This window comes from Neodiprion virginianus, chromosome 2 (genome assembly GCF_021901495.1).
Source record: "Neodiprion virginianus isolate iyNeoVirg1 chromosome 2, iyNeoVirg1.1, whole genome shotgun sequence".
Taxonomy (NCBI): Eukaryota; Metazoa; Arthropoda; class Insecta; order Hymenoptera; family Diprionidae; genus Neodiprion; species Neodiprion virginianus.
Genome location: NC_060878.1, coordinates 21,777,385 through 21,921,563, shown reverse-complemented (window position 1 = coordinate 21,921,563; position 144,179 = coordinate 21,777,385). Strand labels below are relative to the sequence as shown.

Genomic DNA, 144,179 nt, shown 5'->3' with positions numbered 1-144,179 from the left:
GCTGTATGATGTATCATGCGCGCAGAATGTGGCTGCCCTCTCTGTATGTACGCTTTTCATTCGGTTTGTGTCTATTTCTATTTCTATTTTTATTTTATTTTAATTTTTGTATTATCTTATATTATTTTGGTATTGTTTACCAACCGCCATATGTGTATGTGTGCCTATGGTTGCTAGGGGGTATTACCCCGCGATCAAATAAATACTCTCTCTCTCTCTCTCTCTCTCTCTCTCTCTCTCTCTCTCTTTCTCTTTCTCTCTTCTTTTCTTTTTCTTTTACTCTTTTTCTTTACACTATTTCTATGTTTTATTTACACTTTTGTGCTCGCGGTTTCTCTGCATTTTGATTTTGTACGCTTTTTCTTAGTTTTAAGCTCTTAGGTTAAGTTTTATTACACCATATTTTCATGTACGCATTGCCCAAGGAGTCTTTCTCCAGGGCATAATAAAGTATATTCATTCATTCTCTCACGCTCACCCCCCCCCTGTTCCCCCCTCGCTTCCCCCTGGCCCGTTGATCATTTTCGCGGTTTGCCGCAAGATGGCCATTTTCAAAGGATATGACACACACACACAAAATAATTCCTGTCGAGACTTGTTTTCCGCCGAACGTCACAAACGTAGGTATTCGGGGCCCCGATTTTTTATACCTGCACCGCCCACTACCTGCTTTTTGTTGACTGATTTCCATTACATGCTTGGGAAACTATACATTGCTACTTTACTCACAGCATTTGCGCAGATTTTTATACTTAGGCGGGCATCCATCGTAGGCGGAGGTGGGTTCGCGGAGAGGGGGAGAGGGTGAAAACCTGTTCCAACACGCTTTTAGGCAAGATGCAGCTGCGGAAGCGGGTCACTTCAAACGAGCAATAAAACCCAAAAATTTGGGGATGGGGGGATGGGTAAAGGCTGGGCCCAGTCGTCTCTGACGCCATTTTTCCTTCCGATATGCGCAGAACGCAGTGCGCACCGTTCCCAAATTCTTGCGATCCATCGGCCTGTATATAAGCTCAACGCATCCGATACAGACTCATCAGTCTTACACGATACGTGCAAGTCAAAAGCCTATAATTTTCATTTCTCTGACATACAATTGTTACCTATAACCGTCAAAGCCATGGCAGTCGAAGCGTATATGGGACTTGCGGAGCAGATGGAGGGGACGTACAATTTGCTGAGAAAGCAACCACCCGGAGAAGAGAATGACGCTGTCATCAATCATTGGGTTGATATTGGAATCGCGAATATCCAAGTTCTGCGCGATATTTCCATGCAACGAGGAACAACCGTTGGTGCGAAAATACGGATCCAACATACGATCGCACTCCTGCAATCTTGGGTGACGAAGATCAAGCATTTGCAGCAGCGCACAGTGGTGACGGGTGGAAATATCGGTACTCCTGCGGGTGTACAATGGGACGACGTGGATAGCGCTTTTGCCGGCCGAATCAGAACGGGTGTTGTCACGAATCTCCGTCATAAAAATTTGGACGCCTTCCGGGACGATGTGCAGCGCGTCGTCACCGAGAAGTTGGAGATGATACTGCGCGAGGAGGGAAATGTGAAGGTTAACATCATATTATCATGCAAATTCGAAAATGCCAAGCACGAAGAGATCTCCACCGAAGTCAAGTGTTTCAACACCACCAACGTGGCGATTCTCCTCCCATCGAGCGATATAAATGGCTGGTTTATACGTGCACGGGGTGATCTGCTGTCAAAGGTGGAAGATTTCGAGCAACGCGATTCCGGCTGGAGTATGATTGAGATCCTTAACATCGCTGTAAATATCAATCGCTACCAGCCTCTCGCCGCGGGGGCTTCAACATTCGTCGAGCTGCCCCAGACATTCAACGGAAGAGAGCGGTTGTGAACGTGAGGTACGAGGACGAAAGATGCCTTCTCTGGTCCGTCATAGCAGCCCTCCACCCGGTCAAGATCAACACCGATAGGACTCCCAACTATCGTCGCTATATTTCCGAGTTGGACTGTACAGGTATAAAATTCCCTGCTACTCTACATGATGTGAAAAAACTTGAGAGATTGAATAATTTGCGCATCAATGTATATGGTATAGAATCTCAAACTTTTTCGCATCATGCAAAATCAAATAAAAGCGTCATCGTGCCAATTTATTTGAGTCAAAATTTGCATAGCGTAAACATTGACACGATCCATCTTCTAATGGTTGAGAGTAATCCGGAAGACGATATGACCGGTGAGTTTGCACCGAGATTCCACTTTGCTTGGATTAAAGATCTTTCCCGATTGGTGAGCAAACAATTGTCCATTCATGAACACAAAACGTTTTTATGTGACAGATGTTTGTGCCACTTTAGCGCGAAACATGTCTACGACAATCACCGACAAGATTGTATTACGCTTAATAAAGTACGCATGGAGTTTCCCAAGTGTAAAGATTTAGTATTTTCCAATTTTCAAAACAAAGGCACCGTTCCATTTGTCGTATACGCCGATCTCGAATGTATATTAATCCCTGAACCTGTGGATGAATTTGAAACTCGTAAGACTTGTGAAATTCAAAAGCATATCCCGCACAGTGTAGCGTACTATGTACATTGCGCGTACGATGAGACTTTATCGGAGTTCCACGGTAAACGCGGTGTCGATTGCATGAATTGGTTTATGAAACAGCTTAAAGATTTATCAATTCAAGTAGAGTCACGCATCAAAAACATAATTCCGATGAAGTCTCTTACCCAAGTGCAACGCGATCGTCACATGCGCGCAAAGAATTGTAATATTTGCGGAAAACCGTTTACCCCTGAGGAGAAAAAGTGTTACGATCACTGTCACTTCACGGGTGAATATCGTGGTCCTGCTCATAATCGGTGTAATTTGAATTTCAGAGAGTCGCACACAATTCCAATAGTTTTCCACAATTTGTCCGGTTACGATTCTCACTTTTTAATAAAATCCCTCGCGTCAACTTTTCCTGGTAAAATTACACTACTACCCATAAATAAGGAAAAATATATATCCTTCACGAAACGCGTCGATGGAACAATGATGCACTTGAGATTCATCGATTCGTTCCGATTTATGGCTAGCAGCATCGATAAACTTTCCACATATTTGACCGATACCGATAAACGCATAGCACGCAAATTTTATAATAACCCGACTCAGTTCAGTTTGATGACCCGCAAAGGCGTTTTTCCCTATGAATACGTCGATTGTTGGGGGAAACTCGATGAACCGCGATTACCTGCAAAGAAGCATTTCTACTCGCACCTCTGCGATGCAAATATTTCAGACACCGATTACGACCACGCGAAAACTGTTTGGAGGGAATTCCATTTAGAGTCATTGGGGGACTATTCAGATTTATATTTAAAGACCGATGTTCTTTTGCTTGCCGATATTTTCGAAAATTTCCGCGCTAGCTGCTTCAAAAAATACGATTTAGATCCGTTGCACTACTACACTGCATCGGGACTTGCTTTTGACGCGATGCTCAAGCATACTAATGTAAATTTGCAACTTTAAGACAACCCTGAAATGGTGTTATTCATTGAAAGAGCCATTCGAGGCGGCGTAGCGCAATGTTCCAATCGACACGCTCGGGCCAATAATAGATTCATGGGAAAAGATTTTGATCCAAACAAAGCGGAATCGTATCTCATGTATTTTGACGTGAATAACCTGTACGGTGCAGCTATGAGCGTGCATTTACCAATCGGTTCGTTCGAGTGGGAGTATCAGCACATCGATATAACGAACCATCCGGACGATTCGCCGATCGGCTACTTTCTGGAGGTAGATTTGGACTACCCTGTGGAACTCCACGAGGATCACAAAGACTTACCTCTTTGTCCCGAACATTTTACTCCTCCAGGTAGTAAAAATGCCAAACTCGCGACCACCCTTCACCCCAAAACAAAGTATATATTGCACTATAGAAATTTGAAACAGTATTTGAGTTTAGGATTAAAAGTAACGAAAGTGCATAGAATTTTGAAGTTTGCACAATCTCCATGGCTCGAGCCTTACATCACGCTCAATACAGACATGCGTAAGCGGTCTAGGAATGAATTTGAGAAAAACTTTTACAAACTCATGAATAACGCTGTGTTCGGCAAGACTATGGAGAATGTGCGAAATCATAAAGATGTTAAATTGGTTACAAAATGGGAGGGAAAAGGTGGTGCGAGAACGCTTATTGCCCGAGCAAACTTTCACAGCTGCACCGTATTTGACACTGATATGGTTATCATTGAAATGAATTGTGTCAAAGTTCACTTCGCCAAACCTATTTACGTCGGCGCATCAATTCTAGATCTGTCAAAAATCATTCTCTACGATTTCCACTATAATTATATTAAAACCAACTTTTCGAATAAACAGGCTAAATTGATGTATACCGACACAGACAGCCTTATTTATCAATTCAATGTGCCTAATATCTACGATATTATCAAACGTGATGTAGATACAATGTTTGACACCTCTGATTATCCGCCCGACAATGTGTATGGTATTCCCCTTAAAAACAAAAAACAACTAGGGCTAATGAAGGATGAAAATAATGGTAAAATTATGACAGAGTTTGTGGGACTGCGAGCAAAGCTGTACGCATTTACTACGATGGGTGAGGATGGGGAAAAATATGACGGTGGCGTAAAAGTGAGTAAGCGCGCCAAGGGTGTAAGAAATTCATCGATAAATAGCATCACGTTTGATGATTATAAGCGCTGTCTGATGGCTTACCGAGAGTTGACTCTTCCACAGTGTTTAATACGCAGCAAAAAACACGAAGTAAGCACGATCGTACAAAAAAAATTGGCTCTGAGTTGGCAGGATGACAAGCGGCAATTGATACCTGGACAGACCGACACCGTACCTTGGGGGTTTGTCCCAGCCCCCCAATAGCTATAGGATAAACTGTAAACGTAGAATTGATGTAAATATTTGATGTTTGACGCCTCGGACGACCCACCATCGGGCGGAAACGTTTCACCATCAATACGATATTTAATGGATTTAAAAATGTGAATTCATACACTTAACAATTATTTATTTATTATTATTATTAATATATCGAGCAATTATTCATATTTATTCGTTTACCACGAGAAAAGTTTTCAGAAAATGAAAAAAGTTTTCAGAAAATGAAAAAAAGTTTTCCAAAAAATAAAATGTGTAATAATCGTATGGCAAAATTGCATATTGTCATTATTATTATTATTATTATTATTATTATTTTCGTAGTACAGAGTATGGCACATGTGCGTACAAAGGAGATAAAATGTGGAAATATTTGTATATTAAAAATCTTTTATTGTAATTCGGAAAGTACATACAAATTATGGTACACGTCTGTTTTATTTTATCCAACTATTGTGCGAATTATCAAAACCCAACCACTTCACATAGAACAGATTCCCCTGTTTGCGTAACACTTTCTCCACAAGGTAGCCGTCGGGATATTTCACTTTGGTGAGCTCTTCCTCGTAGAAGCCCCCCTCGATGGGGTGATCTTGATAATCGGTAAGTTTGTAGGTGGGTGGATTGGTATTTTTCACCTCACTCACGGTGAATATTTCTGTCGTCCAATTGGGTGTATAGCCTTTTTCGAATACATTCTTGTACTTGCTGATTCGAACTCGATCGCCTACACTGAATTTCCGCGCTCGATCACTTCGTTTGATTTGCCGAGGCTTGAACACGCTACGATACAGCTGTTTTTCATTCTCCGTGCTAACATCCTGTAAGTTTTATTCGAATCGTGCGATGCTTGGTGCTATTGTAGGACTTCATTGAATCAACCCAAAATATTAATCCACTTGTGAAATCCTAGGAGAGTGAACCACATCCACGTTTTATTTTTTCAATGTTCGACTAAAAACGTTCGCATATCGACGCCTTTAAGTTGCTGAGTGTCAAATACATGTAGATATTGTGCTGCATCATGAGGGCTTTCAATTTGCTGTTGTGAAATTCTTTGCATTTGTTTTTCTGGAAACTTTTTCCACGTGTTAATTAAATGGGAAAAATGTTTTCTGGAAATTTTTTTTACGTGCTAATTAAATGGGAAAAATATTTTCGGAAAACTTTTTTTCGTTTTCTGGAAACTTTTTTTCATTTTCTGAAAACTTTTTTTCATTTTCTGAAAATTTTTTTTACGTGTTTGTTACGGGGTAGATTGCGTAGGCTCCGATGAGCGGTAATCGGAGCTTACTCCACGCCCAGCCAAGGTGTTATTTGGCTATTGTAGGGTCCGTTCACGTCGACTATGCACTCGCGTGCTACTACTCCCAATGCAGGAAGGGAATGGAATAGAAAGGGATCGGTATTAAGGGAAGGTAAACGATTTAAAGTATATGATTGTTTATTAGTGGTCAATGCAACGGAGTCGGTCAAGGGAAAAAGGGTATGGTCTTGGTTTAGAGGGATAGGTGTCTTGCTTGAGTGCTGGGATGGATCTGCCGCTTCTGCCGGATGTAGCAGGCGAGCTGGCCGCGAGTTACAGGAGAACCTGCTGACTCGCGAACGATAAGGGTAGACTACAGAGCGTAAGGTAACTAAGAGCGTGGGAAAGGAATATGAAGTCTGGAGGACGTAACATGTTAATCAAATGGAAAAAAAGTTTTCGGAAAACTTTTTTTCGTTTTCTGGAAACTTTTTGCCATTTTCTGAAAACTTTTCTCGTGGTAAACGAATGAATATGGATAATTGTTCAATATATTAATAATAAATGAATAAATAATTGATGAATACATGAATTCACACGGTATTCGAATTTTAAAACTTCGATCTGCTCAATATCGTATTGCTGGCGAAACGTCTCTGCTTCATGAACTATCGCCATGGGTGTCAAACGCATATATTTACAACGGTTCTATGCCCTCAGTTCCAGCCTACGGCTAGTTTATTGCGGGGTTGCAGCACACCCTTCAAGTTCTGGTGCCTGTTTGCCCAGGTATCGGTTGCATATTACCGTCTTGTCAACTCATGATCAATTTTTCAGTACATTGGGGCTAACCTCGCGTTTTTTTACTACGTATTAAGCACTGTCGGGTTGATCAACTCTTGGTAAGCCCCTCAGACGGTTCTTATAATCATTAAACGTGATGTTATTACCCCGTGCAGTTTTCGCATCCTTGGCACGCTTACCCACTTTAACACCGTTGTCACATTTTTGTTTCATCCTCATCCGTGGTGGGGGGAAAGATGCGGCTGCTGCCATGAAATCTGTACTGACCCAGAGCCGTATACCTGCACATCTGTACGTTGATCAATGCAAAGAATTTCACAACAGCAAATTGAAAGCCCTCATGATGCAGCACAATATCTACATGTATTTGACACTCAGCAACTTAAAGGCGTCGATATGCGAACGTTTTTAGTCGAACATTGAAAAAATAAAACGTGGATGTGGTTCACTCTCCTAGGATTTCACAAGTGGATTAATATTTTGGGTTGATTCAATGAAGTCCTACAATAGCACCAAGCATCGCACGATTCGAATAAAACTTACAGGATGTTAGCACGGAGAATGAAAAACAGCTGTATCGTAGCGTGTTCAAGCCTCGGCAAATCAAACGAAGTGATCGAGCGCGGAAATTCAGTGTAGGCGATCGAGTTCGAATCAGCAAGTACAAGAATGTATTCGAAAAAGGCTATACACCCAATTGGACGACAGAAATATTCACCGTGAGTGAGGTGAAAAATACCAATCCACCCACCTACAAACTTACCGATTATCAAGATCACCCCATCGAGGGGGGCTTCTACGAGGAAGAGCTCACCAAAGTGAAATATCCCGACGGCTACCTTGTGGAGAAAGTGTTACGCAAACAGGGGAATCTGTTCTATGTGAAGTGGTTGGGTTTTGATAATTCGCACAATAGTTGGATAAAATAAAACAGACGTGTACCATAATTTGTATGTACTTTCCGAATTACAATAAAAGATTTTTAATATACAAATATTTCCACATTTTATCTCCTTTGTACGCACATGTGCCATACTCTGTACTACGAAAATAATAATAATAATAATAATAATAATAATGACAATATGCAATTTTGCCATACGATTATTACACATTTTATTTTTTGGAAAACTTTTTTTCATTTTCTGAAAACTTTTTTCATTTTCTGAAAACTTTTCTCGTGGTAAACGAATAAATATGAATAATTGCTCGATATATTAATAATAATAATAAATAAATAATTGTTAAGTGTATGAATTCACATTTTTAAATCCATTAAATATCGTATTGATGGTGAAACGTTTCCGCCCGATGGTGGGTCGTCCGAGGCGTCAAACATCAAATATTTACATCAATTCTACGTTTACAGTTTATCCTATAGCTATTGGGGGGCTGGGACAAACCCCCAAGGTACGGTGTCGGTCTGTCCAGGTATCAATTGCCGCTTGTCATCCTGCCAACTCAGAGCCAATTTTTTTTGTACGATCGTGCTTACTTCGTGTTTTTTGCTGCGTATTAAACACTGTGGAAGAGTCAACTCTCGGTAAGCCATCAGACAGCGCTTATAATCATCAAACGTGATGCTATTTATCGATGAATTTCTTACACCCTTGGCGCGCTTACTCACTTTTACGCCACCGTCATATTTTTCCCCATCCTCACCCATCGTAGTAAATGCGTACAGCTTTGCTCGCAGTCCCACAAACTCTGTCATAATTTTACCATTATTTTCATCCTTCATTAGCCCTAGTTGTTTTTTGTTTTTAAGGGGAATACCATACACATTGTCGGGCGGATAATCAGAGGTGTCAAACATTGTATCTACATCACGTTTGATAATATCGTAGATATTAGGCACATTGAATTGATAAATAAGGCTGTCTGTGTCGGTATACATCAATTTAGCCTGTTTATTCGAAAAGTTGGTTTTAATATAATTATAGTGGAAATCGTAGAGAATGATTTTTGACAGATCTAGAATTGATGCGCCGACGTAAATAGGTTTGGCGAAGTGAACTTTGACACAATTCATTTCAATGATAACCATATCAGTGTCAAATACGGTGCAGCTGTGAAAGTTTGCTCGGGCAATAAGCGTTCTCGCACCACCTTTTCCCTCCCATTTTGTAACCAATTTAACATCTTTATGATTTCGCACATTCTCCATAGTCTTGCCGAACACAGCGTTATTCATGAGTTTGTAAAAGTTTTTCTCAAATTCATTCCTAGACCGCTTACGCATGTCTGTATTGAGCGTGATGTAAGGCTCGAGCCATGGAGATTGTGCAAACTTCAAAATTCTATGCACTTTCGTTACTTTTAATCCTAAACTCAAATACTGTTTCAAATTTCTATAGTGCAATATATACTTTGTTTTGGGGTGAAGGGTGGTCGCGAGTTTGGCATTTTTACTACCTGGAGGAGTAAAATGTTCGGGACAAAGAGGTAAGTCTTTGTGATCCTCGTGGAGTTCCACAGGGTAGTCCAAATCTACCTCCAGAAAGTAGCCGATCGGCGAATCGTCCGGATGGTTCGTTATATCGATGTGCTGATACTCCCACTCGAACGAACCGATTGGTAAATGCACGCTCATAGCTGCACCGTACAGGTTATTCACGTCAAAATACATGAGATACGATTCCGCTTTGTTTGGATCAAAATCTTTTCCCATGAATCTATTATTGGCCCGAGCGTGTCGATTGGAACATTGCGCTACGCCGCCTCGAATGGCTCTTTCAATGAATAACACCATTTCAGGGTTGTCTTAAAGTTGCAAATTTACATTAGTATGCTTGAGCATCGCGTCAAAAGCAAGTCCCGATGCAGTGTAGTAGTGCAACGGATCTAAATCGTATTTTTTGAAGCAGCTAGCGCGGAAATTTTCGAAAATATCGGCAAGCAAAAGAACATCGGTCTTTAAATATAAATCTGAATAGTCCCCCAATGACTCTAAATGGAATTCCCTCCAAACAGTTTTCGCGTGGTCGTAATCGGTGTCTGAAATATTTGCATCGCAGAGGTGCGAGTAGAAATGCTTCTTTGCAGGTAATCGCGGTTCATCGAGTTTCCCCCAACAATCGACGTATTCATAGGGAAAAACGCCTTTGCGGGTCATCAAACTGAACTGAGTCGGGTTATTATAAAATTTGCGTGCTATGCGTTTATCGGTATCGGTCAAATATGTGGAAAGTTTATCGATGCTGCTAGCCATAAATCGGAACGAATCGATGAATCTCAAGTGCATCATTGTTCCATCGACGCGTTTCGTGAAGGATATATATTTTTCCTTATTTATGGGTAGTAGTGTAATTTTACCAGGAAAAGTTGACGCGAGGGATTTTATTAAAAAGTGAGAATCGTAACCGGACAAATTGTGGAAAACTATTGGAATTGTGTGCGACTCTCTGAAATTCAAATTACACCGATTATGAGCAGGACCACGATATTCACCCGTGAAGTGACAGTGATCGTAACACTTTTTCTCCTCAGGGGTAAACGGTTTTCCGCAAATATTACAATTCTTTGCGCGCATGTGACGATCGCGTTGCACTTGGGTAAGAGACTTCATCGGAATTATGTTTTTGATGCGTGACTCTACTTGAATTGATAAATCTTTAAGCTGTTTCATAAACCAATTCATGCAATCGACACCGCGTTTACCGTGGAACTCCGATAAAGTCTCATCGTACGCGCAATGTACATAGTACGCTACACTGTGCGGGATATGCTTTTGAATTTCACAAGTCTTACGAGTTTCAAATTCATCCACAGGTTCAGGGATTAATATACATTCGAGATCGGCGTATACGACAAATGGAACGGTGCCTTTGTTTTGAAAATTGGAAAATACTAAATCTTTACACTTGGGAAACTCCATGCGTACTTTATTAAGCGTAATACAATCTTGTCGGTGATTGTCGTAGACATGTTTCGCGCTAAAGTGGCACAAACATCTGTCACATAAAAACGTTTTGTGTTCATGAATGGACAATTGTTTGCTCACCAATCGGGAAAGATCTTTAATCCAAGCAAAGTGGAATCTCGGTGCAAACTCACCGGTCATATCGTCTTCCGGATTACTCTCAACCATTAGAAGATGGATCGTGTCAATGTTTACGCTATGCAAATTTTGACTCAAATAAATTGGCACGATGACGCTTTTATTTGATTTTGCATGATGCGAAAAAGTTTGAGATTCTATACCATATACATTGATGCGCAAATTATTCAATCTCTCAAGTTTTTTCACATCATGTAGAGTAGCAGGGAATTTTATACCTGTACAGTCCAACTCGGAAATATAGCGACGATAGTTGGGAGTCCTATCGGTGTTGATCTTGACCGGGTGGAGGGCTGCTATGACGGACCAGAGAAGGCATCTTTCGTCCTCGTACCTCACGTTCACAACCGCTCTCTTCCGTTGAATGTCTTGGGGCAGCTCGACGAATGTTGAAGCCCCCGCGGCGAGAGGCTGGTAGCGATTGATATTTACAGCGATGTTAAGGATCTCAATCATACTCCAGCCGGAATCGCGTTGCTCGAAATCTTCCACCTTTGACAGCAGATCACCCCGTGCACGTATAAACCAGCCATTTATATCGCTCGATGGGAGGAGAATCGCCACGTTGGTGGTGTTGAAACACTTGACTTCGGTGGAGATCTCTTCGTGCTTGGCATTTTCGAATTTGCATGATAATATGATGTTAACCTTCACATTTCCCTCCTCGCGCAGTATCATCTCCAACTTCTCGGTGACGACGCGCTGCACATCGTCCCGGAAGGCGTCCAAATTTTTATGACGGAGATTCGTGACAACACCCGTTCTGATTCGGCCGGCAAAAGCGCTATCCACGTCGTCCCATTGTACACCCGCAGGAGTACCGATATTTCCACCCGTCACCACTGTGCGCTGCTGCAAATGCTTGATCTTCGTCACCCAAGATTGCAGGAGTGCGATCGTATGTTGGATCCGTATTTTCGCACCAACGGTTGTTCCTCGTTGCATGGAAATATCGCGCAGAACTTGGATATTCGCGATTCCAATATCAACCCAATGATTGATGACAGCGTCATTCTCTTCTCCGGGTGGTTGCTTTCTCAGCAAATTGTACGTCCCCTCCATCTGCTCCGCAAGTCCCATATACGCTTCGACTGCCATGGCTTTGACGGTTATAGGTAACAATTGTATGTCAGAGAAATGAAAATTATAGGCTTTTGACTTGCACGTATCGTGTAAGACTGATGAGTCTGTATCGGATGCGTTGAGCTTATATACAGGCCGATGGATCGCAAGAATTTGGGAACGGTGCGCACTGCGTTCTGCGCATATCGGAAGGAAAAATGGCGTCAGAGACGACTGGGCCCAGCCTTTACCCATCCCCCCATCCCCAAATTTTTGGGTTTTATTGCTCGTTTGAAGTGACCCGCTTCCGCAGCTGCATCTTGCCTAAAAGCGTGTTGGAACAGGTTTTCACCCTCTCCCCCTCTCCGCGAACCCACCTCCGCCTACGATGGATGCCCGCCTAAGTATAAAAATCTGCGCAAATGCTGTGAGTAAAGTAGCAATGTATAGTTTCCCAAGCATGTAATGGAAATCAGTCAACAAAAAGCAGGTAGTGGGCGGTGCAGGTATAAAAAATCGGGGCCCCGAATACCTACGTTTGTGACGTTCGGCGGAAAACAAGTCTCGACAGGAATTATTTTGTGTGTGTGTGTCATATCCTTTGAAAATGGCCATCTTGCGGCAAACCGCGAAAATGATCAACGGGCCAGGGGGAAGCGAGGGGGGAACAGGGGGGGGGGGGTGAGCGTGAGAGACTGAATGAATATACTTTATTATGCCCTGGAGAAAGACTCCTTGGGCAATGCGTACATGAAAATATGGTGTAATAAAACTTAACCTAAGAGCTTAAAACTAAGAAAAAGCGTACAAAATCAAAATGCAGAGAAACCGCGAGCACAAAAGTGTAAATAAAACATAGAAATAGTGTAAAGAAAAAGAGTAAAAGAAAAAGAAAAGAAGAGAGAAAGAGAGAGAGAGAGAGAGAGAGAGAGAGAGAGAGAGAGAGAGAGAGAGAGAGAGAGAGAGAGAGAGAGAGAGAGAGAGAGAGAGAGAGAGAGAGAGAGAGAGAGAGAGAGAGAGAAAGAGAGAGAACATTTATTTGACTCTGGAGCAATGCTTTCCAAGGGCCACAGGCAAATTGCAAAGAATACATGTATATCATAAAATCAAATGAAATAAAATGCAATCATATAGATAGTATAAATATAAAAATAAAAATAAAAAATATAAAAATAATAAATGTACATAAAAATATAAAAAATTGTGAAATATAAATATACAAAAATATTAAAATATAAAAAATGAATTAAACTTCAAACTAAGGTTATAATAGAGATTAAAAGTAGATTACACTCCGGTCAATCACCCGGACATCCCAGCCTCGCGCTCCTCCTCGGATAGCAGATACTTAAAAACAAGATGGCGAAAAGTTAAAAGTATGGAAGCACAAGTGATTTCTGGCGGCAAGGAGTTCCAGAATTGGATTCCAGTAACCAGAAAAGATTTCTGGAATGTAAACGTCCGGGCAGAGGGGACATAAAGCGTGTCCGTCCGGGTCAAATCACGGCGTCTCACCAGGTCAGACCTAAGTTGAAACTGGTCACCGAGGAGTCCCGGCTCACCCAGACACCGCGTTCTAAAAAATATACAGCCAATAAGAAGCCTTCGACGGTTAAATGGTCTGAGCCAGCCGAGACCTCGCCGGTAAGCTGAAATGTGCTCGTGACGAGGCACCCTTAGTAGGAATCGAACACAGTTGTTGAGTGAGATCTGAAGTTTGAGTTCCAGCTCTTCTGACAGATTGGTGAGCGCAGCCACGCAGTAGTCTGGGGGAGGACCAGGGCAACAACCAGGCGACGCCTTAACTCTAGATGATTATCGTTCATTCGAACGCGATAGAGGGCACATGCAGCCTTGCTGCACACCTGTGCCACATGCAGAGTCCACGACAGGGTACTGTCAAGCATGACCCCGAGGTAGCGAAACACTGGCACAAAGTCAATAGACTCTCCACGCAGTGAGGTGTCAGTAGTGATGAAAAGTCAAAGTCGTTGATAAACTTAGAGCTACCAAAAGTCATTGCCCTGGTCTTACCCGCGTTCAAGCGCAGATGGTTTTCGAGACACCAAGATACGATAGACTCAACATCCTCATTTGACAAATGCATACCTTCGGCGAACTGTGCAGGCAGACAACGAAGGTAGATCACCAGGTCGTCAGCATAAAGTAGGTGCGAGCAGTGACGAAGACATGAGGGTAGGTCGTTTAGAAAGAGCGAGCACAGGAGAGGACCCAGAACGCTGCCCTGCGGAACACCTGACCGAATAAAGAGCCAATCAGAGAGACCATTCTCACCGTCGCGAACCGCTTGGAGGCGGCCGCTTAGATTCGAACAGAACCATGAGATCGAAGTCTCCGAGAATTGCAAGCCTCGAAGCTTTTGGAGCAGTAATGAGTGGTCAACCATATCAGAGGCCTTGCTAAGGTCGAAAAACACAGCGATAGTGACCTTACGGTCGTCTATACCTTGCCGGATGTCATCCACTAGTCGCAGCACAGCGGTCTGAGTCCCCATACCTTTCCGGAAACCCGTCTGACGCGGGTCGAGTAAGTTATTTACCACGAGATACCGCGTTACCTGGTCAAAAACTACACGCTCTAAAACTTTTGAGATAGCGCAAAGTAGTGAGATAGGCCTAAAATCAGTGTATACTTGTGCACTACGCACTTTAGGGAGAGGTGTTACGTACGAGAACTTCCAAAGGGAGGGGTATATACCGTCACGAAGCGAGGTGTGAAAGAGAGACACGATGAAAGGCATAATTAGCTGACTAAACGACTTATAGGCTTGGATAGGCAGATCATCTGGGCCGTGCGCGCGCGTAACAACTCTAGCCATAGCATCACCAACACACTGTTCATTTATACGAGAGAAGGAAAATTGCCCGTTCACCCCAGTGAGACTTCGAGAGACGGCGGCATGTAGAACGCTGGGAAAGAGATCAGGAGAGGATACTGACGTAAAGTATTCATTCAGTGACGATACGGAAAGGTGAGACGGAAGCACACGGTCTGCAGATTTACGGTTGATTATCCCTAGCCGATCTATTACCCGCCAGAAAGAACGAGTATTTCCGGAAGCAACGAATTTCGATTGAATGAAGGCCGACCTAGCTATACATAGTTCTTTTTTAACGTTCCGGCGCAGCAAGACATATCTCTCATGTAGTAGTGGTGAGCGAGATGGCTTAAAAGCCCTAAAACATGCGTCTCTGTTACGCATTAAGCATCGTAAGTCCTTAGAGATCCAGGGCGCTGCTGGGCGCTTTGCGACAACTTCTTTTATCGGCACAAAGTGTTCAATAAGGCTATTCATGAGAGAGTTAAATACAGATAATTTACAGTTAATGTTTGGCTGATGTTCTAGAAGCGTCAAATCTAGTGCAGAGACTACACCAGCAGCGCCATCTAGATCGGCTGCATCCCAGCACCTATAACGAAAAGACCTCGGCACGAGCCGCGACACCGCATACCTAATGGACACATATATAAGGTCGTGGCCTGAGAGAAATGGCTGCGCAGATTGGCCCCAGGTGGCCAGGGAGCTATGTACACTGACAGCGCAGACGTCCAGCCATGTATGCGATGACTGTGTGTGGTGTGTTGGCGATAAGGGAACGATGCGGAGGCCTTGTGATGAGAAGAAATCATTGATATGAGTAGAGTCGTAGGATGATGACAGTAGATCGGTGTTGAAGTCCCCGAAGATACAAACTAATTTGTAGCGGGGAGCGAGTGCTACCAGTTCCGCTTCGAACAGATTCAGGAATCCGACCTTTGGCGGTCTGTAGACTACGGACACCAAGATCTTAGGCCGGCCGTCAGCCCACACTTCAGCGATAAGAAATTCGGGGACTCCGTCTCGCGCCATCAAAGCTGAGGAGGCAACAATCTTCGCGCTGAGTTCTTTGCGCAGAAGAAGGCCAACGCCACCACCATGTCGCCCTCTGCGGTCTATCCGGAGGATGGAATATGAGGCAAGTGCAATCTGGTCATCCTTGATGCGATCATTCAGCCATGTTTCTGTGACAGCGATGAGGTGATACGGATTGAGTCTGAAAAATTCGCGAAACTCGTCGATGTGCGCCGGAAGAGACTGCGCGTTTAGGCAGCAAGCGTTGAGTACCGGATCACAGGTGGTAGAAGGTGGGGGCGCGCGAGAGTTCTTTGAGTCAGATGGTCATTCAGAGAGTTGAGTCAGATCGGTGGAAGGGAGAAGTCTGATAGGTTTTGAGGAGGGATCTTTGCGAACAAAAACGGCCGCATCTGTGATCCATACTTGTTTAGGCAGAAGAGAGGGGCACTGCTGGAGAATCCGAGCGCGCAGTCGATGTAGCTGAGCAGGCTGGCGATGGTTTACGTAGACCTTGCGATCACCAAATTTAGCGTTGAGCCTGCCGGCCCGTAAGTCAGGTACCGATCTTTTCCCTTCAATGAGCTGTTCGCACTTCGCCTTAGTTGTAAGCTCAAGAAGAACGATACGAGTACTGGCAATAGCTGGATTAGCGCCTGGATCTTGAGTCCGCTTCTTGCCCATGCGCTCCACCGTAACAATATCTGCGACAGACAGGGGCACATCCAGTACTTCAGCTAGTTTGAGTGCAAGGCGATGGGGGTCTTCTACTCCATCGGAGGCCTCAGGTACACCAGAAACCACGAGCTGTGTAGCCATGTCGCGACATAACATACGCAAAAGAATGGTTTCGTTACCTTGTGACAGGCTGGTGGACTCGCTGGTACCGCGGACGGGTTCAGTGGCCCGTGCGGCTAGCGCGGATTCGCAGTTTTTCACCCGATCCACTTGCGCAGCAACGTTCTGGACCACATTGTCAAGATCCTTTCTGAGGGCATCGATGGTACCACGCATTTCTAACGTTTCCTGCCTGAAGGTACAGTTTTCGGACACTAAGGCGGCAACCTTTTCGTTTAGACGCTCGACCTCACCTACAAGCGTATCGACTTGACCAGCTGTTCCGTCAAGCTTGCCTAACCGTTTGTCTATTGATTCCAATATAGACAGGATCTGAGACTGGCATACAGGACACGCCTCACGTATCGCACTTTGCGCAGCGCGCGACGATTCGACCGAGAAACGTGTCTTAATGCATGTGGTGTGAAAAATATGCTTACACGGTGCGTCTGTGGTAAGCGCATCAGAAGGTTTTTCCACGAGACCAAAACATAGAGCACAAATAGGTTTGCTGGGCATGATGTCCGCGGGAAATATTAAAAAGAATGAAAATGAATTAATATTTTTAAAATTATAATGTTATAAATTAGGATAAAATAAGATGAAAATTTACGTTCAGAGTGAGATTTAGATTTATGCTTTAGAATAGTCCAAGTGACACACACGGTTCTACCATCATAAATTGGTCGAATTGTCCAGAGATCGAAGTGTAATATACACAGAGGCGTGTGAACGCACACAAAGAAGGGCACATACTTTCTTAAGAAAGTTTTTCTTCTTAGAAAGATACAGTCAGGCGTGACGAATGTCAACACTGCCAGCTAGCATCACTGGTAATCACCAAAGTCTTGACCGTTATATGTATATAATTCGAGCACAAAATTTTGCGGAATATGCAAAACTTGCAGAAAACTCAGAACACAGCATCAATAGTTGCCCATGAGGATGCACCAAAGGTAAGTCGGCTCCAGAGCAAGAACTTGGCTACACTCACGTACCGAAATGTCACAATGTTTCGCGCAAATATTTTGAAGAAATTAAGAGCAGAACCGAGCACGTCACGTCACTCTCAGAGGGAGAGAGAGAGAGAGAGAGAGAGAGAGAGGAAGCGAGCGCCGCGGATTCAGGGGGGGGAGGGGGGGCGACGCTGCGGATTCGAGGGGGGGGGGGGTAGCGCCGCGGATTGGGGGGGCGGTCCCGCCACGGATTGGGGGGGGGGGGGATAGCGTCGCGGATAGGGGGGGGTAGTGCCGCGGATTGGGGGGGGGGGGTGCCGCGGATGGGGGGGCAGCTGGGGGGGGGGGGTGCCGCGGATGGGGGGGCAGCTGGGGGGGGGGGAGCGCCGCCATCTTTGATTTAGAACCGGCATATATACACTACTAGTATTTGTCGTCCTTCGTAGAGCAGAATCAGAGAGACTAGGGCTCCTGGATCCCTTCCTTCCTCTTATCTTACAGATCTGCGATTCACGAGACGACGAAGCAGACGCCAGCTCTCATGCTTACTGGAAGAAATCTTCGACTTCCATCAGATTAAGAGAAAAGCCCTGTTCCTGTGCAAAGACAGCATCAAACAGATTATGCTTTTTTATTACAACAACGTTTAGAAGAAATTCATCACTTTGCTAGGAATAGAATTTCTATGGCTTCAGATAAATTAAAAACTCGTTATGATATTCGAGCCAGAGATTTAAAATTTAATCATGGAGATTCTGTCTGGCTCTTTCAACCTCGAAGACAGAAAGGACGATGTCCAAAGCTACAAAGAAATTGGGAAGGCCCTTACTTAGTGGTTAACCGGATAAATGATGTTGTTTATAGAATCCGAAGATCTTCTCATTCGCGTCAGAAAGTGGTTCACTTGGATCGTCTTGCTCCTTTTGAAGAAGATCAAACTGGAACAGTCTCTCCAAGACCAGGAACATCCTTCGAGGTTAGATCTTCAAACGAACACCCTTGACGACTGTGATCGACTTGACCTTCTTTACAGTCGGTCATCGATTAGGAGAAGAATTTGCCTTTTGGAATTCATTTGAGTGAAACTCGACCGATTACCATCATTATTGAAGGGAATATCGGATGCGGAAAAACAACTTTTACCAAAAAGTTTTCAGCAGATCGCCAGGTCTGTACACTTTTAGAACCGCTTGAGGAATATCGAGATGTAGCTGGAATTAATCTCTTAGATTTGATGTATCAGGACCCAGATCGTTATTGCTATTATTTTCAGCATTTCGCTCAGATGGTTATGTTAGATAGACATCTTCAGACGACTTTATTGCCTGTAACGGTGATGGAAAGATCGATATTCAGTAGCAATTGTTTCGCAGAAGCTCGTCGAAGGTCAGGTAATTTTCGCGACTTTGAATCTCATCTATTGATGAAAAATTTCGATCTTCTCATTCGCTCGTCTGAGCTCAGAGTAGATTTGATTGTTTATTTACGAGTTTCCCCAGAAACTTCTTCCGCTCGAGTTAGTTCCCGTTCCCGTGAGGAGGAATCGAGCATTTCTTTAGAGCTACTTAGAACTATTCATGAAGTTCATGAAGATTGGCTAGTAAAACAAACCTTTTCTTATTTATCGGCTCCTGTCTTTATTATAAATGCAGAAGCTACAGCCGACCAAGTTTATTCTAGTTTCTGTTTTGCAATAACACACGGACTAGGTTAGAGAAATTTTTTGTTTGGCGTTTAAGGGAGCTTTCCAGTGTGACAGCCCGAAAAATCGCTGTTTTTCGCGATTTTTTTTTTTAAAGAAAAAATAATCTGATCGGTCTGGTTTTTTTTTTGTATATTAATTGGGCATTGAAGAATACAAAACAATTTTTCAAAGATCGATTTATTTATTAATTAATATCTATAAAAATGATGAAACAATTGTTGCAGAAAATGCACTTGGATGTGGTGTCCACGTTGGGGGTCACAATTTTGATCTGAAACAAAAAACACAAAAAGATTATTGATCGGTATATAATTGGCTTTCGTGCTATGGAGGCTTTTTTCTTTATTTTTTTTTTTTGCAAAAATGGCGCCGGTTTGAACGAAAAGTATCGATTTTAGCATTTTTTTTTGGCAGTTTTTTTTACAAAAAAATAGGAAGATGTCAAAAAAAAAAAAAAAGCTTCCATAGCACGATAAACAATGACGTTAAGAATATTGTGTAAAAAATTCAACTCGATAGCTTTAAAACTCTGCCCTCCAAGTTGGACACCGTTTTGAAAAATGCTGTTTCGAGAAAAACGCGTTCAAAGTTTCAAGTGAGGAAATTTTAGGTAAATCGTTTACTTACGGTCAATCAGCGATGCCAGGTCCATAAAATATCCCTTCCGCTTCTTCGAAAAGATCGTGCTCAATGGATTGTTCAGTCCGACGAGCTGTCCTCGCCTCTTTGCTATCCAGGGACGCCCGGCGGTTTGCTTGGATGATGCGCGCATTCTTGTACTTAGCGGCGAAATCTGCGGCGTTCGGCCCTATCGTGCATCCCATCGTCTTCAAAATTTTTAAAATTGGGTCGTAACCTTCATTGAAGGTGCACACAGCACACTGCGTAGCGATTTCTACCATCTGCTTGCCGCAGAATACGTGATTTGGGGCTAGTTGCCACACGCAGTGATTGATTGATTTTCAAGAATTTAGCACGCCATCCGCTTTTTTTTTTGAAAATTGAGTGCGACAAAAAAATAAGTCGCGCGACTAATTTACGGCTAATTAACGGCAAATTATGCAATAGTCCGAATTCACATTTTCGACAATTGGCGAGCCAAGTTCATGTACGTGCAGGTAGGAACGAGACAATAGAAATAACAGTCGTACGGGCAGACGGCCGACGCGGCAGCTGTAGCGCTCCGTTGCCTTCTTCCAAAAAATGCTGTACAGTAACCGAAATAATCTGAATTTCGGCATGAAAATTTCAGGGAATATTCGGAAGAGTGTATACTATTCGATAAAGCAAAAAAAAAAAAATCGATTTTTTGAAAATTTCACACTGGAAAGCTCCCTTAAAAAAGGGTTTATTGAATAAGAAGCTTTATTCCAATTTCAATAATCATTATGATAGAATTCGATTCTTATAATTAAGGAAGGAAGTAACGGGCAACATTCTTGATTCTCTTAATTTCATCTTTGACCTTCTTACATCCGTTACATCCATTCGTCCCTCTTTTTGTAACGAACAAACTTTGACCGCAGAACCATCATTTTGCCTTCTCTTCGTGGAATGTGAGGTGAAAAGATACTTTTTGTTCTAACAACTCGTGTTTTGAGCTGTTCAAAAAAAAAAAATGTTTTTATGTTTCTTATAATTCATTTTTGTTAGTTGATATGGTGAACTTACTGGAGGTCGAAGCAAGTTTGGCAAAAATAGTCTGTTCTGCCTTTTTCTAAGAATCCCTCTAATTTTCCACACGACATTTCTTCCCACTTGGAATTTGAAAAATCAGAGGTTTCCTTTTCGGAAAGATTTTCGAGGTTGTTTGGGAGACATTTATATGATAATGCCGCCGCATTTAATGAGGTGTGTTCTTTCGAGTTCATTGGGGTCAACGGAGTTATACGGGGACTGTCTTTGATGAGGACTTTTCTTATAATGATTTGTTATTTCTGAGTTGCTAATCAATTTGAAATTTGTTTTCTTCGGTTGTTTCTTTCTAGAAACTTCTTCGGAATCGAGTTTTGTGTCGGATAGGCTTTGGTTTATTGATGTGAAAAGAGCCACGATTATTTTTCGAGGTCGATGAGCGATTGCTTGATTTTCACATTTTATTAACCTTAAGTGTCAGTTTTTGTGAGTACTTTTTCAGGTTACTTGACACAGCCTTTTCCCATCCAATCTTTCCCCGATCCCTGAGGATGACTGGTGGTCTTATTTTGAAGAAGGACGCAGAAATGATTCAGATAAGATCGTTTCTTTTCTTTTGAATACATATTTAATTTATTTTATTCGTGTATTCTCCCAAATTCACTTAGTGAATTTGAATTGTTATACCATCACTCACATTTGTCCTTCCAAAACTCTAGGGTGAGCTGTTTCTTAAGAAGATTAGGATCAGTCACCCATCTATTTCCTTATTTCCTATGAAAAGGAGTCTGGTTTTATTCCGTTTGGTCCTGGAATTTTCGGTTCCCGCCTCGATGTTTTCACTCGAACCTGTTTCGTTTGGGCAATCCTTCAAGAAGAGGATTTCTTTCGACATCGATCTGGACCAATGCTGATAACTTCGAATTCATAAGCTACACAACACTCAATAACACTAACCTTTATAAAACAAGGCACATAAATTTTTGAAATTATTTAACGCTCAACTTTCTGCTCAAGGTTTTCTGTGGTTTACCTTGAGACTGTGGGCAAATGCCAGATAGTAAAAAAGGGAGTCTAAATTTTTAGAGCCACAGCTCCAACTCACCTTTGAGCACTGACTGCTAGATCACTTTTATGATTGTTTTATCTTTTCCGAGTCGGGACGCCTCTTTTCCTCGGGGGGGAGTAGTGTTACAAAGGGTGAAATCACCCGTTTTGCCCCCTTTTAATGATCTAGTAGTCACCATGGATAAAAGACGTTTATAAACCTCTTATGTCTTTCAAAAGAATAAGGTTGCTGCGTCAACCAACATTATTGTAAAAACAGTCTTAATTCAGACTTTAAACGAGAAACACATATTATGCAATAAAAGCTTTTTCACAACATTTTATTCACGCTCTTGATTTTTGACTTGATAATTAAACTCGCGGATCCATATTTTATTTCCGTAACGTCAAGGAACGTTACAATATAATATTACGGCTGAATAATATTGTATGCGGGAGGTGCGGGGAAGGGGGCCGTTCCCGCTTCCTAGCGAGTGGTACCGACACGGCAGGGCGGGGGACAGAGTGGGGACTCGTCCCGCTTGGTCCTGTTTGTTTATACCGTCTAAGCGGCCGTGAGCTACGGTTGTCCCGATCACAATACACTATTGCAGGAAAGAAAGTTCTGTTTTTTTTTGTCTTCACTCTTCGGTAGGGAATATTCTTCTCAGGTAGGTATTCAACTCCCTCCTGCAATGCAGCATACACTGATGGGTGTAGAAAATGATGCCGTGCTATAATACATACTTTGATTCTAATAATACAAATAAAGAAAAAAATATAGAATTAAGAATACAAGTCTTATATTTTGCAAATATGAATATTCTTTGATAAATATAGAATCAAGTGCACTTCATTTAGAGTAGAACCTCGGTTATCCGAACCTCAGTGATCCGAACCATAAATTATCGGAACTTTAACTTGATTTATCTGAATGCTCAATTATCTGAACGTTTGCTCAAAAAATGTATTGTTGGCATGAAATATACATTGTTGGTCGCTGTGGTTTGCCAAAACTGCGCGTGTTCCAGCATGTTTAAGCGTGTTTTCTGTCTTTTCCGAGTCGATTTAGTTGGATGAAAAATTGTTGCTTCGATCATTATTTTGTGAAATGAAGATACCGTAGGTAACATAATCAATTCTGTCAGTTCAAATCAACCAATTGCGTTATTTGAACTATACGGTTGATTTGATTGAAAATTTGATAGGTCGAAAAAATGTTGAGCTGATGCGATAGCTCACAATGGCAGCCGCGGCCAGGCGGAGCCGATTCGACCCCATGCCGATTCCGCGCTGTACCGCAACGGTGGGCGTTGGCCTTCAATCCGAATCATCAAGATTCTACTGTATTGAAATCCGAGCAATTCCCAAGCAGAAAATTTATTCCGAAATTGATTCAGTCTGGTACTTTTTTCAAAAGCGACAAAGAATAATCGAATTGAGGAGACCTGTGTGGTCTCAACATATTACACCGCTATCGAGGTCAGAGGCCGACTAAATAGGAATATCATACTTTTTCTCTCAATCCAGGTTGTTTTGTGTCTTTTGATGGACAATGCCGATATTATTTCAAGACAAGTGGCTTTCGGAACCAGAATTCAAGGATTGGTTATTACGAGCTCCAGGGAATGATCGTCATAGTGCTAAATGTGCTTTGTGCCCTGGAAGTCTTATAAATGTACGCACAATGGGAAGAACGGCTCTTGTTAGTCACATGACGAAATCCAAAAAGCATATACACAAAGGTGCTGCTATAAAAAAATCCATAGATCTGCAAGCTTTTTTCCCCTCCAGTACTACTGGGACAAGCTCTTCGCATCATACAGCCCCTGCAACGGCCGTGGGAGAAATACCTACACCACACCACGATGTCTCCATTATTGCTGCGTGCGAAACCGATGATGCACCTGCATCAGTGGCGAAACAAGACGGTTCAAGAGGACTGAAGAAGATGCCGCTGCACGATGACGTGACCAAGGCCGAAATAATGTGGTGCTTGCAATGCATTGTTACAGATAAATCTGTGCGTAGTGCTGCCAGTGACGTTAATCTTTCCTCGGTGATGTTTAATGACAGTAACATAGCCGCCACGATGCAGTTGCAAAAGGACAAAATTGGCTACATTGTGCAATACGGTCTAGCACCCCACTTCAAACGTGAGCTAGATGATGATCTTGCTAAGGCTTCACGTATTGTTGTCAGTTTTGATGAATCTTTGAATAAGGTGTGTAATAAAAATCAAATGGACTTTCAAGTTTGGTATTGGGACATTAATTTGGATCAAGTATGCACACGATACTACACGTCTGCTTTTTTGGGTAGAGTTACGGCTATTCATTTGATGAATGCTTTTAAGGATCACCTTCCCCCTGTTGTATTAAAAAAGCTGCTTCAGCTGTCAATGGATGGTCCGAATGTGAATTTTTCATTCCTGAAAGATTTGAAGATCTTTCTGAAGAACAATACGGTCGATTCTGAACTGTTGGATATTGGTTCTTGCGGTCTTCACGTTGTTCACGGTGTATTCAAAGCTGGAATAGTTGAAACTTCGTGGGAGATAGTTTCGTTCTTCCGTTCTTTGTACAATCTGTTCAAGGAAGTTCCGACCAGACGGGCGCTGTACATGTCAATCACCAATTTGAACCAGTTTCCTTTGAAGTTATGTGCTGTGCGGTGGCTCGAAAATAAAGAATTTGCACAGAGAGCTCTTGACATGCCTCCCTTCCTGAAGACATTTGTCAAAACTATGGATGAAACAAAAACTAAGCCTACTAGTGCAAGTTTCAAGATTGTTGAAGATCACCTGAAGGATAACTTGCTTGGTCCTAAGATTGCATTTTTCAAGACCATTGCTACAGACTTGGAGCCATTCTTGAGACAGTTCCAATCGGATTGGCCACTCGCACCTTTTCTTCATTCAGCTCTGACGTCTGTGGTCCAAACCGTATTGAGACGCTTCGTCTAGCCCGAATTCATTTCGTCGCTCGTCGATCTTAAGAAGGGTTCCAATCTTCTGAACAGGAATCATATTAAGATTGGATTTGCCACGGAGAGTGAATTTAAGAAGTGCAAGTCGCCTACAGAGCTCCAAATCAAACTCTTACGTGAAGATTGCAAGAAAGCTCTGATCAAGTTCGTGTCAAAGATGATGGAAAGATCTCCTCTGAAACACAAGTTGACAAAAGCTGTCAGCTGCTTTGATCCGACAATCGCATAGCTAAGACCGGAGTCCGAGCGGTTTACTCTTTTGTTGAAAATTCTGGTGGAACATAATTGGATTGAAGGAGAGTGTGCCGATAGAGCAGAAGTCCAATTTAATTCAGTTTGCTCAAGCCTGAAAGCCAAACATAATTTCCCTCAGTTCAAGATAAACGAAGAACGCCTGGATGATTTCTGGGTAAAGTGTTTGAAAAATGAAACCTCCAGTTCCAATGATTTGAAAAGGGTGAAAGAAATCGCCCTTACGCTGGCTCATGGTCAGTCTGCAGTAGAACGAGGATTTTCGTTAAATGGCGAGTGTATCTTTGAAAACATGAGAGAAGAAACAGTAGTAAGCAGGAGGATCGTATGCCATGATACCGTTAAGAATTTTGGCGGAGTGAAACTTTTTCCCATTTCAAAGTCTCTGATTCACTCAGTACGCAATTCTCGTGAACGTTACCACGAGTATCTCAAAAAACGCAAGGCAGCTGAGTTGCAAGAAAGTGATGCTAGCACAGAACGAAAAATTAATAAAGCTCAAGTAAGGGAACTGACAGAAAAAAAGTCAAATTGGACAGTGCATTTCTGGATGCACAAAGAGAGAAAGAGATCATTGAAGGGCAGATCATTGCTCTTTCTAAAACGTAAAATAACGTACTAACTTCTTAGTATTTCTTAGTATACTGTGATATTTCGGATAGTATGCTGCAATATCTTGTAGTCAACCTATTCAAGTAAAGCTACATATTACAGAGTAATATAACATAATTATTATCCTAATCTTTATTCCAACGGTTATAAATATCAAATCTGGTCATCTTTTTAGTCCCACATACTGCGGGTTCTCATCTGCTCATAATATGTACCTGATGTCGAATAAAAGTTCTTATATATTTTATGTATTTACATTATAATTATTAATGTACCCCGAAGTTATTAACATTACATGGTGTGATGAAAAGCTCATGCACACATTACTATGATCTTGGATTTCGTTGATAGAATTTTATATTTCGCAAGCTAAAAACAACATTTATGAAGACTAACGCATGGTCATATAAAAATATATAAAAGGCTTGTTATTTTTTTCATATGCAAACTACTACCGATAATCTATGACAAGATACCGGGGGAAAAAAATATTTCACCGGGAAATCCGGGACAAACCCGGGAATTTTTTTTTTTGGTTTCCGTATACACCCTGGCCTTAAATCTCGCTATAGATTTCTTTTTACTTTTCCTATTCCCTACATTATTCACATGCAAAATATATCAAAATTATAAGAACTAATCCTTTGTTCAGACTTATGTTGTACGAAAAACGCTAAACGTTTTATTCTTATGAAAAATGAAAAATCACTTGAAAAATCGTGATTTTTGCATCGAAAACCGTAATTTTTTATAGTTGTTATATATCAGCTTTTAGAAACGAAAATTAAGATTTCTGGCTGATGATTCACGGTTTTCGTACGAGTGGTGATGAGAATAAAAATGTTTCTTGTGGGGTATGAGGAAGAAGTATCTATTAATTCAGATAGATTTACTTTATATTACTTGTGCATAATGTAGGGGTTGAAAAAATCAAGAAAAAAAATACAGCGAGATTTGAACCAGAGACCTCACATTTCCAAGATTCGAATTTTCCAAACGTGCTCTTCTCGGAAAAGATTGAAATTCGTTTAGAGATAGTGTAGACTTTTAACAAAAATATTGTAATGATTGCGGTGTCTGCTTAATGCTTATTGCCTGCGTACGTGTACACCAGTAGATGGGGCTTCACTTCTTTGCTCGACTTAACATTAACACGCGTAGCACGTATATCGTCGTACTCGCACCAATACATACCTGATTTTACGTAGGCCATGTAGTGACCCGGAATATATTGCACGGGACCGGCTAGTCGATAGATTATACCCACAATCTCAACAGTTTTAGCGATGGATTCAAGAGTGTGGTGAAGACCGTCATTCCTGGCCCTGTAAGTAGCATCTGTCACAACTGTAGTATCAATAATTACGTGTAGTCCATATTATATTTCATCCTCGATGGCGCTATGACACTTCCGACACGATCTTTTTGTTGAGTGCCCCTCGTCTATTGCCTTTTGTATGAAATTGAACCCCTCATACAATAATACATCAACGTTGATGCTGAGCATGATGTGTTGGGTGTCCAAGCGATATCCGCACTGGCAGGAAACTCTTGTCTTATGACTTGGCACATTCACAAATAGATATTGCGCTAGGTGTGCAACATTGCATGTTGCATCTAGGCGTTTCATCGTTCTCGTAAATTGTACAATATTAAAAAGTGACAATTTAGAATGTATATTGGCTCTTTCTTTGTAACTTATCGTCGTGAGTTGTCGCTTATTTTGAATTAAGTTCTGAGCTAACTATTGTGCTATTAAGGGTATCTTCGAGTTTTTCGGAGTACTGTTCATTCGAAGCGATCGCGCCTAAAACCACTTGAAATATCGAATCGAACGCACAAGTATTCCTCACGTTTAGCAAATATTGTCCCTTATTCACAGGAGGACAAGAATTACCATTTTCAAATACCGGAAGTTTACCGAACTTTACGTTTTTGATATATTTCCATTCCGGGCATTCATCGAGCATCGTGGGTTTACGTCTTTTTTTAACCGGACTTTTAATAGACTCGGCTGTCCTTTTAAGCGGATGTGTTTTCTGCTCAACTTCTACCTTATTCCGAGATTCTTCTGGGTCTGACCTTATCTGCTGTTCTTTTGCGGCTTTCCCGCGCGAGTCCTCACATGTATTCCAATTGTCACACTCATCAGGTATGCTTGACCGAATACATTTACCCATGAACGGATCTACGGATGAATTGTTCCCGGTGAAACTATCAGACTCATAGTTTGTTGATCTCTTGGTCTTCTGTGAGTTGTTAGTTACTTGTCTCTGTAGATTTTCGTGATCAGAAATAATTCGAGAAATCTGATTCTCGTATTTATGTGGGTCGATGTCGTCGCTGATGTTCGTCTTTACACTGTCTTCAGGATAGCCTATCACTTGCAAGCCTTTGCCTTTAGCAATCGTTTGTGAAGTCTGAGTACCGAAACAATATGCATTTTGCTCGTTCAATGAAGTTTTTGTGATCTCTCCAGAGACAGTTCCATTCATTGAAACCGTGTTTAGAGCAGCAGCTTCCATTACCGATTTGTCGTTGCTAGACTCTACGCTAACGTTTCCTAGAGAAAGCTCGGAGCCTTTAGGTTGATTGGTTATCGGCAGATCACCTTTGTTGGAGGGGACAGAGACGGAGTCGAGTATCGCTACATCACTTGGGTTTGAGGCCGATTTTACTTCGCCGTCGAGATGGTCTAGATGTTGCAGCACGAATTAATCAATCCGCATCGGAAGTTTGGTAGCGAATGAGCGGTGCTTAAGATCACAGAACTCTGCTTCGACCGACGAGGACGTTGCTATAGTTGAACCTATTTCGAAATGTGGTCGCATTATACCGGTCCACAGTGGAATAAATGGCAACAACTGCTTCGTCAGACGAAGAGCGAAAGCGCGATTAAAGCATGCGTTGGGTCGATTTCCTCCTACGCATGTTTTTGCAATGACATCAGCAGAATCGTACAGTTCATCAGCCCACTCTTTCCAATTTGAGCTGGTAGTGTCCTCTGAAACGTCAACTTCGTTATCTTCGTCTGTTATCCTGAGTTCTCCGTGGTCCTTAAGCGCAGTGAAATCAACTCCTTCAATAGCTTGGTCAAGAACTTGCATGCGAATTTCCGATTGCAACGGCAACCCATCTTTTGTATTACCGAGAAATTCGCAGAGACATACTATCAACACCGATTCGAGAAAGTAAGCCAACTCTTTGAAATCACTCATTTGGTAGGCCTGCGCAATACAGCGTTGGTACAATTGTTGCCCTGCATTAATTGTCGATTTCAGACAATTCCATCGTGCTACCATAGCGGATACGTGACTTACATCCAATCGTATATATGCAGTCGGCATCTTAGTATGGGTCTGCATAACAGCTGTATAGCATCTTTGTAAGTAGTTGGCCAAACTGCTGCAGCTACCTAAGATTTCCGCGACAGTGTTCACCAAAGCGCGTCCGAAATCGCACACGACGATAGAAGGTAGCGGGACAGCTTTCGCCAAAATAACCCGAAGAAAGTTCGCAATTTGAAACGACCGTTGGTCACTGGTCACCATTTGGAATACCGGTACACTGCCCTCATTAGTGACTGCCATGCATTGGTAAAGGAAAACGTGCGGGTCATTTTTGTGATCACGTTTCCCAATACTTCCGATAACATCGATCGTGAAAATGGCGCCTGATTCTTTTTCCAACCGAGCGATGTATATTTTTTCCTGCTCCGGTGTCCAATACATGCAGTGGAATTTTAGCAAACCGATACTGTGAATAAAACCCGCATGAGCTCCAAATTGGGACTCGCGTAGCAAGTTCAATGGAGCAAATGCAAACTCCAGCCCGTACATCTTAAGTAACTGTTGTTCCTTTGCTTTACGTAGAACGTCACCTTTTGGGATTACCGGCGGGTTTTTTCCTCCAAAATCTTTTAAACGGCTCGCCATCTCTCGCCTACTGACGACTGCATTTTTTTTTTTTTTGATCGATCATTTGCTTAGCGATTTTTTCCCGGCGTTTTCTCCTCCATTGTCGTGTCTTAATACCTGTGTGGTAATACCCAACGAAAGTCGAATAGTTCGTCGCATTGGCGGTAGGAGTCGTCATATTATTTTTAAACACGAATACGCAATCGATTGATTTATGTTGCTGGCATATTTTTTCAGCTAGAATATCGACCCACCCTTCTTGGAATTTGCAGTATACTCTACCCGAAGAAATTTTTTTTTCGGGGCCATGTCCTGCCAGTTCTTTGGAGATAAAACCTGATTAATTTTTTTAGCGAGAAGACTGTCCGATGCGTTATGACTTACATCTGCAGGTACTGTTCTAAAAGAACAATCGCTAATATCAGTAGCTTTGCTACCCTTTGAATTTATCTTATATGTTGTTTCTATAAGCTGCCTGAACCTGTTACGATCGTCATTTATGATTGTGTAAACGTAATGTGGTTCGATATGTGAACCACCGAGTGCCATACGGTTAGCAATACGATGATATACGAGACTTGACGGAGGTAATATATGTGCATTGTCATCGATTGTTCGGCAGTCACTTTCCAGCAAAATATTTTCCAGTTTTAAATTGTCGTAAGACATTTTCATAATACGTTATATATAAATAATAATTATAGAACAATAAACTTCGAACGAAGTATAGCTTCAGAACGTACTCAGGAAATATTTCGGACAGTTCCAAAAATTTTTATTGCGGACATATATTAAATTACCATAGCTATTCGATTATTGCTAATCGTGACTTACGACCATTCACAAATCAGTGCCAGAGTCTACGGTATTTCAAGGTTCGAGCAATGGTGTATAATAAGAGATCATGTATATCATTTTTATAAATCACACCAAGACCACATATACGATGCGATTGTGTTGAGTAAGAATATTTTGAGGGGATCGGGAGCCGTAAAGTCGAAGTATCAAATTGTAGTTGTAAAGTCGAAAGTATCAAAGACAGAAAAACAAAATATTCGCAACTGCAAGGCGCAGCGTATTAGCCCTGCCTGAGGCGTAAAATCGCCGAACGTGGTAGCGATCAGTTTTGTGGATGTTTGGCCGGTGAGAGGAAACGTAGACGTAGAGCACGTGAGTTGGGCGAGCTGGAGAGGCGAGCGAGCGCTGCGGCAAAATACTGGGGCAAGAGCAGTCCTTTGCGCAATAATAGTATTGGCAGGCACAGTAACGCAGCTCGGCACTTTTTCTCTTACACTCAACGAGCCCAAGGAAAATAAAAAAAGAAAGCGAAAAAGAAGAAAAAAGATTAAGTCGTACGACACAGAAGGGCAAGCGCTGTATTGTCTGCACGTATGCTGTACGTATTTTACATATTTTCTATATCGATGAAGAGACACAATACCTTCTCGACGCTGAGCTGAAAAAATTACAACAATACACCCGAATATTGTACAATAAACCGACTGTTAAAACCCCAACCTGCTAAAGCTGAGGCCAAGACGTACCACGTTAATAAAAAAACGGTTAGAGCTGTTTCAAAAAATATCTACTGATTAAATGATTTATAAGTTTCAAATCTTTGTGCCTCTCTCTGCAACTGTGTTTATAAAATGTTCTTTTAATGTACAGTCGAACTAATAATTTTATTACTCAGGCACTACGAATAGATTAAAGAATAAAATTGGCATCTAGGCTTCTCGAAGTACGAATAAGAAGAAGGGCATCGAAAACTTATATTTTAATTTAAAAAAAAAAAAAAAGTTTTAACTCATACATAAATCGGGCACAGGAAAACAAATTTGAACTCACTGGTGATGAGAGAAATTAACGACAACAGAGTCAGGGCGGCTAGGTGGTCTAGTGGAGTAAGGCTCCGGTCAAGCATCTCTAGATACCAGGTTCGATTCCTGGCTCCGTCGTTAATTTTTCGAATTCACCAGTTTTCAAATTTACATTCTTTCAACAAAATTCTCTCGTAGATTAATGATTTTTGAAAACGCGTAAAAACTCATTTTTCCAAAAAAATAGCTTTTGCGGACTTCAACATAGATTTTTCGCTACTAATAAAAATTGCACGCATCTCAGGTGTGACTAAAACTTTTTTTTAGCCATAAAGAACATAGCCACTGAACGATTTGAGGATATCTCAATTTTTAAATTCCCGAAAATTGCCGAAAATTTTCCCGCCATTTTCGAAATTTCAAAGTCGTCAAGGCAGTAATAAAAAATTTTTTTCAACCCAGCCCTTTCGCGTAAGCTATTTTTTTAGTGAAAAAGTGCAAGAATCTCGGAGAAGAGCAAAATCTGAAAAAGGCTCTTTTTTGAACCACCCTAATATATACATATTTACATGTAGTGATGCATGTGATAGAACAAAGTTATCCAGGTTTCGTCGGTGTGGATACAAAATACACTGCGACGATTGGAAAAGTTTCTCTTCTACTGAGGCACTACTTGATATTCATTTTTTTTTTTTTTGTCTACCTTCATGAATTTGGAGTGTAAAAAAGATAACCGGATGAGAAAAGTGAAAAAAAAAATTTTTAAAATGCTGGCGTAAACATTTTCAGTTATTATTTTACGCCCGCATATTACATTATATTTGAACGTAAAACACGATGTTTTCATTTTACACCCGCAAGGTGTAAAATCGAATTTTACGCTCAGTGTTGAAAGAACTACACGGAAAAAAAAATTCAGCTCGTGGAACTAAATATTAGATAGTTACTTGTAAACAGTTCGTCGAACTAAACGTTCTGTTATTGGAAGAGCACTGCATGGTTCGTATAACTGACTGTTAGTCAGCTGTCATAGCTGTACGTTGTTCAGCTCTCTCAGCTAAACAGCTTCGTTCGAAGAGCTAGACCAGAATTTTTCGGCTCCGCTCACAGCGCTTATTATTAAATAGTACAATTATATTGCTATTAGTATTATTTTTCATCATTATTATCATTATTTATTCAGTGTCATTTACATATTTGAATGGACTATTTAAACAATTATCTATCAACTGTATTTAAATCATACTCATGAAATTTGAAGGTTATGAAATATGTCAACGCACCAGAGCACAGCGCAACTTACAGCTCTTAGAGCAAAACCATTCAGCTGTGAGAGCTGAACAACTTGCAGCTATCAGAGCTGACTAATGTATAGTTGCTGTAACTACAAGATAGACCGTAGAGTGCGTATAGTTACTGGAGCTGTAGAATACAGCTCGCCGAACAGAATTTTTTTTTCCGTGTAGCACTTTAGACTCGGAATATCGAGGTGTAAAATCGAATTTTACACACACTGTTGCAAATAAGTAGTTATCACACTTCTACATTAGCTCGATCCATCAGTATAATAATTTATCGTGCTTCTGCACAAATAATAGAATATTCTATACAATTTTTAACAATATTCATGATGACATACTAGCCCAAGAACAGTATTTTCGTCTATGTTTGATGATAACTCACCGAGTTTCAATGTTTTGCTGATTGTCAATATTGTGTTTGAAAGTTGCCTAAAAAATTGAAATTGTATGTCCTAAGAATTCTTTTTGAAGCACCGATATTTTTCCGCATATATGATGCGTATATTTTTCAAAAAATTTTCTCAGATGCAATAAGTAACGAAAAACAATTCTGAATAAAATGAAGTCGACACTTTTTTCATCTCTAAAAAATACCAAAGTGTCTGCCGGTATTCGGCCCTATGGAGGACTATTCTTGGAAAATTTTAATCTATTTTTATTATTTTGACGAATGTAGGCAACCTCTTTGATTATTAAAATTTTGACAACAGTAGTTTACATGTGCAAATTGGTATTGAGCTTCTCGTGGTACGAATATTAAGGGATTATACTACGGTAGCCAGCGTCCTAACATGCTAATCATTGGGAATTTATTTCGGAAAGACTTGACATGCACTGTTATTAACTTTTTTATATAATGGTAAAAAGTCCGAAAGACAGGACACGCTTGGGCCTTCGGGTCGACGATTAATATATAACTTCAGGGATACGTAATACCTTATGAAAGTATGCTCTGGTATTTTTATTTTTTATTTTTAAACCTACCCGTTTTCTAGAAAGAATGATGTCATTTTTTACAAAATTCTTGGACGTCGTGTTTTGTGATTGTTATGTTTTCAATAATTTTGTTTCATAGTTTTATTATTTTTACGTTTCAAATAATTTGGTTTCACAATTTTGTTATTTTTACGTTTTGAATAATCGTTTATAATTATTAAGAGACGGCTGAAACCAGAACTCTCCTCGAAATTGTGTGGGGGCACAACTACTAATATTAGGGCCTCGTTAAAACCCAGAACTCCAATTTTTGCACCAGCATCTCACAGTTTAGTTAATTTTACGTTTTCAATAATTGTTCATAATTATTGAGAGAAAGCTAAAGACCGCAACTCATCTCAAGATTGTGTATGGTCACTAAGGTTCGATTCCCACATTCCATGGTATTCCATGTGAATTATGTGTTAGCTAAGCGTTAGTAGCTTTGTATTCAGCCGGTAGATCTGTCCAAGCGTACGGTGGTTTGAAGAGGATGCGATTCAAACCCGATGCGTTTATGTTCATGATGCAAGGTTGCTTGGGTATAAATTTATCACCGGAGTCAACGAAACTTTGAATGTCCATGATCATTTCCACATTGCAAGTTGGGACAGTGTTGATTTTTCTTGTATGAATATTAGTGCAAGACTGACGATTCGGTTTCTGCCACGTTCGCCTTTACTTCCAATGTTTCGGGAATTTCAATAGAAAGTGTGGGGGGAAACAAATTTTCCAAGCCATGAGCGACACCGACGAACAGCTAACATTACCCCGAGAGAGCATACTGTTCTGGGATATTTTTTTTATGCTTCTGCTGAATATGCTCATCTGTCACACAAAAATTCAAATTTGTTGTACTCGCCCCCATGATATTTCATTCTGAAAATGCCTTCGATTATCGTCTTCTACATTTGGTTGAATTGCACCACATCATCTTCCATGAGACTTACGAATCGAAGAGGTAAAAATATTTCGAATTGCTCATTTAAGGCGAGCAGAATACTAGAGCCGTACTTAGTATTGACGCGTCTTAACCCCATCACGTTGTAATTCTCCCAAGCCTCCAGATCCGACACTTTCTTAGTGGGCAGCGTTTCCAGGCGACAGACGAGGTTAATTTTATTTAAATCCATCACGTTGGATGTAGATTTTATAAATTTCACGTACTATGGATACTAAAGTACACGATAGGAATACTATAAGAACAATATAACGTGTTGAATGAACTCGCGATCTATATACCAACCACACCCTCCCCCATAATAAATTCTCGCGCGTGTAAGTTTACGGGTCATCATCAACATTCCCAGTCTATCTAATTGCGGTGTCGTCATCCGGTAAATTAGTACAAAAGAATGTATTCGAAGTATACAGAAAATGTTATTATTTTTTGAAACGGTATATTTTGCCATACCGCCAGCCATTTTGCAATACCGCCCCGTCATCCTGCATCGTCATCCTGCTTTGCAATCCTGTCCGCCATGTTGTTGTTGTTTACATGCGTTGGGCTGGGCTAGGTTAAGTTAGGTTAGCAACCTGTTCCGATATCATGTCAGCCATCTTGCTCCCGTCATCTTGTTGTTTATATTGGTTGGGTTAGGTTACGTTAGGTTAGGTTGAGTTGGATCGAGTTAGCTTAGGTTGGTAACACATCGACTATATGCTCCGTTATCTCGTCCGCCATCTTGCAGGCTAGTCTGCCATCTTGCATGTCAGTCAGCCATCTTGTAAGTCAGTCAGCCATCTTGCGGGTTAGTCCGCCATATTGCAAGTTAGTCAGCAATCTTGTTGTTTGCATTGGTTGGGTCGGTAACAAACCGACTACAGGCGAGGCGCGTCCTGCAGCTCCCGCTGAGGTCGGTAAGTCAGTTTGAGCCAGAACCCCTCCTATATGACTACTGCCCCACAGATTTACTTTGAACTTGAAGACTGTATTCTTGGATACTTTATTCTCTTTGTTGCGATTTGAATTATTTCAGAATCGTTTTTCAAACAGAATAGCGATCATCTGAAATTGAAATTCGATTTTTGTGCAACTTGGCGTTTTTTTTGTTCAGCTAATAAATATAATCATTCCAAAAAAGTTCAACCCTGACAAAGTCGAAGAGGCTATCCAAGAATACTGTTTCCAAGTTTGAAGTGAATCGGTCGAGCCATTTTCAAGTTAACGAGGATACTGCGAAACACGTCACCGAATGCAATAGTTCACGTTATTGTTAAGGTCATGTAGGATTTCTACCTTTACGAACGAGCACTTACTCTTTTTTTTCCTATATTGAATAAACAAACGGATGAAAAGGGTTTACATTACGATAGTGCATTGCATAAGCTATACACTTTTTGGCTCCGGGAATGCGGAAAACCACACAATTTTCTGACGATTTTGGGGATATGAGTAACTTCTCAAATATGCTACAAAAGAGCGATGCGCCGTCGGAACGTGAACCCTTTCTGTTCGGTTGTTTATTTAATATAGGAAGAAAGAAGGTGAGTTTGTTCGTTCGGTAATGGTAAAAGTACTACATGACCTCAATAATGCTGCTTCCTGTTAACCAACTTCAATTTTTTAACATTTGTAAATGAAGCTCTAGAAATTTTTTAATAAAATCAACTCCAATCGAATTAAGCAGTACAGGTTGCCGAGAGATATACTACCAAAGTTCATCCACTTTCTCAGTTGTCTACTCGTATGTACTAAATTATTGATTGTAATTGCAACATAACCATAGTATCAAGGAGGAACAGGGTAAATGGGGTTGGTGCAATAATAGGGATGAATGTAATGGCAGCTTTCACGAAGAGCATTTCTTGAGAAAAAGGGTGATGAGATCGTGAACCGCGAAGACCCACAAAATATCCATAACCAAAGCGCTGTCGCAGGGCGATCAGCAGTGTGGGTTTAAAAAATGAGTTCGGAACTCTGCTAACGGGACAGGTCACAAAAGACTTCGTAGAAACGATTGCAGCTTGTCGCAGATCTAGAAGTTTGCGAAGTAGCCGTACGCAGAATCATACCGATCACAAATCTGGGAAAACATGTTATATTTTTTATTTTTTCTATGAACACTAAAGTACTGGTACAATACATTTACTGTAGCAAAAAAATCAGAAGGTTGAGAACATGTGCTAAAGTTCTGCACGGTGTTACCTTTCAAGGCCTTCAGAAGTTATAATTATATCAGGACGTACAAGCATGAATCTATCTACATACGAGTTGTGTGAGTAACGGAATTCAAAGTCGCCTGTGCTTGCAGGGGTTGATAACCAGAACGAGCGCTCATTCTGATCCGGTTCGAATTTTGCGAATGTCTCCACGATTCCGATCTCGAGCCATGTTTGTTTCCCGACGTGGCATTCGACTGTCCGAGTAACAGAGTAATCAGCTTATCCAACGCAGCTAGGTCCTCCGTTAGACTACCATTATTCCCAATAGCCGATGTCTGCTGACCACTCCCTGATGGGCCGTAAGCTCCAAGTTTTTGAGTCACCTGAAATGTTGGGAGTGCCATTACCGGAAGGGTAATCTCTCAACAACATAGCCATAACAGTTAGACATACAGCTACTGTTATGAGCCATGACTTGTATGTCACATATTGTTTTAATCTATGACCTTCTCCATTTTTTGTAGCGCCTTTTCATTCGTCTGAAGCCAGGCCAAGTTTTTTTCTTTGTTACAATAAACAAAAATTTACGTTAAAAGACGACGTGAGAGTTTCTTTCGTGCTCCAAACTTCTCTAACGTGAAACATGCGATACGTGTCATATTTGTAGAATTTTTTCACCTTGCACTATTTGTAAGAGCAAACAGATTTGCACAACGAGTTGCAATTGGTTACAGTAGCAGCCCGTGTTTGTTTTTCATTTCACTGAAGAAACATGATCTTTTAGATACCCGAATAAATTTAACTGCTGAACTTTAAGAGAATTATTTATCAATGTTGTCGCTAAGTAATAACTTGTAATCTTTGAAGGTTTAACATTGACGTAAATCTAATTTCAATTGAAGGTTCAAGAAGAATAAAACTAGTAAGGTAAGTATCAGACCTCCAAATCACAAATTCTACTAAGACTTCTGTTTTTTTTTTTGCCCAACATATCGCGCAGCTAATGTGTAGTTTCATCTAACAGACTTCGCTTTGGTTACTTCACAATAGGTCAAGATGTTCAAAATTTGTAGTTACTTGCCTGGTGCTCTGGAATAATGAATATACCCGTTTATACTTGAATTTATGAGGTCGTATTATTTAAAACTCGTTGAACAACAATGAGAATCATAACTTCAGAAAAATATACACTACAGATTTCATTTGTTACGGTATTCCATTTGTGACACTGATTGTCCAATGAATTGTAACACTAGTCAAGTGAGGCCTGTTGGATGAAACTACATATCACAGGCTGCATATTTTAGGCCATGGAAACGACCCTAAAAGTTTGACCAGCATCCATGCTCCATGAGCCAAATACTACGAGTAGGTTAGAAAATACAAGTTTCACATAAGCGAAACTTGACAAAACACATCAAAAGTTGTCTGAGATAACATATCCTTCATAATAATTTTTTTTAGAAAGATGGTCAGCCTGAATGATGTATATTATGTTTGAATACTCAATTAATAACGAAGATAGAAGGGGAATAAATATTTTTGTTATTTCTCCATAAAAATGTTGAGGTATGTACGAGGAACAAATCCACATCTACTTGATATTCAAACAACCAACTAATTCAAAAATGTATAATTATAACAATCGAAAATGGATTCCATTACGAATCGCGCCAATTCTTTACTATCTGTGGTACATTGGGCTCAAGTCTTATTTTCAGTCGTCTGTGATTTTAAAATCAGGAATCGAGTCCATGCGATTCTTTTTTCAAAACGACGCTCCACATTTTACACCTAATGCTTCCCGAAAATATTCCCAGTACTCATCCAATTTGCCCAGAAGATGGTGAAAAGTTAATTATCCAATCAATTACGGAAAAAGCGTGAGCAGATTTGATGTCTGTTTTTTTTCGTCCCTTAACCGTTGAAGGTATACATTTTTCCCTAGATGCAATTCACTTGAAATTTTGCATGTATGGGCTGTTGCGATCGCTGATTAAGAATCTGAACTCGAAATTCAAAAATTGAGAGTGGCGGATCCAATATGGTAGATGTGAGGTGAAAAAGTTACTTGATTTTTATAAAACTTTATGTTACGTAATTGTATGGGGTCACTGATTACGAATTTGAATTCGAAATTTTAAAGCTCAAAATGGCGATTCCAATATAACGGACCAAATAAAACAACAAGAACCAAAATTTTGAAATGATTCTGTAAAATTTTTTAAGGTGTATGAAGTTTGTGTAAAAATTGGCATTCGGATTTTCATGATAGATTAGCAGAAAATGCTGTTTGGCGTGGAAAAGTACAAATATCGACCATTTGTTTGCATGTGTTATTTATGCAATAAATAAATTTAATACTTTTTGTAGACGTGGAAAAATATTTTGGGGACCATGTAGATTCAAAAAATTCAAAAAATAAATTAAAAAAAAAAACAGTAAGAGTGAGCGTCCCAAGGTGAATCAAAGGGTCAACTGTCAAAATATTTCTGCTTTCAGAAAAGGACGATTCATTACACACTGTCTCTCTTCAGCCATTTCGGAGATAATCGAGCCTACTTTGTCAGATCGTCCCATGTACCGATAAGCATCTAAAACAGCTGATGATTAGATTTCATATCATCAGGGTATACGCGGTTGCTATCCAAAATGAAAAACTCCCATTTTTGGCTCGATCCAACCACCCGATATGTGTGCTAAACTTTAGTAATCATCCCAAGCTGCACACAAGTTCAGATCTAACTATGAATGGACTATTTAAGGCCGGCATAAAGACAACATAAGAAAAATTTTACTTGAAAACTAACTAAAAGTCGACTTAATGGTGACTATTTGCCTTAGATGTTCAGGAACGATAAATAAGCCTGAGGTCAAAGCTGTGTCAAATTATTGTTAAGCTTATGTCCACAACAACTTCGAGCATGTCAAGTGCATGAGAAATTCAGAACAAAAAATAGATATCGTACAATAATCACAATTGTGTATATAGTAGAATCAAAAAGATCTGCTGATTATCAAAATTGCAAAGTTCCTCTCAATTATTTTATGTCAACGACGTGTCGCTTTGCAGACAACTGTAATTCTGAATTAACAATTGATTAGTCATTCGTAAGCTTATGAGTGACATAATTTCAACTACACTCGTCGAACAAAATCAGTGAGCCTCCCCGTTTTCGGCCAAAAAATCTATTCATCGCGTATGGCCGCACCATTGACAGGTTTACTAAACTTGAGATGAGTTACTTAAAGATAGGATTACTCGCGAAAAAATGGGTACAGACTACATCTGAAAAATGAAGCTTGAAGCCAAGATTTTCAGTTTCAAAATCGTTCTTCATTCAACTTTATATTTGCAATTTATGCAAAGTTACAATATTTGAAAGTTGAACCTTTTTTCGGTAAAAAATGGAAGGGCCGGTTAATTTTTTCCATCGCTAGACCTTCGTATTTACGCTTTTGTGTCCATCTCAAATTAGGTTACTCGATTTTTTTACCGATAGTAAATCAAATATGAGACGATTGTGTGTTATTTACGAAACGATAAAAATCCCCGGACTAGTATATTTACTGCTTAGTTTTTTTTCTAATGTAAACGTACAAAATGACTGACAATGAGTAGGACGTAACAACTGTCGACATTTTTGCATCCCTGGTTTGCATAAAATAACAACATGGCAAACTGGTGACATGTTTCACTCACTTCTTCAGGTGCGTATTGCCCATAGCTGAAGCGTTGGACATTTCGGAATGTTTTGTCGTCCATAGCTTCTTGAACTGCTTCAGTTAGAGCATGTTCCAAGGAGCGTTGCTTCGTAGTGCTAAAACCATCGTAGTAACTACAACATTGATAAAAATGATAAGTATATCGCACCCAATGACGAAGGTGACAAAATTCAAAAATTATCATTTTTGAATTGGGACCATTTTTGCATAATATTCGAATCTATAAACTTGAAATGCGTTATTTCTGTAGTTAAAAAATTGGTCGTCACAGAGCAGAGAACGACAGGTAACTTCCATAAGCAGCAAAGTTTTCACTCATAGTTATTTGCTTCTACTGTAAAATGACAATTTTTAAATTGCGTCACCCTCGTTACCGGAGTGCGGTATGGTAATGGTCTCTTGCCTGCAGTGTAAAAAATATTAGGCTTAATAGTTTGAGCCAAAATTGTACATACAATAACGGTATTTTATAATCACCTTGAATTCAGCGATGAATAATTATTTGTATCCCGAGAAATATTTTCACCACGGACAAGTCGGATATCATGTTCCCAGAACCTGCGCAATTCGGGCGTCGATGTGTAAGGCGCAGCAACTTCTTTGATCTGAAAAGACCCGCAAGAATGGTCCAATTTAACCTTCGAGGATCACGCAACAAAAGTGGAAAAACGATTTGATGAAAATTGATCTCAAGTTCTGCACCACGTTTCTTCACTGTAAGTTCGATTCGCAGATGAATTTATTCATTTTTCTTCGAATCTAAAAGCACTCTGTTTTCATTGTTAGTTAGATGTTACTTAGCGTTTTCAAGATTTTCTTGAAAACCTAAGCTTGTTAATTAAGAATCGGAATCAATAACGAATGAAATTTTTGAGCAAAATTTGTATAGTATTACGATTTATAGATCGTTCATTTTATTTCTGCATCAAATATCAAAGGCATTCCGCGGTGAAAATGAATAATCGTTACTCAATTGGCACAGTAATATACCTTCAAGACAATAATTGCAGTGATGAAGATGCATATAACGTTGACGAAGGTCAGACAAGCGCTAATTATCCCATTGCAGAAGAATTCCAACGGCAGATACTCCGTGTAGACGTAGGCATAGGAAGAGTTGAAGTCGGTGTACGACTCTCCCTTCATGTGCGGTATCTTAACTGGCTTGTATATCAGCCATATGCATCCTAGTGCCCAAAAAAGTCCCTATGGGGAAAAAATTTACTTAATGTACTGAATATTTCAAGTTTTTTTTTTTTTTTTTTTTTTTTTATGCAGCAGTGTAATGAAAACACCTTGTCCGTGATCCAGCAGGCAATACTTACAGGAGTCCACGGTCGCAAGTAGGCCGATTAATACATGCGCTAGCGACTCACGGGTCACCAACACGAAGCTTTTCTCACCTTTTTCTCTAAATGTTGATCGCTAGGTCGGGTATGAATTGCGTTACCTAGCTCCAAACGAAACTAAGATATTACCCGGTAGGTAGCTGATCGTATGTACCGAGGATCGTGTGTTCGCGACTGGTTGCACGATTACAGAACGAAATCGCGTTGATAATCTCGAGGACGAGAAATAAATGGTGACTCGTAGGTATAATTAATATTCGACACCAGTAATTGTTTATTAACATGGTCACCTGTTATTTGATTGATGACCTGTTATTCGCTGCATTTGCCCACTCGCATTCACTCACACACACTTACACTGTTTGGCCCACGGACACTTGAATCTGTAATGCGTCACTATTCTCGTGATGTTATGATCTGACTGACTACAACCTGTCATTCAGCAGGAGGCCAAGATTATTCGTAGGCCCACCTTACCCCCTGTTCCTCTCTCGTTCGAGGGTACATGAACTCGATCATCTTGAAATCGCTTTTTGCGTTACACAGTATATCTCATTGTATGATGGAACCTTTATACCATAGATTTTGTTGTGACATTGTTAACGTTTATGCTTCGAAATAGGATTCATTCATCGATAATGTTAAGGGACTTTGCAGACAGACTGACGAGTGAAGCGAGATCGCGAATCAATGTTTAGAAAATTACTTAGTTCTGCAACTGCGGCATTTTTGTAGATATACATAAAAGTACCGAGAGTAATTGAGTGTAACGTCAGGAATGTCCAGTTATAGAGATTTCATTAATTCGATAAAACAGTAACTAACAGTAACTGGATTATAAATAAACAAATTCGGCTGGATCAAATTTCATTCGTTTTATTTTACACGAAAATGGATTTTTGAGAATATATCAGCTCAACGGTATTGTGCATGAAAAACAAGGGTAATACGTAGAAGTGAAATTGTACTTGGGACATACGTTGTTCCTTACCTATACGATTAACTCGAAATCGAAGACTCTAGGATTTCTAAAGTCACTTATGACAAATCTAAATTCAAAATTTGTAGTTGAAAATGGCAGATCTAAAACAGTCGACGAAAATACAAGGAGTTACTTGATTTAGATGAAACGTTTTTGAGAATGCTGATAACGTACTGACACAGAACTTCAAACGTTCAAAATAGCGGATCCGAAGCCATAACCATTTCCAATTTCTACACGGATAATGGGGTGTACTAAAACTTTGTTACAGTACAGTATATAACAGGTCGATTTGGCACCGCAATGTGAGTCCAAAGTCTTATAACTCTGTAGAATATTATGCTATAGTTGTTGTAGAGTCATGTGGGGCAAGAGTGCGCATTTTTTTTTCAATTATTATAAAATTATAATTTTCGTATGAAATAAATTAAAAAAAAGTTATTCATTTAAAGGCTTTATTGATTTAACAATTACATAACATGAAATCAAATTTACTTAATGGTAATTTTAGAAAAATAATAAAATAAAACTTAGTCAGAATGCGTACACTTACCCCAATATCGGGGTATATGTACGCAGCACTGCGGGTAAGTGTACGCACTTATAATAACTTAAACGGTAGCTTGTTAAATATAGTTAAACTATATTTAATGTCATAAATATCATTTTTTATCAACATTTATCATTATTTATTTTATTTTTAATATTTATGCATTAAATATATACTCTCATAAATACTGTTTATCTCAATTTATATCGAAAATAAGGCTTAAAGTAATTAACATTTTTGTATCGAGATAAATTAAAACGAGATCATTTTCAACGAATTATAATAAAATCTTAGTCATCAGTTATACATATATCACATATGAAAGTACCTGTTTGATAATGAGTGCACTGTTCATGCCACTAGCTATGACATGAGCTACATTGAATCCAATCTTCTGTAGGTGGATCAACGTATTTTTCGCCACACAACGCGCAAAAATAATCATTTTCCTTAGATTCTACTTTTTTTTGACTAGCCTTAATTTTAACAGTCTTATTTTTAGTAGTATCAATCTTATTTTTTTTTTTTTCAGAATTTTTGGCAGTTTTATTTGCACCAGATTTGTCTTGTTTTAGTTCTAAACGTCGCTTTTTTTTAGCTATTTTTTCTTCTTCTTCTTGACTTTTCTTTTCTAACTCTGATTTAAAAGGACTATCAGTAGCAATTACTGATTTTTTGCCTTTTCTTCGTCTAGTTTGTACTTTTGCTTTTGGAAACGGTTGTATTGATGAGAGTGGAGTAAATTCATTAGAATGTGGATCTACAGCTGATGGAGAACCTAATGGTGTAGTCACAACAGCTAAAGCCGAATCTGTTCCAGTTCTCGAGTGTGATGAAGTTGGTAGCGTACATAATTTTGGAGACGAACTTGGTTGAGGTTCTGGTAACATTGAAGCATTAGAAGTACTTGGCAAAGACTCTGATACGGAAAGTGCTGTCGATATAGTAGTTATGATATTCTGTGAGATATTTTGTTCTGATGACGTAGATGGAAGGTTAATATCAGTCACAGACGCTGCCGTGAAATCTTCTTCTGAAAAAATCTCCCTATCGATAGGCCATATCCCAGAAGTTTTAAAATCTGAAGTAGCATTACTAACTGTCGCGACTTTCTTAAAAGCCTCATTAACTAGTTGGGCCACCTCTGTTTGCCCAATGGCACGCCCTGGGTTGCTACTTAACCATTTGTCACACTCGTAAGCAAATTTAATTTTTAATGGTCCAAAAAATCCACGATTTAAGGGTTGCATTTTGTGGCTACTGTGTGGTGGAAGCGTAAGTAAGTGGAAACCATTCTCACGACAAAAGTTGACAGCAGCCAAAGAAAGGTGACTACTGTGGTTATCTAATATTAACAGCACTGGATTCTCTTTAGTCGGCTGTACGTTTTCTTTGAAATGGTGAAGATATTCCAAGAACAGATTGGTATTTATAAATCCAGAATCAGAAACCATTCCAATACTTCCTGAAGGTGCATTATTCAGTAAATAACCCTTCATTCTCTTACGAGGAAATATAAAAGCTGGTGGAACATAACTCCCCGTAGCACTCATGGCACAAACCAATGTAATTGTCTGACCTCTCTCAGCTGAAACTATTTTACCTACTAATTTTTTACCTTTAATTGAAATAACTTTAGGAATCTTCTTTGGTACAGTATTGATACCACTCTTATCCATATTATAAATTCGAGAAGGTTTAAACTTATATTTATCTTGAAGACTCTGTAAGTTGTCGTAAAACTGATTAACTTGAATACGATTAAATCCCATTGCTCTAGCTATGCTAGTTTGCGTGGGTTGTCGTAGATTTAAGTCAGGGTGTCTTTTTAAAAAACCATATACCCAATCACGTCCAGCCATCTTTGAATTCTTATTGAAACGATGAGAAATATGATTTAATTCAGCATACTCGTAGATCAGTGTTCTTAGAGTGGTCATATTAAGGCCATAATAGAGATCATCACATCTTTTCAAATAGTTATAAATCTCATTCTCTTGCTCAATAGTAAATGTTGGAGTAAATCTTCCTAATTTAGCTGCAGTTGAGTCAGATTTCAAACGTTTCCTCAGAGTACTCTCCTTCATTCCAACTTGTTCAGCTGCTTTTCTTTTACTTAAGCCTTCAGCAATTAATCGCTTAGCAGCATCAAATTGATCACTTGAAACGACGGATCTATGTGGAGCCTTCCGCTTATAATTTCGAGGCATTATCGATTTTTTTTATAAAATATATAAGTATAACCTGAAACAAATAAAAAGAAATGTCAATACACAAACAACTGTGACTATCGGGGTAAAGGTACGCATTGAAATATGCGTACTCTTACCCCATAACCTTCTGCGCACACTTAACCCAAACCGCCTGTACAAAATTAGGTTAAATTTAAACACTGTTGCGTCATTCTACCAAGTTTTGATATGTAATTAGTAAAACTAGATATATAAACGAGTATACTTAGATACAACAAATACTGATTACCGTAATATGAATATAAAAGTATTTCGATCACAACTTGAGAAAAATCGTAAGAATTATAACCAAAATTTTTACTTACCAATATTACTAAAACTACGTAACCTTGTCAGACAAGACTCCAGTCTTTTGTCCAACGTCGTAGTGACTATTAAAGGCAGTCAGTTCCCCTACTCTACTGTCAACAGTTTTATAAAAAATGAGCCTGCGCACACTTACCCGCTGCGCACACTTGCCCCACATGACTCTAAGTATTGTATTATAGAATCGGAAAATTATCGTACCGCGAGGGTAAATTCAACTGTCACTATACCGTATATGAATTCGGATTAGTATTATTAACTATTAATTATAATACATATTTTTCTCCTTGTAAGTGTTGACTTCTGATGTATAATTATTGACCTCAGCATGTCCCGTGTACCTACTAACAAGGAAAGTCTTTCCGCTGACACCCTTCGACTTTGATGGAATTTATTTATGTTATTTTACATCAAAATCTAAGAGACGGGTATTTTTTTTCTCGGCGGAAAAACGTTTCTAGGGGGTGAAATTATCCATTGAAGTTGAGACCTCCGAGGGGTACTTTTCAGGTTTCACCTATTTTCCCTTGAGATAATCGAATGCACCCAACTGGCTAATTACCTTAATGATAAGCGATGAAAAATGCAACTGGTTTCATATCGGGGGGTTGCATGGGAAAAAAGTTATAGGGGTTGAAATTCATAAAATCGTTATAACAAAAAAAACTATTGCACCTATCTCGATGGATTCAATTGCACTTTGAAGAGCGACAAAAAATAATACATATGGGTTTTCGCGTTTTTCTCGCGAATCAAGTTAAAGGGGTGAACTACCCCTATGTATGTTAACATTTAATCCCAATAAAACGGCAGTAATTCTTTTTTTTTTATTCCATCTCCTAGTGATATGTTTTTTTTAAATTTACCACAACCGTATCACGTATATAGCATTTATTGAACGGTTTTATCTAGGAGCCAACTTATTTATAGATCGATCTTTCGTTGTAAAAGTATTTATATCTGACTTATCGATAAGTCTGACTGATTTATATTTGGCAATGAGATAACATAAGCATACGATAAGCGCTTACGCATATTCGTTTCGGTAGATAAGACCAAGTTTTGGGATGACGCACAGAAAAACTGCGTAGTCAAGTGAAAACAAGAGAGCGTCCAATATGCTTGTATCTTTTATTGATAATATGTCAACAGTTTAACAAAATAATCACCATAGCAATAAATAGAAGCGAATATATAATCATATGCTCTATTAGCCGTTGTAAGTACTGCAGTAATGATAGTCATTGAAAAAGTGTTTAAAACATAACGACTTTTTACACCAGAAACAGCAAACAATAGCAACTTTTTTACATCCTGGAACTTTACAGTGTGAGTTGCAGGAATCTCCAAGTGCAAAGGGTACAGGATTCAAACAAAATTCGCTGGTTTTTCCTCTATGTAACCACTTTTGTACCAAGAATATTTGAAAAGATCGATCTAACGTAGTGACGACAGTTGGTTATGAACAAGTGACTGAAGCTTCATGATAGTGGATAGGATATGACAGTTCTAAATCAAAAAATACCCATGATATTGCTACCAGCGGTTAACATACATGACGTAACCCGTATACTCGCTCGATTTTGCTGTGTGACGAGCGGCCATTTTGATGGCGGCCATTTTGATTTTTGCTTAGTCGGATGAGCAGCCATTTTGATTTTTATCGTCAGACAGTTTGATAATGTGATTTATTTCTTGGCTGGATGAGCGGACATTTTGATTTTTTCACCATCACCCGTAAACTTTCACGCTAATAGTTTGCCCCCAGGGCGAAGAATAATATTTTCCACATACTTCGAATACATTCTTTTGTGTTAATCGATCGGATGGTGACATCGTAATTAGATAGACAGGGAATGTTGATGACGATCCGTAAACTTTCACGCTAATAGTTTACCCCCAGGGCGAAAAATAACATTTTCCACATACTTCGAATACATTCTTTTGTGTGAATTGACCGGATGGCGACACCGCATTTAGATAAGCTGGGGATGTTGATGATGATTCGTAAACTTCCACTTTCAAGAATTTATTAGGGGGGGAGAGTGTGGTTAGTTGGTATATAAATCGCGAGCTCATTCAACACGTTATATTGTTCTCAAAGTTTTCCTGTTGTGAACTTCAGTATCCATAGTACGTCAAATTTATAAAATCTACATCGAACGTGATGGATCTAAATAAAATCAACCTCGTCTGTCACCTGGAAACGCTACCCACCAAGAGAATGTCAGATCTGGAGGTTGGGGAGGAGTATAACGTGACGGGGGTAAGACGCGTAAATACTAAGTACAGCACAAGTATTCTTCTCGCGCTAAATGAACAATTCGAAGTATTTTTACCCCCACGAATTGTAAGCCTCATGGAAAATGATGTGGTCCAATTCAACGCGATGCAGAAGACGATAATCGAGGGCATTCTACGAATGAAATATCAAGGAGGCGAATACGACAAATTTGAATTTTTGTGTGACAGATGAGCAATTTGAGCGCAACAAAAAGCACTGTTCCGACTTGCAATATGGAGATGATCATGGACATTCAAAGTTTCGTTGGCCCCAACGATAAATTTATACCCAAGGAACTTTGCATCATAAACATAAACTCATCGGGTTTGAGCCGCATTTTTTTCAAACCGCCGTACGCTTGGGCGGATCTACCAGCTAAACACAAAGCTACTAACGCTTGGCTAACACGCAATTTTCACGGAATACCCTGGAATGCGGGAATCGAACCTTATCCTGAGGTGCAGAAAATTGTAAAAAAGGCTGTTAAATATGCATGCTATGTTTATGTCAAAGGTGAGGAGAAAAAACGGTGGCTGACGAAGATCCTTCGTGGGACAAAACCAGTAACAAACATGGAAGATTCACACATTTCACCACCATCACTGGAAAAACTGAAACATCTGGAAAAGATGGGTTGGTGCTGTGATTATCATGGAAACGCTTCAACGGGATACAACTGCGCCTTCGAAAATGTTCAGCGTTTGAAGAAGTGGTATGTCAAGGAGTGCACGGGGTCTCTCACGAAATCGTTCTGTCTTTTCGAAAAACAGAAAATATATATATATATATATATATATACATATTTCGAATTACATTTACACCTAATTTTAAGTAATATAATTTATTCAAATAAATGTAAAATAAATATATATATATATATATATATATATATATATATATATATATATATATATAAAAATAAATATATATATATATGTGAATGTATTGTTGAAGGCAGCATCTGTTCAAAGAAATAAAAATACTTATTAATCACAGTTTATTGATGGCATAATTAGCATTATTTCGTAGCTTTGTCATACGGTACATCATAACCCTGAAGTTAAATCCCCAAATAGTTTAAAGAAAAGAATATTCCATTAATAGGTAGAAATTTTCTATTGTTTTATTTATCATGTGGGTGGGTGGGTGGGTGAACTTTTCAAACAATAGCGGTTGGATGCTTTGAATAGATGTTTTTTATTTATCAACAATTACATTCTGTTTTCAGCTTATACATAATAATGGTGATAGATCATCATATTTTAAATTGAGCAAATAAATTTACACATATTTTCATTATTTACGCAATAATAGTAATAATAATTAAACTTACCATCTCAAAATTGACTTATACCAATTTATTCACAGTACCAGTAATCGGATTATATTCAACAATGCGATCATGCAAGATAATGCAGTAGGCAGAAGTGTGTGGGGGGAACGCAATGCTAGAGTCAAATTCCAATCGAATGTCGATAGGTCCAGTTTTCAATGTTTCGTTCTGCTTGGAGCAATCGATGGCAATAAGGGGGGTGCGGTTTAAAAATTCACGCTTCGATAGCAAAGGCTCAGCTTCTTTGATGTAGGAGGTCATTTGAAACCGAACATACATACCATAGGGAATGGCGTATTGATTATTGTATATATCAAGATTCATATTTCCGTAGGGATAGCACTGTGAGTTGAGGAAGAGTTTTACATCTCTGATCCGACAATGATCAAATACGCCAGCATTTTTCAGCGGCTCGTTTCTCCTTGCAATTTGAAATCCTAGAAAGACATATCTCGGCTTCTCAAGCTGCGTCGATGTCTTGACTGACCGTATATGCCGCGTTGTTGACGGAAGCATCGGCGGTGTAGTTAAGTAGCTGGATTTTCGGTTTATCTGCCAGTTTGATGTATGGCAACGACCACTGGATTTTATTTAGAGTGATTTTAAAGTTTTCCGTGATCGAGGCCTGAATCACGGCATTCAAATCAGTGTTGGAACGTGTGAGAATTAACTCATGTTCAGCATTAACAACAACTCGGCAGTAATCCTCGGCGAAGCCTAGCACATAATTTAACGGTGAAACAACATCGAAATTTCCAGCGGCATCGGTTAGTTCGTTATCCCCACTTAAGCACCCGGTATTTTCCAAACTATATTGCTGGCCTGGACTCAAGGATACGTACCCTTCATAGTGCTGGTGATGCCAACATTTTTATTCCGATCAATCTCTACACCGTTCAACTCATAGCGAACTTCCTCAAACAAATGGCAAACGGCCGTATTGATCAATTTCGTAACCGTCACCGCAGCCACGCCATCATCCTTTGTGATTTTTCCATGAATGTGTAGAGAGCTTTTACTGGGCAGTAGACACAAGTCTTGATGTTGGACAATAATATTGATTTCATCGTTGTTCTGGAAGGTGGATGATGCCAACGGCTGATGAGCATGAATCTCAGAGTGCGCAATCGATTCGTCGAATACCACAGGTTTCTGTATTCCTATTATTTCTTCCATGGTAACACACACGCGGGATACAGCGGACACAAATGATTATTTTCCAAAATTTCCGCGCAATCGAAGACCCAGGCTCTGGAGGAACCGAACGTTCAGCGGTGTCAGTCCTGTGGGCGATGTAAACGTTGTCAGAGGTGTCGGGCGACTGATGATTTGTGCCCATGACGTCTGACTTTTATAACTCTTACCCAACTTTCTCGTCTCAAACACGATCCCCATTATTTCAGTGTTTTTACGTGTAAACGCACAGTAATCGTTCCACCGCGAAAATTAATCAGCTCGTCGTCTTGATCAACTATTCTCAGCTGTAAATGCTGTATCGATAGTACGGCGATTGGTAGGTAAATGATGCTGGCAGGCACTTCGACAATCTTATATCCTGATGGAACGGTTGGGAAAAATTCATGAATTGTGTGAGCTCGACGCTCATTTATGTACGCCCCAGCGGTTACGTTACACTCAACGCGTAAAATATTAACCTTCAGTATAGCCACTGGTAATTCAGACTTATGAGTAACGTCTCGTGCTAGCTCAACCGCTTTAAATCCCAATAATCGGCCGATGGAATCTTTGGGCTTAAAGTCTACCACATGATTGCTCGTGACTTCACTGTTCAGCTAGTTGTCGTTAGCTCTCAGACTGAGGGTGATGTCGGAGGGTAGCTCCTTACGCGGAAATTTTTCAATATCCTCAATTTCATAGCTCCCCGTGGGTATTGTAATGATCTCTCTGCTGTTGTCCGCCCGTTTCAAGTAAAATTTATTGCATGTCTCATGAATATTGGGTATTGAATTGAATGTCAGGAACTCGACGAGTCCGAGAACATGGTTTTTCTCCGGTGATAACTCGATTGGGGGGAAATATTGAGCCTCCAGCACGGAGGATGTGCCTGACAGTGTTAACGTCAATGATTCCGACATGACTGACGCTTGCTCCTGCGGCACTTGTCTTTTCATAACTGTTCGCTGAGAAATTTGAGGCATAAGTGCCCGCAAATCACAGTATCATATTCCTGATACCTCTTATGATTGTATTCAACGCTACCAACACCGAGATACCTCATCAGCTCCTTAGGCGGTTTCAAATCACCGAAACTATCAAAATACGCAACATGGCCACCATTTTTCTTGTACGCAACCCGATGTGTCCCTGGGCCGTTTTTATCGTCAAGATTAATAATTGCGGATTCTCGCATTTTTGCCCCCGGTTTAGGCAGATCATTCCGCATAAAAACACCGCGAAAACGCGAAATTTTCTTATTTTCAGCATATGTGAGTGAATCAATGTTGGTGAGAGCTCGGTGTGGTAGCTTTATCAGTTTTTTGCCGGACGTAAGTACAGGCCCATTCCGCTGCGGTAGGGTCACAGGTATAATCCCTTGCCCAAAGCAATCGCCTCCATTGTTGTATTGTGCCGTTTAGTCTCGTTCAACCGATGTTTGTTGGCACTAGCTTCGTTGACAGCTTTAGCTATACCCGCAGCACCGCCCGCAAGAGCTCCAGTAGCGCTCAGGCCGGTCAGAATTGGAATGAGAAACGGCAGGAAGCCGCCAATTTTATCAGGCACAGGTATAACGCGAGGCATACGAGCATTCTTCACAAGCCCACGCGCAGCCGCACGAGCACCCATCAACGCCGACTCAACGGCTTTATAACCCGGTCGCATGGCAACCTTTGCTGCTGTGATGATCGACTTGAGATTCACCGTTCTCTTCCGATGTTTATTCTTCCCACCTGTTCTAGATTTCTTCTTCGCAGCCACTCCAAGTTTCGACAGTTTCGCAGCTACGCCCATACCGAGTTTAGATTTAGCTTTCATGGTGTTGGTGACTCCCCAGGCTACCGCCTTTTCGCCCACACTAGCGTCCTTGGCCAAGCCGCGATTCCACGCCTTCTCAGCGAGCGCTTTGTCGGCAAGACTTCTCGCTGCAATATCGCGATTCTTCACGTATGCAATGTCGTGGTCTTTGCACGCAGCATCAAGCGGATTGATCCCCAAATCGCTACGAGCCAACCTCTTGGCTAATTTCGTTCCAGGTCCGCAGTACTGATACCCTGGTACGTGCAATTCAACTGGGACATGATTGATGATTTTATTTAACAAACAACCACCGCGTTTCTTCCGTGTGCACGTCCTCATATTCGGGTAACAACTAACGTGACTTCTATAGAAAGGGTGAATTTATATACCGTCATTTTAGTTCTCGTTGTCATGCTCACGAAGCATCATGAAATTTCAAGATCAGCCCGATAAACTACCTATCGAGAATTTCGATAAAATGGTTCGACGCGCAAAGAGGAAGATAGAAAAACGACATGGAAAATTGCTACCAAATACCGTGAGAGCAATTTTTTGCGGGCTATCGAATTGTGGTAAAACTAACGCTCTTCTCTCACTCATCACGCACGGCAATGGATTGCGATTCGAAAATGTCTACGTCTATTCGAAATCTCTCATTCAGACAAAGTATCAATTTTTGCAAAAGTTACTAGAACCCGTGCATGGTGTGGGTTATTTCCCGTTTCGTGAGAACGACGAGGTTGTAAAACTAGAAGATTCTCGCCCCAACTCTGTTATAATTTTCGACGATATAGCCTGTGAAGAGCAAGATAATATCAGAGCATACTTCAGCATGGGCAGTTATCGCGATATCGATAGCTTTTATCTAAGTCAAACGTATGCGCGCATTCCAAAACACCTAGTGCGTGACAATGCAAACTTATTGGTGCTATTTCGACAGGATGATATGAATCTGAAACACATCTACAACGATCATGTGAACACAGACATGAAGTATCAGCAATTCAAAGACTTGTGCTCGGCATGCTGGAATGATGACCCATACAGTTTTACCGTAATTGACAAGGATAGCGAAATCAATGGGGGACGATATAAGAAGGGGTTTGACTGCTTTATTAGCATAAACTAACATAAACCTGCACAGTTTCACTGCAACAATCAAGCTGGCAACATGGAGAGTGCCAAGATTTGTAAGCATGGCGATACATTGAGTGAAATATCGGAAGCATACAATGTCATACGTTGGAAGCACAAGATGCTCAAGTTGAACAACGACACGACCGAACAAGTTGTGGGAGAGGTATTCAAACCTTTGATAACGCCGTTGCAAGAATTCGCGGATACTTCAAAGCTGCAGCAGCAGCAGCAGCAGCATATTGAACAAGAAATTAAAACGGAACTACCGGATGTTACAATGAAAGCAGAAGAAAAAGAAAAAGATGGCGAGAGTACCGGAGATGATCATGATGATGATGAGGAGGATGAGAATGTGGACGATGGGAATTTCATGGATGCAAATGATAAAACACTGTAGTTTGGTGAAATTTCTACTACAAGTACGCCGGTGAAGAAAAAAAGGAATTCCATGGCGCGATATTTTAAAATGTTCAGCACAAGCAAAAAAAAGGATTCGGATACCACATACGGTGTTCGAAAGTTGACAAATGGTATAATGATTGGTGATACGCCGATCCATTTCACTGATAATCCGGTCAATGTGGGAGATGAAAGTTATGAGAAAACACCAGGATTACTTGAATTATTGTTTAAAAAATCACCCGATGCATTGGTTGCAAATGACGCGGACAAGAATAATTACATAAAAATTGTAACGACGACAAATGCGCATCGAAAACGTTACCAAGCCGATGGAAGCCTTCGAGATAATTTAAAAAGCGCAAAGTATAGAACTTTCATTGCAAAACACGTCGGCTCGCCGAAAAACTCGAGTAAAGGCTTACCCGACTATAAGATTGCGCGAAAGGATGGCCAAGATGTTGATTACGTCTACTAGGATGATCCGAATGAAATTGTAGATCGTCTCCGGCTGCTTATGGCGTCACAGGCTGCAGGCAATACCAGCCATTCCAACGAAATGGTCTCCATTATTGAGGAGTTGCGCGAGGCTGGAATCGTTTATTAGCGGCGGATGAACATAGAATCATCATTTGTTCAGTGACCGTCCAGTGATGAGTATAGACATATTTGGACGACACTCGGAGCGTGGTGGGGTAAAAAATTTAATCGAGGGCCTCCGGGTGTTGGATTCAAAACCACCACCGATAACTAATACGATAAAGACAGCAAACGATTGTGTGATATCGCCGATCCGCAGATGAAAAACGATGCCGTTTCTATGAGAGTACTCAACTAGAGTGTACAGCGAGCGAATGATGGGCTCCAGAACGATATCGAGGGGGAAATTCGTATCATTGAGGTGAATATTGCAAATAATGCCGAAGAAATTCACGAGGTTATAAGATCCATGCTTGAAAGTATCAAAAGTTTCAGGAGCGATTTGAATTTGTTGCAGAAAACCGTTGAAGGCAGGGCATGGTCGATAATTAAACTGAATAAAAAAGTCCCAACCATTCCAACGAAATAGTCGCCATCGTTGAAGAGTTGCGCGAGGCTGAAATCGTTTATTAGCGGCGTGTAAACATAGAATCATCATTTGTTTAGTGACCGTCCAGTGATGAGCATAGACATATTCGGGCGACACTCGGAGCGTGGTGGAAGTAAAACACTTATTCGAGGGCCTCCGGGTGTTGGATTCAAAACCACCAACGACAATCAGTATGATTTGGACGATAAACGATTGTGTAACATAGCTGATCTGCAGCACTCCACCGATGCTGTTTCCTTAAAAGTTCTCAATACTGCTTCACAGTCTATGGCTGTGGATATTGTGGATACTTTTCAATCAAATTTCGAGAGTTTCGCGCGTTATCACAACGAAGAGTTGAAACAGCTACGCATAAATAACAAAATCGTAGAAAACACGTTGAGTCGCATCAAACATATTGGGGATCAAGCAACACCGGTGCTGGAACAAGCCCGCGGGGAATTAGTATCGATTGATGAACTAGAGTGGTTGAGCGCCAATTCGAAAAATTGAAAGGTGAAGAGCGGGGAACAATGAAGGCTGTAATAGCTGCTGAACTTCACAGACAGGCTCGACGCAACTATCCGCGCTAATTCGTAGATGTACGCGGACTGGATGAGACCTGGCAAGCTGATCTCGTCGATATGACCGCATACAGCTCGCACAACAAGGGATACAAATACCTACTAACAATCATCGATATATTTTCCAAGTACGCATAAGCTGTGCCGATAAAGTCCAAGAGTGGGAAAGATGTTACTGCTGCCATGAAATCTGTAGTGACACAGAGCCGTATACCTACACATCTACACGTTGATCGGGGCAAAAAATAAATCAAGAGGACGACCGTCCAATGTGATGGACATAGAAGAGCGAAAAATTAGACGACGGGAACAGCAGCGAAAATATAGGGAAGCGAACAAAAAATATCATACTGGCTTTTCAACCAACGAACAGAAAGGAGGAGTTTCAACCAGCAGACAAGGCGATGGAGACGGTGGATGGTCGGACGTATCACAAAAGAAAAAGGAAAATAAAATTGTAAGTGCGAATAACCAAATAAGCCAGAGAATAATAATAAACAAATATTCCTATAACCAGGCAAAAGGACGACCAGGATCTATGTTAACCACAAGAGAAAGAGGTGTTTTGCGGAGTGAACAGCAACACAGATATAGAGCAAAAAATAATATAAAGAAGGTGATTTTGGAGAATAACGGGCAGAGCGGTAGCAAAAATAATTCAGCAAGTCAAGGAGATAGATCGATATCAATAGAGAAGGAACACCAATTTTCAACCATCATATGGAAGCTTAGATTGATGAAAGAAAGAAAAGTAAGCACAGAAGGAATTGAAGTGGACAGCAAGTGCAGACCTGTCATCAAATCAACATGAAGGAATTCGCCTGTCTACTAGACAATGCGTAAGGAAATAGTGAGGCGCGTAGCGCCGAGAAGGGGTAGGCGCGCGAAGCGCGCAGGGGCAAAGCCCCTAGTAATAACAACAACAACGACAACGACAACGACAACGACAACGACAACGACAACGACAACGACAACGACAACGACAACGACAACGACAACGACAACGACAACGACAACGACAACGACAACGACAACGACAAAGACAAAAACAAAAACAACAACAACAACAACAACAACAACAACAGCAACAGCAACAGCAACAACAACAGCAACAACAACAACAATAATAATAATAAAAATAATCTGCAATTTTTCCATACGATTATTACACATTTTATTTTTTGCAAAACTTTTTTTCGTTTCCAGAAAACTTATTTTCATTTTCTGAAAACTTTCTTTACGTGTTGATCAAATGGGAACAAAGTTTTCGGAAAACTTTTTTTCATTTTCTGAAACTTTTTTTTGTATTCTGAAAACTTTTCTCGAGGTGAACGAATAAAAATGAATAATTCCTCAATATATTGATGATTAATGAATAAACAAATAAATAAATGTTAAGTATATGAATTCACATTTTCAAATCCAGTCAATATCGTTTCCGCATGATGGCGGATCGCCCGAGGTGTCAAACGTAAATATTCACAATAATTCTACGTCCACAGTTTTATCCTATAGCTATTGGGGAGCTGGGACAAACCCCCAAGGTAGGATCTCGGTCTGTCCAGGTATCAATTGCCGCTTGTCATCCTGCCAACTGAGAGCCAATTTTTTTCGTACGATCGTGCTTACTTCATGTTTCTTACTTCGTATCAAACACTGGGGGAGTGTCAACTCTTGGTAAGCCATCAGACAGCGCTTATAATCATCAAACGTGATGCTATTTATCGAAGAATTTTTTACACCCTTGGCGCGCTTTCTCACTTTTTCCCCATCCCCGCCCATCGTAGTAAATGTGTACAGCTTTGCTCGCAGTCCTACAAACTCTGTCATAATTTTACCATTATTTTCATCCTTCATTAGCCCTAGTCGTTTCTTGTTTTTAAGCGGAATGCCATACACATTGTCGGGCGGATAGGCAGAGGTATCAAATATTGTATCTACATCACGTTTGATAATATCGTAGACGTTCGATACGTTTAAATGATAAATAAGGCTGTCTGTGTCGGTATACAACAATTTGACCTCGCTGTTCGAAAAGTCGGATTTCACATAATTATAGTGGAAATCGTAAAGAATGATTTTTGACAAATCTAGAATCGATGCACCGACGTAAATAAGTTTAGCGAAGTGAACTTTGACACGATTCATTTCAATGATGACCATATCAGCGCCAAATACGGTGCAGCTCTGAAAGTTTGCCCGGGCAATAAGCGCTCTCGCACCACCTCTTTCCTCCCATTTTGTGACCAATTTTCAGCGGAAAAATTTGATTTTTTCCAATCTTCCTCGCAGAATTAGGTAAAATCCATTGTTTAAATGAATTTTAAATGGAATTTTCCAAGTATAACTAGAAAAGTCTCAAATCGTCTTCAAATAAAAAACAAACCATTAAGATTGGATACATACTTTTGGTCCTGTCACTTTCACCTATTATGAAAATGTAATTATAAGAAAAATCTGTCCATCGGTTGGTACGTAGATGTTGAGGATTCAGAGAAAAAACGTATTACTAAGAAAAGAAATAAGAAAAAAGAGAATTACTACCGTTTTATTGAGATTAAATGTAAACATACATCGGGTGAGTTCACCCCCTTGACTTGGATTACAAGAAAAACACAAAAACCCATATGTATTATTTTTTTTCGCTCTTCAAAGTGCAATTAAATCCATCGAGATAGGTGCAATAGTTTTTTTGTTATAACGACTTTATGAATTTCGACCCCTATAACTTTTTTCTTATGCAACTCCCCGATATAAAACCAGTTGCATTTATCATCGTTTATCATTGTGGTAGTTATCCATTTGGGTGCATTCGATTATCTCAAGTGAAAACAGGTGAAACCTGAAAAGTACCCCTCGAAGGTCTCAACTTCGAAAGATTATTTCACCTCCTAGAAACGTTTCTCCGCCGATGAAAAAAACACGTATCTCTGAGATTTTCATGTAGAATAACATATATGAATTTCATTGAAATCGAAGGATGTCAGCAGAAAGACTTACCTTGTAAGTTTCATCCAAATCAAAAAAACTGATAATTCTTGTATTTTCTTTAGCTACACTGGATCTGCTATTACAGATTCAAAAATTTTGAGTTCGGATTCATGATCAGTGACCCCAAAACCCCCTATATTCAAACTTAAGTCAATCAGTAGTAGGGCAAAATTTATGTTCGAAATAGATTAATCGATAATCATTTCCGTTACATTACATAAGCTTTGTTCACATGCGCGCTGGAGAAGTTTTATTTACACTTTGTCATGCTTGTTTTTCATGTACGACACCGCAACGGGCTTAGTAAACGCAAGTTCCGAGTAGTATAGCAAGGCGGGTTCTGAGTACAAACACCTTCTTTATCGACCGAGCCGCTCCGCGCACCCCAGACGCAAACCCTCGAAATTTACCCCCACTCTCGTCAGATAAAACGTGCTCTGCCGTACCGACTCGAGGTCAAAAACGTGCAACCTTACCGACAGTCGTATCGGTCGACGGTGAAAATCGCACTGCTTTGCCGGCAATTCTTATCGATCGAGGGTCAAAATCGTGCTGTTTTACCGACAATCTTACCGACCGAAGGTCAAAGTCTGTAGTGCTCGCCTGCCAACGGTAGAGGGCGCAGCGGGGGCGAGAACTTGTTTACCGTCCCGCATTCTTTTCCCACGATAGGACTGCTGATGTGTAACATTAACCACTCCAAATTCCTTTCCCAGGGTAGGACTGCTGATGTGTAACATCAACCACCTCACATTCCTTTCCCACGTTATCAACCACGTGACATTCCAAAATTAATAGTTCGAAGAATTGTTTTTTATCCACTGGGATATCGCTGATGTGTAACATCAACCACCCCCACATTCCTTTCCCACGTTATCAACCACGCGACATTCCAAAATTAATGGTTCTGAGAATTGTTTTTCACTTATTCGGATGTCGGTTTGATATCAACCACGTGACATTTTTTGGCTTGTAACTGCCGTGTGAACTCAACGATGAATTTTGAACGGGTTCAGTCAAGACCAGAATGCAAGGTCGACCGATAGCCGTGGTACATTCAGAGCCATGGATCTGCGGTGTTGGGTTACTATATATATATATATATATATATATATATATATATATATATATATATATATATATATATATATATATATATGTATATATATATATATATATTATATATATACATATATTATAGAGTCTTGGTGATCGGTCAATTAAGAAAACGTATTTTTAGTTAACGTTTCGACCCGGATATGGGCCCTCCTCAGAACGATTTATTTAAAAACTGTCAAAAATAACGAAAAGAATTTTATAATATAAATAATGGTACTAGAAGTAATCAGACATAAATATTGTAGATGTAATACTCTTAGAGCTATTAAATATTGTTGATAGTAAGAACCTTATGATTAATTGAGATAAGGATGTTTTTTAGTGTTATTTACCTTTTGAATTAAGTAAGTGGACTAAGATGTAGTCGAATTCACAATTACAATTGGTGGAAACAGTGTTCTTTTGAGTGACGGTAGACTATGTCAATCTTCAAGTTATTTTATATGTGGGAGTTGAAAGTTGGTAGTCATTAATTAAAAAGATTAAAGAACTATGTTTCTTCACAGTCAGTATGTCATTGTGTTGAGAGGTTATTGAAGAAGGTCGTTTTAGCAATGAAATTAATTCACAGGTGTCAATGAAGTGGAGGTAGGCTCTTTATAATTAAGTTCTACATGTCTAACGAAATATTGTTGGTTGAACCAATTGAGTCAACAGGTGAATAACGACTGATGGGAGAAAACAACGTAATCCAGAGTGAAGGTGAACCTATTATAAACAATTATACAGAAAAACAATAAATATTTTGTAGAAAAGTTATGTTTACCAACGTTCCTACAGATCTCGCATTGCGCGCAATAATCAACCGTTGGGCTTCTTTGGAAAACAAGATCCCAATTCCCCTTAGTGAACTTGAAAAAGCCTTAAAAATATGTTTTGACTCCGCAATTTTTAAATTTAATAACGATACTTATGCACAACAATTTGGTTTGCCTATGGGATCTCCTCTTTCCCCAATCCTGTCAGACCTCGTCATGGAAGACCTGGAAACTTCTTGCATTAACGATCTAGGTTTTAATTTACCGTTCTACTTTCGATAGGTGGATGATATTCTTACTGCCGTTCCAAATGAAAAAATACATCACACTCTTAATATTTTTAACGGATACCATCCTAGATTACAATTCACTATCGAAACAGAAGAAAATAATGCCATCAGTTTCTTAGACGTATTGTTGATACACAACAATAATAATATCAAGACAGATTGGTTTCACAAAAAAACATGGTCACAAAGATACCTGAATTTTAACTCTCACCATCCTTTGTCCTTCAAAATAGGCACCATCTTTAATCTTGTTGACAGAGCTATCAAATTAGCAAGTACAGAGTTCCAAGAAAAAAACCTGGCGCTCATATACAACGTATTAAGATGGAATGATTACCCTCACGGCCTATTACAACAACAAATTAATAAGAGACGTACCTACATCAACAACATACTTGACCATAATATTGACTCTACTCCCGCTGAAGATAGCAATAGACCTGCTACTACATATATCCCCATTCCATATGTAGCCGGCCTCTTTGAGTCACTTAATCGTTTATTCGCCAAATATAATGTAAAGTTTGTTGGAAAAAATTCAAAAGATCTACAACTAGTTTTTGATACAGGCAAAGACAAGATCCCCATAGGCAAACGATCTAATGTCGTGTATAAAATTCCATGCAATGACTGCAATCAAGTCTACATAGGTCAAACGGGTCGACATCTCAACACTAGAATTAGGGAACACCAACGCAACATACATGAGATTGAAGAACGGCATACAGCTCTAACGAAACATAGTATTGATAAACAACACACTTTTAATTACAACAACACAAACATCCTTTGCGAAGAACGCAATTATTATAGAAGACTGTTATTAGAAATGTGCAACATTGTAGGTCATACCAATTCTGTTAATCTTAGACAAGATGTTGAACATTTAAGCAATATTTACAAACCTCTAATCTCCGCCCACACAACAAATATTGTTTAACCTTAACTACATACAAAAAATTATTTTGTCCCCATTTACAGTCCTTTCTACATAACTTTTCTTACAAAATATTTATTGTTTTTCTGTATAATTGTTTATAATAGGTTTACCTTCACTCTGGATTACGTTGTTTTCTCCCATCAGTCGTTATTCACCTGTTGACTCAATTGGTTCAACCAACAATATTTCGTTAGACATGTAGAACTTAATCATAAAGAGCCTACCTCCACTTCATTGACACCTGTGAATTAATTTCATTGCTAAAACGACCTTCTTCAATAACCTCTTAACACAATGACATACTGACTGTGAAGAAACATAGTTCTTTAATCTTTTTAATTAATGACTACCAACTTTCAACTCCCACATATAAAATAACTTGAAGATTGACATAGTCTACCGTCACTCAAAAGAACACTGTTTCCACCAATTGTAATTGTGAATTCGACTACATCTTAGTCCACTTACTTAATTCAAAAGGTAAATAACACTAAAAAACATCCTTATCTCAATTAATCATAAGGTTCTTACTATCAACAATATTTAATAGCTCTAAGAGTATTACATCTACAATATTTATGTCTGATTACTTCTAGTACCATTATTTATATTATAAAATTCTTTTCGTTATTTTTGACAGTTTTTAAATAAATCGTTCTGAGGAGGGCCCATATCCGGGTCGAAACGTTAACTAAAAATACGTTTTCTTAATTGACCGATCACCAAGACTCTATAATATATATATATGTATCTATAATATACTCTATAATATATGTATATATATAATATATATATATATATATATATATATATATATATATATAGTAACCCAACACCGCAGATCCATGGCTCTGAATGTACCGCGGCTATCGGTCGACCTTGCATTCTGGTCTCGACTGAACCCGTTCAAAATTCATCGTTGAGTTCACACGGCAGTTACAAGCCAAAAAATGTCACGTGGTTGATATCAAACCGACATCCGAATAAGTGAAAAACAATTCTCAGAACCATTAATTTTGGAATGTCGCGTGGTTGATAACGTGGGAAAGGAATGTGGGGGTGGTTGATGTTACACATCAGCGATATCCCAGTGGATAAAAAACAATTCTTCGAACTATTAATTTTGGAATGTCACGTGGTTGATAACGTGGGAAAGGAATGTGAGGTGGTTGATGTTACACATCAGCAGTCCTACCCTGGGAAAGGAATTTGGAGTGGTTAATGTTACACATCAGCAGTCCTATCGTGGGAAAAGAATGCGGGACGGTAAACAAGTTCTCGCCCCCGCTGCGCCCTCTACCGTTGGCAGGCGAGCACTACAGACTTTGACCTTCGGTCGGTAAGATTGTCGGTAAAACAGCACGATTTTGACCCTCGATCGATAAGAATTGCCGGCAAAGCAGTGCGATTTTCACCGTCGACCGATACGACTGTCGGTAAGGTTGCACGTTTTTGACCTCGAGTCGGTACGGCAGAGCACGTTTTATCTGACGAGAGTGGGGGTAACTTTCGAGGGTTTGCATCTGGGGTGCGCGGAGCGGAAAAGGGTTTGAGTCTGGGGAGAATGTCAGTAAGTGTCGCTACCAGGAATCTGCGTGTAGACCCCCCTTTGCTATGCTACTGTTACGGGACACCATATACAGATCATAATCAGTTATAACAACGTTTGACACGCCACGATGTTGGAATATTAAGTCTACCAAACGGTTGATAAGAAACATAAGGCGTAGGAAAACTTACGCAATTGACAACCGGCGGTAACAAGGAGGCAGAAATGGCAACACCGATCAAAGGTCCGTTGCTGCCTTGGAGAAGAGCTACAGCAACCCCAGTACCTGATGGTAACGCCCATAGTACACCCATCCACAGAGATCTGTAGTTGCCTCTGAACCGTGAAAAAGTTCATAACGGGTATCATAGTTAATGAAGGTAATTGACGTCGTCCCATCCTCCAGATTAAATGGTAGTAACTTTTTTCTTGATTGGTCCTGTCACAATCTATTTAAATTGAGAAAACTTCTAACGCCATATACTACTCGAGCCGCACTACTTCCTGATAGCTGATTTTTATTTATCTCACTGGGTTACCAACAGTTGGTCTCGGGCCCAATCAAATTGCGTCTGCGAAAATAGATGACCAATTGCATGCGTCCAGTAGCAGCGACCAGCTGCAACCAGTCGTTATTAAAAATCACTCAATGCCACATCACTGGTAAGCTTTTCTGTGCAGTCCTGTTCACAGGAACGTGATTACGGTGTCACGAATTTCCTCTTTCTTGCAGAATTGTTGTAAGTAGATGGCCGTGTTTGTATGTTGAGTTCGAGTGCGAGTAAAAGTTGTCATCACAAGCGAAAAAGATTTTTCTATTTACGGAAAACATGAAGGTCAGAAAAGAACATTTAGCATTGTTGCCTTCCGCCAACGATAAATGCGTGAAGTAAAAACGATAGATCATAAATCGCTTTTTGTACGGACAAGCAGTACTTGTGGTGATCTACGGGATCTGTAAAGCGACCTTCGCATCACCGTACCCCACCTGGCTATCACAGCCGATCTTATAGCAGAGGTAATGACGAGTGTCGTTCGCGTATAAGATAGTACTTGGTTGACAGGCCGAGACAAGGGAGGTTGTGACCGCAGAAATTAAGTTCAGATTCTTCATCAAGGTGTAGCACCCGAAACATATCAAGCATTATGATATCCTTACTCTCTCAAATTAATCAACAAACCGTCGACAACTAGAATGATATCAACATATTCCTTCCAGTCGTCATCCAGCTCTTGTGATAATAGCAATCCTCTAGTCAAGACCAGCGTATGGCTTAGCCTACTGCAGCACCGATACATTAGATACCAAGTACACGATAACGAATGAAAACTATTTAAATAAGCACGTGGGCCGAAATACCAAGTAGGATTAGAATAAAGAAGCGTGAGAAAGCCGGGAATACAAAAGAAGTTTCGACGATAACTATAGCACACCTGGAGCTAAATTTAGCATGCTGACAAAGAGAGGAATACGCCATATCGGCATATAAACAGGCGCGGGCCCGACAGTAGAAAACTCTCATTCCGCAATTTTCTTTGCAGGTGCTAATTACTATCCAGCCGAAGATTTTGGCCGAAACCGAAGCCGATTGTTCGGCCCTAGCCGTAACCTTCGGCCGAAACCGAAGCTGAAGCTAAAGGTTTGACTTTAGTAAGAAATTCTGTAATATTGGATAAACACCATAATAATATCGATGTAAATCGTGTGGGAATTATTTGGTATTATGCATGATAGTAGTAATAGAAGAAATAATCAGTAAGATTTATATATTTATTTTTCTATTGAAACGAAATAAGATAACAGTACCTAACTTGGCACGCAATTCGCGCGCGTTTTACAAGTTCGTCTGTTTTCGACGGCTGACAAAAAATTTCAGCTTTGGCCAAACCCTCGGCTGATCTTTAGCCGAAGCTAAAGATGCGGCCGAAGGTAGCCGATGCCGAAGTTTCGGTTGGGCATTCGTGCTAATCCGCCGATCCAAACAATCAGGTGAGGCTTCTCAGCTGATTTGTTCTAACATTATAATTCTTCTATCGAACATTTGATTTCATTACTCCATGCCTTTATTCTCAATAGAGATTCTCATTATTTCTTAGTGCTTCTCTCGCAAATGTCAATTAACAAATCTAATAACTACCTATCGTTTTATTAGCACATATGACTTACACTTGTTTTTATCTATTTCACTTTATTACATCGGTAGTTGCCGCCGATATCAAGCTACATTTATTCGTTTTTGATTTATACAACCATCCGTTTACAATTTGTTCATGATTACTTTCATTACTTATGTGTTTTCGCACTTATATTTTTCGTTCATTTTCGTAATGCTCCGCTACAGTCACGATGTTAAATATAAAACTAACTTTGTGTTATATTTTTATATAACTACAAGAGTACTCATGGGTATGCACTATTAAAGTGCACAGACGACTTGTCTCCACTTATACATATACGACACCAAGGTGTAGACTAGTGTTTAAAAAAAAAATTTGGTTTCTTCTTAAAGCTACCCGATAAAATGCCTGTTTGGGACCTAAAAATAACCTCTTAAAATTTGAGCCACGTAGCTTATGCGTAAGAACTGGCGCAATTGATTTTTCGTTTTTTTTTCACTTTTTTTTAAAAATCTCCCAAAATATAACATATTTGACAAAAAGTCTAAGAAGATCTTTCCTATGAAATTCAATCCACCGTGAAAAAAGTCTCTTGTAATTTTTTCATATATTGCGTATTTATCGAGATATTTACAAAATGCAAAATTATGACTTCAAATGTTGACTTCTCTCTTCCAAAACAATTTTTTTTTTTTAATCTTCAGATCTCATATATTAATTTTCAACTCTCAATAAAAAAAAGAATTTCATATCGAATCCCTCTTGTTGATTGACTCTGAATTGACAAAAAAAAATTGTTTCGGAAAAGAAAAGTCAATATTTGAAGTTGTAATTGTGCATTTTGTAAATATTTTGATAAATACGCAATATATGAAAAAATCACAAGAGACTTTTTTAACGGTAAATTGAATTTCACATAAAAGATGTCCCAAAACTTTTTGTCATATATGTTATATTTTGGGAGATTTTTAGGAAAAAGTGAAAAAAAACGAACAATCAATTGCGCTAGTGCTTACGCATAAGCTACGTGGCTCAAATTTTGAGAGATTATTTTTCAGGTCCCAAACAGGCATTTTATCGGGTAGCGGTAAGAAAAATCCAAAATTTTTTTTTTTTTTTTGAAGAACTCTAGTGTAGGCCTTATCCATTCATTACGCATCGTCAGAGCAACTGTTTTAGTGATCTTTGGAGGTTTGATGCCAACCGTACCCAAAAAAGACCTAGATAACGGCCGGCTATCACATTGTCATAATTGCATGGTGGGTGATAATGGTTGGTCGGGTTCGGTCACTCGGCTTAACAAATTGTATTCAGGTGCTTAGGGCTTTCAGTGCGACGACACTCGCGATACCTGGGAATTTGTATAAAGCGTTCACTGATCAAACCACGAGAGCGACTCTCCGCCACCACAAGCTTGCACATTGATAAGAGTTGGTATCGACCGATCACGTCCCTCCCACGCGTTGATCTGCAAACCCGAACCGAGCGTTGGTCTCGATCAGTGCGACCTCGCAGGAGTTTCTCGAGAGAATTGCACATCATCCACACATATATACCCATTCGCACATAAACACACAGACGCGCGCGTGCGTGCACGCGTCATTTCGGGTTACGGGCGTATAACCCGAAGAACGCCTTAGTTCATAGAAAGAGACACGGTTACACTTTATTGGAAGCGGTATACGTCTAATCTCTATCTTCAGTCTGAGACACCCCATGACCAATTTGTCCTCCCATCTTCGCAACCTGGAGCAATATAAGTAATACGATTGAACGTAGAGATGTTTCTACATCCAAACGAGACAAATATTTCCGCTCAAAAAAAAGGACGTCATCCGTTCCAGACAGCTGCGGTTGACGCAAAAATGGGACGTTACAGTAGTCCAGCGATTATTACGGATCCTTTATTATCGACAGAGTCTCGAGAATAAGTGATCATCTTCGTGAATAGTATTAAGCTTCGAATTCTCACCAGATTAACCAACCCTGTCTCAGGATGAGGAAAAATACCATGTTGTAAGTTATGTAAAATTTTTACGCGTTTTACAGTGATACCTATTTTAGTTTGTCAATATTAACGAGCAACACAGACGAGGATGCGGATAAGCGATGCAAAGGATGCTACAATAACAAGTGCACTATTAAACAAATGTATCGGCAGAGATATCCTACCTCGAGCTAGGTATTTCAACTTTACTAGGTGAAGTCTTATCGAGGAAAGACCCAATAGGCCCTATACAACAAGAAGTGTTAATTGAACGTTGAAAGAACATGATTTCTGAAGGTATAGGAAAGCAAAGAAGTATCGACTGAAGTTTACTAAAAATTATCTAGCTCCAGAAAACTATTTGTTTGTCTTTAGGCCCAAACGATGAATCCAGAAATAAAGTCCGCAGTGGATTTATTCATTATCAAAAAAGACTATTCTACCGCAGTTTGCAAAAACCAATGAGGAGTCGCAATAGGTAAAATTAGAACAGCTTCAACGTAGCTCTTTGAGAATAAGGATGCAACATCTGAAATAGAAAAACTTCAACAATCTCCACTTCTTTTAGCCACGCAAAAATAATCGTCAGTGATTTACATTACGACGTGGCCTTGACAAGGCGATCAGCCGTAACCACACCACTGAATCCTATAGTGAGAAGGTTCACCGAGAGCAACAATGTTGCTACTCCTCTATTTCGGGAGGATTTCACTGACAATGAGAGACTCAAGACTGCGCAAAATGTTGCGAGATTTTCCAGGAACCTCACCAGCAGGAACCAGTTTGAATATAATGCAGGCATTAAAGAATCGTCGTATTACGCACCAACAAAGCCACGATTGGTGACAACTTTAAACTCTAGTGGCCTCTGGAGAAAACGGTATGACTCAAATACCAAAAGTTAGGATTCTCAGGAAGATTATTACAGGTTCAGGACTTATGCTGGAGGGGTGGGGGGCAGAACCAGAATATTCGTCAAGCTCTATGTTGGAAGTAAGAATCGTAGAGAGCTTATGTTGTTTTTTAGATAAGCTCGAGGATATTACCTCTGACACCTTAGTATTCTTAATAGCCAAAGAGTAAAAGATCTCTTTGATGTATACACCATCTCGAAGAGTTCCCCCAAAGAAGCCTTTTCTCTTTTTGACAGAATGAGTAGCCATTAAAAACCTAACAGATGACTTCGCTACAAGAAAAGTGGCAACAAGGTGTAAACTATGCGAAGATCAATTTCTACCCTCATATTCAGTTGACAAGCCAAATGGGGCTGGAAATTTATTCTCAACCTCAAGATGTTTAACTCATTCCTGCTTCGTCCACATTTTAAGATGAAAGATTTGAAAATGGATTTACGTTGAGTTACGCCTAAATGTTCTATAGGCACAACTGATTTGAAAGATTCGTGTTTTTAATTTCCATGGCCCGTTTGAGGACCGTCCTTTAACTTACACTGGCACATTTTTTTAAATCTGGGGACTTGGAATCTGTTACTTTCTTTCATGACATATTGATGTCAGGACAAATTCGGAGGAATTGCTTGAAAAACATAATCCAACCGCGAAGCTTGATAGAGTCATCTTACTTTGTACTCAAATTGAATAAATGTTAATTTTAACCCGCAAATCATAAAATTAGTAGGGTTTATGATAGACAGTCATGACTCAGATACGTCTAGGTAGATAGGCAAATAAACTGTCAGGTAGTAGCTAAATTTTCTAAAAAAGAGAACTGCAGAATCAGACTGTTGGGTAACCTCATTAGAATGTTGATCGTAGGCTGCTCAGCAATAGAGTATGGCACCTTACACACTAAAGAATTTTAAAGAATAAAACTATCACCCCTTAAAAATTTTAATGGTAGCTATTTCAAGAGAATCCAAATTTCCAAACTAATGATCCTGGATCTGAATTTGTAGATGAGTGATATCTTTTTAACTATGCGGTTTATTTAGCATGAAAGTTATATCATAGAAATTTTTTGAGATTCTGCACTGTTTGGATGGGAAGTATATTGCCGCGCTGAACGGTGCAACCGTTAATGAAGTTTGTTAAAGCAGTTTTCATGTGAAGTCAATATCGGTACTGCATGCACTAGAATGTTTTGCACAAAATTCACACACGTAGACAACACGATCGCTATAGTCTACATCAACAAAATGAGTTGAGTGCAATTTCCAAATTTCAATAAGAAAGCAAGACATATACGGCTTATATAAAAAATGACCGAGAGCTGATGATGCGTTTACACAGTCTTAAATAAATTAAAATAAAATTGTTTCGCCCTATTTTTTCTAGTTTTACGTAGTCTGAGAAAAATTGGAGGTAACCATGCACAGGGAGTCTTGGTATTTCTTTTGCGGCCAATCTAGCCCCGGTGTCTACTTTTTAAAGACATGTGGTTTGGAAAACCAATATCTTTAGGTCCAGAAACTTTCTCCTCTCAGAGAAGCCCATCTTCTGTCGAGGAACCTTACTGGAGTTGCAACGAGATTGTCCGGCAAGCATAATCATTAAAGGATGTCCCTCGATCGTTGATACCACTTTTCCTTTCAACTGCATCTAAGGGGGCATCCATTAATCACGTGATGCCTTTATATTCAATTTTAGACCCCCCTCCCCCCCCCCCCCCGCCTCCTCCTCTGTGATCACACATCAGGTTTTGGTGAATCTTCCCCACCCTTGCCCGTTATCACGTGATTTTTCTCGCCGATCGACTACTTGCCTGCATGGATTAACAATGTGATCAAACCAATAAAAATCTCTAAATATACTCGGGGTTTTTAGAAAAAATGCACCAAAAAATACACGTGATATTGCCCGAGACCCCTCCCTCTCCCCATGTGATCAATCGTGATATTTTCAAGTACCCCTTCCCCCCCATCGTGAGTCTCACGTGATTAATGGATGCCCCCTAACAGCAAATTAAATCAGTGTAATCCTGCATGGATGACGTGATTCGCGAGAACGGCACCATTATTGCCATTTTTTAATATTTGTTCATCATCATTTTTTGTATTGCACTTAAATATACGCCTAATAGCTTCCTTAAATATGGTCAACTTATTACCTTTTCATCAAACCATTTTTCTTTTGTCTTTACATCGGTGTTACTCCTTAATCGAGGTCCGTCCTAGAATAAACTTAAACTGGACCTTTAGCTCATATTGTCCTGCGTTCTCATTAATACTACATCAAGAATTGAGAGAAGATCCGATTACTAGTAATTCTTCAAAGGTGTCGGTATCAAAAAGCCGCAATTATTTTAGCGGTGCTCTCTCGCTACCAGTTGCACACGGCATATGGTAAACTGTAACTAGTCAGTTTCTTACCGTATAACCTGGCGATGGGTTACGAACCCAAAATATGCCGTAATAGCATCGCGGCTAGGTATGGATGCAGCCATTGATAGCCGCTAATCCTGATCAGTCATTTATCCCGTCACAAAGAAGTCAAAAAAATTTCAAACATGTTTTCAACCATTTATTTTGAGAAGTTTAAATTGAAATTCCATTTCAAGTGCTATGCAACTTGTCAGAAAATGTGTCCATGTATATAAAGAAGAATTTTCGTAATAAAACATTGGCATTTTTCGCAACAATTCATACATTTCCACACTGGAGTCCAATAAACATTCTGTGACAATTACGTAATTCTTAGATTGTGTGACAACCAAGAGTTAAAAGTAATGCTGATGTGGCATAGAGGACTAAGAGAAATATCGGCTCAGATAGTGGATGTTAAAAGTTTTTTCAATTCAAATAGACTGTACCACGGTCAAGCAGTAATAATGTAACTAGTATTTCATCTGTTTGGACGGTACAACTCACATAATTGGGATTAAACTTTACTTTAGATAAATTCGTTCAATCGTAAAAATTTACCTGCTTTTCATCTCGTCGGTTGGCCAGTCGCCATACCCCCATGGCATCTCGGTTGTTCCCAGAACAAGACCAAATATAAAACCGTATACTATGGACACGAATATACCGACCATTAAGCTTTTCAAGCCAATGCTCTGCAAGTGTCTGTCGGCTATTATTGTCCCGAAAGTTAAGGACATCACGGGACCCTGAGAGTAAATGGAAGGACAAAAACATTATTGTGACATCTCGGTAGGAGCCTAACCGTGGAACACCGTTTTTAATGAGTTATTATTTTAATGAGTATCCACAGAGGTATTTTCGAATTCATATGTAATCCCATATTACACGGGTTCTGCAAGACTAACGATAAGTAAAGAAACATATTGAAGAGATTCTGTAGGTCACTTAGGATACTATTCTGACCTTTTTAAATTATCTGTTCACACACTTTTGAAGCACTCATGTATAATCACACATGAAATAAAAAAGAGACCTCTTCAGAAAGTCAGTAAAATCGGTTAAAAACTGAAGTGTTCACTTGGTCTGCATATGGGTTAGGAATAGCCAATTATGAGAGAATTATTTGAAAATGCTTGAAAAAAAGGATGATCTGATGTAGAAATTTGTTTATCTGAAGAAATATAAAGTTGCATTAGACATGAATGTATAATTTTATTGATATTTTTCCTGAATATAACGAACCATCAATGGTGAGACCAGCATTGCCGCCACAACATTTGTAGCACTATTTTCTACCAGGCCGAGACCAGCAAGACAACTGAAAAACATTTTAATCAACGGTGAGAAGTTTTGATACAACTTTTTTATGAGCCGAAGTTCGAGATTGGAATCAAAGGAAAAAGAAAACTTTCTTCATTTAGATGATAAGAATACGCTGATTTTCCGTGTTTCACCATTTTTTGTAACATTCACTTTTGTTCATAAAATAAATTACGAGGAGTAGATCAAATCGATATGATAACAACAGACATAAATCAAATCTGGATGAAGTTTTCAGTTCTTTGTTGGTGATGGCAAATAAATGTCATCATGATCAGTTATGATGAATCCAGTAAGAATCGCAAAGTTGAAAAGGCACTGTAGATCAAAGTCTTCATGAAAATTTGCTACGAATATTATTAAATGTATTTGACACAATCTCAAAAGAAGGTTATGTATTATTAAAACAATTTCAGGTCACAGTTTCTTTGTGATAATAGACTTCAAAATAAAGATACACGATATCGAATCGCCGCCAAATGTCCGTAACGCGGCGTGCGTCAGTTGAGTATTAATTACCCTACACAACTTCGGCATTTGTCGCCGCCTAACCTGATCACAATTTTACTACGTGCGAATATGTACGAACTATTATATACTGAAAGTGAATAGTACTCTTTACTCAACCGTGTCAGCTAGTTTATGCTGTATTAATAGCCGATAAGGTATTGCGGGGTAATAATAGAGTTTCACACATGACGTATACATGCATATCAGTTTCTAAGGTTTGAATCCGCCATAAGGTATCATTCAATTTGCAAGCATCCAGGTGAAGCAAAATTTATGCAATACATTACGAATGTGGTACAAATAATTTTCATTTTATATTATGGTCAGTTCAATACGGAATATAATCTTTATGCTATTTCGACAAATAGACCAGGGCTGAAGCCTTTGAAAATGGTAAAAAGTGAAAAAAAATAATAGTAGGATGAAACCCATTTGAAAAGGAAGAGAATATACCAAAAATAATAGAAAAAATATATTACGGGCGATCTGAGGTCGGGAAATGGTAGGGGGTGAGTCTTTGAGGGTAAGAAACGGTTTATCTCGATTTCCGACAAAACTACAAGTCCTATGGAAAAAAGTTGAATGGCAAAGTTGCAGGTAATAAAAAGATCTACAACTTTTGTGTCTGCACTTTTTCACGTAACCTAAAAATTTATTTGAAAAATTGAAATAACCAAGTTCTTGGTTTTTTATTTTTATCTTTTACAAAAAAATTTTTTTTTTTCACTAAATTTGGCGAAAACTTACCTTTTTATGTTCCAACCACACTGTGATTTTTTTGATTTAAAATATCTATTTTTTCACCTTATTTTGACTTAATATCGAAAAAGCACCCTAATTTTCAATCGAAAATTCTCATGTCAAAATATCTGCTTTTTCGAAAAAGTCGGTGGGCTTTTTGTTCGTTCAAATCTCTACTTTCTGATGATGTAAAAAAAAAAATATACCCTACTATGGTAAATGTTCTCAGAAAATGCAAAGAAACGAAAAACACTCGAATCCGAATTTTTTTTTTTTTTAATCATTATGTACAATTTTGAGCTATTTATTAGAATTTACACTTTAATTACTCGAAAAACGTAAGATTCCATGTTACATTGAAAAACAAAAAAATTACAAATCCATGAAACATAAAGACTGCAAAAAACATGCGAAAATAGTTGTTCCAAATATTAAAGATAGGATTTAAAGAGGATTTTATCGAAAATCTCACGGCTTCTGCGCATGCGCATCACAGTTTCTGAAGTCTTTTTTTTTGTAAAAATCGTAATGCGTTTTAATTATTTATAACAATAAGATAAGTTTTGAAAAACAAAAAAAAGTTATTTATTTTTAAATAATAAATTTTTTTTCTTAATAAATAGTGTTTTTAAATGAATAACACAACTGATCACATTCCTTTACACTGATAAGTAGATTTGTGTAAATATGTAAACTAACATGGGCGCTACCGTCCAGCGGAATCATCCGAACGACGCCGAGATCAGATGAACAGGGAAATTTTTCATCCATTAATACTCTCGCCATGAGAAAAAATCTGATGTCCTCCAAAACAAAATTTCCGTAGGTCACTCAGGTATATAAGTTATCTTAAAATAACAATAAATAGGCATCTACGCATATAATTTAAAGAAGATTCTACAATTGTCTCAAAATATTGTAGATGTCTTATTACATATTAACTTTATTAACTTATTTGGTTGTTAATTATAGTAGTATATTTCGATTTGCAATTTTTTTGTTTATCAATGTAACATGGAATCTTACGTTTTTCGAGTAATTGAAGAGTAAATTTTAATAAATAGCTCAAAATTGTACATAATAATGATTAAAAAAAAAAATTCGGATTCGAGTGTTTTTCGTTTCTTTGCATTTTCTGAGAACATTTACCATAGTAGGGTATATTTTTTTTTTACATCATCAGAAAGTTTTAGAGTAGTAGATTTAAACGAACAAAAAGCCCACCGACTTTTTCGAAAAAGCAGATATTTTGACGTGAAAATTTTCGATTGAAAATTAGGGTGCTTTTTCGATATTAAGTCTGTTGATATTTTCAGGGTATGAATAAATCTATATTGACTGTCTTTTAATTATAGTATGAACTTTATTTATCAATAGAAGAACAATTTTGGTTTTGTGCCTGTTATATCTGCTTAGCAGAGAGATAATCGTACTAATCTTTCTTTTCTCTCTCGTTGTCGACGACCGAGCTTCACGCTTGATCACACACGTGATCACACCTTTCACGCGCACCGTATAAATATATATATATATTTAGGCTCTCAGAAGGACACCGCTCGCTGTTACAGACGTATATGATACACATGTGTGTACTCATATTTCTTAACAAAGTCAAAATAAGGTGAAAAAATAGGTATTTTAAATCAAAAAAATCACAGTGTGGTTGGGACATAAAAAAGTAAGTTTTCACCAAATTTCGTGAGAAAAAATTTTTTTATAAAAGATAAAAATAAAAAACCAAAAACTTGGTTGTTTGAATTTTTCACGTAAATTTTGAAGTTATGTGAAAAAAGTGTTGATACAAAAGTTGTAGATCTTTTTATTACCTGCAACTTTGCCATTCAACTTTTTTCCATAGGACTTGTAGTTTTGTCGGAAATCGAGATAAACCGTTTTTTACCCTTAAAAATTCACCCCCTAACACTTCCCGACCACAGATCGCTCGTAATTTATTTTTCCTTTCATTTTTGGTATATTCTCTTCCTTTTCCAATGGGTTTCATCCTACTATTATTTTTTTTGGTTTTAAAAATTATCGACCCTGGTCTAAAACTGCCAAGTTGCACATGCGCGCACAATTGTAACTAAATCGATATGAGTAGCAAAATTTTCATTACTTATTCCTAATTGGTTGTTTAACCTGATACTGGATGGAAAATTCATGTATGTAAGTGTATTGCAAAAATTTTAGTTTATTGATCAATCTAATAATGGTAGTTCCATTAAATTTGTAAGAATACGCAATGAAGAAATAACTGATAATGGCAAAACGTTTCTCGGTGTGAAAGGTCAGACTAAGGGTTAATTGTTGACGATTCGGTCTTATGAGCAGAGCGCTCCTCAGAACCATTTATTTACAAACACATAAATGAAATTAATCTTAAAGGTTCAATAAAACATAAAAATAGAATAGAAAGGTGGCGGTTCGAATTTAACGAGAACCCAATGATGAAATGAAGTTCTTACAAAATTCGGGTGAAATTTTACTTACATGTACAGAAATAAACCAAGCCTGTGAAAATTTGGACGGTATGGCGTCAACTATCTTAGTTTAGTCTAGTAAGAAACCATATGTGATAAATGCGTCTAGCCTTCTTATACTTCTAAATTGTACTTATAAGCTAGTCATAATAATCACTGCTCATCAACTTTGTCTTGTTCCTATAAAATTTGTTAATCGAATTATGATTTAATTTTTATCGCAACTTTGAAGCGCACTGAGAAAAACAATATCCCGGTTGTCGCCGTAACGGACAGTTAAGGCAGATTTGTAGTCTCGAGTCAAATCCAGTAATGCGTGATCTTCTATAATTAATTATGTACTGTAACTTTCGCGGGATTCTTAGAGCAGATGGCTCGTGAATCCGCGTTACTCTGAGTGATATTTATCGTGGAGAATGTAGAATCTAGTAAAAGAAATAAGTAGTAATACAAGGATAGTTCTGGACACAGATTCCTACTACCGACACTGACCGACATTTCACCCAGACCCAAACCATTTTTCACGATAACCTCGCCACAACGTTCTGCTGTAAATTTATATCTGAAACTTGATCATTGTGATGCTCATTAAATCCTACCATTTTAACTTATACAGCTGAATAACTCAAAAAATTGCAAGCCAATGAAAAATTGTTGTAAATAAAAGTTGTTGGGTATCAAGCGACTGACCCAACCTTCATTTAGGCATTAACCTTTATTTTTAAAGTTACTTGTGGGTCAAATTTCCTTTTTCAAATGGCAACCCCTACTTTAAACCTCGAATACTGAAAAAGCATGAAATTCTACAATCAGTTAAAAAGCCATGACAGAGGTCATCTAAAGGTCAAACTCCCGCTTGATGCAGGAATGCTAGTAAATAGCAATATTGCTGTTTGGGTCTAACAATGCCGTACATCTGTGATCTTTACCAATGATATGTATTTTTTTCTCGGTCGAAATGACCCTAAAGGCCAAACTAATGCATTAAATAACGAATTTCATGACTCCGTCACTTAAGGCACAAGTCAAAGATTTATTAATAAGGCGAACTCATCTCTGCGATTCTTACTCGCACAGATGTGCATGCTTGTGTGGCATTCTTTGACCCAAACAGTAATATCACGATTTATCAGCTTTTCTGCATCAAGCGGAAAGGACCCCGCACGTTTCTTATGGGAAGTGGCCCTTGGTGAAATTTTCTGAAATTGATATATCTTATTCTGTTCAAGCTCCTGATCAAAAGTATCCATGTGCACAAAGTGTAATAATGGACAGATTTCGAGATATCGGGGGTAGAAAGTGAAGTTCAGCATAACCTCCAATGTAGAAATCGTCGGCCCTAGAATGACTTCTGGTTTTATGTTTGTGACGGACAGGGGGTTTTCATGATTTCCAAATTCTAAACTAATGTCGGAAATAACAATTTTCACTTCATAAGTGACACCCGACCTTTTAAATGCATCAAAATCACTTAAAAAATACTGGTAGTACGCGCGTTCCAGTAGTAAGGTTAGATAGTCCTTTGGCTGCGGGCAGTTCGTTGACCATGGAAAGGTCCATTGACTTTTATGACGATATGAGGGATATTTTGGGTCACTGTATACGAAAAAAATGGCCTTAGAGTCCAAATGTGGTCCCATTGCTTTCATTGGCCGTTTTTGGTAATTGTCCGTCACAAACATAAAGCCAGAAGTCATTTTAGGGCCGACGATTTCTACATTGGAGGTTATGCCGAACTTCACTTTCTACCCATGATATCTCGAAATCTGTCCATTATTACACTTTGTGCCCATGGAGACTTTTGATCGGGAGCTCGAATAGAATAACGTATATCAATTTCAGAAAATTTCACCAAGGGCCACTTCCCATAAGAAACGTGCGGGTCCTTTGACCTTTAAATGACCCCTGGGGTCACTCTAAGTCCTAACATAGATGCCCATCTGAATGTAGATTTTCGTATTTTTTTCGAAATCCGAAGTCAAAAGTAGGTGTTGCAACATGAAAAACTAAAGTTGACTTCGAAAAAACCTCAAGAATGAAGGTCAATTCCAAAGTGAAGGTCATAGTTAGTCAGCCCCTCGATACCCGACAACTTTTATTTGGAACATTTTTTGATTGGCCTGCAATTTTCTTAGTTATTCAACTGTATAAGTTAAAATGGGACACTCTGTATAGTTTGCTGGAATCGTACGATACATTCCGTTATGCGTTGAGAACGTAAGACAAGATTCCAGCTCCAAACAAATTACGAGCAAAAATATTATAAGAATACGAATCGCGCAAGGCCAGAGCTGATCGAGCGGAGCATGACGTTATATATGTGAAGCGATCAGAAGAAAATTATGAGGGTCATGAAAGACAATACAAAATAAATGCACAGAGATGCCAAACTGCGTCTTACAGGCGTGGGAGACATGGACATATCGCGAAATGATGTAGATCAAAATATCTAATAAGCGCGCAGCAAAGTGCGAGATAAGTCGAAGAAGAAAATGATAATGTATCAACGAAATCGTACTGCAGACAAAATAAAGCATTTATAACGATTTGAATATACCCGATAAATGGTCACAACGAAAGCTGATGAGAGTATAACCGATGGGAGTGGAACACGTGGTGTGTTTCTTCACCAGTTTCAACTATCTTCATAAGAAGCGGGTCTCTTGGTCAACGACTCTCTTGGAAGAACAAAGTACAGAGGTTCCAGTCTCGGTAATAGAACATCAGATACCAAAGATCGACTAACGTGTTATAAAAGCACAGTTACCATCAAGATAGACATTTCATACACAAAAAGTAAAAACTCCAAAAACCATATCAAAATTAAAGAGAGACTATTTAAAAGGAGGAAACAAAATAAATAAAGTGAAATCCAAGAGTCAAGTGCATCGATGAAAAGAGCATTATCTATCGTTTTAACAATATACAACCTTTTAAAGAATTGACACATGGAATGAAGAATGATGGAATGGATGAACGAATGAATATTAAACTTAAGGACGGCTCGTGTTTTTTATATATGTATATAAAGAGAGGAATAAAAGAAATCGTGCTATTTTCGTCGTACCTTATAAAATAAACGTAAAATTTATTGGTAAATTAAATAAATATAAATATTAAACAATTCTTATACATTGAACGTCATGGTGATGGTTATGTCAAATCCAGAGCAAGACAAAAAGATCGACTGGAGTCTGGACAGTAGGTGTATGGCGCATATGAGCGAGGATATAAACTTATTTAAAAATATATCACAAGTGAATAGAACATTGAATCTTGCGAACAATGAATTAACGAAGATAAGCGGCGCTGGAGACCTTAAACTGCCAGTTATCGTATAAAGTTGCCAAAAGACAGTGAACGAAAATGTGTTGTATGTGTTGGACTTGATAGCAAATTTACTATCGGTGTCGAAAATAAATGACGAGGTCTATGAAGTAATATTCCGTCGAAATAACAATGTATTGATGGACAAAGACAAGGTTGTAGTTGTTCGCGCGGAAAAAGTGGTCAATCTATGTATATGATGTAAAGACATGTGCGGACTCGGTAAATGTGGTCGAGACAAATATCGATACACAAAGTGAAATAAACAAATGGCATTGCTGAACAGGGTGGCAAAAATTTTGGTCAAATAAAATTCCCTGACTTTTCCCTGACTTTTTCCCGTCAAAAACTCCAGAATTCCCTGACCTTTTTTCAGGTAATGTTAGGCGATTTTCTCGACTTCAGAAAGCTCCAGAAATTGTGCATCTCTAAGATATAAATTTGAATACAAGAACAAATAATATTGCTTCGTTTTACAGAAATATTTATTAACATAACATAATATTAATTTTAATATTGGCTCAGATGATACATAAAATTTCAAACAAAATAAAACAATTTATACTTTGTCCATTACTTGGCGGATTAAACAAGGAACATATCATACATATACAATTAAAGTACGGAAATGATAAGAAGAAATATTGCAGACTAGATAAATATAGAAACTAGACACATTTATATCAAGAAATGTCCAAAAGCATGGTTGACTGCATTATATACTAGGCATATAGTACATAATGTACTAGGTACAGTACAAACATAATCTGTATGTATCAACATGGAAATCTTTTTGCTGTCGTTACTTCTTTACTGGTACTGTTTTCTTTATTTCTTCTATTTCACTCTCTATCATGTTGACTTCTTTTCGAGTCTCTTCCATAATTGTTGCTTTTCTTTCTTTCAACTCCTTCATTTGCTTTTCTGCTTGCCTCTTCCATTGAAACTGTTCATTGTTCTCTTTGTCCTCTTTTAAACGTCTTTCTTTTGTTTCTTGAAATCGCGCCCGAGCATTTCGAGCATCATGAAGCAAAGATTTTGTTATAGGAACATTGAAAACGCTACCTATCGCAGAAACGGCGTCGCAAGTAACGCGCCTAGCTACCAATGTTTCTTCTCGCATATTATCTAAGAGGCAGTCTGCGTTAATAGAAAATCCTCGTTCCAACTGGGCGTTTGCGTGTGAAAAGACCCTTACCACCTTCATTACTTTAGTGATGGTAACAGTTTGTTGTTAATCAAAAATTTTGACCGAGAAATAATCCAACTACTCATTTTGTCGATGATAATCTTTTAGCTCATCCTGAACTTCTGGTAATAAGCAGATCGCTGAAATCTGTCGAGAAGTTTCATTGGCATTCTGGCCAGACATCCAATTGTTGCCATCAAGTATGGTAAGATTTTGTAGCCGGTTGTTTGCAATAGTTGTTTGAGCAGCAACGGCTGGGTCCAAGCACGAAACTGATTTGGTGAGGCGAAATTTAATAAGAGATCGTTCCATCAACTTTGTTACTAAAGCGAACAGGCAAGTTTTGCATTTCTTCCGGAAAGTTAGAACGTCAAGATCAGATAAGTTCTCGCACTTTCTCAGATGATTATTAGTGGCATGGCCTATCTTGATTTTCTATATAGGTAATAAATTTTTTTCTTCTTTCAAATTCACTGATTCCAAAGAAGAACGTTCGTTCAGTATTCCTGGTTTTACAAAACGGTCCATTACGTTTTGAAGAATATATGCAAGGGCTAGTGTAGGAATGGCGCCATAAGAATATCCGTTTGAAACTCTCGCATAAATAGTTCAAGATCCAATGATTCCGATCTTGATCGGATGCCAATGTGTAAATGAAAGGCAGTTTGACAGGAGGCAGCTTATCGGTGAGAGCTTTCTGGATGATTTTAAAACTCTCGCAAGAAGAAGTAATTTTTTCTTTCGTGACGCCCTTTACAAACGTTCTCAAATGTGAATTGATATCCAGTGCCCGCTGTGCAACTGCGTTGCTTTTCAGCCACCTTACAGCACAAATCTTCATAGGGAATACTGTAGATGAAGTCAATCGTGTATGTTCCACGTCACGGAGGAAGATTTTTAAAAAGATTATGTATGGCCCTCCAAAATTAAATGATTTCCCAGCCAGTTGCATTGATTCGAGCTTTGGAAGCGCAATGCATAGTGTGAATATCGCAACTCCCCATGTTGAGGACAGTAGCATCAGTTTCATCTTTTCGGATATCATTTTGTAGCTCCTTGAAAAATTTTAAATTCACATTTGGTCCATCCATCGATATTTGCACTATCTTGGTCAAAGGTAGTCCTAAAGACGAGACTACACTGGTGAAAGCTGCCAATAAATCCAACGCAGTAGTCTTTTGCAGAAAAGCTGATGTAAATAGCGGGCTCAAACTTCATTTTTCTGCGCATTTCAGAACCAGATCGTTGGGTCCATTTGTTGTTTTTGCGATATCTTGTTCACGGATTCATCGAAACCCAAAATGTAGTGAGCGCATTGTCGAAGTGTATGAAGGAACTGATTTTGAAACTCAGGCTTAAATGCATACGCGGTAATGTACGCCATTTTGTCCCGATGCATCTTCATTTTGGCTGCAATTTCACTATTGCTAAACATGATACGAATAATTCTACGTTCTCAGCAGATCGCAATGACCGATGCTTCGTCACGTTCTAAAGATACCAGCGCTCTTCAGCTTCAGTTACCTTATCATTTGAAAGATAGGTTTTTAATGTACTACGGCAAACTGTGGATATGGATGTTGAGGAAGGAGAAACAACGGGCGGTTTCGTCACAGGCACAAGAATTTCTTTAACGGGTGAAGACTGGGCAGCAGATGCAGATGCTGTAGCCAATATAAGATAATGCAGTGGAAGATACTTCAGGAGCTGGCACTAACTTTATAGATGATGGACGCAAGAATGCACTTGATAGTGACATCGTCGATCGAGATATGGATACAGCTTCTTGATGTTTTTTGCTTACCAAATGAGATTTTAGGGCACGTTTGCCAATATTATCGAGACTAAAGGAATATCGGCATATCGAACAGCGTGCACGATGTGGGCCTTTTTCTTCTTGCAGCTACGAAGAAAATTCTGCATCTTGCAGCCACTTCTTCCGAAACTGCGTCTGTTTCAAGGTCATCTTTGGTCTAAGATCACAAGCGACTACATGATGTTACACCTTCATCTATTTCAAAAGAAAAATTTGTATACCAATAAACCGAATAATCAGGTAATTTATCAAATCATTATTTGAAAAAATAGCAATGTATGTGAAATCATTATTGATTTTAATAATTATGAAGTTTCGATTAAAAACCGTATGAATTTCAACATCAATTTATTTCGGATGTTGATTTTCTCACAAAGAAAATAGTATTTCATCATCATAATTTCGTTGAGTCATTTTCATTCGGAAGTGAAAAAAATTTTAAATACGACCTGCACGCCTGTATAAAATAAACTGCAACTACAGAAGATTGTTAATATTACCCTATTTGATGATGAACAATGTTTTGAAACAATTGATGCGTTCTTTACATGCTATGTATCACATTAAATTCACGCCCAAAGCATCCAACGCTGTAAAACTAATAAATATAAGACTTTAGTTATGTTAACGATGTTGATCCTGCTGCGTATGTTATGGCTACTGTTATTATTGAAAGAAAGGGCTAAAAACTTACTTTTTGTTGCACGAGAATTCACTAATTAATTAGGATCACACCGCGTTAGACCCGGCAAAGTGCCGTTCAAACTTAACACCGCACAAATACACAATTTACGGCATGCGGTAATTCGGCAGGACTCGGCAATATTCGACATGTAGCAGCACGACGCTCATTGTCAGTCCGGTACGCGAGTCGGCAATCAGTGAGCGCAAGTGACGGGCTAGCGCGTGGGGGGAGTAGAAATTGAATAATACCATTTCCGAAAACGAGCTTACTTGGCACATGGTCTAATGACTAATATCTGATGGATTGAACAAGAAGAAAAAATGCAAGCTTATGTTAGCTAAATTTACGAAGCATGCTTGAAGTTTGAAAACAATTTACAAAAAAAGTAGGCTTTTCCCTGTGGTTCATCAAAATTCCCTAACTTTTCCCTGACCCTTCCCGATAGACGAAATTCCCTGACTATTCTCTGACTATTCCCTGACTATTCCCGGTTTTCCCGGTCTGTCGCCACCCTGCCGAATGGTCCACCTGAATGAGAGACCTAAGGGCAATGGTCAACAGCGGTATAGTTTTCAACTTGGAGGCAAAATCAGACGCAAAGCTATCAACGTGTGACGTGTGTATATGTGAAAAACGAAGCTACCATAGTTTGCCGAAAAGTGAAGAGCAACGCACGCGTGAATTGCTCGAGTCATACGCAGTGACATAAGTTCCAATGAGGCACATGTCACTTAACGGAGCTAGATACTTTGTGAGATTTATAGACGATAAGTCGTGATGGTCCGATATGTATATGATAAAACATAAATCAGAGATGCTGAGCGTGTTTCAAGTGTACAAAGCCGCCGCGGAAATATTTATCGGGAAAGAGATGAAAGCAATACAATCGAATAATGGTCGAGAATATTGCAACCATGAATTAACGCGCTTTTGCAAAAACACAGAATTAAAAGACATTTGACAGTGCGTCTTAAGTCATAACAAAAGGGCCTACCCGAGCGAAATAATAGAACACTCGTGGAAACGGCATGACGAGGCAAGCGGGAACTCCCACAATATTTTGGGCCGAGGGAATAAATGCAACGAATTATATTAGAAATCGATGCATAGCGAAACCTCTAAACGGTGGAGTGTCATACACAGCATAGGCAGGCAAAAAACCGATGTTAGTGCACCTGAGAACATTAAGTACTAAAGCGTAAGCATTGAATTAACAACAAACAAAAGGTAAATTCGACTTGCGATCACAAGAATGTATTCTAGTGGGATATTCAAACGAATCGAAAGCATATCGATTATGGTCACCCAAATCGCGAAAACTAATAGTGAGTCGAGATATGAAATTTGTAGATGAATTTTGCTTTCAAAATAAATATAAGTCTTCCGATGAAAAAAATTATAATAATGACAATAATTCTTTTTTTATCACAATTATATTTGCAATGTACAAAAGAAGAAATGAGTATAGCAGGGGGGGGGTAGTAGCAGTAGAAACATCCGCATTCGCACGTGGGACAAGGGAAACTGCCGAAAATCTTGTCCAGGTGTAGCAAGACCCGAGTCCAATGCACTGTCCAGGAACTCAGCGCCTGAACGGCGTGACCCGTCTTACATTTTTGCAAGTTGCCGTTTAGGACTTAATTGACAGGCCGGGGATTCGAACCCAAGTCCTCCCGCTGCACAACCACGAGTGCTAGCACATGAGCCCCCATGGTCGGTATGAAGGACATGGACAGACAATTCAGTGAAAACATTGAAATCGAGATTAAGATAGCGAACCCGCTTCCCGATAACGCAAGACGCGGTACACGCGAGAGACGCGCTAAAGATCAAGAGGTTCGTGTATTATCGCAACGTGATCGAGTACGAGAATTACGGAAAAAACCACCGGCCCAGAACTGCGTGTAGATCCGTCAAAACGTGAGAGAGGCAAACCGAGATTAGAGCTCAGAGGTTCAGCTGGCAGACCTTGGAAAATGTACAGTACGTCAATAACGTACGACACCGACGACGACGATGAAACCGAGATGGAAGGCACGGAAATCAAGCGGAACAACGTTGCCAAAGAATGTGAAGCCGCGGACCTGGCAGTGATCATTGAACACCATGCGACCTGGCAAGACGCAATGAACACCGAAGAGGCGGAAGCATGGAGAAAAGTCGCAGAGGACGAGTATCTAGTGCAAATGCGCAATGCGTGGTAAATTGTAGAACGCCCGAGCTCCCGCAAGGTGAGCAGTAGAAGATTCACCTTCCACACGAAAGACGAAGGAGACCTCGCAAAGAAAAATGTGAGCTTGTAGCAAAGGGTTACTCACAATGACCTGGAGACGACTTTCACGAAACCTGCTCTCCAGTGGTACATAAAACCTCCATACGCTTATTAGCAGTGCTATCCACGGAACTATACCTAGAAATTCATCAAATGGACGTGGTAACTACGTATTTAAGGGGGTATTCTAGTGTAGAAATTTGAAAAAATCGATTTTTTTTTTTTTTATATTTTCAAAGCTTAACCTTTCAAGAATGTGTCCTTAAAAGGACAAGTCAAAATTTCAATTATTTTCAGAGATATAGCTATTTTAGTGACACGTCTTCAATACTGGCTCGGCTGGAACGAATCGAACAAAAGGCGTTGGGGATAATCTGACCACCTGCGGTCTCCTTCGGTTGCAGATACCTATACATTCATACTTTTGTATTGTACCCTTTTATTTTAGTCGTATTATAATATATATGTGCATATAATTCAAGGTTACCCGATTGATCTTTGAATGTCATTTAATGGTTAACATCGGGCGTAATTTTACTCGAAACTTTAAACGCGTTTTTCTCAAAACTACATTTTTCAAAACGGTTGACATGATTTCTCAAGTTCTATTGAACCGATTTACTTGAAATTTGGTGAGAATCTTTTCAATACATGTCTCTATCGCACGACCTATTATTATAACGAAATAATAATTTTTACTATTTTTAAAAAATTCAGAAACGTCCAAAAAAGTAAAAAAAAAGTATTATTTTTTCGGACAGCCGTAATTTGGCAAAAAAAAATTTTTTTTCGACTTTTTTTTAGTTAGTACGATAGCTGCATTTATGTAGATTAATAATCTTTTTTTTTTTTTTTTCTGATTTTGAAAATGCTTGCAATCGTGACAACATTGGCGCGCCATTTTTTTTGTACCCCCCACTTCAACAACTCATAGCACTATCAATTTTGTATTTTTGGACTTGTTTTTTTTTTTTGTAATCGTGAAATAATAATAAACGCCTGATAAAAAAATGGATGGTAAAAATATTTTTTGTTTTTTGTTTATAGCACTTCAAAAAACACCTCAAATTCATGCCTCTACACTAGAATACCCCCTTAAACGATGAACTCGAAGAATACGTATATATGGAAGTTCCCGAGCAGTTGTCAACAGTCTTAGAAAAGACATTGTTCGGCAAATCGGTGGGATCGAATATATCGATAAGCCGCGTTGAAAATATCAAAGCAACGGCGGCGCGTTGGCAGCAAGCATTAAACGTCAACAAAACTCATGCATCGTTACTCAAGAAAGCGCTTTACGGACTGCGACAACCAGGATTAAAATGGTATCAACGACTTGGCAATAAATTACGCGAGCTCGAACTATAATTATCACGATAAGACTCATGCTTAATTGTCGCGTGACGAGATCATGATTTACATACGTTCATGATTTATTGAATTCGTCGGAAGATTCAGCATGGATTCGCGAAATTAAATGGTCTCTGGCTAAATCATTTAAAATTAAAGATCTTGATCTAGTCAAACGATGTTTGGGTATCGAATTTCAAAGAGACAGGAAATCACAAAGTCTTTCTGTTGCAGCAGGATTACAAAGTAAAAAGACGCATACGACTTTTAGACCTTTTAAGGGCGTTGCCTATGCCTCGAAGAGCGCGCGCCAACAGAGACTCACGATTTTCCTTCTCATTTCCTCATTTTTGAAGATAATTAGGTTCTTAGGGGGTCATTTTGAAGGTAAAGGATAGATCTGTGTCGCCTTTTTTGCCGAATTTTCGATTTCGCTTTCAGATTTGCGTAAAACGTACTTGAAAGTACGTTATGTTTGAAGTGAAACACAGCGGACAGTGAATTTTTTTTCGCAATTCGGCGAAAAAGGCGACACAGATCTATTCTTTATCTTCAAAATGACTCCCTAAGAACCTAAGTATCTTCAAAAATGAGGAAATGAGAAGGAAAATCACGAAGCATAAAACAGCAAATTTTTCGCGCGAAAGGCGGGCGGCTGCTAGCGCCACGACTGCGTTGGCGGGCGACCATGCGAATTACAGGCGAGGAGAGTAGACTCAACACCCCCCACTACAATTCCCCTCCTTCGAATCCTCTTCGCTCGGCACGTGGATAGTGTTCCGCGCTTTTATTTTTGCTTGTGTTTTTCTACAGTGTTTTTTATTATTTCGAATCAGTATTTATTCCCGCGATGGCTAAGAAGAGAGGGAATGTGGCTTTGGAGAAGAAGAAACGACCCGGCATAAAGATTTTGGCTAAATTTCAGGAAAAAATGAGGTAAATCGAATTATTTATATGATTGATGGTGCACCCTCTCTGACTTCGAGATTCAATCACTTGAGTACGAACAATCGCAGGGCTTTAATTTAAGAAGGTACTTTCAAGAGCCGATAGTGCTGTTCATAATAGCAGTATACATTCATTCTCTAGTTTTTTTATACATACGAAAATATAAACTAGAATGCATTGTGACGTGTGGTACTAGCCCGGTTTGCATTAGTCGCTAAAATATGTCATCAATTTGTTACGTGTTCAGGTTAAATGATCGAAATCGATATTCGGCAATTAGCATGAGTGTTTACACTTTGTCGATCATAAGGAATATTCTTATCACTTATTGTGACTACCTAAGTATCCAAGGTAAAATTACAATGTACCTGGCAGAATTTTCCATACAAAGTAAATACGGCGCGTACGTATTAGGCCACTAAAATACGCGCGTTTTGTTTTTAGAAATAAACTTGACGTAATTCTGGGGTAATCATACATGCACACATTACTTACAAATCAGCCACCTACAAAACTGTCATCAAATCAGATACTACTGCCAAGTATAATTTATTTAGAAACTAATGATGATTTTGATATACTATAACTAATGATGACAAAAAAAAAAAAAAATTGAAATCAAAATTGAAATTCTAAAAAAAAAACATAAATTTTGATAAAAAAAAAAAAAAAAAATTGGAGTACGTGGTACTTGGCGGGCCCATGCTTATATTGCCATTACAACATTGATATAGCTCGACTTGTATTTTCTTGTGCTTGTTTTAAAAAAGCCCGCCTTTACCACTATCTCCAATTTTTTTTTTTTCAATAAAAATTATTTTTTTTTTTCAATTTCAATTTTGATTTCAATTTTTTGTTTTTGTCGTTATAGTATATCAAAATCATCATTAGCTTCTAAATAAATTATACTTGGCAGCAGTATCTGATTTGATGACAGTTTTGTAGGTGGCTGTTTTGTGGGTGGCTGTCAAATTAATATACTTGGCGAAAGGTTTTTGCAACAGAGGTGCTTTTTGGGGATATCAGTACTTTTTGTGGGATTTCGCTTGAACATTTAAAAATTTTGCTCGCTTGCTGCGCTCGCTCGATAGATTTTTGGGATACAGAATTAATATTTGAGACGAAAATAATCGGTGGAAAAGCCAAGTTAGAGCTTTCTCATAATTACATGTATCAGGTCCAAGGTCTTCTACACATTACGAATAGGAAGTGGTGCTATTTTATAGTTTGGACGCCAAAGGGATTGATTTTTGATAAAATAAAACGTGACGATAAATTCTGGACCGAAAAAATGGAGAATAAATGAGCAGATTTCTTTTACTTTTGTTTGTAACCCGAAATCGTAGATTCTAGACGCGCCCGACAACGCTCAATCCGCGAACCCCCTCAAATGATCGAAGCTCAGATAAGGCCGCGCGTAAGAAACAGTAAATTCACGACCGACAGACGACAAAACACTGTAATCTAAATATATGTACATATGTACATAAATATAATAGCTTTGTATATAGCTTACGTGCAATATTTCTGTGATTTATGTTTAGTTAGTTATATGTATTACTGTGCTAAAAATTTGCTAGTCATATCGTTATAATTATATATCTGATTATTCATTACAGGAATACTTTCTACTTTCCGTACTACTTTCCATAGTTTGCGCTTTCTATAGAATTTATTTAGCCATATAATGTATACAATGCTCGATGCTTTGTTATATCAATTTTCTTTATCAAGATTACTGTCATGTTTCACTTATACTGTTTCAATTTAATTTCTATGAGATCCTTCTCATACAGATTTCGTGATTATGTTTATTAAGTTTAAACGAGTTCAATATTACTTTCATCTGTATTTGTTTGGTGCAAACCCGATCATGGTTGGGAGGTAGGGACGGGTTAGGCGGGTCTCTGTTTGATAGCGACCTCCACGTGGTGAGACCTGGGAGATTGATGATATTTTCGTTGCTATATCATGAATTTGCTCACAGCTATTCGTTGCATTTTCAATTTAAAATGACCTGTGACGACGTCTGGCCGGTATTCGTAAATAGTTACGTATTATTTTCGAGACTGTATTAGGAACAGCTCTCAGCCGATCAAGCTTTGCTTTCAGCTGCCTCAAGACAGTCCTGCAAATCGAACCTGACTATGAATACCGGCTATTAGACTATTACCAGTCACGTGATCGCATTGCGTAGAAATACGGACGCCGGTGAATATAATTTTCGTTGAAATATGAAGAATGTATATCTATATCAACATACGTATAAGGAATTCTACGTCACGTCAATCAAAAAATGACCTCGTATTTTTTCAAACTATCCATACTTTTTTTCACATGCAATAAAGGTAAAAAGAATCGACACGCATTTTGGTGTTCGTCCGAATTATGTTTGTTTTCGAAAGTTACAAGACAATCATTCAATTTTGATCTAAAAGGAGCTCGGATATATCCGGTTCTATTCGACGTAAAGACATCATTTACAGTGCATTCGGAAGGTGAACGAATGAGCTTTTATAAAAAAAATGCAATGTTGAACATTATTGAAAATCCCAATTTTTATAAACAATTCAAATATTTGACGATTTTTACCTCATTAATGACAAGTTTTCGAATTATAAAAAAAATAATTTCGGGTTCCTTATTAAATTCTGTATTACCAGTAAATTTTTCAAGTGGAATCTGAAAGGAGTCTACTTTTTTTTTCTATTATTCATCAGGCGCTGCGTCGTGCCGAGCGCGATACACTGGGCTGTTTAAAAGTATTTGAAACCGAATGCCCGTGAGGGGTGGAAGAGGCTAGCCGCGTCACCCGCCCCACTCCGGCGACAGCTCGGCTGCTCCGTCTCACTTGTTTCGTTACCCTCTCTCTCGCCACGGTTAACGCGGGAAGCGGAGTAGCTCGCGCTTTCTAGCTAGGCAACGCCCTTAAGAGCGACATTGTGGAAAAAAATTTTGAAAAAAGAAAAAAATTAAATAAAACTCTTGCGACGGAAAAAAGAACCAAAGCGAAGTTGGCGAGATAAAACGGGTTTCAAATTAATTTTTTCGAAAATGTACTCCCACAATGCTTTAGTGAATTACTTCCAGATTGTAGAACCGTTTTTTTTTTTTTTTTTTGTGTCAAATGAATCGTTTCACTGGAGTCATGTTCAACATTCAATGGTGCACCATGCGCAACGCTGCATGTTATTGTTAATAACTTTTTGATTACTGAAGCTGAATAACATTTTCTAAATTGGGAAAGTTTGTCGCCCACTTTAACCTCAAATAAGGGAATATTCTTGGCTACGGTGTCTGTATTTTTCTCAGACTCTTCGAAATGGTTGAAAATAAATATATAAATTTTTGTGTCCACTGATGTGACGAAATGTGTGAAACAAGTAGAAACACGAATATAAAACATGGTTTTTTCTCCAAGAATCTTGTATATTATAAATTCTTAAATTTTTTCACATACTCAGCTGTTAAAACGAGGAGAATATAGTCAAACGTTAGATCTCCACCGCTTTGAACACCGTCGACAACTTGTTGTACAGTCAACTTTGACCGTATGGATTCCACGAAAGCCTTCCACGCGTTCTTGTCCTCAAAATATTTTCTGTAAAATATTTCGAATAAATACTGCACGGCCAAAACTCGTTCAGGGTCTCTACCGCAGTCATGATGTATAAATTCTCATTTATGCTGAAATTATGGAACGAATCTTTATTTGAATGAACAACGTGTCATTCCAATTTTTTCTTATCTTCCCATGCTACTTCTCGTTATGCCGCCATTTTCACAGCAAAACTATAACTACACTCACAATCAGCAACAAAATTAATGGCGCATTCGTCACTCGGCGAAATAATACCTATTTTCAAACTGCTGTAATTCAATGAAAAATGGTCAAAAATAATCATTTAGGGGAGCATTTTGAAGGTTGAAACTTCATCTCCAAGATGGTTTCTGAAAATTCTTTCTACGGCCATTTTTGACCTCGTGGCGTATGTTTGAGTGCCGGGTTGCAAAACGCCAGAAAAAACAAGGTTTTCAAAGTTTTCTACGGAGCGTTAGAAAAATCGCACAGAACTTTCCAGACAACTATTCTGTAGTCTGGAATCTCCTCTTTGAAATGGTTGCCGGACATTTGTCGCCCAATTTTTTTTCGCTGAGCTATTCAACTTTTAGTGACGCAATGTCAATAAGGACAGGATCGACGAGTAGGCGTAGACTGATTTGGCGTGATCCAGGATGCACCGCGAGGAGGTACAGTTTTCCATGCATCCCGTGTCTGTGTGTGTAAGTAGGACGTGTGCGCGCGCGTGTGTGTGTGCGTGCGTGTGTGTGTGCAAAATCGGGTATTGCCACCCCTACTTCATATCACCGCTTACATAATACCGTGGAAGTGACGAGCTATGGGTCCTGGTCACTGCTGCCCACATACGCACACACACACGGGATGCATGGAAAACTGTACCTCCTCGCGGTGCATCCTGGATCACGCCAAATCAGTCTGTAGGCCTACTCGTCGATCCTACCAGTCCGGGAGGTAGCGTTGCAAATATAAGTCATAGTACGCCGGCTGATATTAACATCGGTAGTTGATCTTATATCACTAATGAGTGAACCGACAGTCAGCTGCACAAGTAGCGGTGGGTGTGCGTGTGGGAGGTCGCGAAAGTGGTAAAAAAAAAAAAAAAATCAAGTAATAGTACGCCGGCTGAAACTTTTTTTAGAAATATTTGACATTATACTGAGCTGAAAAAAAATAGTCAGCTGCATCGTGTAGAGGGGAATATGCGTCAGCTGCTCGCATGAACTTGTAAAAAAAACTCATAAAATAAAGTAATAGTAAGCCGGATGAAATGTAACTGGGTGATTGTTTAAATAATTACAAGTACAAAAACAATAATCAGCTGCGTGTTTAGCGGAGGAAAGACCGTCAGCTGACGCAGTAAAGTTTACAAATATAGTCCAGTCAAGACAGGTTTCCACTTTGCATAAATTCCGTTTTCGTTTTTTCTTGGTTTAATCGTTGGGGGGTCACTGGGAGTCCTCAAACCAAAAGTCGACCAAATCGGCCCCTTGCTATCGCCGCCATCTTGAATTTTATGAAAAATGGTTTTTCTTGAATAACTTGGCCATTTTCAATTTTAACGAAAAATGGTGAATACAAAAGCTGTAGGAAATTCAATTTCCTACAACTTCGGTTATCAAGTTTTTTTTTTCAAAAAATGGATATTTTTCGAATTAAACCTGAAAATAGCGATGAAGTAAAACTATTGTATTATCTTGTTTATTTTTGACTTTAGGGCATGAATGAACACAAACAAACTTGAAGAGAATTAAATTTTCAACAGTTTTCATTTTATTTCATTTTAAACCTATTTTTATTTTCTATCTTGGATTCTGTACCGGCACCACACACGCACACGCGCACGCACGAACACGCACACGCACACGCACACGCACACGCACACGCGCAAGCACGCGGGCGCGCGCGCATATAGACACGTTCACACATCGAAACAAAAGTTTTGACGGTCCTCTTTTTCTTTGCCGTTGGCGTACTACCTTAAATATTGGCCGTAGCAAAAAAACGGTAGGGACAAAAATTGTTGAAAATTTAATTCTCGAAAAGTTTGTTCATGTTCATTTATGCCCTAAAGTCAAAAATAAACAAGATAATACAATAGTTTTACTTCACCGCTATTTTCAGGTTTAATTCGAAAAAGATCCATTTTTAAAAAAAAAAAACTCAATAACCAAAGTTGTAGGAAATTGAATTTCCTACAGCTTTTGTGTTCACTATTTATCGTTAAAATTGAAAACAGCGGAGTTATTCAGGAAAAACCATTTTTCATAAAATTCAAGATTGCGGCGATAGCAAGGGGCTGATTTGGTCGACTTTTGGTTTGAGAACTCCCAGTGACCCCCCCAATGATTGAACCAAGAAAAAACGAAAACGGAATTCATGCAAAGTGGAAACCTATTTTCACTGGACTATATTTTTAAACTTTACTGCGTCAGCTGACGGTCTTTCCACTGCTAAACACGCAGCTGATTATTGTTTTTGTACTTGTAATTCTTTAAACGATCACCCAGTTAAATTTCATTCGGCTTACTATAACTTTATTTTATGAGTTTTTTTAACAAGTTCATGCGAGCAGCTGGCGCATAGTCCCCTCTACACGATGCAGCTGACTATTTATTTTTGCAACACCTGCATGGAAAGTCCATTTTTATGCACCATTTACAAGCACGGAAAGTAGTCTTTTATACACATGTGCGGGAAAAACTTTCGCGCATTGCTAGCGGTGTGAGAAAAAGACGGTCGCGCTTTTATCCACAGTTGTGCATTTCGCACACAGCTGCACTAGCGCCACCGATGGAATAGTTTGTCACTCTTTGTAAATGGTGCATAAAAATGGACTTTCCATTACAGGTATAGCAAAAAATAGAGTTCGATACACGTGCGAAAGTTGGCAATGCCTATCTCGCGTGAATGCGCCACACTCGACCGTCAACTCGTCTCCGGACTCGTGCTGCGCCTTCACGCTTGTGCGGGCATTGCCACCTTCGCGCATTAGTATCGAAATCACTATTTCAGCTCAGTATAATGTCAACTATTTCTAAACAAAGTTTCAGCCGGCGTACTATTGCTTGATTTTTTTTTTTTTTTACTACTTTCGCGACCTCCCACACCCACACCCACCGCGGGTGCGTCAGCTGACAGTCGGTTCACTTATTAGTGATTCGAGATCTATTGAAAAAGATGGTAATCGATCGGCGTAAAAACACTAGCTAAAATGCAACGCTACCTCCCGGATTATACCATAATTGACATTGCGTCACTAAAAGTTGAATAACTCAGCGAAAAAAAATTATGCGACAAATGTCCAGCAACCATTTTAAAAAGGATATTCCAGACTACAAAATGGTTGTCTGGAAAGTTCTCTGCGATTCTTTGAACGCCCCGTAAAGAAGTTTGAAAAACTTGTTTTTTTCTGGCATTTCGCAACCCGGCACTCAAACCTACGCCACGAGATTAAAAATTACCGTGGGGAGAATTTTCAAAAACCATCTTGACGATGAAGTTTAAACCTTCAAAATGCCCCCCTGTATGATTTTTTTCGACAATATTTCATTGAGTTACAGCAGTTTGAAAATCGGTATTATTTCGCCGAGTGACGGGTGCGCTGTTAATTTTGTTGCTGAGTGTAGCTATCTCATTGTTTACTTCAGCATGACTGAAGTCCTAGCTAACGGCTCTCCTAACCTCATAGGCAAAATACCATAAGATACCGAATGACTCCCGACTTTTTGTTATTTCACTAACTCCTTATCAAAGCTTCGCATTTTAAGGGCATGTAGTATTCCTAACTTTACCGACCGAGTAAACTCACTTTTCCTCCTATATTAAATAAACCGCCCAGCTAATCGTGAGAGCATCTTTCATTTACAAAATTGTTGTAATTCATAGTTTTTGTCTAGCGACCTCAGTATTACATAAAAACAGTCTCACGACGGCTCATTACACTCCTTACTCTTTCTGAAATTGCGCAAAGTATCTCAGTTATGCACTTCTTAGCCCCTAAAATGCGGGAAACGTCGGCATAGTAACACGTGTCAAAAAAGCACACATTTCTTGACGATTTTCGAGATATGAATAACTTTCCTTTAAGAAACTCCGAAATTGCCTTTCAAATACTCTTATTTGTCATTAACAGCAAATAAATCGAGTCTTAATTAATTCTCTGAAGGATCATGCGATACTGCGAATCAAATATATACTTGAAAAATATATTTGAGAAAGTTTGTGATAAATTATACGTAACATGAACCAGAAAAAATACTTGCTTCGTGACTTCCTTTGTCGCCAGCATATTTCCCATTCCATTGTAAGTGCACTGGGTAGGTATAACGCTGAAACCAAATCAAATGACGTATAATAATATCATTAGCCTGTCGAATAACTAAACATGTACTTAAGAGGAGGGGGGTACAGCATGGACGATCTAAAATCATACCTATTTATAGAAGTTTTTTTCTTAAGATGAAAGCAATCAGAGCAATTTGTGTTTGAAGGCTTTATTATTCATAGTTTCAAGCATATTTTAGAAGTTTAACATCGAAATTAATAACAAAATAGCGGCATGGTGTATATAAGTAGCGTGAGACCACGTTTTTAATCCAGTGGCGCAGATTCCTCGATTAAGTTTTATCCGATCGACTTGAAATTTTGACGCGTTCTTTTACCTATCATTATTCGCGCTTGTTTGCTGGTAGAATGTATCGGCCATTTTTACTGTCAGCTAAGAGGTTCTGAGTGAAGTTTGGCCGGGTGGTGGGAAAAAGTGAATCGACGATTCAACTCGCTATAATGAGCACTGTGCCGCTTTTCCACGATCTTGTTGAATATATAAATATACTCTTCTTATACATTAAATTAATAGTTATTAAATTAAAGTATATCTAGCGATTGTAAAGATTTCAAAGAGAGAATTGGTAAAAAATGAAGTCACAATGACCCATATAGTTATATACATTGCGATTTTTGTCTAGCGTCATCACGCTCATAGCGCAAGTGACGAGAGGTTAAAACTTTATCGATTTAAGCTCGAGGTTAGATTTTTGAATTTCAGTTCAATTCTTTTTTTACAAAAATACACTCATTTTGGTCGAAAAATGAAAGTTTGTGTTAATAATCGTATATATTTGAAGAAAGTTCGAAAAAGTGTTTTTGACTCAAAAATTTTTTTTTTATCTGTTACAAGTTGGGCAGTAATGACAGGAGATGCGCCACAAAAGCTCTCGAATTCGAAGTCGTTTGCTACTTATATGCGCCATACCGCCATTTTGTTATTAATTTGAATAAATTTTTTTTTAAATATTCTTCAAACTATAAATCACAAAGCCTTCAAACTCAAATTGCTGTAAGTTTTTTCATTTTCGTCTACAAAAACTCCTAAAAATAGGTATGATTTTTGATTATCCAAGCTGTACCTTAACCTTAACCCTTTCGGTGGTAAATGGAATTCCACTGTCAACACGAGGTAAAAGTTATCGCATTTTGATGAAATCTGGTGCCTCTAAGACACTCTACGTCATTTGAATCGCCAATTAAGAACTTGATGCCAAATTTCATTTCAAAATGGTGAAATCACTACTGTAATTCTAAAAAATGCAAAATCTGAAAACTTGTTAAAACTTTACTGGAACACAGTACACTACGGATTTTTCAAGCGCTGAAGGAATTTTGAATACAAATTTGAGACATCTAAAGTAGCAACTGCAATGTGCCCATACAATGCAATATGTAAAAATTCACCGGACTTCAAATTTTTAACGTATATTTATTTCAAAATTTAGCTGATTTGGAAGTCAGGCTTTAAATTTATAATTTACGTTGTGAAATATCTGCGAGTACCAGAACAGGATTAAAATCCTCAACTAAAAAAATTTGATATTGAAAAAAACGTCTATATTTGTTGTAGCATTTTGAATGTTGTAAATGTGACCTCAAATTCGTTATCCCTGACCTAAGAAATGTGCAAATACCAATTCTCATTGAAATCGCGGAAAAACGATGAGCATCGTATGGTGTGATGCCTAGTAGTAGGGACACGACGATTTTTTATGTCAGATGAGACTACTGACACCGAAGGAGTAAATCACGAATTCTATCAACTTCTTCTGGTTTACCTTACTATGGAATTCATCTTCACTCCAATCCCAAGCTCAGTCAAAGAATGCAAACAATTTTCGCAAGGATCACCAGATGGAATGGGAAAAATAACCTGCGTACATTGATTAAAAGAAGGATATAAGAAGCTGATACCTTACCGTCATTTTTTTTCTGAGTCTATTTCCATTCAAATAACAGAATAAATAGTAAAAAATACCTATTCACCTCGTAATACAAATTTCCTTTATCCTTGCACCAAACGACGTGTTCTACTTTCAGTCGTTTCAAAAGCTCGTCTAAAACCTGAAAGCGTTTAGAATGAGCTAGTGCCGTACAACTTAAATGAAGAGTTACATGTGGTTGTCCCGTGTTAAATGGAATGGCCAAATATCTCGGGAAAAAATAGGTTTCATACATAAATATTTCTGACACTATTTTTACACTATGGAAGGCGACACAAGCTGACGCCAGTAGAAACTTTCTTACTTATTAGTGAATGCAATAAGGTGCCGTGAAGGCCGCCGTACAATTGGATTGTTTAATAAGAAAACTTTTGGTTTTATTACATAAGATCAGGGCTGATTTTGAGACCAATGGAAAAAAATTTTTTGCTACTAAGTTTAATAACTTTAAAGTTAAGGTTCTTTTCAGTTTGAAGAGGTTACAAACATATTTTACTGGTAAATGAAACAGGGAAATGAGGGCATTTATCTTTGTACCAAATGACGTGAAATCTTCAGTTTGAGGCTTTAATTACCGCTATTGTACTGAAATGTAGGGTGATCAACGATAAGAATCGATTTTCGCTTATTTCGAATTTGGAATTTGGCGTTACTCCTCAACTCTGAAACCAAGCACCATAACTTCTGAGTTTTTGAAACTGAAAGTAAAATTTTATTTTGCTTTTTTTTCATTTGACTCAAAGCCAGAGCAAATTTGCTGACTTTTCCAGACTTTTCCCAAAAAATGGTAATTTTGCCCTGACGCAAATCCGCACTCGTAGTACTAATTTTAGTATTCAATAAATACAGCTCTGAATCAATCAGTATTCAAAAACACGTTACTTATGATCTATTCAATGGCTATGGAAGTGAGCACATAGAATAAAAATTATTCTCGGAATACTTTCTGTTTCACGGGGGAAGCTTCATTCTTTTTCATTCCATATCGCAACAAAATTCTTTGACTGATTGAAAAATTCAATAAGAAGGTTGTTGGTAGCAGAATCTTATGCTTTCCTCAAAACCCTAAGACTTTCATCTAACACATTTTTTTACGAAACATATTTTTCCCAGATATTTCACCATTCCTCTAGATTGAAATGTAACGTATAACAATGGTAATCACGAGTGTAATAAAGAGTAAAAGCTGTGTCACTTACCGTTTCCATTGAAATGAACTCATTTTCAGAGGTATTCCTGATGGCTTCACCATGTACATCAGCTCTCGATTTACTGATTAATGACGGAAGATCCTTGGGACTTTTCTTGTGCCTTAGATCCAGGTCAAGTTTTGGTTGTGACAGGGTACTGCACTGTTTCGGATTAATAGGTTTTCCCCGTTCGATAGGAACACCGTAAATCAACTCGTGCTCGTGACTAGAGGTTGGAATACAGACGAGAAAAACTACTCCCCTTGTCATAGTGCGGCATTAGAACGTTAAAAGTTGGTTCAAGGATGGGTACTGCGTTTTATATAAGACCAACAGCCTTAGGAACTGTTAGCAACACGTTTATTGTTCCAGCTCGACTGATCGCATTAGCATCATCATTCTAATGCGATTACACATATGCGTGATTTTGCACAAATATGGGTCGATATATGTATATGTCTATACTGTACACGTGTATAATTATTTTCTAAGATCTTATTCTCATCGGAAACTTTTTACACCTCTGTACAATAATATTTGGATAAATTCGCATTCAGTTAAAGATCTATACGTAATCTACTTCATAGTCTTCGTGTGATACTGATCCAAGAGAATGAGCGGAATGTGCTTCAGTATAGCTGACTTTGGTAAATTGGAGTACTTTACGAACTCCTCTAAGTAGTTCAGTCCGGTGATACCTTCTTCCTCCAGGATTTGAGCGTTCTTCGAACTGTAAATTCGATACAATGAATATTGTATGTAACAACAGGAGCACAGGTATGTAACTTTTTATAATCTGGTAAGTGAAATGTACGGATCGTCGACATTATATCAAAATAATCATTCATACTTATATCTTCATAAGTTCGTTAGAATATTACAAAACGATTGGTCGTTATTAATAGCATAAATTGCTTTTGAAGTTGTATAGTTTGTATACCCCAGTATAAAATCTTCGTCTAAATGGAGTGGAATGTAATGAATATGATTAATTCACTCCCCTTGTGGCATGAAAGGATGGAGGAAGAAAAACGCGAGATTCGAAGTCAGTGCAATTACAATCATGACGGTCAAAAATAAATTCAACTACAATATGTGTAAATTCTGTTTGAGAAATAATAATAAATCAAATAAATTTCGTCTCATGTTGATTCAAGGGTGAAAATTTGCGGTTTCTTCTCGGTGTTTTTTTTAAAGAATTTGAAAATCAAAAATAGCGTGTTTTGAGAATCTTCAATTTTGTCCTGAAATTCAAAAATATATTTTCGCATACTCCGAATGAAAATAGACATTTCGTATCCAGGCAAATTCCAGGCGATGTTAGTCCTCAATAACTCGGTTTAGTTTATCAGATGTTCGAACAGGAGAGACCCGGATAAACTATCGTACGTGTAAAATTTCCAAGTGGCGAATGATACCGACAGAGAAACAAATACACCTACATTGAAAACGAAAGTTTGTGTATCAAATTTTATAAAAATTGGTGGAAAATTCTCAGAATTGTAAATGTTTTTAGTAGTTCGAACTTCCAGCGAATCAACAAAATTGTATCGAATTTTCATTGAACAGTGCATTTTCTTTCCTAAATTGCAATCAAATCGATTCGGAGTGCAGGATATACGCAACCGCAAATGTAGAAGTTTCAAAATTTTTGTGACACTTCTCTACCGAATACTTTATGTATCACTAAGAGTCTGTCCAAATAATGTAAGTTATTCCTCTGTAATTTAGAATTATACACAAAATATTTATTGACAATTTCGAAAATTTGCCATTCTATAACAGAAAGCAGTAAGGGTTTGGAAAGTCTTATAAATCATCTTGCTTGCGACTTGAGCAAGAATTACCGATGTACATATTTTAGTCCAGTCAATCCGTGATTCAAAAATTATTTTTAAAAAAATTTAAATTCAAAAATCACGGATTGACTGGACTAAAATATGTACATCGGTAATTCTTGCTCAAGTCGAAAGCAAGATGATTTATAAGACTTTCCAAACCCTTACTGCTTTCTGTTATAGAATGGCGAATTTTTGAAATTGTCAATAAATATTTCGTGTATAATTTTTGACCGTGCATTTTGGGTAGGCAACGATTTCTTTTTTTTTTTTATATCGTAAGGTCAGCCGTGAGTGTAAAACCGAGTTTTCGGGACGGGGGGTGTTGTCATTCGGCCGCCATATTGAAATTAAGGGTGTAATTCTTTTTGCGATATATCTCCGGAACCGTGAGGCTGACAAAAATTTTGTGAAGAGCATTTTTGTAGCTTATACAATTATTTATAACTTTATTTTATAATTTTTTTATCTAAAATCAATAATAAACATATTATCAGCAGAAAAATACGATAAATAAGAAGACGAAGTACTGTAAGGTGAGATAACTCAGAAATTTGAAATCCTACAGTAAAAATGCTTTTTAGCTTTTTTATATCGAAAAAAGAATTACACCCTTAATTTCAAGATGGCGGCTGAATGACAACACCCCCCGTCCCGAAAACACGGTTTTACACTCACGGCTGACCTTACGATACAAAAAAAAAAAAAAATCGTTGCCTACCCAAAGTGCACGGTTACCCCCTTTTTGAGCACGGATTGACTGGACTAATTGACAACTGATGCAAGTGACTGTGGCCCAAAGAAACTGCTCTACCAGTCAATAAAATGTGCGAGAAATTTCTGATCTCAATGAAAGGCAGATGCTTATCAAAGCAGGAAGTAAATTATACTACCACAAAAAAGCATTTAGCTATCATTTTCTCGTTAATTATATTCGAATTGTATTTGTTTGGTAACCTAGTACTTCCAACTTAGTTTCGGTAACATTTCGATTTTTTTCGTAACATTCAGCCATTGTAAAGGAACCGCTAATAAGATCAGTGATTTCAATGATCAAACTTCAAAGTCAAGTTTGTATAATGATTTTTCTGGTCTAGAATGTAATATCTGCAAAAGATTGAGTAGAGTTAGATTTTCTGAATTCGATAATTGGTGGATCGCCTGGATAAAATTAGTAAGTATATTGCGTTTACGATTTTAAAGGGATTAATAGATTATTTATAAATTACGTTTTCTATCAAACAAAAGCCATTCACGAGGCGGGGAAGCAGTGAGTCTATGGTAATGCGTTGTGCAGATCTCTGAAGTGACAGAGAGACGAAGAGAGGTAGACGAAGATACAGAGAGAAAGGTAGTAAATAAAGGAAGAACTAAGGACCGAAAAAAGAAACCATCGAAGCGTGATTGGCGATCATTAGATAATCCCAAATCCATACGTCCACTTGTCCTCATTCTGTATTGTCGATCAAAATTTGAAACAGAGACGGACAGGAAAATTTTGAATCCACCCGATTATATCGTTATCTGTTCAACAAAATTTACGATAGGCACGGATCAAAAATGTCGTATCCGCTTTTATCTGGACATTTGGATAAAAACATTTATCAATCTTTACAGTAGTCTGAATTATAGTATTAATATATGCCGTCGAAAACTTTGTTATCAAAGTCACTAAGAGGAAACCCTATGCAGACACGGTATATGCGTGAAACTACGGAGCGCAGGATCTAGACTCCGAAAACCATGAAGAGGAACTACAAGACTTTCGAATACTACGGAGCGCTGGTCCTGGACGACGGAAACCACCTTCCCGGTGATCTGGACCACGATAATAAATGAAAATAGCTCTTCATTTCGTAAACTATATTAGAGTACCGTGAATAAATGCAAACTTCATGCGTCTTTCAAAAGCTAAGATTATGAATTCAACAAGATCTTTTTATAGATAGTGAGATATATATACCAAATATTTAGAAAGAACAGAATACAATTTGAAATAATACGACGAAAACTTGTTCAATAATTCAGTTTTTATACAAAAAAAATGTGGTTTTCTTCTTTGTTAACTACGGCGTACCGTTAAGAAAATTTGAAAAAATACGAGTTACCGAAGAATCTTATCAGAGAAATCGTATTATTGTAAAAATAATAGTTTCACAATTTTACTATCATAAAAAGTACCATAGTAAAAAAGAAAAATTAAGGAAAAAATAATGTTTTTTATCGTGAATTTATTACGCTGAAGGTCTGTCTATTGTGTACATAAAATTCGGGAAAACGGAGACGATGATTGCGAATTCAAGGAAGAAAGGAAATGTAACAAAGCAACTATCTACGAACCTTGATTGAGGATCATCAGCCGAATGTGAAATGTGATTATTTTGATTGAATAATTTCCCTTGTCGCATGAAGGGAGATAGAGAGAAAGATGGATCGAGAAAAGGATAAGTGGGTTGAAAGAAGAAAGGAGACGTAAAAACGCACCCATCTACGATGCTTGATTGACGACGATCAGCCGAATCGAAGGCTACAACAGTGACATACACTGGCGTACCAGTGCGTGGTGGGGCAAGTTGGGTACCTACGTGTCCTGGACACCATCGGGGGGCGGGGGGCAACTTTTGCAAATTATTAAACTTAAAAATAAAAATATACCAACAATATAATACATATTCAAATAATCCCGCGATTCCCGAGCGTGCAGGGAGGAAAAAGAATTCTATTCAATCTAGTATCCCTTAATTGTTCTGAATACGATGACTTCAATTCAACAATTTTGATTTAGTTAGTTTGTCAAAGTGGTTTAGTCAAGCGAATCCCTTGATTCAACAAAAGTCTTTTTTATCGCAATAGAGTAAATTAAGTATTGATTCGAAATGAACCTTTTGATGTGTTTCCGAAATTGAGTCAACTAAATATCAATTCATTTGAATTTTATGTATTGTTCCTCCAAGTCGCGTGTTCTTTGACAAAAACAATTAGGTACTTCACATAAAATGAGTTACATGAATCTAGTCAACAAAAAATTTACATCGATCGAATGCCATGTATACTTTGCTGATCTAACCGGAGCTTGCAGGCGTAACTGTTTAAATCAGTTGCACCAAATTGTTTGCGAGGTAAAAGAAATACCACATGCTTTGAAACACGTAGAGAATATAATAACTTCCACTTTTCTGCCATAGCGTTCGAAACAGAAACACTAATAGTCCAAGAGCTGATGACAAATTTAGAGAAGGTGTTTTGCCCACGTTAAAATAATAAAAAAAACACTATTACTATGGCTGCATCTGGAATGGTGGGTCTGGTAGAGGTCTTGTGGTTATTTTGCTACTGCGCAACCTATTAGATTTGAAAAAAAATGAACCCAAAAAATATCTTTTGGGCAAGTTGAATTTTTTTGATCTTCTGTTTTAGTAGCTTTGTAATATATAAATAACAATCCCAGACTAGATTTTGAGTTTTAAAGTATGACCTGACCCTCCCCCCGAATTTATTTAATTACTATACCCAAAAAATATACTTTAGACATCCTAAAATTTTTATGGTATATTCAATAAACAATTTAAAAAATATATGTCAATTGTCAGACGGTTTGAACGGTTTTTAACAACCCCCTGACGTGAATGAAGATTTTAAATAAGTGTGACAAAAAAGTCTCACTCAGAGAGATAGTTTATCCACACCTGCCGGCAGCTGACGGGGCCCCTGGCTCCTCGGCCTATTTTTTAGGTCCCAAACAGGCATTTTATCAGGTAGCGTTAAGAAAAATCCCTTAATTTTTGTTTGAAACACTTATATATATGTTAGGGTGCTTTTTTTTGGGACTATTTTATTTTTCGCTCTCGACCTGAAATTTTGTTGGAAATGCTTAAAAAAAATTTCCTCAAAATTTGAGCCCTTAATTTTAGTATTAAGTACTCTCCCAGAACGTGAGAAGATTTCTCATTTAAATTACATGTAAAATTAAATTTTTTTTTTTCAAATTTCTATAACTTGGCCGCATTTTGTGCTATCATATCGCCCGAACTTGGAAATTACTCAGGCTTAAGCGCTCCACAAACGTGCCCATTACGACTTAACTGTAACTTACACCGGTGAGGCAGTACAGATCAATAAAGTCAAATTTTGTCAAAATTTCTTGTTTTCTTCTTGTTATTTTATTGATAGCTCAACCCACAGGTTAATTTAAAAAAAAAATTTTAATAGAACATTTGTAGGAAATTTAATTATAAAATTTAATAAAAAAAAGTGTGTGTGTCAGCTCCGATGCACGACTGGAGTTTACTCCTTACGACCGATGATTGTGATATATATTGAATAGAAAGGAGGGTAAATGAACGCATCTTGCAAAGTGATAAGAGAAACAAACATGTATCTGTAATTATTCGGATTATTTATATTACTTCAAAAATTTCCAAATTTTGAGTGCATATTCGTAATAAGTGACTGCAAAAACCCCTCAGTACGAACTTTCGCTCTTGTCAAACGACTTTTTGCGTTTTGGTCCGCCATATTGGATCCGCCATCTTGAATTTCTAACTTTTGAGTGCGGATTCGTAATCAGCGATCCTGAAAACGGCTGAGTACCCACTTTCGCTCTCGTCAAACGACTTTTTGCGTTTTGGTCCGCCATATTGGATCCACCATTTCGAATTTCCAACTTTTGAGTGCGGATTCGTAATCAGCGACTCTGAAAACCCCCGAGTACCAACTTTCGCTCTCGTCAAACGAGTTTTTGCACGTTTGGTCTGCCATATTAAATCCGCCATCTTGAATTTTCAAATTTTGAGTGCAGATTCATAATCAGCGACCCCAAAAACCCTCGAGTACAAAATTCAAGTCGACAGTAAGTAAGGAAACATGTGTGCCGCTAAGGGTTAATATACGTAATGAAAATAATATATAAATATAATAGTATGTTTCACAGTTAGCGTACTAAGGTAGTCATTATGTGGCCAGGGCAATGTTTTTAGCCTAAGGCCCGTGCATGTAACCCGGAGATGAGTGCTAAAACAATTGTCCTGGCCGGATAATGACTACCTAAGTGCGCTACTGTGAACTGTATTTTATTCAATAAATGCCCGATTTTAGCGATTTCTTATAATCTGCAAAGTAAAGTCCGTGGCTGTTTAGCGTCACAGCGCAAACGTCTAGATTTCTTTAGGACTTAATAGAGTAAGTTTAATAATTAACAGGTTACTTCAATTACTATTAAATATAATATTATTTAAATCAAATAGTGCACCTTGATAATAACACTGATTAGTTTTTATTATACTAACCGTTCTACAAACACTCTTGGTAAAAATTACAGGAAATTGAACTTGCTTGTATGGTAATTGTAGAGCGCAGATAACCGACCAGTCTCCATTATTGGACGCACGTAAATTTAAAGCTATTCCTACTGCCCCTATAATAGCACTATTATACGACCTCGGTGGAAAACGACGAAATCTACTTTGATTTTTTAATATTATTAAGCGCCGGTCGATAAACAGCCACTTAGAGGTTTACTTTGCAGATATGAGAAAGCGCTAGAATCGGGCATGCGTTGAATAAAATATATTAAACCAATTAATCAAAAATAATAAAACCACTGAATAAAAGATCTAGTTGTTCGTATTTTAAATGTATATTATTCATAAATGTAAACGATAAGCTTACCAATTAACCGCATCGATGTGTTTTTCGGATTCTTCTTCATTATCATCTAAATCAATTTCTCCCATATTTTCAAATATTTTGACGTGATAACGTCACGTCTTATAAATTCATACGCAGGCACACAACACACACGTCAAACATACGCACACATTCAACTCTCAGACCAGAGGTAGTGAACTACGCAGTGAGACTACGAAGCACCGCACAAACAGGAGACTCCGAGTATAGGATACGCTGTGTAATGTATTCCATCTCATTCTTTTGCACGTTCAATATATATGTTTGTCTCTTTCTATAACGCCTCAAGTTTTCGTGTTACACCTGATTTTACTCCTCACATAATTTCCGTACCGGGTTCTATAACTCAAATCGTTTCTTAAGGAGTACACTCCAAAAAAAAAATAGTCCGAAAAAAAGTACCCTAATATACAGGGTGTCCCTAAATTGCCTCCCACGGACTAGCCAGTATGATACCTCGTTGAAATCCAACCGAGAATTCATTTTCCGGAAGCTCGTCCGACGCATGGTTTTTGAATTATAAGCGATAGCGCTAGGCCAATCAGAGTGCACCATTTCATCTAGATTTGCCGCCACGGAAATTGCTGTTTTGTTCGACTGGGTGAATTATTATTATTCGTTTACGAATTAAATATCGGCACCTCCCCTCTCTCCCTGTTGTACCCCTTCTCGGGCGCTGACCTCGGTATTGTTGCCGCGGCACACGCTGCCGGCCGCACATCCATGGGCGGCACACTTGTGTGTGTAAACAGAAGCGCATCCTCAAGCATAATGGGTACAGCAGCGAGAGAGGGGAGGTGTCGATATTTAATTCGTAAACGAATAATAATAATTCACCCAGACGAACAAAACAGCAATTTCCGTGGCGGCAAATTTACATGACATGGTGCACTCTGATTGGCCTAGCGCTATCGCTTATAATTCAAAAACTATGCGTCGGACGAGGTATCATGCTGGCTAGTCCGTGGGAGGCAATTTAGGGACACCCTGTATATACATTTCCACCGAGTAGCCTTATGGAAAGCACGAATCTCCGAGAAGTTATTAAAAAAATCATTACACAGTTCACGATCAAGTTGGAAAAAATAACGATAGCATTTTTTGAGAGTCACTTATCGTGTCAAACCAAGTGTATTTTGAATATTTTGGTGAGAATAAGTTTTAAAACATCATTTCAATATTTAGATACGTAAATCACCAATTGAGTTATGAGTGTAATGACGAAGAAAAGTACTTACCCATCGCTGATCTCAAAGGACAGGATATATTGGCAAAGATGTGATACATAATCCTCTTTTGCGGCAGCATTACATTGATGTAGTATGGTCTGAACTCCTATGACGAAAACGACTGCATCAACGGGATCTTGAGCCTTTTTGCTCAAAAGACTAGCTGAGTAAAGTAACAAAAGTGAATCACTTTTACAATTAACGATAGGTGTGTATTTCAGGTATTCTATTTATTTATGTATTCATCTCCATTTTACTTATATTTCTTTTTTTGTATAAAATATTCTGACAATGCATTGACTCAGTAAGACAATGAATCATAATTGAAAACTGTATTCAAAATTTGTAACAAACCAGGAATTTTATTGGACAAAAAATTCGAAAACAAATTCAGAAACTGTTCATCCCAATGATCATATTCTCAATTTCTTAGAATAACCTATTCATCTAATTGCTAACTTGAGGGGAGAGTCAGGTGAAATTTCGATAACACTGAGATTTCCGAATCTGAAATTACTAAAAATGTGATCAAAAATTCATTCCAACCAGATCACATCTTTTTTAATCATGTCAAAAATGAAAAACTCACTACGATCAAAATTTTTGCAGAGTCCCTCCCCCCAAGTAGTTGCATGGGGCTTGAACTTTAAAAAAATTCGTTTTTTATATAATTTTTTTTTGATGTAGTAAAAGAATTATTTTCATCTAACTTCAGGTCTATGAAAGAACAATATTTGCACTAAATTTTGTAAAACTTTTATCCAAAAATGTTAAAATTCAGTCTTTCTGAACTGATTTCCGGAGACCCAGTATTTCTGCGGTCGACACGATAACTCCTTCTAGCTTTATCCGAAATCAAAAAACTAAATGTTTTCTGTTGGTTAATGAGTATAGCTAGTGAATGAACGAAGGATTTTTTTTTTCGATGACAACTTATTTTATAAAGCAATACATGGTGTAAAGTGTACCGAAGATCGCACTTTTTTGCAAAAAGCTCTGCCAGAAATTCAAATTTCATTTTTAAAATCCTTCGTTCATTCACTAGCAATACTCACTTACTAACAGAAAATATTATATTTTTTTGATTTCGGATGAAGCAAGCAGAAACTGTCGTGTCCACCGCGGAAATACTGGGTTTCCGAAAACCAGTTCAGAACGACTGAATTTTCAACATTTTTGGATAAAAAGTTTATGAAACATAGTTCAAATATTGTTCTCTCACATACCTCAAGATTGATTAAAATAATTTTTGATTATATTTTTTTTTTAATTATAGAAAATATGTAATCCCTTACGGATACGAAATAAAGGTTACATTCAAGCGGTAAATATTCCTGATTTTATTCGAATAGATCCAAGCTTGCAATAAAAAATAGGTGTAGTTTTCCATATATAATGACAACGAAATAAATTGTTTACGTGCAATTAGTACCGTGTACTTACCAAGTTTTCTGGAATAGTAAATTTTCGGCAGCTGCGATACAGTGAGTAAAAATATTATCATCTCAATGTTGTTGGTTTTCGTAGCATTAACGTATTGTTTCTCATACGGATCATTCATGCCTGCCCAATTCAATCTGGTGCTCAAATTACGCAAAAGATCTTTACGCACTGGGTCCTGCTGATCCCAGTCACGATTACTGCATATTTCCGATATAATTGCGCTGCAATAAGCCATATATGTTATTATATATGTTTTTCCTCCTCATGCCGAAGATTAATAATAGAAGTCACATATTTTTTTAGGAGAATGTGTACGAGAAACACGTAGATGTTGTGAACCATTCAAGTAATTTAACATAACGGACATACTTGTTGAATGTCCTCAATGACATTTCTACTTGTTTGGCATTGAATTTGCAAGCAATGTTTAATTCATAAGCTATTTTTTTACGCAGCATTTGCATGTGTCCGATTTTCAAAACCCAATCTAGCATTGGCGGCCAAGTCTTCGCGCAGCGTGATGAAATCGTCTGATAGTGTTTCCCTTAAAATAAAAAAAGAAATATCAGCTATTGTGTAAATGGTTGAAAAATTTTGGAATATATACTCAGTTTAACAGGAGCACAGGTGTAAAAAATATGAATATCTCACCTTTTGGTGTATCTGTATTCTCTGTGATGTTGTTAAATTCGTTGAACACATCGATCCAAACTTTATCTTGAAATCCTTTTTCTAAGTAGTTTATACACTTTTCAATCTCGGTAAATGCCAAAAAGGATATCAGCTTATCTAATCCAGTTAAACCAGGTATTCCCATTGCTTTTAATATGCCGGAGAAGATTTTATGATTCAAAACCTCCGTCTGGGTCTTCAAATCGTACCATGCAATCGTATGTTCAATATACACAGTGGTCCTGATAGAATAATACGTACATATTTTTATTAACCAATAATTATATAATTAATACTGATACGTATTAGTTACAATGTTGAATACCTGTATCTCTGAAATTGTTTCAAACTTACTTTGGATCGGTAACGCGTAGTAATTCGCGTACAATTCTTCCCATGAAATTGATAGAGTTGGAATCGTTTGATACTAGCAGACTGTTTATTTTATTCTTTCGCAAGTTTCTCCTGCCCGGTACCCATATTAACCCTTTACATTCCTGTTCAACTGCATCATTTATTATAAAAGTTATCTGCAAGAAAAATCTTTATTATTACGATTTACGATTACGATTGAATACATAGGGCAAAGTGTGTCATCGCAATTCAAGATATTGGACTCACTTCTTCCTGCCATATCTTGAGACTGTTGATATTTATGTAGTCCTGAATGTATTGGAAGGATCTGCGATAGCCGTCTATTACCACCGCGAGCTCTTCCAATTTTTTGAGCAATTCACTAGTCTTTTAGAATCAAGATTATCAGAAAATAAGTCGTAAAAAATTAATTTTGATCCTACTTAGATCTGGGAAAATAAAAATGAAACTGTTTAATTACCTTTGACTTTGCATCGAATGTAAGGCCACTGTGCAAGGCAAGGGTTATTTTTTCAACAAGCTCTTGCCTTATTCCGTCTTCAAGTAGCTGGTGAGAATCGACCAGAAGAATACCCAATGAAACACTCTTTAGGGCAAGCACCCCTTCCGTAAAAACTGATACAGTGTACGTTAACTTAGCTACCTGTAGCAATAAAGGGGACTTAATAAGGAGATCATGATGAGGACAATTTAATTTTTGTACCTTGAGCCTGTCATCCAACTGTGCGTATTCTCTTAGTTTATCCTTGCTTAATCGCAAAGGTATCTCTTTGAGATGATTGGTTTCCAAATCGACAATCTGTGCAAGTAGGCCAAACACTGTTTCTGGAATAACTTGAAGAACATGTCGGGCAAATACTTCCAATTCTCTACTGTAATGCTGTGATACTGAAGACAAATCTGAACTGTGAGCTTGATTTATACGTAGTAGTGGAGTTTCCAATGCAGATGCCATCTGCAAGGAGTAATATTCTCATAACAATTTTTTTGCTTTCGTTTAATTAATTTGATTATTTTATGATATTTCACACTAGTCCTTGTCTTAAAAATATATCAAGTATGTACCTAATCGTACCCCTTATATATATTGTGTGTACCTGAACTTTTCACTTCTTTTCCTTCATGTAAGTATTGATCTTAAATAGTTCATTGTTTTCAAATACAGTGAAACTTCAGTTATACGTTTTTCAAGGGATATGGCAATATTTACGTATAAGTGCGAATAACGTTGAAGCGAAATATCTAAATATTTCAAACCTTCATGATTAGCAGATGAAAAATTCATGATTTCCAGAGGTTTTATAAATATTATTCTGTCATGTAATGTTGCCAACTAATATTATTAACACTAATTGGTAACACTTCAGTAAAATCGCATAACAGTCACACAGGCTGAAATTCACCCTAGCTCCAAAAGTGATATCCTGCTTCAACAATGAGTTCTAAAAATCTAATAAAAATATCCAGGTATTGATTAAGGGTCGCAGAAAAAGATCTCTTAGTTTTTCCCAATCACAATTGATTGTTTAAATATTGTAAAACATCGGCAAAGTTATGATACTAAAGGACTCTACGAGAAGTTTGAATAATGTGTTTGGTGATATTCACCCCAAGTGACTAATTAGAGTTAGTTCGAGCATTTCACAGCTAGCTTAAACATTCAAAAACATACTGCGCTGGTCTAACTTGTACCTTTTTCTTCTAAAACTGTAATTCTTCTCAAAAATTTTCCTCTTCCACATTTTTTCTCGTATTTATGACTTATATTTATACATACAAACTACACTATCACATTCTAAGATAGTGAAATTACATCTCTGAATTTTTTGAGGTAGATTGGACTCATACATTTGACAGGTAACACGTCAAAAATGGAACAGGGTCATTTTGAACCAGAGTGTTCTTCATAATCCAAAAAATAAGTTAGTTGTCGAATGGTTAAAGTTAATATAGTGACGGTAAGTAAAAATTATCTCTCCGTAGATATGGTGCTGACCTGAACTTGCCAAAACGTCTTTGGGATAGCAATAGCCACATAGGTCAACCTGCGTCATCCAGCGGTAGATAAGAACACGAAATATCAAAACGCGTGCGTTAATTAGCGGTAGGCAAACATCAAATCAAAAGACTGGACTTAAAAATCAGCTGCAATAATGTTTAACAGTTAGAGAACAGTGCTATGAGACGGTTAACGTAGAGTATATGTGCCAAACGTTAAACGAGAAACCTGCAAGTGAGATATTTTCACATGGTTCATAGGCACAAATGGCCTCGACGAAGAAAAATTTAAGGTATAAACAAGAAAAACGTACAAGTGCTTAACGTTTAAATGAGGTTTTACTGTATCAGTAAACAGTAAATAGAAAATGTGGAATTTTTGACAAGAAGTTAAAAAATAATTGAACTCAATGGGAACTGCAGTTGAGATATGGATTCAAGGTTAAGAAAAAAAACCTCATTTCACCAATAACATGGTTCTTACTTTTTGACCGTGTGTGTGTCAATTTTCAGTGGACATAATTCACAACGTTTTTACGATTTTTTTTTAGGAATTATCAATGCGAAATATTACCATTTTTTACTAATAAAATGAGTATTGAGCAATATCAGGAAGTGAGAATAATACCTTCGAAAAAAGGGGTTTCAATTTGGTAACCATTGGTGGATCCTTTTTAATACACTCCTGCATGATGCTTATGAAAGACTCCATAATGTTCCATGCGTAGCTACAGTCTGTTACGATGTTTAAGGCGATCATTACATCCTCAGTTATGCTACTGGTGCGAAGCATACGCTGCAGTATATCACGAGTGTCAGCGAGGTACTGAGATATATGTAGATTATGCTCCAATTGATGAAACTCTGTAAGTTTATGTTACAACAATCTCTGAACAATTAACAAAAAACCATAGACAATCAACTTGCCTTGAACTTCTTCCAGGGCCTGAAACAGCTGCACTATCTTTCTTCCCTCGTCTTGCTGTAGGGAATCAACGTGTTTTCCTATCTCTTTGAACCATATCTGCAAGCATTCGTTCTTTTCTACCCCATCTAGCGGCCTGTTTCCACTGAACACTTCTGCCAAACCAGAAATACGTTCAACGCAAATCTCTTTATGACGAGTCCAAATTGTTTCTTTGTCAGTCAGCAGCTGCGTAGGTGTTCAAGTATAGTTAGTATCAAAACAAAATGTAAAGATAACAAAGTGACTATCTGACAAAGCAGTTAAGGCAACTAATTTTTTCATGATGCGCTTTCTTTAAAACTCTACATTAGTATTACAGTGTCTAAGTATAAGGAAATGGATGGAGGAAATGGCACCAGCTGCAGTATATCTATTCGCTTCAATCTCACCTTGCATTGCATAAAATAATGCTGTGTAGAAAATTAATACTCACTAAAAGAACATTGAATTTACTGGATATTTCAATTTTTTAAAAGCCGAGGCCAGAGTTTATAACCACAAATCTACTTAAGAACCCCAGCATCTGCTGTGCTTAAACCGAATAGACAAACTGTAAAGTTGGACATCTTCAAAGTGAAAAGATTCACAACAAGTAGAATAAATATGACCTAGCAAATCCTTCCGTACAATTTCATTATCCTCGAATGCCTTTAAAATATCATTTCACACCTACTTAGTTTATTTGGGAAATTTATTTTCAATCTGACTTCACTTCACTCTATTGTACAATGTACAACATTTCAAAGATGCTGAATGTTCCACTAAGTAGAAGTAGACTGGTGTAAAATAAAGTGCAGGATGAAAATTATAACTGAGATATTTCATTTCTTCAATAACCATTATTTGAAATAATACGCGCCATTAACATGTCTCACCTGTTTGTACATCTGTTTAACATCTTGCTCTAGTTGAGCAGTATTAAGCAAAAGCCAGAGACATTCAATGGCGATGTATTTGGATTCCTGTATAACGAGTTGGCGGATACTCCGCGATCGTTTGGATCCTTCGCTGAACATACCAGGCATTGAGGTGTGGAGAAGGATCCAATGAAGAGTAACATTACAGTCACGAACAAGCTTGACAGTATTTCCGATTGCATTTTCCTCCACTCTTTTGGATAATTGGAATTCTTTGGTATCGGCTACCTGTTTCTGAAAATCACAGGTAGAAACTTACTCAACATTTTTTGTTAGCATTGAATTTTGTTAGAAGAATAACGTACAGACATCGTATGCATACCTTTAACTTCTGCCCATACTTTTGAGCAATTTGTTTCACGTTTGAAACCTCAAATGTGTTATTGAGAGCATTTTTTGCAGCTTTATATGGCTCCCACCAGTCCCACAAGTTCAGGACTAGCCCCATGTATATACTGATCACCCAATTATCCGGAAAAAATCTATCGACTGTTTCTCTCATTATCGAAGTTTGAGAGTGAAGCGTAGACGGGCTGAAGGCTAGAGCCACGACTAGCATAGCAGCCTGACTGGCTAGCGCCATGCTCCGATGTTCTGGATAAGGAAAAGCCAGACTTTGATTGTATATTTCGTCCGAGCGAAGGCGACTTATTACGAGATCAACAAGAAGAGTGTTGAGCGGAATTCGTCTGTATACGAAAAAATTATTTTGTGAGTTTTTAACCTAGAATTTTGTGAATGTTCAATTCAAATCAAAGAGGGAAAATATTACTTAAAATATGCTTCCGGATAGTTTGCAGGGCGTTTCAAAGGTGCATTGCTAAATCCTGTTGATCTGAGTAGGACACAAACATCATCTACCCTTGTCGTTGATATATGCTGTACATTGTATCGGTAGTAGGAAACAAGCAGCCGTTCTCGAATTGGTCCTTCGAAGTGCAGATCAACCAACAAAAGCATGACTCCGTACAAATACACTGCCTCACACTGCGATACAAGGACGATTTCAATATTATTGCTCAGTTTGCTACATCATGTACGATCATGAGTGGGAAAGTAAATAGTTTTTGAAATTTTTTATCAGGGATTACGAAAGGTTTGAATTTTTATATTCTTGATCTTTGTCTGGCTGTTTATTGCGGGCAACCAACTGCGTCCAGGAATGAAAAACATCGCTCGTTTCGTGAAATTCGGAATTAACAGAAACTTTTGCTTTCAACAATTTACTGTATCAGATATTTCTATGTGAAACAGATGTGAGTTCAAAGTAATTTCTGCAATCCTGCTTTCGTCTTTCATATTCGATATATGAATTACTACTTTTTTCTCAAGTAAATCATGGAATTTTAGTTGTAGAAAAGAGATCAGAATAAATATTTTGTATAAAGATTGTTATATTATTACAAACTATGATCAATTTTAGACACTCAAAAGATTCTCCGACTTCTCTAGTAAACACGAAATTTCTTTGAAGTGGGATAGCTTAAAAAGTCGTTTTTGATTTCTTTGTTCTGAAGAGAATTTCAAAAAAAGAACATGCTATAATAATCTGATGAAGTGAAGTTGTTTGCAAATCGAGTCATAACACATTCAAAAAATTGTAGCGCAGTTTGAAAAAGTTGACACAGCTGAAAGCTGTTCAGCATAGTATCCATTGGAATTAACATTCTTAATCACCAGGAATAATTCCTCCATCATTCCAAAATGTCACATGAAAATATGCTTCAGACAAAATTAAATCACATATGTTTTAAAAATAATATTCAGAATTGAGTTCATGCAGCAATATAACCTTGCTTTGGAATACAGCAGAAAGCTAACGACTATTGGAACTTAAATTACATTATATCTCTAATGAGTCAGCATCTTTTTTGCAAATATTTTTAAATAAAATTCTCTCCTTTTTTGCGACCACTATCCGCATATTTGGTTGATTAACTTCCTTAATATCGAGTAAACAAAGCTGACCAGACACATACAATATGTCCATACCATCAACTGCTTTCCTTCTTCACTGAGCATTATTGTTTCGATAGATTGCTGTATGTATATTCCATCCTCCAATTCTTCGGTAAAAGCATTCAAATCGGTAACATACTTGTGAATGCTTTCAAAAGCCAAATAAAATCTAGTCAGAATATCTGAAAATGTATCACGCATCTCTTCGTCCAGTTCCTGCGATACCTGGGTTTGTCAGACCATTTGGTTAGTGAGTAAACTATTATATTCTGATATAATACATCCATCTATAGCTTCGATTACAATTTTGACTCACAGAATCATTTTCTATTTTATGCTCATACGCATCGGCAGCCTTGAAATAGGAGAAGTCCAAGATGATTTGGCTGTAACGTTGATCCGCCTGCCTATAAATTGGTGTAAGGGACAAGTTATGATAGTGAGATTGACGGACGTTTATAGAATAATGAATACCTCATTTGCAGTTTGACGCCTCAGTGAGAACTTAATGTGGATGTATTATTTATGTGAATTGGAAATTGCTGAAGGTGTTCCATATGAGCATGACCATCGTGATATCGTTTTACATGCATATGCAGAATGACGATATGAGAATGAAGAGGTATAAACGAACAGAGAATACTAACCTAAAAATTGGCGGCACGTAATCCTTTAGCCGCATCAATTCAGCTATAATAGCATTTCCACGCGAAACAAGCTGTAAAATATTCTGGCCGCATCCGTTATTCAATGCCAGAAAGTCCCCCATTTTAGAGACAGGTTAATCTGTTGAACCTTTTGACGAGACACTCCACTTACAATTAAATAGACCACGTCAAAACATTAGTTTTCTGCTTTGCGGACTCATTGCAGCAAAGTCGGATAGAGTGCGTGAGCATGATTGCATTGTTGCAGGCGTTACAGATGCAAACTGTCCGCCTTATTAGCGACCTATTAATATACCTCGGGATATTCAAATACATTAATTATAACCTTAATTATAACTTACCGACTCATGTCTCAAATTCAACGTCAAAATGAACTTAGCCGACGTTGCGAGATTTTTCAGCTAACAAATTTTGCATTTTGCTGATTTATTTTCAAAATCACGTGCACTTACTTCAAATTTTGATTGCTGTTTTATTAGTACTAAGATCTTTACCTAAGAATTTGGAATCCCTTTAGATTTGCTGACCTTTTAAATTATCTCTTACAACTATTATTGACGAGGCTGAAGCTATCAACCAGAATTAGCAACCAAACGTTCTAATATTCATTCAAATAAGGTAATAAAGTGCAATAATCGAAATTTTTTTAAAACGTTGAACCCCCAACACTTTTATAGAATTATGAGGATAAAACTGAACTGCATGTTTCTATTTCGAAAAAAGTTTAACACCTCCACTAAAATTTGCTTTATAATAGTCAAAATATAATATGACAGAGCAAAATGAAATGAAGAGGAAAATATTTCAAATTAGACGCAGGTTGTAGTTTGTACAATAAAATTCGATTCTGGCGATAATTTTACTATCTTAAGAACTCATCTCAAATCCAACGCAGTAAATAAAACTAACAATGGGTGCTGATCAAAATATCAGGTCGAAGTTTGAGAACTTGAGGCCATTTCTTTGTAATTTCCATCGTCAAGTATAGTATAGTATAACCTGACTTTCGTTAACAATTTTTGACTTCAACCCAGTTCTGTTACAGCTAACAATAAGTGTAACGAGTTCTCTTAATTTCACCAGATTTTATTTGGAACTAATTGAATTCTCTGTGTCTGGAAGTCAGTACTATTTAAGTACTAGTTAAGAAAACGCTAAAACGGTCGTTATGCATGTACGAAAATAATAATAACGAGTTATTCAGTCAAACTCTCCTTTCGGAGTTTTATAGGTACATATTTGTTTTAGCCACCATACATAATCCTACTTTTTCATCATATGACAATGTTCAATAAAAATCTGAATACATAAATCCTTGCCGTATTTCATTTCTGCTCCCAACCACCCTGTAGATGCAATTATCTATGTAACCAGCTGCCTTAGATCACAAAAACTTCTCCAGTTTTTCATTTTGTTCTTCAATTTCTTTCGTTGATCTATAATTATTTTTTCTTCTGAGCGCATTTCGTATCCCATTTCTCATTGGGGTGCGCTAAAAATCGGTACTATAGTCTTCCCTTATCTCTCAAGCATCCAGTTAAACGCTTCCTTTAGGTACGTATATCGAGAATTATCAAGCTGCTTGTTATAAAATTGGCGCTTGCCCTCCCACCTGTCCATCCGACCCGCGCCAACACGCACAAGGCATTCTGTGCTATTCCTCGAATACTTCTTCTAATTGTGAACTCGAGTCTCGTCTTCAGTGATGTGTCCAGTTTCTGTTTAACTTTCTGACCTCTCGGTGAACTCTGCCAACTCTGCCATTTGATCCCGTAATGCAGTAATTTCGTCCCTTATCTACTGCATCGTGGTCAACATCTGCCTAAGCATTGGGACATTTTTTTGCAAACCGAACACCTTTCTGACCAACACATTTTTGATTTAGCTGAATTTTTTTTACTGGTTTTACATCGAAAAAAAAGAGATACGTATTCGAGGATTTTTTTTTCACATATTTTGGAAAATAGAGGGGGTCGAAAATTTGAGAACCTGGTGATTTTCGGCTGGGAGACTCATTTTAAAAAATTCATAACTCCAGTTCTATTTGAGCTAGATAGTTCTCTTTTTCATTTTAAAGCTAAAAGAATGAATTGTAATAAAAACATAGGTTCATTGAAAATTATTAATAAATGCATATTGTTATAAACAATTAAAATGTTTAAATCGATCTTTAACCCACCTCGTAGCGAGTTCTTAGTATAACCTTCGTATTCTACGTCAAATTCTTGATCAAAAACGCATTTTTGAATGATGGAGAAATTATTATTACTGTTGAAAAAAAATTAATTTATCTACCGCGGCACATTACATCGGCGCGCGGATTCCATTGCACGCCTCATTTTCTTGCCTCGTATCGTTTTTCTCTGTAATATAAATATAAATGATTATTCTATATTGTTGATAAAATAATATTATTTATTAGTAAATAAGACTTTATAAAAGATTGAACAAAAAAATTAAGACAACTTTTTTTTTATCTTTTTAATTCTGAAAAAAATTCATACCTTGAAAACCAGATCCCGGCCCATGATGAATTTTACACAAGTTTTTGAACAGTAAGAAAGGAATATGCTCTGAAATTTTTGTCGAAAGAAATTATGCCGCTTTTGAGAAATCTCAAAAACTAATATTCTTTGAGCTTTTACGGGGTTTCAGCGGCCACGATACCTTTTTGCATAATTTAGCGCTGAAGTTCACTCAAAACTGAAACTTTTTCATATGCAACTTTTTTTTATACAATCAATAGCTTACGAGTAATACTTGATTACACTTCGGACGTTTCCGATTTCCGCAAATATTATACCGAATGCTAACGTCTAACAATAAGCGTTGTGGAGTAAAAATCTAAAAAAATCACAGACACTCTCGACAAGTAACAGAAAGTTTTCACGAAGTTTAAACAGATTCGAAGAGACTTTTGGGCAGGTCAATCTGACGCGGAAAGCCACATATATATTATATATTGTTCTTCTTTGCTAATAAATAATATTGTTTAATTAAAAATATAGAATTAGCATTTATATTGCAGATAAAAACGATACGAAGCAAGAAAATGAGGCGTGCAATGGAATCCGCGCGGCGATGTGACGTGCCGCGCTAGATAAATTAATTTTTTTCCAATAGTAATAATAATTTATCCATCAACTAAAAATGCCTTTTTGATCGAAAATTTTACGTGGAATACGATGTTTATACTACGAACGCGCTACGTGGTGGGATGAATTGTTAAAAATCGATTTAAACATTTTAATTGTTTATAACAATATAAGTTTGCTGATAATTTTCAACGAAACTATTTTTTTATCGAAATTCAGTCTTTTCACGTTAAATCGGCCGTTTTAACTCCGAAAATTATGAAACAAATCATAGATCTAACAGAACATATCTGCGCACATATCAAGGATTTTTTCAGATTTTTCGGTAGCAAACTCGAGCGTCTGAAAATTCTTGAACATTTGTATGAGTAGTGTATATATGACAGTTCTGGACCACACAATGGCGCGCTTCCCCCTAGCTCCCTCCCTGCCCCCCCGTCACCCAAAATCCGCGGTGCTGCCCCCTCCCCTAAAACTGCGGCGCTACCCCCCCCCCCCCCAGGATTTGACACACACACACACACAAAATAATTCCTGTCGAGACTTGTTTGGCGCCGGAAAGCCGTGCATAAATCGGATAGGGTAAAAACCCGCTAGATCTATTGAAAAAATTCCAGGAAATGACCCCTGAAGGAAGGTTCAAAATGGCGTTTTGAATGCTTTTAACAATTTTTTTATTCAACATCAATTACATTTAGTTTTCTTATTCTATTCTAAATTATCTTATTCTAAATTTTAACGAGTGAAATTGTACATACATAATATTTTCAATATCCATATTAATGGAACATATTGTTATTCCAAAACTGACTTATACCAATTTTTTTACAGTACCACTAATCGGATTATATTCAACAATGCGGTCATGCAAGATCATGCAGTAGGCAGAAGTGTGTGGTGGGAACGTGATGCTAGAGTCAAATTCCAATCAAATGTCCACAGGTCCAGTTTTCAATGTTTCGTTCTGCTTGGAGCAATCGATGACGATAAGGGGAGCTTGGTTTATAAATTCACGCTTCGATAGCAAAGGCTCAGCTTCTGTGGTTTTTGTGGAACGCATGCGCCTTACTTCCAAAATTTGAGTTCGGTCAATCGCGACGTCCAGAACAGTACAGAGGGAGACAATCTGGCCATGATCGTTTACATGATCTTCAGGGAGACCCGTGATAATGAGATCAGAGGCGTGTAGAGCGCATTCCAGCTGTCTAACACGGTCAAGAGCTCGGGTGTCCAGGGGCGGTACACCTGTGGGAGAAGGACGCTGCTCAATTTCATCTGCACGCCGAGACAAGGTGTCAACTGATTCGGACAGTGAGGCTGTAGTTCCTTCGATGTTATCTAGTCGGTTGGAGACAGAATGCAGCCTTACCAGACAATCGCGAACATCGGAGTGGAGTTCGTCGAGATCGGAAACTTGTTCTTTAATGGATGCTATATCCCCGAAAACATTTTCGATTTTGTCGAGCTTCTCCGATAATTTTGGAATGACTTTGATAGTGGATTCAATGCCCACAAGCTTATTAGTGAGAGAGGTGATTAGATTTGAGAACACAGCTATTTGATTACTAAGAGCCGGCATGTCACGCTCTTCGGGTGTACTAGGGGGACCGTCTGAGACACTAGACACACTGGTTGACCGTTTTCGGCACGAGAAGCAGGTAACACCGGAGGCCGGAGGTAGTACAGACACGGACGAGATCCCGAGTTTCCGCCCAAGGCATTCCCCATGGACGCCATGCGTCTCCACCAATCACAAACGTACGATGTAATCCGTCCCGATAAACTTCGAGCAGATTCCACAGTTGACAGCTGGCGTATTGCTGTATACACACAGTGGTAAGCGTATACACAGCGGAGGAGTGCGAGAGGCTCGAGCGAGACGTCATGGTGCACACACTCACAGTGGCAGAAGCTCACGAACGGAGAAGCAAACGCACACGTAGAGAGAGAAGCACGAAAATAAGATATAGCGAGTCCAAAGTTCAAATAGGAGTGAGACGGTCAGATAGTGTAGATGTGTATAACAGTAGATTAGTATAGCACAGACCGTTAATAGACGGCTAAACAATAATACACAACACACCTATATCGGATAGTCTTCACACACACAATTCTCTATACACACACAAACAGTCAGCGTCGTAACAACACCAATGGCCCGTTGAAATGCCACAAATTATACGAAGATGTTGAGTTTCAGAAATTATGTAAAACTGCACTGCGTAAGGTCAAGAAATCTAGGCAGTTGAAACACACAGATTCCAACCACCGAACGGTGGAGAGAGAGAGAGAGAGAGAGAAAGAGAGAGAGAGGGAGGGAGGGCGGGAGGGAGGGAGGGAGGGAGGGAGGGAGGGAGGGAGGGAGGGAGGGAGGGAGAGAGAGAGAAGTGTAGGAAAAGTATTATAAAAGTATATAAGTATAAAAGTAAAATAAAATAAAATATAATATAATATACAATAAAATAAAATAAAATAAGATAAAATAAAATAAAATGTAATATAAAAGGTAAGTAGATTAAATGAAAAACACAATCAAATAAGCGAAATCTCTCTATCTAATAAAAAAGTTTCAAACAAATGAACGTAGAAAAAGATTATAATAACAATAGTAAAAAAAAGATTATAATAACAATAGTATACGCATGAAGTTGGCGGTGGGGTGAGATCCCGAAAACAAAACAAAAAGCATCTAGCAAACCCTTTGACAGCTGTCATCGGCTGTTTATGACAGTCTTTGACAAATATCTTTATGGGTATCTGTTTCTGACGCGCAAAAAATGAACATGCAAACGAAAATTATCAAGATGATTCCCGACGGGGATTGTCTTTTTCGCGCGTTGGCGTATTGTGTATACGGCACTCAAGATCGACACGCAGAGGTGAGACTGAGTATCGTTTCAAATATAGTGGATAATTGGTCTAGATTTGCGGGTCTTGTTACAGGTAATGAGTCAAACGGTGCTGTGATTAGGTCACCTGGTGATTACAAATCACATATGAATAAAAATGGAATATACGGGGGAGAAGCAGAATTAGCTGCAGCTGCGGACATTTTTAAGATATGTTTAATCGTGTATCTCGAAGAACAAATTCATCCACACCGGATCGGATCACAAAATGAAACACAATTCTCGCTACTCTTCACCGGCGACGCAGACAGTGGACACCATGATATCTTGCAGAACCAAAATAAAATTCAGATAGTGAGTAATAAGTATGAAAAGTAACAATCAAATAATAGTAAATCTAAATATATCACCAAACAGTCAAAAGGACAGCCAGGATTTACGATGACAATGGAGAAAGGAGGAGTTTCAAGCAGCAGACAAGGCGATGAAGATGGTGGATGGTCGGAAGTATCAAAAAAGAAAGAGGAAAATAAAATTGTAAGTGCGAAGAACCAAACCCAATAAACATTGCTGGTAAATAAATCGTAAGAAATTCGTCGAAAAATAACGTTGTATATAGTTGAATAATCGTTCAGCACATACGTTTTTTCTCGTGAAAAATGTCCGCCCTGATATAGGTTTTTTCGACTGCGCTCATCAACGTTTTCTGTTAGTGATTATGATCCGGATATTCCACGGTTGAAGTAAACGTCGAAATTACGGTTTTCGGAAACGTAATGAAACAAGTATGAAAGAACGCAATTTAAATGTTAACGTAGACGTTTAATATATACCTGTTACAGCCACCATTTTTCGTGGTTCAAACACGTTTAATAAGCGTGTTCATTGGAAAATTTTTTTTATAATAATACACGTACTTAATGTGTGTTGATTTAACGTAAAAACGATATCCGTAAACAATTATTATACGTTTAATTGAATACACTTAATCGAATATCACGCGGTTCCGATAAACGTGTAACAACCAACTTGAGAATATGTTTTCGGTATAATTTTTCATGTACATACTATATTAATACACAAGCTGTTAAAAGCTTCTTGTATGGTCAATATGGACTTATCTCAGGGGTTAGATGATACAGCAACGCTCACATTCTTAGCTATTTCAGTAATGGTAACTTGCACCAATTAAATGATATTAATTATTTTACATCCACACCTATGTATTCTTATGAGAAATACAGGACAACTAAATGAGATAAAGCACACACCTTTGCGAAACATGATATATATTTATTATAAGGTACTTTCATCCAAGGCAACAATGACAATAGTTACATTGCACACGTATCGAAATATCCGCTTTAACAATGTATCCGAAACATAACAGTAGTTTTTTATATACCAGTTTGTCTGTATCGTTGATGCGGACATTTTATTATGCCAACGATGTAACTGTGTGAATGTTGACTGGGATGTATAAATAAACATACAGTCTTTTACATATACGCATACCTCAATTGTACAGATGTACTCACAAGAGTATAGAAGTATAGCAAATAGTAAAATTGAGTAAACATGAACAAACAAAAACTTATATCCGATACAAGAGGTTTGATAACAAATAAAACATGAAACAAAATAATCATACAATGATTATACCCTAACGAGGAAAATTGTTAACTTTCATCTCGGGACTAGGTAAAAAATCACAATCCTGACAAAGTAAAATAATAAAAAGTATTGGCACATTATTTCAAAAAAGAACACAGACGCTATAGAAAGCGTTGTCTAGGTACGCAGTACGCATAAGTTTTAATTATTATTCGACCGCAGCTGGAGCATTCACTTCCTCGATATCACTGCTAATCCGTCAAATACCTGAAAATACATAGTATTTAACACCTGTATTCTAGGTAGAATAATCTTTATGTGCCATTTCAACGTTCTCTCAACGTGTCTTGACAGGTCTATTATATATCATTTCAACCACTGTGTGTTTATTGGGAAAAGGTGCAGCCACTAAATGATCGTTCATTCGTACATGATACGTATGTGTTAGCGATCTATTTCACTGGATAACCTTATAAAAGAAAAACGATGCCTGCACAAGTAAGAGTGAAGCTAACAATAAATATCTGCGGCTTCTATTTGCAATCAGTATATATTCCATACCATACACATGCTTCTTATAGCATTATCTACAAGCAATTCTATTGTGCCTACATCCTTTCGGCGACGTTCAAAAGCAAGTACGACGCAATCACAAAGTATTTCTTTTTATTCTTCTTTTCATTGTCAGGTTATTTACGCCTGTATTGTCATTTTCGTCTGTATTAAATCATCGTGATAAATTTTTCCAAATAGAAAATACATTTGTACTTACCAGCTTATGAAGGCTCACATAAACACGGACGTGCACTGACCTCGGAAGTTGGTCAAATTAGACTGATTCACCGATCGCGTGAGCTGAGAGCCTTCGCGAACGGCGGTGGGGGGGGCATTCTGGCGCGTCGTCCTCGGCTCTCAGCGTGCAGGAACCGTACGAGTTACAACACGCTGACCTAGCGAGCCAATCAGAGGCAGAAGAAGAGGCGCGAGTATTTCACGCTAGGACATTCTCGATTCTTCGCGACCGCTTGTCGTTTGACACATGCGCTCATTATACGTATATGTAACATCCATGGTACACGAGCTTCATCTACGGCCACTCGCTTTCCTAGCATGGGTTATTCCAATATATACATTATGGTATAGGAAAGCGTATGTTTTACAATTAATAAAGACGCCGCGAAGGGATGCACTTATATGCTCAACTACGTAATTTCTTGGTGACCTTTGTAAAAAAATCTGTTCATCGATTTTTCAACTTTTTTTCCTATGTTGGGGAATTAACAATAACACAAGGAAAAGAATTTGAAAAAATGGAGGTAACATATTGTTCTACTTTACAATATTACGTAGAATAAAATTATCACTCCTAGTGTTATGTCACCTGAATTTTTTCATATTTTTGATGATACTTACTAGTTTATCGAATGAAAAAAAAGATTGGAAATCGAATGACCAGTTGTTTACAAAATTTAAGGTAATCAGAAAAACGTGCTGAGGAGGATAACAAAACGTTGAATTTGAGTCACTGCTAACACGAGAAAAACTTGAATATAATGATTATAGTTCCAAATTCAAACATCGCAATATGTAAGTAAATGATGTAAAAGTTGATTCCTGCCCTCACTATGTTGAAAAGGGTAGTATTCTTGGATATGAAGGTCAGAAAGGTAGGAAACAAATCTTGTTTACGTTTCAGCCCGAGTAGGTATATAATTCTGTGTATCGATATGACAAGTCTATGTACGACGTAATTTTCACGTATTACATGTGATCAGTAGATCAAAAGTGTATTGACTTAATTATTAAACAATTAATGAGAACATATTGGCAAGGTATGGTAACTATACGAAACGTTAAACTTGTGTTACTGGTGAAGGAATAAAATATGTATATTAGCTGTTCATGAGACTAGAAATATAATGGATTTTACCACACGTTTATACTACGGATCTCGCTTACCACAATAAAACGTTAATGATGGAACGCAGAAATTTCGTATTTTAATACCTACAAATATACCGATTTTTAACGAATTTAAATTGACAATTGAGCTAGTAAACAAAACGTTGATTATTAGTCTAGAAACCGTTGTTTAAATGTTGTAGAAAAGCAGTGAATGAAACGTTAAACTTGTGTTACCGGTGAAGGAATAAAACATGTATATTAACTGTTCATAAGACTAGAAATATAAACGGTTTTACCACACGTTTATACTACGAATCTCGCTTACCACAACAAAACGTTGACGATGAAACGTAGAAAATTTGTATTTTAATATCTATAAATATACCGGTTTTTAACGAATTTAAATTAGCAATTGAACTAGTAAACAAAACGTTGATTATTAGTCTAGAAACCGTTGTTTAAATGCACGTGTAATGAAAATCGTATAATATTTGTGGAGAGACAACGATTAATATTTTACTGAAAAATTACCGTATATCGAACACGGTAATATTTTCTACCTATACCATAATTATACGACCTTAACGTTTCTTCAACCACATTTTAACCGGCTCATATTTACTGGGTAATAAGCCATAGAATAATATCCATCAAATATTCGTATAACCAGGTAAGAGGACGACCAGGATCGATGTTGACCACAAGAGAAAGAGGTGTTTTGCGGAATGAACAGCAACGCAAATATAGAGAAAAAAATAATATAAAGAAGGTGATTTTGGAGAATAACCGGCAGAGCGGTAGTAAAAATAATTCAACGAAGGGTGTCGAAGAATTAGAAGAATCGATTGTGATTATTGATTTGGAAAATAAATCAAGAGGACGACCAACCAATGTGATGGACATAGAAGAGCGAAAAATTAGACGACGAGAACAGCAGCGAAAATATAGGGAAGCGAACAAAAAATATCATACTGGCTTTTCAACCAACGAACAGAAAGGAGGAGTTTCAACCAGCAGACAAGGCGATGGAGACGGTGGATGGTCGGACGTATCACAAAAGAAAAAGGAAAATAAAATTGTAAGCGCGAATAACCAAATAAGCCAGAGAATAATAATAAACAAATATTTCTATAACCAGGCAAGAGGACGACTAGGATCTATGTTAACCACAATAGAAGGAGGTGTTTTGCGGAGTGAACAGCAACACAAATATAGAGAAATAAATAATATAAAGAAGGTGATTTTGGAGAATAATGGGCAGAGCGGTAGCAAAAATAATTCAGCAAGTCAAGGAGATAAATCGATATCAATAGAGAAGGAACACCAATTTTCAACCAACGAATGGAAGCTTCGATTGATGAAAAAAAGAAAAGTAAGCACAGAAGGAATTGAAGTGGACAGCAAGTGCAGACCTGTCATCAAATCAACATGAAGGAATTTGCGTGTCTACTAGACAATGCGTAAGGAAATAGTGAGGCGCGTAGCGCCGAGATGGGGTTGGCGCGCGAAGCGCGCAGGGGCGAAGCCCCTAGTAAAATAAAACAAAAATAAACTAGCACTACGGAATACTATTATTTCAGGTAGTTTAAACATAGGTTAATTAATCGGACTAGCTAGGGCAGAAACCTCGTTTGATAAGAAGTACTCAAACACCTTAGCCTTGAAAACAGCACATGAGGACGAGGAAGTAATGTCAGGAGGAAGAGAATGCCATAGGTAAACAGCAGTGAGATGGAAGGAGTTGCGGTAAATGCAAGTTCTATGTAGCGGAATATGAAAAGTATTAGCCATGCCCAGACGTGACGAATGACGAGTAGAATCATGATGTAGGGGAAATAGTTCGAGTAAGTACGACGGGGCATGGTTATGCAGAATATTATAAGTAACTATAGCTACAAAGTACTTCCTCCTGTTTGACACTGACAGCCACTTCAACCGTAATCGATACGGGGTGATATGTACATCACCACGTAGATCAAAAATGAATCGTATCGCACTGTTTACCAGTCGCTGAAGTTTTAAGTCAAGCTCGTTTGACAAATCATTATAAACAACCCAACAATAGTCGAGTAAAGGAAAAATTAGAGTAGAGACTAATTTTATGCGAAGTTCAGTTGATAGTGAGTTCTTGTGATATTTTAATCTATGAAGTGTGAAATTCACTTTGCGAGATATTGTTGTTACATGACTAGCCCAAGAAAGATTTGCTTGCAATATAACTCCCAGATTACGAGCCTCTAGTACATAAGGTATAGAGGTCTGATTTATTGCCATGACCGGCAATAGTTTAAAGTCGATGGACTGAACGTTTGCTCCACTACCACAGATCATTACAGAAGACTTCGCTAAATTTAATTTAAGGCTATTTTCATTCGAATACTCAGATATCTGGTTGATATCATATAGTATCTTAGCTAACCCTACATTGAGCTCTGACAGGTGACAGCTCAAGTAGATTTGAGTATCATCAGTATTGAATTATTCAATTGTTTCCTTTTTTTTTGATTAGTCGTGGAAGGATGAGGGAGATAGAGATAATGTTTTTTTGTCTTTATTTTGGTGACACAACGCACACTGGTTTATTTGAAAAACAGAAAGAAAAAAAACTTTATTGAGAAAACTGAAAATAGACTATCTTTAGAAAAACTGAAATAAACTATCTTTGGCTGATGTTTAACAAAAAGTAACAAAAAATATATAGGCTTCTTCACAAAAACAGGTTGTCGCGCTTCTAGAACGTTCCATCCCGACGCCTGCTTTTTGATTGGCCGAAGCCCTCAAGCCCGAGATCGGAAGAAGAGCGAAACCCGTAAAGGCGGACTCGCTAAGAACTATTTTTTCTCAATACTTCCGCCGTTCGTGCAGAGTCCAAGGTCCTTTACCCCGATGTCTTTCCTCAACTTGTAGAATCGACTCCTCGGAAGCGCCTTTGTCAGGATGTCGGCCTTTTGCTCTTCAGTTCGACGATATTCGGCAGTCAGCTCTCCTGACCGAATCTTCTCCCGTACGAAGTGATATCGTACGTCGATATGTTTAGTTCTCTTGTGAAACTCGGGATTTTTCGCGAGACGAATCGCACTCTGATTGTCCACAAAGATCGTTGTAGCTTCTTTGCATGGACACATCTCCTGGAGCAATCTTCTCAGCCAAATGGCTTCCCTTGATGTTATCGACGCTGCCACATACTCGGCTTCAGTCGTACTTAGTGTCACGAGTCTCTGTCGTTGGCTAGCCCATGTCACCGGTCCTCCGGCGAACTCGAAGATGTATCCTGTTGTGGACCTCCTAGTTTCTACGTCGCCTGCAAAGTCGGCATCCGAGAAACCTTCCAGCACCGGTGAACTCCCCTCGTCTCGATACTCGATTCCGTACTCGAGAGTTCCTTTTACGTATGAAATTATTCGCTTCACTGCCCGCCAATGCTCCTTGCCGTGATTGTTGAGGAACTTGCTCACCAGGTTTACTGAAAATGCGATGTCTGGTCGAGAGACGATCGACAAGAACATCAATGAGCCAACGGCCTCTCTGTATGGCACATCTTCAGCCTCCTCTTCTTCTGACAGCGAATGTAGTGCAGAACCCGGTTCGCACGGCACGCTAACTGGCTTGGCATCCATCATCCCGAATCGCTCGAGAATTTTCCTCGCGTACTTGCTTTGATGTACAAAGATTGATTTCCTGGCTCTGTCTCTTTGAATTTCCATTCCGACGAATGACCTTGCATCCTCGACGGTGATTTCGAAACCCTCCTTCAGATGCCCAAGTACTGTTTCGACGGCGTCCACGTCCTCTGCTGCAATTAGGCTATCATCTACAAACAAAGCCAGATATACAATCTTGTTTTTCACCCTGCCGGTAAAAATACACTGGTCTGCACTCGTTTCCTGAAAGTCAAACTGTCTCAGGAACGACGAGAATTTCTTATTCCAACAGCGAGGCGACTGTTTTAAGCCGTACAGCGACTTCCTCAGACGACAGACGATGTCCTCCACACGTCCTTCGACGTTCAGACCATTGGGCGGAGCCATAAAGATTTCTTCTTCTAATTCTCCGTGCAGAAAAGCCGTCTCCACGTCGAATTGCCCAATTTCCAAATCCTTGGTTGCGATGATGGCCAACAGAACGCGCAAAGAATCGTATCTCACCACCGGTGAAAACGTCTCGGAGAAATCCACACCCTCTGTCTGCATAAAGCCTCGGGCACAGAGTCTGGCCTTGAAACGTCGAGAGTTTCCGTCCTTGCCGTCCTTGATACGGAAAACCCATTTGGAGTCGATTACTTTCATATGCGGCTTCCTTTCCATCAGCGTCGAGGTCTCGTTGCTCCGATGGGATTGCAGCTCAGACTCAATTGCCGCCACCCAATATTCTGCCTCTGGACAGCTGAGAGCTTCTCCGTACGTTAACGGTACGGCGCACTCTGCCACGTTGGACTCGAACCTCGACGGTCTTCGAATCGATCCTCGATCTCGGAGGACTCGATCTTGCTCAGCTCGTGCAGCTCGTCGATTCTCCTCCAGCTGTTCCCGAGCAGGAGCATCCTCTTCCTCATCCTCAACAGTTCGTCGTCCAGGTCCTCGTCTGCTTCCGCCGGAGCCGGAATCCTTGCCTCTTCCTTTGGCAACAGCAGTTCTCCCTCTTCGTTGTGTTTTTGCCCCTCAGCCGGTTCGATCGTTTCCCGGAACGTCACATCTCGTGACACTGAAACCTTTTTCGAAACCGGATCAAAAACACGGTAATTAGTAGAGCTGCTTTCATACCCCACGAAGATCACCTTCTTCGCTCGAGCGTCCAATTTGGTCAGCTGCTGCTTCGGTATGTTTACATAGGCCTCGGAACCAAAAATCCGCAGATGGCTCAGGTCAGGCTTCACGCCAAACCATAACTCGTAAGGCGTCGCTCCGCTCTTCACACTTGAGGCTCCCGCTCGGTTGACCAGATACACCGCCGTGCTGCACGCTTCCGCCCACAGAAACTTTGGCAGTCCCTTAGCCAACAGCATCGTCCTCGCACTTTCGATCAGAGTTCTGTTTTCTCGCTCTGCCTTTCCGTTCTGCTGCGGCGTGTATGGAGCCGTGTACTCTCGTCGAATCCCTCTAGCCTCTGTGTATTCGATCATGCTGCCATTCTTGAACTCCAGCCTGTTGTCCGATCGAAGCACTTGCATCCGCCTCCCAAATTTGTTTTCGACCATTTTGTCGAAGACCTTGAATTTTTCGAGGACGTCGCTCTTATGCTTCAGGAAGAAAACGTGGCGAAAACTCGTTGCGTCATCCTTGAATAGCAACATGTAGCGCGCACCTCCCAGGGAATCCGTCGACATCGGTCCACACAGATCGATGTGACACACTTCGCCTGGTGTTGTCGTCGCACGAACACGTTCCTTCCGAAACGGTAGCCGGTGCGATTTTCCTTCCTGACACGCGCCGCAGAAATCGTCCCAGTCACCGTTGCATTTGACCCCCTGGATCAGCTTGTCCTTGACGAGCTTCTTCAACGCGTGGCTGTTCACATGGCCGAGTCGCTCGTGCCACACTCTCGAATCTGCCTTTCCCACGTTCACTTCGGACGTTTCTTCCAAATTCTTCGTTCGAAAAGCCATGAGATAGATTTCGCTGCCTTGTGCCACCCCGTGACCGACTGTGAAATTGTTTTTGTCGATGCGTACTAAGTCGCCGTGAAAAATCACATCGAGCCCTTTTCTCGCGCACTCGCGGACAGAAAACAAATTCTTCGTCATGTCCGGAACATGGAGGACACCTTCGATCCGAGAAGGCCGCCACTCGCCGCTCACATACTTGTCGATCTCGACGGTACCGACTCCCGCTACTCTGCACTCTTTCCCGTCACCAAGGGATACGATGTTCCCCGAGGGTAACTGGCGATAGTCCCGTAGCCACTCCCGTCGGTAAGTTATGTGTTTAGAGGCTCCACTGTCGGTAAGCCAACTGTCGCTTCTATCGGCCGCGAGCACTTCCTTGACCACGTCCGCCGGTATCGAGAAACTGTTTTTATGGACGCCCGGTGTGGACTCCTTTGCCCTACTTTCGGCCACAAACGCACAGTCACGCTCTTCGTTGACAGCCCGATCTTTTCCCGCGCTTTTATTTTTGTCCTTCTTGCAGTCACGAGCATAGTGTCCCATTTCTTGGCATTTATAACATCTCACTTTTTCTTTATCTTTCTTTTTCTTTTGCTTATTGTCTCGGGTACTTTGTCCTTTTTTCCCCCTTTTTGACCGGTTTGATGCCACAAATGCACTTCCACTATTGTCGTTCTCCGACAGTCGCTCTTCTTCCCGAAGTAGCTTTTCTTCTAGATTTTGCCGCGTTTGCTGCGCCACCGCTATATTGTCCCACGTCGTCCGGAAGAACTGGTATTTCAGAGCGAGACTCCCCAGAATTTTCGCCATGATCATCTCTTCCGGCACCTTCCCTCCAACGTCGAGCAACTGCGCCACCATATTGTTTACCTTCGTTAGGTGTTCGGTGATTGAGTCGTTCGGCCCCATCCGATATTCGAGAATCCTCCCGAACAGCATCAATCTATTTGACTCAGACTTCTGCTCGTGGATGGTTGACAGCTTCGTCCACATTTCAGCCGCCGTTTCGTATATTAGCAGAGGTCTGCGCTGCGCAGGCTCGATCGCCGAGCTCAGCAGGAACATTGCGCGAGCGTTATCCTCCTCCCACGTGGCTGAGAGCGGATCGGCCGCCATCGGTCGCCGCCTCGTCCCGTCCACGATCGTCCATAGTCTATGAGCCACAAATAATGCCTTCATCTCGAACTTCCAGCCCTGGTAATCACTACCGTCGAATCTCACTACACTTCTCGTGGAGATCGCTTCGGCCATCGTGGATTACTTTTCCGACAAGTTCACACGCGAACACCTGTTTCTCGCACGAGGCCAATATGGCCGCTCCTCGCTTCACTACGCGCCTCGAACACGCGACTCCCGGCACGATTTAACACTTGCGAGACTCGGCTTCCACGACCGTTAATCAAAATTATGCAGCTGGCGTGACTGGGCCCATAACCTATTGAATTATTCAATTGTTTCCTTTTTTTTTTTGATTAGTCGTGGAAGGATGAGGGAGATAGAGATAATGTTTTTTTGTCTTCATTTTGGTGACACAACGCACACTGGTTTATTTGAAAAACAGAAAGAAAAAAAACTTTATTGAGAAAACTGAAAATAGACTATCTTTAGAAAAACTGAAATAAACTATCTTTGGCTGATGTTTAACAAAAAGTAACAAAAAATATATATAGCGTAGATCTTGAACTTGGATTGCCTCTTTCGTTTAAGTCTCTGAGCGAACTAACTCGTCGCGTCGTTCGCTTGGCGGACTTGACGCCAAGGCTTCTTCACAAAAACAGGTTGTCGCGCTTCTAGAACGCTCCATCCCGACGCCTGCTTTTTGATTGGCCGAAGCCCTCACACCCGAGATCGGGAGAAGAGCGAAACCCATAAAGGCGGACTCGCTAAGAACTATTTTTTCTCAATAATCAGCAAACACTATGTGGTCGGAATACTTGAGAGAAGCTCCTATGTCGTTGATAAAGATAGAAAACAATAAGGGTCCTAATACAGAGCCTTGCGAAACACCGGATGTGATAGGAAGCCAGTCCAAAAAATTTGTCTTATCTATGACAGTCTGAGTTCTACCAGTGAGATAGAAGTAAACCCAGCTCAGAGACGATTCAGAAAAACCAATGTCACGGAGCTTTTTCTGCAGAATGGAATGAGAGACCGTGTCAAAGGCTTTGCTGAAGTCAAAGAGAACTAAAATAGTGACACGTCCATCATCAGCAGACTTTCTGATGTCATGGCAAAGGCGAAGCAAGGCTGTCTGTGTACTGCGAGCTGTGCGATACCCTGATTGGCGAGAATCCAAAATATTATAGTCAGTAAGATATTTAATGATCTGGTTATGAGCAATCTTTTCATAGATTTTGGAGAGTTCGCACAAGTTCGCAATTGGTCGAGTGTCCGAAGGAGACAAAGGTGTATTTTGTTTTGACAAAGGTCTAATAAATGATCGTTTCCAACTCGCCGGAAAGAACGAGTTGTCAAAGCAGGAATTGAACAATTTCTGTAAGAAAGGAACCAGCAATGGAGCTGCTTTTTTAATAATGAAAGACGAAATACCGTCAGGTCCAATCGAATGAGAATTAGAGATATAAGACATAATTAACCGGAGTACATCATTCTCCGTTACATGCTCGAACTAAAACAGATGATTCGAGGTATCAACATGGCTTTTAATTGACTGCAATTCACCTTCAGAACAAGCTGGTAAGGAACTAGAGATTGAGGAATAATAAGAGTTCAATTGATCAGGCGTGAAAAAATTAAGAGGGGAGGTTGACGATGTTTTAACTAGCCCAAGGGTCGCAAGCTCCTTCCACAGTTTGTTAACATTGTTAACATTGGCTAGTCTGGTAAAGTTGTAATCACTTTTCACACGTTTCAACTCAGACGTCAACTCATCTCTGAATTTTCGATAAATTGCATACCCTAATGGGCTATTAGCCCTTTTTGCTTGTTTATAAAGGACGTTGCGTTTTCTAATACGCAATTTTAATTCTGGTGTGAGCCGTGGTGCAATAGGCTTGCGTACAATGAAATTCTTGAAAGGAGCATGAATGTCAAGAGCTAAAAGTGAAATACCTTCTAAGGCCTCAAGAAACACGTTAATATCATCAGAGATTGAGGAATTTGTGGGTACAAGCTCTACTATCTTAACAAGAGATAATTCCACAGTTGCATTGAATGCACTAACGTCAAAATTCTTGAAGTTGCGGCGAACTATCATCTGGTCAGGATTCTGCGGTTTAATAAAGGCATACGAGAGTTCAAGAAGGTCATGCCCTGCGATAAATGGTGTTTTAGACTTTGTGAAGGCAATGTTTTTGTCACTACTATCAATAATTATGACATCAATAAGCGTATCGGACGTGGATGTATGATGCGTCGCTTGGGATTCAACCAAGTATAATGATAGGGAAGAAACCATCTCACTAAGATATCTAGATTCAACAGAGTTAGACAAAAGATCACAATTCAGATCACCAGCAATTATGACATTTTTGAAGGAATGACTAAACTCACAGAAAGTGTTAACATAGTCAGTGAATAATTTACTTTTGGGTGGCCTGTACATGGACGTGAATAATATAGAGTCCTGGTTAGGATAGTGTATGTCAAGCAGGAGAAACTCAGGTTGATTAGAATACAAACAAGGTGAAGCTGCTAATAGATTGGCTTTCAGTGACTCATGAACATAACACGCAACACCTCCACATCCCTTTCCTATTCTATCATGACGAATAATAAAATAGTTCGGAATCTTAACAAGATCATTAGAAATTTCAGGCTTGAGCCATGTTTCAGATATAGAAATAACGTGATAAAAATGTTCGCTAAGATATGATTTGATGTAGTCAATGTGGCCCAATAACGAGTTTGCATTAAATTGACAGATTTTCAAGAACGTAGAACTATCATGCAATCTCACTGCTTTTCGAGAGTTCCGTACATGATTTAGCCAACCTAACTTGTCGAGATCAGCCTCAGAGGTAATACGAATAAGCTGAGATCCATCTTGCTTACGTGCGTAGATCTGACCCTCCCTAGACCATACATATTTCCAATTTCTTTCAGACGCGATCTTCTTAGTTTTGCGCAACAAATTATAAGTGTTTGGGTGAAGAAACTCGTTGACAAAAATATTGCCACGTTTATCACACGCAAAAACATCACTAACCGCTAATACGCCGTGCGAACGCTTTTTCCTTATAATATGGCTACTGATCTGTGAGGATTTAAAGAAGACGATAAATGATTTTGATGCCTCACTAGTGTTATCCCGCTCAGGATTTTGGCTCGACGGAGCTCTGCGGGTGATTAAACGAATGTCAAGTATGTCAGAAGCAAGTTCAGGGACACCAAGTACAGTCAGAACTTTAGTAGCAACTTCTAACGGACTATCAGTAACTGCAAATGGTATACCAGCGATGGTGATCTGGGCAGAGGAGTTGACAGGTGTATTGGTTAATGAATCTCGTAAAGAATCAATTTCCCTAGTAAGTAACACGTTGCTGGCCTCTAATTGTGCTATTCTGTCACCTTGATCACTCACTGTTTTAACAATATTAGAGAGAGAGAGAGAGAGAGAAAGAGAGAGATAGAGAGAGAGAGAGAGAGAGAGAGAGAGAGAGAGAGAGGGAGGGAGGGAGGGAGGGAGGGAGGGAGGGAGGGAGGGAGGGAGGGAGGGAGGAAAAATATAAATAAAATAAAGTGAAATAAAATAAAATAAAAATAAAAAATAAACATGTAACAATATATAAAAAAAATATTTAAATTAAATCTGCGCTTATTAAATAGAATACACTAATCAGAGGAGCCTTACCAAAACTGGTTAGCTAAAAGCTGATCCTACAAAGCATATATATATGTATGAGTTATGCATTAAGTATCAACATATTAAATTATATTAGGCGAAGGTGGTATCAGTTAGCAATTAAACAGTATTACTGGCCAAATATTCCCTAAGTTTTAGCCTTAAGACATTTACGGAAGATGATTCGCGAATTGAGGTAGGCAATGAGTTCCAGAGGACACAAGTCAATACAAGAAACGATCTTTGGTATACAGTTGTTCGGTGTAAAGGAACAAACAGATCCTTTGGGTCACCTCTAGTGAATCGGTGACGTATTGCTGACAAGAAAACCAACTCATCAGAGATATAACTAGGTGACGCGAGACTCATAGTATTGAACAGAAAAGTCCAACAGGTACTTGCGCCTATCAGCCAAATCAAGCTATCCAAGCATACGGTAGTATGGGCTGATATGCTCAGGTTTGTGCACATCAAATACGAATCGCACGCAAGAATTGAGGGCGCGCTTTAGCTTAAGCTCCAGACCAGCTGTTAAATCGCAATAAACTAATGCACAGTAATCGAAAAGAGGTAAAATTAGCGAGTTTACCAACGAGGACCGCAAGCGAGTTGGCAGAAGTTCTTTATTGGATTTTAATTGCCAAAGAGTATTATGCACTCTCCGCGAGATAAACAGCACGTGTTCCGACCAAGTCAGAGTATTGTTAACGATAACACCCAGATTCTTGGCCTGGACGACGTACGGGATAACCTCATCTTTAACCCCGATAGGAGGAACATACGATGATTCAATTGAGCTGCGGTACCGAGCACTGCTAATTATGAGTGCTTTCGTTTTAGAGGTATTGAGTGATAGCATATTCTTCAGCATTCAGTCATGAATCATCGCAACGTCCTCGTTAACTCTCTCCACAGCCTGAGGAAGCTCATCTGGATAACAATGTAAATATATCTGTAAGTCATCCGCATACATCATATGCTTACAGTGCTTCAGCGCGAGGGGCATATCCTTAATAAAAATAGAGAAGAGAAGAGGCCCTAGAACAGTACCCTGAGGTACACCGCATGAGACATCTTGCCATGAAGAGAGATTGCCGTCATGTCCTACAGTAGCCTGTTTTCTGTCGCATAGATAAGAGAGAAACCAATTCAAAGCCGAGCTAGATAATCCAAGGTCCGCAAGCTTAGTGACAAGGAGTGGATGGTTCACCACATCGAAAGCTTTTCTTAAATCGAAGAGGACAAGCACTGTGCATTTCCTATCATCGATGGCACGCCTTATATCGTCAGTGACCCTAATAAGTGCAGACTGCGCACTATACGCCTTCCTGAATCCCGATTGATACGGATCACGATAACCATAAAGGTCAAGATAATCAGAAACTTGGTCGAAGACTATTCGCTCGAGCGATTTGGAAAGTGAGCAGCCAATGGATATAGGCCGAAAGTCCTGCTTACTACCAGGGTGTTTAATCTTTGGAACAGGCCGAACGAGCGAGCCTTTCCAGAGTGTGGGATAGACACTGTTTGTCAACGAGAAGTTAAATATATCAAGTATAGGAAGGAGTAAAGCAGGCATGCATAGTTTCAGAAAGGCAAGTGGAATAGCATCAATACCCTGAGCATTAGATTTTGACTTGAACAAGTTACGCATAAGACATTCCGTAGTTACTGAATTGAAATAAAAGTTACCGTCTCTGAAGGGTACAAGGCGCGACGTCATTGTAGCTAGTTTATTCACAGTGCTGGCATGCCTGTCACGTTCAAAAGGTTCAGCGAAAAAGTTGTTCAGATCTTCTAGAGATATATTCTCAGGCATATTGTTTTCATTCGATTTGGCCATTCCAATACTCCGAAGTTCGCGCCATATTGACTTCTGATCTTTGAGTCCTCTAAACTTCTACATGTAGTGTTTGCTTTTTGCAGCTAAAATCATGGCTTTGACTCGACCACGCAGGGCTCGGTATTTATCTCTGACGACAAGTGATCTAGTTCTCCGGAATGCTTTGTAGAGAGCGTCCCGCTCTCTCATGAGCGTCTTAATATTGTCATCCAGCCAAGGAGCTGGAGGACGCCTTAGCTGGGCTCTACGAACTGGAGCATGTTTATTTATTGTCTCTAGTACGAAAGTATTAAGTAGGTCAACTTTGGCGTCAATCGAGGTAGCAGTAAATACCTGCGACCAGTCGCAGGCTTCAATGTCGAGTTTAAAGGCTTGGGAGTTAGGGAGCTTGAAGTCTCTATATATGATTTCACGTGGTTCAATCTTATCAGAAATAAACAGAAAACTGACACTAATCAGGTCATGACTTGATAAAAAGGCGACAGGTAATTGTGAATAACCCGAGACTTTGGAGAGGTCATTAACCGCGCAGACGTCAAGCCATGTACTGCTTGTAGCGGTGTGATGCGTCGGGCGGTAATGAACAATATCCATACTCACAGTTGAAAAAAATGACTTAAGATTATTAGCATCAAAGCTATTCGAACAAAAGTCTGCATTAAGGTCACCCATGACAATATTACTTTTATAGGCTTGGCTGTACTGCAGGAAAGCTTCCTCAAAGTCTGACCTGCAGCCAACCTTAGGCGGACGATACACTACGCTGAAGGCCAACTTAGATCTACATGCGCTGGAAATTTCAGCAATTAAAAACTCCGGCCCTGCAGAATAGGCAGAAGAGGAGCATACGACAACTTTCGCCTTCAATGATCTATGTACATATAACGCTACACCTCCTCCACCAATGCCAGTGCGATCGCAACGAAGAATATTGTAATCCGGCAAGTGAACAGCCTGATCAGCTATATGAGGTTTCAGCCAGGATTCCGGTACGGCAATGATATGATATTGTTTTGAGGAGAAATAACCCCGAAACTCATCAATATGAGATACCAACGATTGGGCGTTCACGTGACAGATATCAATATACTTACACATAGCTATTCAGAATATGATACTTAGCAAGAAAAACAAAACAAATCGATCAGACATAGCCCAACCTAGCACAGCTAGACAGACTGGCATAAGTATACACAGTGATCATACATATATAGAGGTTAAAGACGGAAGCCAAAAGGCCTAAGTAGATATACAAGGAGAGTTCTGGATAGAAACACCTTCTTTACCGACCAAGCCGACCAGTCCGCCTATATATACATCCCAGACGCAAACCCTTGAAGTTACCCCCCACTCTCGTGTGCTCTGCCGGCCGCTCGTCGGTAAGAAAATCTCCCAAATGACCATTATTGTCGGTAAAAAATCCTCCAAATGACCATGATTGTCGGTAAAAAATCCTCCAAATTACCATGATCGTCAGTAAAAAATGCTTCAAATTGCCGTGATGTTACCCCTTGTGGGATAAGTTGTGTTCATTGTCGGTAAGGAAAATCATGCTCATCGAGCGGGGATCGATAACCGCATTACCGAGCGCACTCCGTGAATCCTCAGGCGTTCGAGCGGTCCCCGTGGATCCTCGAACGTTCAACCGAGAATCCTGGCGTGTGTCAGGTTTTGAGAGCTTCCGGAAGGTTTGAGAAGATTCTCACGGCCTTGAACGAATGTAGGCTGACGAACAATGCGTTCGACAAGTTTCGACTTGACGGCGAGCGGCATGCGGTCAAAGGATTTCGGTGCGACGTTGAATTTGAGACAAACAATTCTCAGAATCGTCCGACGAAAACAATACTCGGAATCGTCCGACGGTGAGCGGCATGCAGTCAAAGGATTTCGGTGCGACATTGAATTTGAGACAAACAATTGTCATGCAAATATTGCGCAACGATTATATATGTATTTATATGTTTATTCAAACAGAGAATTGAATGATAATTGATAACAACAAATGGTAAGAGGAAGCGTTAACGTTATATTATATTGAATTAGACGTGCGTTACGCCTGGAAGCAGCATTGAGACTGCTCACACGGCCTCTCGCCGGGCTCGGCGACAGTGCATATGAAGTGCATAATCGCGTAATTTGAGCACTGCTGCCGATAAGAAAGCCAAGCGCATAAGGCGGGCTACGCTGCATGATAAATTTTGCACTCAACTAAATGATCCCCGGCATGTTCCTACGAGAGGATATAAACTGTTACATTTCATTAGAAATGTTCCAGCTCCATCACATCCCCCGACGAAGACAAAGGCGCGTCTCTGCGGCTTCTGATTTCTCGTAGGATTCTTTCGTTACGTTTAGCTTGTGTCTCAATCCTGCGTTTTAATTTCCTTCGTTCTACTACTTCTAAAGCAGAGGGATTCCTTTGGCAACAATATCCGGCGAACGCCGAAATATAGGTGGGTATATTAAATTTCCACAGCAAGAGTAGAATAGACAAGACGGATATCGTTCCAGAAACGGCAGCTATTGATGGGATCCCTATACCTTTGAAGTTAGCCCATGTATTGTTTACCCGAAGGGTCGCTTCGTTATTCGCGAGGACACTCTCAAGGTCTAAAATGGCTTGTCCTTGATCCTTGAGGGTATCCAAGTTAATCACGTGATGCAATACAATTTCCCGGCCTGTTACAAATTTGTTTAGCGGGGAAATGGTATCTGCATGTATTTCTGTTAATTGAGAAGTCATATGTTCTACGATTAATTTGACTCGCGTTTTCAAAGTTTGAAGTTCGCAACTCTGATTCGTGGTTATCAGGGATGGCTTGGTGATTTGAATAATAAAAGTCTGCATTGAAGCGCATGTTATGGTTACCTCAATTGGCTTCGAAGGTAAGATTATTTGCGATCCCTGCGTTCTTATGTAAGCAATATCTGTGACGAGAAAACGACTCAGAGTGCATCCTCGTGGTATGGGATCAGTTATTTTCTCACAAATTTCAATAGTATCGTTGCGATGTCCCACATCGCGGTAATCACCAATGAAATAATCGGTTATCTGTTTCAGTTGAAAAAATGTGACTTCTCTTATAAAATTCTTACGTACTAATTTCAAAGCATATGTTGGGTTAAGCGTTACATAAGTGTGATTTATTCTTACGGGTACCGGGGTATTCTGAATTATTACCCAAGGTTCCTTTTCTAAGTAAGGCACTGTGAGTATATAGATAAGTTTGCCTTTATCTGTGGTTATAGTTAAATCACTTATTTTAATAAACTTCTCGTAATTTTCCTCCTTAATAGGTATTAGTGTCTTTTTGTCATTGGCGTCGAAAGCTTGAAGAGCTGTCATAAGCTCCTTTGGAGTAAAAAGGGTGTTATCGATGATACCATGCCTTCCTAATTGCACGGCAGTCATTACCAGGTCGATTAGTCGTTGCAGTTCCTTAATTTCAAATAAACTTAGAGTTATAGCTTCCATGTATTCCTGATAAGCAAGCGTTTCGTTACCTTTTATTTTTAATGATTCTAATTGTCCCCATACAGTTTCCAAAGAGTGTTTAAGTTTGAGCTGATTTGTATTCAAGATATTAATTTGGACTTGATTTATGTGCAAGGACTTGGTTACAACAAGATTTAGAGTGTCCGTTACATTTTTTAGTGAGGCTAGATTCCCATTAATTATTTCCAAATCATCCGCGTTAGCAGTTCCATAGATTGATTTTTGGATTGTTCCTAGAAAGTTAAACATTCCTCTTTTCGGTCTGATGTTTGGCGTGAGATAAGATTTCCTCAGGGGATACATTTCATTTGCCAGGCCCGTCAGAAGGACATGTTTTCCAAATACCGCCTCAGCTTCGCGCGAGGCTTCGTAAGTAACGTCGCTCGACGCGAGCGCTTTCGGAGTACTTGTTTTGGTTCCGTGGGATTGAGATTCCCTTAATTTAGAGGGGCGGCGCGTCATTTGAAGAATAGGCGCACCCAAGTCTAAAATGACTTCCAAAATATTCTTGTGTGACGAGGCACGGGCAAATTCTAAATCTGAAGCGTCCAGGGCGGACTGGGCGAGGGATCGCTGACCAGGGTTCCAATGGTCCAGATAGGTATCCCGTATCATCTGGAGGCCTCCGAGTTTGTCGTGAATGTCGAGTAATGGTTTGGTGAACCCACTCGCGTCAATGGATTGGAATATCTTCCATCTTTCCTGGTACATGTATACTTTGCCCACTTCCTCCTGGAGTAGAGTCCCATTGATAACTGAGACATCGAAGTAGGCTAGGGACAGACTGCTACACCTATAACAAAAGAAACTAAGACTCTATTCCGTGGAGATCCAATCGTTACCCTGAACCCGTTTTAGTTTAATTCTAGGGATTGGATCGTTTTCCCTTGGTCCGGTGTCGTATTCGTAGTACGGTTTGGTATTATTCAGATGGGTCTTCCAATAAGACGCTGTGGAATCATCCGCGGTTTTCTTGTAAGTGATATTTCCTTTTTGTTCGTTGATCTCGACGACGACGAATGGTCCATTCCAAATCCTTTCCAAGGCGTTCTGTCGCGTATGGTTCTTGATCATTACTTTATCTCCCACTTGATATAAAGTAGTTTGTCGTCGTGTTCCTTGGTCCACTTGTTTTTGGTTTTTCTCTCTGGATTTGGTAAGCCAGACCAGAGCTTTCTCGAACCGTTCCTCCCATTTTCGTATCCACAACATTTTCTTACTAATCACGGTTTCCAATCGGTTTTCGCGGAAACCGTCAGGATTGTTGGCTTCGTGACAGAACATGAGGTTGTGAGGCGTTTCACCTGTTGATTGATGAACGGAAGTGTTATAGGCACGTGCCATTTCTATTAAAACCTTGTCCCAAATGTGTATTCTCTCTTTGCAGGCAGTTCGAATATAGTCTTTCAAGACACTATGCATTCGTTCTATAGAGCCGTTCGACTGCGGGTGATATGCAGTTGTGGTGATATGTTTGATATTATAGTGTTTGAGAAAGGAATCGGTCAGCTCGTTACAAAACTCCTTTCCCATGTCCGTCAGGATTACTTTGGGGCACCCGAAGTTACCTATCCAGTACTCTGATAGAGCCTTGATAACTTCTGTCGCGGTTTTGTTCGTAAGTGGGGCACATTTAATGAATTTAGTTATTGAATCCTGCATCGTGAGGATATATCGGTGTTTATTCCAGGATTCGACCAGAGGTCCGACGATATCTATTGAAATTTGATCGTTAGGTTTTTCAGCAAAGGTTTCGAAAAGAATAGCGGGTGATTTCATTTGTATCCTTTCCTTCTTATACATCTGACACGTGGGGCATGCCTGGATAAAGGAATTGATATCATTCTCCATACGTGACCATACGGCCGTTTCTTTTACTCGGTCAATTGTTTTTGCTAGGCCAAAGTGTCCATTGATGTCGTTGTGAGCGCTGGCCATGATTTCTTTCTGTTGCTGTTTGTTAGGCACATCCTTTCCTGTCAAGCAAAATGATATGTCTGCACCTGAGTCCTGACGTATCCTCTTGAGATCTTCGATGATCGAATTGGTTTCTTCTTTGGTGGTTTTCTTAGGGTCAATCCAGAAGTATACCTTTTCGTACCTTTTCGGATGAATGTAGTTTCTGAGTTTCTCACGTCTATCAGTCTGATTCTTTGGTATAATCAGGGTGTTGTCAGAGGCATCCTTTTCTTCTGAGGTAATCTTCACCCATTTGCCGTCCTCCCCTTTTCGATTTCGGTTGGGAACGAGTTTGATGTGAGATTTTGTTCTGCCTGTTGTGAGTGACAATCTCTCGATGTCAATGTGGCGTGCGGCAATATGGTGGACCCACTTGGGATTCCTATCAATGGGTGTGATTTCGTATAGTCCCTTTTCCAATTCGGTGAGTTTTCCGAAGATCTCTTCTTTTGTGCGAAAGACTCTAGATAA

General features: G+C 38.9%; 3 protein-coding genes and 2 long non-coding RNA genes across 8 annotated transcripts; 1 reads left to right on the top strand and 4 right to left on the bottom strand.

Annotated features, from left to right (window-relative positions):
- Positions 1-37,096: 37,096 nt before the first annotated feature.
- LOC124298817 (uncharacterized) lies at positions 37,097-99,078 on the bottom strand. The gene is made up of 12 exons (XM_046751341.1): positions 98,800-99,078; positions 97,644-97,721; positions 97,436-97,530; positions 95,591-95,656; positions 91,206-91,346; positions 72,350-72,425; positions 71,666-71,853; positions 63,872-64,016; positions 41,803-42,018; positions 41,290-41,417; positions 40,790-40,925; positions 37,097-37,469 (listed from the first exon to the last, which is right to left on the bottom strand). Exons 1-12 carry the CDS (start codon positions 99,058-99,060, stop codon positions 37,185-37,187), a joined length of 1,815 nt encoding a protein of 604 aa, XP_046607297.1. The 5' UTR covers positions 99,061-99,078; the 3' UTR covers positions 37,097-37,184.
- Positions 99,079-99,128: 50 nt separating this feature from the next.
- Positions 99,129-116,754, bottom strand: LOC124298816 (WASH complex subunit 5). 4 transcript variants are annotated; one of them, XR_006906886.1, is made up of 18 exons: positions 116,521-116,754; positions 116,190-116,280; positions 115,907-116,098; positions 114,687-114,901; positions 114,237-114,603; positions 113,873-114,148; positions 112,958-113,183; positions 112,659-112,894; positions 110,736-110,987; positions 110,493-110,675; positions 110,279-110,398; positions 110,012-110,187; positions 109,637-109,899; positions 109,355-109,529; positions 108,986-109,206; positions 107,552-107,705; positions 103,113-103,264; positions 99,383-99,520 (listed from the first exon to the last, which is right to left on the bottom strand). XR_006906886.1 is itself a non-coding variant. In XM_046751337.1 (17 exons), exons 1-17 carry the CDS (start codon positions 116,640-116,642, stop codon positions 99,367-99,369), a joined length of 3,423 nt encoding a protein of 1,140 aa, XP_046607293.1. In that variant the 5' UTR covers positions 116,643-116,752; the 3' UTR covers positions 99,129-99,366. The 4 variants fall into 4 exon arrangements, 3 of the variants coding, with proteins under 3 accessions (XP_046607293.1, XP_046607294.1, XP_046607295.1); XM_046751337.1 differs by lacking the exon at positions 103,113-103,264 and having other exon boundaries at positions 99,129-99,520; positions 116,521-116,752; XM_046751338.1 differs by lacking the exon at positions 103,113-103,264 and having other exon boundaries at positions 99,129-99,520; positions 113,873-114,142; positions 116,521-116,752.
- LOC124298825 (uncharacterized) lies at positions 111,885-112,655 on the top strand. The gene is made up of 2 exons (XR_006906890.1): positions 111,885-112,323; positions 112,582-112,655. It is a non-coding gene; the product is annotated as an uncharacterized LOC124298825 (long non-coding RNA).
- Positions 116,755-123,757: 7,003 nt separating the features above from the next.
- Positions 123,758-124,942, bottom strand: LOC124298823 (uncharacterized). The gene is made up of 2 exons (XR_006906888.1): positions 124,872-124,942; positions 123,758-124,366 (listed from the first exon to the last, which is right to left on the bottom strand). It is a non-coding gene; the product is annotated as an uncharacterized LOC124298823 (long non-coding RNA).
- Positions 124,943-138,310: 13,368 nt separating this feature from the next.
- On the bottom strand, positions 138,311-139,351 carry LOC124297774 (uncharacterized). Its single transcript, XM_046749087.1, has one exon. The coding sequence runs from the start codon at positions 139,349-139,351 to the stop codon at positions 138,311-138,313; it is 1,041 nt and encodes a 346-aa protein (XP_046605043.1).
- Positions 139,352-144,179: the final 4,828 nt, after the last annotated feature.

Bases quoted from the DNA above. Each gene is read 5' to 3' on its own strand.
- LOC124298817 (XM_046751341.1), bottom strand. From the start codon at position 99,060: ATGACAAGGGGAGTAGTTTTTCTCGTCTGTATTCCAACCTCTAGTCAC. The intron at 91,347-95,590 runs GCAAGTATTTTT...AATATTTTACAG, and splicing joins GCGACAAAGGAAGTCACGAA to AAAATATTTTGAGGACAAGA. The intron at 41,418-41,802 runs GTATATTACTGT...GGGTCTTTTCAG, and splicing joins CTGCAATTATTGTCTTGAAG to ATCAAAGAAGTTGCTGCGCC.
- LOC124298816 (XM_046751337.1), bottom strand. From the start codon at position 116,642: ATGGGGGACTTTCTGGCATTGAATAACGGATGCGGCCAGAATATTTTA. The intron at 109,530-109,636 runs GTGAGATATTCA...TTTTATTTTAAG, and splicing joins GAATACAGATACACCAAAAG to GGAAACACTATCAGACGATT. The intron at 99,521-107,551 runs GTAAGTACTTTT...TCGAATTTACAG, and splicing joins TCCTTTGAGATCAGCGATGG to TTCGAAGAACGCTCAAATCC.
- LOC124297774 (XM_046749087.1), bottom strand. From the start codon at position 139,351: ATGTGTAAGTATATTGATATCTGTCACGTGAACGCCCAATCGTTGGTA.